At 44.6% G+C, this 144,179-nt stretch overlaps 25 non-coding genes across 25 annotated transcripts; all 25 read right to left on the bottom strand.

The window, feature by feature from the left end:
• Window positions 1–6,263: 6,263 nt before the first annotated feature.
• trnak-cuu (transfer RNA lysine (anticodon CUU)) lies at window positions 6,264–6,337 on the bottom strand. Its single transcript has one exon. It is a non-coding gene; the product is annotated as a tRNA-Lys (tRNA).
• A 1,294-nt stretch (window positions 6,338–7,631) lies between these two features.
• On the bottom strand, window positions 7,632–7,702 carry trnap-agg (transfer RNA proline (anticodon AGG)). The gene has a single exon. It is a non-coding gene; the product is annotated as a tRNA-Pro (tRNA).
• Window positions 7,703–23,011: 15,309 nt separating this feature from the next.
• Window positions 23,012–23,083, bottom strand: trnaq-uug (transfer RNA glutamine (anticodon UUG)). The gene has a single exon. It is a non-coding gene; the product is annotated as a tRNA-Gln (tRNA).
• A 254-nt stretch (window positions 23,084–23,337) lies between these two features.
• Window positions 23,338–23,411, bottom strand: trnai-aau (transfer RNA isoleucine (anticodon AAU)). The gene has a single exon. It is a non-coding gene; the product is annotated as a tRNA-Ile (tRNA).
• Window positions 23,412–23,499: 88 nt separating this feature from the next.
• On the bottom strand, window positions 23,500–23,571 carry trnap-agg (transfer RNA proline (anticodon AGG)). Its single transcript has one exon. It is a non-coding gene; the product is annotated as a tRNA-Pro (tRNA).
• A 9,327-nt stretch (window positions 23,572–32,898) lies between these two features.
• Window positions 32,899–32,970, bottom strand: trnaq-cug (transfer RNA glutamine (anticodon CUG)). The gene has a single exon. It is a non-coding gene; the product is annotated as a tRNA-Gln (tRNA).
• A 1,896-nt stretch (window positions 32,971–34,866) lies between these two features.
• Window positions 34,867–34,938, bottom strand: trnaq-uug (transfer RNA glutamine (anticodon UUG)). Its single transcript has one exon. It is a non-coding gene; the product is annotated as a tRNA-Gln (tRNA).
• Window positions 34,939–54,371: 19,433 nt separating this feature from the next.
• trnai-aau (transfer RNA isoleucine (anticodon AAU)) lies at window positions 54,372–54,444 on the bottom strand. The gene has a single exon. It is a non-coding gene; the product is annotated as a tRNA-Ile (tRNA).
• An 8,285-nt stretch (window positions 54,445–62,729) lies between these two features.
• On the bottom strand, window positions 62,730–62,802 carry trnaf-gaa (transfer RNA phenylalanine (anticodon GAA)). Its single transcript has one exon. It is a non-coding gene; the product is annotated as a tRNA-Phe (tRNA).
• Window positions 62,803–75,692: 12,890 nt separating this feature from the next.
• Window positions 75,693–75,765, bottom strand: trnak-cuu (transfer RNA lysine (anticodon CUU)). The gene has a single exon. It is a non-coding gene; the product is annotated as a tRNA-Lys (tRNA).
• A 989-nt stretch (window positions 75,766–76,754) lies between these two features.
• Window positions 76,755–76,827, bottom strand: trnak-cuu (transfer RNA lysine (anticodon CUU)). The gene has a single exon. It is a non-coding gene; the product is annotated as a tRNA-Lys (tRNA).
• A 988-nt stretch (window positions 76,828–77,815) lies between these two features.
• trnak-cuu (transfer RNA lysine (anticodon CUU)) lies at window positions 77,816–77,888 on the bottom strand. The gene has a single exon. It is a non-coding gene; the product is annotated as a tRNA-Lys (tRNA).
• A 728-nt stretch (window positions 77,889–78,616) lies between these two features.
• Window positions 78,617–78,688, bottom strand: trnap-agg (transfer RNA proline (anticodon AGG)). The gene has a single exon. It is a non-coding gene; the product is annotated as a tRNA-Pro (tRNA).
• Window positions 78,689–100,026: 21,338 nt separating this feature from the next.
• trnap-agg (transfer RNA proline (anticodon AGG)) lies at window positions 100,027–100,098 on the bottom strand. Its single transcript has one exon. It is a non-coding gene; the product is annotated as a tRNA-Pro (tRNA).
• Window positions 100,099–100,764: 666 nt separating this feature from the next.
• Window positions 100,765–100,837, bottom strand: trnaf-gaa (transfer RNA phenylalanine (anticodon GAA)). Its single transcript has one exon. It is a non-coding gene; the product is annotated as a tRNA-Phe (tRNA).
• Window positions 100,838–100,930: 93 nt separating this feature from the next.
• On the bottom strand, window positions 100,931–101,003 carry trnai-aau (transfer RNA isoleucine (anticodon AAU)). Its single transcript has one exon. It is a non-coding gene; the product is annotated as a tRNA-Ile (tRNA).
• Window positions 101,004–101,861: 858 nt separating this feature from the next.
• Window positions 101,862–101,933, bottom strand: trnaq-uug (transfer RNA glutamine (anticodon UUG)). The gene has a single exon. It is a non-coding gene; the product is annotated as a tRNA-Gln (tRNA).
• A 10,379-nt stretch (window positions 101,934–112,312) lies between these two features.
• On the bottom strand, window positions 112,313–112,384 carry trnap-agg (transfer RNA proline (anticodon AGG)). Its single transcript has one exon. It is a non-coding gene; the product is annotated as a tRNA-Pro (tRNA).
• Window positions 112,385–128,468: 16,084 nt separating this feature from the next.
• trnap-ggg (transfer RNA proline (anticodon GGG)) lies at window positions 128,469–128,540 on the bottom strand. Its single transcript has one exon. It is a non-coding gene; the product is annotated as a tRNA-Pro (tRNA).
• A 485-nt stretch (window positions 128,541–129,025) lies between these two features.
• trnaq-uug (transfer RNA glutamine (anticodon UUG)) lies at window positions 129,026–129,097 on the bottom strand. The gene has a single exon. It is a non-coding gene; the product is annotated as a tRNA-Gln (tRNA).
• Window positions 129,098–129,351: 254 nt separating this feature from the next.
• Window positions 129,352–129,425, bottom strand: trnai-aau (transfer RNA isoleucine (anticodon AAU)). Its single transcript has one exon. It is a non-coding gene; the product is annotated as a tRNA-Ile (tRNA).
• A 592-nt stretch (window positions 129,426–130,017) lies between these two features.
• On the bottom strand, window positions 130,018–130,089 carry trnaq-cug (transfer RNA glutamine (anticodon CUG)). The gene has a single exon. It is a non-coding gene; the product is annotated as a tRNA-Gln (tRNA).
• A 366-nt stretch (window positions 130,090–130,455) lies between these two features.
• On the bottom strand, window positions 130,456–130,528 carry trnaf-gaa (transfer RNA phenylalanine (anticodon GAA)). The gene has a single exon. It is a non-coding gene; the product is annotated as a tRNA-Phe (tRNA).
• A 93-nt stretch (window positions 130,529–130,621) lies between these two features.
• Window positions 130,622–130,694, bottom strand: trnai-aau (transfer RNA isoleucine (anticodon AAU)). The gene has a single exon. It is a non-coding gene; the product is annotated as a tRNA-Ile (tRNA).
• An 88-nt stretch (window positions 130,695–130,782) lies between these two features.
• trnap-agg (transfer RNA proline (anticodon AGG)) lies at window positions 130,783–130,853 on the bottom strand. The gene has a single exon. It is a non-coding gene; the product is annotated as a tRNA-Pro (tRNA).
• Window positions 130,854–144,179: the final 13,326 nt, after the last annotated feature.

Here is a 144,179-nt window from a genome sequence, read left to right as displayed (position 1 = left end):
GCACCAGGTCCCCGGAGTAGCTTAACAGGGACGGAGGTGTGCCTGCCAGAGATGCCATTTTACGGTCCTGATTCCACCTGTTCAAGCCTTCCAGGAGGTACAGCTGGAAATGTAAGCTGTTGGTGCTTGTTCCTTTAGATAAGATCAATAACGTTACATTACTTTTTTTGTGCTATGCTATTTGAAAGACATTCATTGTGTCACCCTTAATATTTCTGATGAATAATGATTTATACTGACCTGGAATGAACCTGTTCAGGTGTAGATGAAAGGACTCCAGCGATGTGGAGCCCCTTGCGCATCTGTATTTTGGCAGCACAGTACCATCTTTGGTGGTGCTGCCAGTCTGTGTGTAGAGCAGCACACCTGGTTCATCCTGAATGCACTTGACGTGCCTCATCTGGACTTGCCAGATGTGCTGCATCCTCTCCTGGTCCAAGAGAGGGACACCAAGAAGGTCTCGATCCTTTACCCCCATCAGCTCGCTGAGGAGGTGCTCGATCATCAGAATGGTCTGCTGCTCTCCTCTTGTCCGCCTTCGGCAGTGCAGGGCCAATTCATCCTTGGTGATCCGTTGGTCCACCATAGTGTCGGTGATACCAGGGACACCTTCATGTTTAAGCTGCTCCCTCTTGGCCTGCCTCAGCAGAGACACATCCCCACTGTCCCATTCAAAAATGCAGCAAGACATGCGTGCCATGAAAATGGGGTAAAGAAGAGGATGTGCATCTTTAGTGCACCCAGCTGCCAGTCACCGCATGAAATGGTAGATGTCCAGCTTCACCACCAAGTCTGGCCACCCACCAAATCGCTGCTTGAGCTTGGTCTTCCCAGTGCCCTCCCGACAGCAGTCGCAGTCCACATAGAGGAGCTGAGGCGGAGCCACACCCTTATCAGTGTACCTCCGGATGAGGTCAGCTGCCATTCGGTCCAGGGCTGGACCCTCCTGAGCTGTCAGAACACTAATGAGGATCTGGCCCACCTCATTGCTGACAGATGTTAGCCACTTAGCTGTCCCCTTTGCAAACCCCTATAGCTTCTTTGTGATCTGTAATCACACAGAAAAACAGTGAGTGATGCTAAATTATTTATATATGGAACATTACATACATACTACTGTACTACTACTAATGGTGTACTTTCAATTCTTTTGATTGAAATGTAAAAATAGTTACCTTTTTGGTTGAGTCCATCTTCAGAATGCAGCCATATGTGGACGTTATGCTGGCTTTAATGTGGTCAATCCTGCACAAGATATCTCGCCCATAAACAGCCAGCATCCACCTGTGGGAGGGGATAGTTTCGGGCTCAGGTGGCTCCTGAAACCTCACAGGGAGCAGGCTTGGCTGGGAGATGAAGTCTGAGCAGGCACCAAGGTATCGGCAAAGACGCTTCAGCCACTCCTCGCTGTGGTTCTCCCGTAGCTGCCTCACTAAGCGAGAGGGGCTGTTGCCCAGGGCCCTCTCCCTCAGGAACCTTATGACAGCATGTCACAGGCATACCTGAATAAAACAAAGGGAAAGAGAGACAGAAAGACACAAACATTAAAACCAGCTCATCTCAATTGTGTTTTAAATGACACACATTTGTTACACAAGCTAAGTAATCTCAGTATACTCACTTTCGAGTTAGGATCAGCCTAAATTCCAGTCTGTGGGCTAAGTCCAGCTGGTCCAAGATGGCCTTGCTGGTGGAAATTAAGGCCGTTTTTGCACCCACTGCACCAGAGAGTCTCCGTGATCATAAGGTAGTCCTGGTCCACATACAGAACCTGACGGGCTCTCTTGTGTGCCCCATAGCCTGTGAGCTGTCTCCCACACACAGGACAGGACAGCCTGACCTTCCAGAGGTGGTATGGCATCCACAGTAGAAGCCGGTGTGTAAAGAAGCGCTCTGGAGCGGGGCCTTGGTGATAGATCAGAGCTGGCTCTGGTGGATCATACCACAGCTTCATGTCAGTACGAAGCCGATGTTGCTTCCACAAAGCTGCTGAAATCCATTTCTGACCCTGTGGTGGTATGGTTTTCATCAACTTTGCGGGAAGCCATCCAGACTCTGAACCTGGAGCGATCAGCCTATCCTCGGCAGGTTGAACAGAGGATCCAGCCACAGATGGAGCAGCAGAGGGAACACAGGTGGAGCTGATCACAGGGGTGAGAGGAGCAGAGGACGTCCCAGAGGAGGCAGCGGCTGACACTTCCTAATGTATTAAAAAAGGCAAACACATACAGTAGATATGATTACAAGCCACTTATGAGGAATGTTTGTTCAAAATGTAGCATATTTATGTGATCCAACAATATTAGTGTGAAGAAAATGATTAAATGAAATAGTTTCTCACAACTCTAGAAGCAGCTCCTGGAGCACAGGAAGCAGAGGTGGCTTCAGACACAGAAGAAGGAGGAAGAGACAGGGGGGAGACGGTCTGAATATACAGCCTGGGACTGCGTGCAGGAGATGGTGTCCTAGACGCAGGGCTGGACAATGCAGAAGTGCTAATAGGCTGCAAGATTAAGAGAACACAGTTTACAATATTGAATGAAATAATATATCATTATCAGGTATTGCAGTAACAATGATTAGATAAACTCAGCATATCTTTATGGAATGAAATTTCATTTTTTTGACTATATACATTGGTTGCATGCGTCCTTGCCACACCTAGGTTTGGCTTTAAAGCTGCACCATGGGCCCCACCATACCGTGGCTTTGTAAACTGACAAAAAGAAATTAGTAACATTATGTGAAGCATTTTAAAATGCTATAACATATGATAACATAAATATCTGCAAAGACATGCATTTACCGATGCCAAAGTTAAAGTAGGCTTTAAAGGTGCTTTTCCAGATGTTGTTCCTGACTGCCCTGGTGTTACAGGTGGTGACGTGGATGGTGTGGATGACACAGGGGCCACAGGGGCCAAACTGGAAGGCTACAGTTTCACAGAAAAGGAAATTTAATTCAAAAATACACAATACACCATCAACACATTACAGTTTTATGAAACACTTATACCTTTTTTGTATGGAAACCACAGTCACATGTCTGTGTCCCCCCAAACAGAGACATTTGCCCCCTGTGTTGCAGTGGACACTTCTCAATCTGTAACATATGACAGTGAATCATAACTATCTGCTCCCTCTATATATTACATAGCTTCCCTGTGTTTATATACATGCCCAAGTTTACCTTCTGATACAGGTCATGCCATTTCTTCTGGCGTGGTGCCGGTCTGTTTCCATCCTCAGAAGGCCAGACCCCCTGTGTGGCAAATCTGCGCAGGCGGGTCATCCATTCACCCTCACTCATAGCCCTGTGCTTCTTGTGCTTGGAAGCCATCTTCCAATAAAAGATAGCGTGTGGCAAAATACAAAGTTTATGACTATTCAGTAGAGTAGTTAATCCATTTCATACATTTATTTCACATAGCACATATTTCATCTCAGTGTTTTTGGACAAGGTTATAGTTTGATATTTTGGGAGGAAGGGATATTGTGGTGTGTGGGTATATGCCATAACATAACTCGGTAACACTTTACTTGAAGGGGTGTACATAAGACTGACATGACACCTTCATAACCATGACATAACATATGTCATGAATATGAATCAGGGTTTATGCATGTTTATGACAACTGTCATTAAGTGTCTTTCGCTCAATAATGACATTTTGAATGCACATATGACATTGTTTAAGATGTCTTTGTTATGACACCTTGACATAAACCATAACATCATAACCTGTCAGTGTCTTTGTCATGACAACTTGACATTAAATTAAGTTAAACTGGCATGTGGTTGGTTTTGACATTGGCTGTCATGAGGCCATTATAACTGTGTCATGAATATTTTTCGTGACCTCAACTACAGTGGTACAAATTGAATTTGTCATTAAACAGTTATAATGGCCTCATGACAGCCAATGTCAAAACCAACCACCTGACAATTTAATGTAATGTTAACCAATAAAGCTAAGTGGTTTCTTAAGTTTGATAATTAATCTGCTATGTCATGTTTATGGCAGGATGTGTTGTCTTAGTAATGTCAAGTTGTCATGACAAAGACACTGACAGGTTATGATGTATTGGTTTATGTCAAGCTGTCATAACAAAGACATCTCAAAAAATGTCATATTTGCATTAAAAATGTCATAATTGAGCGAATGACACTTAATGACAGTTGTCATAAACATGCATGAAACCTCCTTCATATTCATAACATGTGTCATGTCATGATTATGAAGGTGTCATGTTAGTCTTATGCACACCCCTTCAAGTAAAGTGTTACCCATAACTCCATAAAAATCAGATTATTACATACCATTTCGATTACATAGACTTACAATTAGCCCACATTATGATTATTATCGATTATAGCCCACTTAAACAACACAAGGCCCATATTACGTCATACAACGTAATGTTAATGTTAATAAAGGCGCAGTTTTATGGTTAGCCTATGTATTGAATTACAGCTGAAATGTACAGACACAAATTATTTTACCTCTGGTAAAAACTGGCGCCCAAAACTGTAGGCTAATTAATGTTAACGTTATGCATAATTCAGCCATATAGCGGTACGAGGTAATCTATATGATAGGCTAGCTATTTTTAGCCAACTTAATATAAGCATAACAACGTAATAACATACATTATGCATGATAGTAATTATATTGATATAAACATGTAAAACTGTAAACATTCATTAAAAATAATGAAACGGGCCGCTACCCTTGACCTCTGCTACATAAATAAGACGTTCTTGTAACGTTAGTACACGTAATACGCTAGCTAACTAGTGCAAGTCACTTAACTAAATATAACAACATTGTCGGTTTCTTACCTCGATGTAGTGACGTGAAATCCAAAGTAAACCCAGTACTTTGACACCTGTAAAGTTTCAACTTTTTTTTCAAAACCGCTGGAAACCACTTAACCTCTGGCGATGCCCCGTCAGGTAGATGGAGGGTTTTTGGGAATGAAGGATAGCGATTGGTTGTCAACAAAAGCAAGGAGACGGAGATTTCGGAAATGGACTTTATTGATTGGCTGTAAACTGTGAGGTAAAGATACACATACTGATACGTGATTGATGCATACGTATAAAAAAAAAGTTTGAAATGGATCACAGTAATTGGAAGCTGGGAAACGGAGATGATGGGATCAGGCTTTATTGATTGGCTGTGAACAAAGATGGAAAGATGCCAATAGTGATACGTGATTGGATGGCAATTGACAGTCTCTCGTTCTCCCGGCACTGCTAGCCGGGCAACTGCGGTGAACTGCTTCGGGCTGGTCCGGTCTTTATCCGTGCCTAAATTGCACCCGTGAAAGGGAGCCTCACATTTCGCACAGGCTTGGCATAGCCTCTTGCGGGTAAAGTCAGGGTTAAGCCTAGAGGTAGGCTTAGATTGTACTTTGTTTGTTTGAGCCATATCTGTTGTTGGGGGATACAAATTGACCCAGTAGAGCAGGCCAATAATATGCACAACCCGGAGCTAAAGTTCCGTTTCGGTCTGTCGAGTGGGAGAGCGGTTACCGAAGACAAACTTCTCAAAATATCCAAAGGCAAAAGTGAGTCATACAACAAAGAGTTGGAGGGACACAACCTCCAAACAGAAGCAAAAACGCTAGTACATATAGGCCTATGCCGAATCGAATGACCTCATGCCTGAGAGCCTGATAGGTTACAAGTTACCGGTGCCCTCCTTATGAAAACAAAATCCAAGTTCGATCGCTGTCGTAAGTTATTACGGATGCTCGATGGTGTTTTAAAAACAGTTTTGAGCAGGACCTCTCTGGAACACAGGCCTCCAACCACCCGGAACAAAACATGAGCATTCCATCCACGCGCCACAGCAAACATAATCTGATGTAAACTTTCACAACACCCGCTGTCTTATTTGAACACAAAGCAACTGACCAAGCTGTTAACGCTAAAAGGGGCCAAGAAACGTCGTGTCATGTGTCCTAAATGACACGGATGTGTTAGTGGACACACGTGTGCTAAATTCTGCAGCTGTGTTGGTGGTTGCATGGCAGGACGTCAACGAAAAACACCTTTCGTCCATGGGTGGGCTCGAACCAAAAACCTTTCGGTTAACAGCCGAACGCGATGACCTATTGCGCCACAGAGACCTACAGCTAGCCTTTCCATGGGTTAGCTTATAAAAAAAAGCAGACCTGGACTTTTCCGTCAATGGCGAACTCGCTTTCCACGCTGGAAACCGAGACCCCGTTGGGAAGAGAGAGGGCTAATAGATGCGCCCAACGTGGGGCTCGAACCCACGCACCCTGAGATTAAGAGTCTCATGCTCTACCGACTGAGCTAGCCGGGCAACTGTGGTGGACTGCTTCGGGCTGGTCGTGTTCTTTTTCCTTGCCTAAATTGCGCCCGTGAAAGGGAGCCTCACATTTCGCACAGGCTTGGCATAGCCTCTTGCGGGTAAAGTCAGGGTGAAGCCTAGAGGTAGGCTTAGAGTGTACTTTGTTTGTTTGAGCCATATCTTTTGTTGGGGGATACAATTTGACCCAGTAGAGCAGGCCAATAATGTGCACAACCCGGAGCTAAAGTTCCGTTTCGGTCTGTCGAGTGAGAGAGCGGTTACCGAAGACAAAGTTCTCAAAATATCCAAAGGCAAAAGTTAGCCATACAACAAAGAGTTGGAGGGACACAACCTCCAAACGGAAGCAAAAACGCTAGTACATATAGGCCTATGCTGAATCGATTGACCTCATGCCTGAGAGCCTGATAGGTTACAAGTTACCGGTGCCCTCCTTATGAGAACAAAATCCACATTCGATCGATGTCGTAAGTTATTACGGATGCTCGATGGTGTTTTAAAAAGAGTTTTGAGCAGGACCTCTCTGGAACACAGGCCTCCACCACCCGGAACAAAACATGAGCATTCCATCCACGCGCCACAGCAAACATAAGCTGATGTAAACTTTCACAACACCCGCTGTCTTCTTTGAACACAAAGCAACTGACCAAGCTGTAAACGCTAAAAGGGGCCAAGAAACGTCGTTTCATGCGTCCGAAATGACACGGATGTGTTAGTGGACACACGTGTGCTAAATTCTGCAGCTGTGTTGGTGGTTGCATGGCAGGACGTCAACGAAAAACACCATTCGTCCCTGGGTGGGCTCGAACCACCAATCTTGCGGTTAACAGCCGAACAACCCGGAGTTAAAGTTCCGTTTCGGTCTGTCGAGTGAGAGAGCGGTTACCGAAGACAAAGTTCTCAAAATATCCAAAGGCAAAAGTTAGCCATACAACAAAGAGTTGGAGGGACACAACCTCCAAACGGAAGCAAAAACGCTAGTACATATAGGCCTATGCCGAATCGATTGACCTCATGCCTGAGAGACTGATAGGTTACAAGTTATCGGTGCCCTCCTTATGAGAACAAAATCCACGTTCGATCGATGTCGTAAGTTTGTTGCCACCCGGAACAAAACATGAGCATTCCATCCACGCGCCACAGCAAACATTGACCTTGGCATTATTAGAACCACGCTCTAACCAACTGAGCTAACCGGCCTCTCTCTGTCACATTGTATCCCCAATTTCTCAGAAATATCCTGGTTGCCCTAATCAGGCTGAAGAGATTAAAAGCAAAGCCTAATAATGGGCTCGTCCGGGATTTGAACCCGGACCTCTCGCACCCTAAGCGAGAATCATACCCCTAGACCAACGAACCGAAACATACAGCCTCCCTGCTGCTGTCGGGCGGCAAACATTTCCGCTTGCTACATTCCTGTACGTTATGGAAGAGTTTTAGTTACATGTGAAACAAGTCACACTCCGCAGGCTGGGCTCGAACCCCTGTTCTGCGCGACTAGTGTGTGATCAACTGCGCATTCGCCTTCACTTGGTTATCAATGTGACATATCATTATATTGATTGATATTAATTGTGTATATTACTTTAAAAAAAGCATATTACATGTTTATGGTTTAATAAAACTAATACAAATGTTTATTCAAATATGTGTTTTTTGTGTGTGGGATTGATTGATGTGATTTATCTGATTTATTTTAGGACACTTCAAATGTTTTATACACACAAATGCACACAAATATCGAAATGTAATTTTTTTTATTAAAATGAATACACACAAATATTGAAATAAGTACACACACACATAAATATATGGACATACACACAATATATGTGTTGTATACAATGTATACTCTATGAAAGAGTGGGTGGGCCCATGTACAGTTTGCACATTCCAGTCCCAAGGCAATTAAAAGCAGCACAATGAATAAGAGTGTGAACAGTATTTATTTACTAAAACTACAAGACATTAATGAACAACAATAAACAACTAACAATGTAGAAATAGGATAGAACATTCTGTAATATAAATTAAACAAACAAGACATTACAGAAAGATTGAGAGAAAAAAAAGAACATAACTGTATTTACACATAGATATTTATTTACAGGTATTTACAAACAATCTTTTTTCTGTGTTGGAAGATTTTTATCATGGAGGTGGCTGTCCAGGTTTTTTTCTGCTGGCGCTGTTCTACCAGCCACTCCTCTAAAGATTTGCCACCAGAGACACCCGGGCAAAACGTGGCACTGCCGAAGCGGCTGTGGCCGAACTCCTTGGTTTTGGGCTTGCCACACTTAGAGCATTTGTTATATGCCACTTCAGGGACATATTTCCTTTTGTGGGCTCCACTGGCCTCCTCTTCTGCCCTGCGTCGTCTGTTCCTCTGAGTGAAGCGGGACACAGACACCGGGGCAGTGGGAGCAGGAGCCTCTCGCACGTCAGGAAACACTGGAGTTGGAGCCAGGAGAGGAGCAGCTGAAGCGCCACCTGCACCAGCTGCCAGCAGCGTGGGCGCAGTGTTCAATAAAATGAACTGGGGCAGTGGCACAGGAACTGGGGGAGGAGTAGGAGCTGCTGGGGTAATTGTGGGGAAGAATTTCCCCACAACTTCCAAAATTTATGGAAGTCAAATTAAGTTTAAATGGTATGGAAAAGTGAGTTTCAAAATAAAAATAATAAGACATTGTATGATTGACAGGGATTCAATGTGATATAAGGATAAGGAATGAACAAAAGCTTTATTAAGCAGAATGGGGAACGATCCTATATTTTAGTGGTAAAATAATGACTGAAATGATGATGTGAATTTGTTTTATTTTATTTCTATTTTTTGAAAAGAGTAAAAAAAAAGTATAAGATGTTATATAATTAAGATGGTGACTGTAAACTGAAGGATGCATTCATGGAGAGACTTAAAGTGGATTATTATGGGTCTTATTATTATTTTTTATTTTTTTATGTTGTTTATTTTCAGTTTGACAACCTTTGTGTTTTCAACCAGTGTTTTGAACCTTTTGGGTCTATAAAGGGGAGTAGTGAAAAGAATGGATTAACTATTGTTCTTAGTTTATTATAAAATGAATTGGAAATTATAAAAACTAGTGCATATATCCTTGTATTTATGATTAAATATGTACTTGTATTGTATCAGTTAATTTGATGATGAAACCAAATTAGCCAAGATGAATAATAGCTGTGTAAGACATGTAAAGACAGCTATGTCCAAAGGTTCTGGAGATCAATATTGTAGTTGTCATGATTCTGCCATCAGGTCTGTGAGTTCTAGTATTTTGGCAGGATCATGACAGACCCATGTTCTGTGTGCAAGCACATGGCCTTGTGTTTTGGTCATGTGCTTGTGTTGTCTCGTTACCCCGCCCCCTTGTTATCCTGATTCTGTCATTAGTGTTTCACCCGTGTCACCTGTTATGTTTGATTAGTCTTCCTATTTAATCCCCTTGTGTTTGCCGTCTTGTGTCGGTTCATTGTTATACGTTGATCGTGAGTACCCTGTGTACATCTAGTCATGGTTAGCAGCTCTTGAAGTCTTGTTTGTTTTCTTGTTCATTTGTTTCCCAGTTTAGTCTAGTCAGTCTGGTATTCTGTGTTCCATCTGTTTTGCCCCCTCGTGGGTTTTGTTTTCCTGTTTTTGTCATTAAACCGTGTCTTATTTTATACTGTGTGCGTTTGGGTTTATCTCCACATCTCACCATGACAGAATGAACCGACCCATTCTGAACCCAGTGGACAGTATGTCATCCCCACTAAAACAACAATCAGCTGACCAGGAACTATGGTGGCAGTCAGCTATCAACGACAGCAAGTTGGGCAAGCTTCCTTTCCCTCCCCAGGGAGAGAGGTCCCTGAGAGGATATGCTCAGGCCGTGGAGGCAAAGAGAAATTTTTTACCGGAGAGCCTGGTTAACCGTTACCTCATCGCGGGTCTCAAAGTTCCTCCACCTCTGGCGGAACGGGAGAGGCTGGCCCACCGCCCGTTCCGGGACATGGTGGACTGCTTGGTTCATCGGGAGTCACAGGGTCCCATGGTGTCGTCACCTCCTGCCTGTCTGCCGGTGATCCCGGAGGATCTGAGGTTAGGCTTCGTGAGGCTTGGAGAACAGACTCGTCCCAGTTCGACTCCCGAGGCATCATCGGCTCCGCGAATCAGGAGGAAGAAGAGGAGGAGACCTGCGTCTGCCCAGCCAGAGCCAGTTCACGCCCCGTCTGTCCAGCTAGAGACTGTTCACGCCCCGTCTGTCCAGCTAGAGACTGTTCACGCCCCGTCTGTCCAGCTAGAGACTGTTCACGCCCCGTCTGCCTTCCTGAGCTGGGACTATCTGGAGCGTCTGGCTCGGATCTTAGAGAGGCCGGTGTTCGGTGTTTCGGAGCTGAACCCAGTGCCCGTTCCAGAGCCCGCTACGGCAAGCGCTGTTCCAGAGCCCGCTACGGCAAGCGCTGTTCCAGAGCCCGCTACGGCAAGCGCTGTTCCAGAGCCCGCTACGGCAAGCGCTGTTCCAGAGCCCGCTACGGCAAGCGCTGTTCCAGAGCCCGCTACGGCAAGCGCTGTTCCAGAGCCCGCTACGGCAAGCGCTGTTCCAGAGCCCGCTACGGCAAGCGCTGTTCCAGAGCCCGCTACGGCAAGCGCTGTTCCAGAGCCCGCTACGGCAAGCGCTGTTCCAGAGCCCGCTACGGCAAGCGCTGTTCCAGAGCCCGCTACGGCAAGCGCTGTTCCAGAGCCCGCTACGGCAAGCGCTGTTCCAGAGCCCGCTACGGCAAGCGCTGTTCCAGAGCCCGCTACGGCAAGCGCTGTTCCAGAGCCCGCTACGGCAAGCGCTGTTCCAGAGCCCGCTACGGCAAGCGCTGTTCCAGAGCCCGCTACGGCAAGCGCTGTTCCAGAGCCCGCTACGGCAAGCGCTGTTCCAGAGCCCGCTACGGCAAGCGCTGTTCCAGAGCCCGCTACGGCAAGCGCTGTTCCAGAGCCCGCTACGGCAAGCGCTGTTCCAGAGCCCGCTACGGCAAGCGCTGTTCCAGAGCCCGCTACGGCAAGCGCTGTTCCAGAGCCCGCTACGGCAAGCGCTGTTCCAGAGCCCGCTACGGCAAGCGCTGTTCCAGAGCCCGCTACGGCAAGCGCTGTTCCAGAGCCCGCTACGGCAAGCGCTGTTCCAGAGCCCGCTACGGCAAGCGCTGTTCCAGAGCCCGCTACGGCAAGCGCTGTTCCAGAGCCCGCTACGGCAAGCGCTGTTCCAGAGTCGGTCGCCGTGAGCGCGGCACCCAGTCCTGTCCCATCACCAACCATGTTCGCCGTCAGAAGTCCCCGGACTGTCTCCTCGTGTGTTCCTGTCTCTACTGCCCCCGGACTCCCGTTTGTTTCCCCCGTCATGGTTCAACCTAGGACTGTTTCTCCGTCTACTCACACCACTCCACCCAAGTCCGTTCGGGTCCCCCGTCCTAAGCCCACACCCTGTAGTTCCAAGATCACCGTCCCGCCCACCCACCCTGGATTCTCGCTCAAAGACTCTGTTGTCCCTCCGCCTCCCCTTCCTTGTTTATTTTTTCTGATGTTTCACCCCAACCCGGTCATTGTTCCTGCTTGTATGCCCCTGTTATTATTTGTCATGTTTTGTTGGGTCTGGTCTATGTCTCTGTCAGTCTTGTCCCGCGTTTAATGTCTCCTTGGGGAGCGTCTGGTAGCCGCTCTTTAAGGAGGGGGTACTGTCATGATTCTGCCATCAGGTCTGTGAGTTCTAGTATTTTGGCAGGATCATGACAGACCCATGTTCTGTGTGCAAGCACATGGCCTTGTGTTTTGGTCATGTGCTTGTGTTGTCTCGTTACCCCGCCCCCTTGTTATCCTGATTCTGTCATTAGTGTTTCACCCGTGTCACCTGTTATGTTTGATTAGTCTTCCTATTTAATCCCCTTGTGTTTGCCGTCTTGTGTCGGTTCATTGTTATACGTTGATTGTGAGTACCCTGTGTACATCTAGTCATTGTTAGCATCTCTTGAAGTCTTGTTTGTTTTCTTGTTCATTTGTTTCCCAGTTAGTAGTAGTAGTAGTAGTAGTAAAAACTTTATTGTCCCACGGAGGGAAATTTGTGTTGGGCCATCACCCATGCTGCCGTCAGTATACAGTTAACATACAACAAATTTACAAACCAGACAATATTAATAATAAAAATGGCATAAATTACAACTCCGTCTAGTCTAGTTTAGTCTAGTCAGTCTGGTATTCTGTGTTCCATCTGTTTTGCCCCCTCGTGGGTTTTGTTTTCCTATTTTTGTCATTAAACCGTGTCTTATTTTATACTGTGTGCGTTTGGGTTTATCTCCACATCTCACCGTGACAGTAGTATGTGGGATATGTTGTTGATATTAAGTCATTGAAGGAAAAAGATATTGTTTGTTTTATAAAAATTAACCTGACAGAGGAACATGGGTCAGAAACCTAACATTTTGAAGCAGCCTCTTTATGGATAGACCTGAATGTGGTGTTTAGGACTCAACATTGGTCTAAAACGGGGGACTGAAGGGGGTGGATTGGAATCCACTGCTGCTTCAATGTATATGTAATGATTGATTATAATTAAGGTATTAATCAATATTTTTCCTTCTAAATATCAAATGAGTTGAATGACTTCTCTGGAGATTTTACTTTATTTATATAAGTTACCATTGTGATTACTGAAATGTTCTTTTCATGTATTCTTTAATGTCTGTATTTGATATCTGAATGCAGTGCTTGCTTATTTAACCCAGCTTCCAGAAATGAAATAGGGACTTGTTTTGTGTTTGAAAAAGGTCTTCAATGTGTTTAAACATATAGGGGTCATTGAAGCCAATAGTTTAAGGGACCATTTCTTTCTTAAAGCCTTTCTTTCCAGTTAGACTAAAGTTTAGCTATCTTTGAGAGAAAGAACGCATTATATTGATGTTTTGAGAGGACTCTCGTGTTTATAGTGAGAGCCTGGCCAAATCCAACCTTGGAAAAGCTGTGTGTCGGTGTGTGTGTTAGTCTTCTTGGTTACAGGTTAAGGAACCACTGGCATTATTGGAGATTGACTGAGTTGTTGTTCTGGACATGCTGGCGCCCAGCAAGCCAAATCTGCGACCTGGAAGGTCATGACGTGCCTAACTTCAGCTGCATAATCGATGGAGATATGCTTCAGTCTATCTGTATATGTGTGGAAAATTACTGTGTTTATCTATTTCATAGCCAATGAGAATCATTCATCCTGTAAGCAATGACGTAGCTTAAACCTTGGAAATCGTATAACTGCTGTGATCTTTGTAACTGTAAGCGGGGCGGCCTACGAACTCCTCTGCGAGTATTGAAGCTGACTTCTGCTGATGAAACTGCAAACTATCTTCAGTAAATATTTTCTTTAATTTTTTATAATTCTGACTCTGGGTCTTCATTCTTCATATCTGGTTCTGGGTCTTTAACTGTACACCCCTTACAGAGGGAAGCCCTTTGGGTCCTGAATACAGGCGATGTGCCTCTGCTGGTCTATCCAGACCTGTTGGATTCGCTCGTGGTCCAGCAGTGGTACACCCAGAGTGTCCCTCCCCTTCTCACTGTCCATCTCATCAATGAACGCCTTGATCCTCCAGGTGGTCTCCTCCACTCCTCTGGTCCGCTTGCGACAGTGCAGTGCCAACTCCTTCCTGGTGATCAGCTTATCCAGAGCCTTCTCTGAGACTGGACCAACTCCTCTGGCCTGTAACTCCCCCTGTTTGGCCAACCGTAGAGCAGCGACATCATCTGGATCCAGCTCAAAGATGCACCTGGAAAGCCGAGCCATGAAGGTGCCGCAGAGCTGATGAGCCTCCGTGATGACACCTGCTGCAAAGCGCCGCATGAAGTGCCAAATGTCTAGGCGCACTTGGAGCTCATCCCACTCTATGAACATGGCTCTGACCTGCGACTGTCTGTGCGCGTGTGGGCTGCAGCAGTCTCTGTCCACATACATGACGGCGGGTGGTGCCACTCCCGCCTCCCTGTACCTCTTCATGAGACCAACCGCCATGGGCCACAATCCATGCCCCTCTGCCGCTGTGAGGACTGACACCAACACCTGGCCGTGCTCATTGCCTACATTAGTGCACCAACCAGCAGTGTTGGCAGCAGCGCAGGCCAGTTTTTTGGTGACCTATGTAAAAAAAAAAAATACAGTAGAAAAAAACAAATGTCAGAAAAATTTAAGATAGTAACAATTATTATTACTCAAACTTGACTTTTTATACCTTTTTGGTGGAGTCCATCTTGAGGACAGAGCCAAAGACTGAGGTTATTTTGGCCTTGACCTCAGGTAGCCGCGAGAGGACGTCCCTGGCATACACAGACAACAGCCACTTGGGTTTGGGGATGGGTGGGAGGGGCGGGGGCGCAGAAAAGAGTGGAGGCTCAACGATGGAGTAGTCTGTGAAGGGCTCACAGACAGTGAGGTACTCCAGAGTCCGCTGTGACCACGCTGAGGTGTGTTGCTCCTGCAGCTTTTTGTGAAGCTGTGTGACACTGTTGCCCCGGGTCCTCTCCCGCATCATTATGACTACACGGTAGTCACACGAGTACCTACAGACAGTCAAATAATTCTGTTCAGTGCCACATCTTATTATTTCAATGTTAATATCAGTAAATCAACGTATTTGATTTTATACAGTACAACAAATTACAGTACATTGCTCTAAATATGAATGTGTTCTACCTGTATGTCAAAATGGCGGGCAATTTTCTGCGGTGTCCCATGTCGAGCTGTCCCAGGATGTCTTCAGACCAGGCTGGATACTTCTTCTTGCACCCTTTGCACCCCAGATACTCTGTGGCCATGTCATACCACCCGTCTATGTTCAGGACCTTGCGCAGAGTGCGATAAAAGCCAGCAGCTGTCAGCTTGTGGTTATTGCAGGCTGGCTGGACACAGACAAGTGGAATGGACCACATCTTCAGCGGCATCCAGAGGAACAGAGGGTGGCAGAAGAAGATATCAGGAGAAGTAGGGGGCTGGGTGAAGACGGTCGGGGGCTGGGGAGGATACCACCAGAAGTTGGGATGTGGCGTCAGCTCAGGCTTCCCTGTTTTTATGTTGGCCCTCAACAGAGTCTTCCTGATCCAGTCCTGCTGGAAAGATGGGAGTTGCTCTTTCCAGTGGACAGGAAGCTCTGCAGGCGACTGGGACACCTGGCCAGGGGTCCACAATGCTGGAGGAGCAGGATAAGGGGCAGGAGCAGGGGCAGTAGCACGAGCCGGGGCAGGAGCAGGGCCTCTCGAGCCTGCAGTGGCTGGAGCGTAAAAAAACACAACAAAATTATCTTATTGTTTTAGACTTTCACTGCATGACTTTCTCGGCTCTGCTGGACAGCTACTGCGATTACAAGGTTTACTGCAAAGCATGTATGATTAGTAGAGAGACGACATGATGATGAAAAGATGGAAGGAAGCAGTGAAAATCATCCTGTTTTTCATCCAAGCACCATTAGAAGAAATACAAGAAGAAAAAAAGATGGGATCAGCCAAGTGTGAAGCGAAGCAGACCAAACACTACAACAGCCACTTATTCCAAGGGGAGTGGGGGAAGTGTGAGATGACAAGAATGATCTTTAGTCAGTGATTACGATAAAAATGAAATAAAACCTTTTACATACACCTTTAAATTATCTTTTTTCCTTTGAGGATGTTCACTCAAAGAGTGGATGTAGATTGACACCTGAGAAGTGCCATTCCTCTGTGTTGTGAAATAAAATAATATGTCATTTAAAAAATACTGTTTTGTTTTATTTGTAATTGTTTGTAAAATATTGTTTAAGATTTACATACCTTGAGGAAGTTGTTCCTCAGCTTGCGAGGCTACAGTTGACATCTCCAGGTCATCTTCCTCCTCAAAAAAATCCATAGCAGCAGAGTCTGTAAAATGACATAAAACACTAAGCACATGTCACCAACACACTTGTATGCGTTAAGTGATACTCACCACATGTAAAGAGCTGTCTCCGGGCTGCGGACTCAGACGCAGGAGGTACACGTGGTCCTGCAGCTGTTGAACACGTATTTTCGTTAGACATATTTACTGCATAATATATACTGTAATGATTTTAAAGCTTGCAATCACTTACAGGGTTTGGCTGGAGACAAAATCTTTTGTGCCAGCTGTGAAGCAGATAAATGCTTCCCCCGCGCCAACAGGGCCTTCACATTGGTCGCCAGCAGTGGCCTGTTCTTAGTGGCAGTAGGTGGAGGAGGAACAGACACAGTGGCAGTGGGCACAGCAGCAGTGAGGACAGATGCAGTGGGCACAGTGGTGTTGGGCACGTGGGCTGGAGCCTGCCTCTTCGGCACGTATGCTTTGAAAAGGGCCATATTGGTGTAAGGGCTGGCCTTTGCCTTCTTCAGGTAGGTGATGAGAGCCTGGGCCTCCTTGCTTGGGTCCTCATACACCTCCTTCATTGACCTACCCTTAAAATCCCCAAACTCCACCATCAGACATCCAGAGTCTCCTGTCCTCTGGGCCTTCTGCAGCATGGCCTGTTTTTTCTGATACACCTCCACAGCCTCGCCTACCTCCCTGATCTGCGAGGTGTATCTGAGGAACAGGTGTTTGTTGCCCGACAGCGGGTTGTCCCTCTCCTCCTCCCCCAAAATGCTGCTGACCAGATAGCAGGCATACCCCAGTGAGTTCTCCTGCAGCCACAGGAACCTCTGACCCTGGTGTTTCCCAAACTGGATCTTGCAGTGAGCCAGAACCAGGAACTGGTCTCCAGGATTCCCTCCATTCTGCCTCACAAAGGCAGTGGCCTCAGCCAGGACCTCCTCCTTACACCTGGCCCTCCCTGCCAACACGATCTCCCTCCTATTGGCCTCCTCAGTTGGCCCCATAAGGAGTCGACCCTCAGAAGTTCTTCGTAAAACCGGGTATGCATACATAATCTGAAAGGACACAGGCATAAACAGAACGTTACATAGCTGTCATATTCCAACTGAAAGTATTTTACTACAGCATTTGTTTTTTATGTAATTAATTATTATAATATTATAATAATTAATGATTATTATTATTATGAGCATAAGCATTATTGTTTTTTATACAACTGTGAATCACTTTGAATTGCCTTGTGTACAAATTGTAAATAGTGTGATGAACTTATTAGTAAGAAAATAAATAACACTTCTTGGTACAATCTTGCTGGTATCATGCCATGCTTAAATCATTTTGTTTTGTTTAGCTTTTGTGGCAGAGATTACTAAGAAACACCAAATATAACATAAAGGCGTTTATGACAATTCATAATAATATGATTATCAAACAGATCTAAAACTTAAAATGGTATATCAAATCATTTTGGTATATCTTTTATAACATAGTTGAGAATCATTTGTTGAAGCAAAAAACACTTGTTTTTGCCTATTCATGTCTTTTTAAATATGTATAACATAGTATTTAAAAAGATAACATAAATATGTATACCGGTGTATAACATAGTATAGTATAACATATATGAATTAAACTTTTTTTTTTTAAAGGTTTTAGTAAAAATCTTCTTGTGCTCAAAATAATGTAATGAATGACACAAAAAAATACTAAATTAACAACAGCAAAAAATGGTTTAAGGAGGATATAGCTTAATTAGCGGTCGGCTAATTATCTTGACAGTAGTGACATGTTTTTTACTGTATATCATGGTAAAGTTGCAGGTTCACATGTACAGAAGAAAACGTATGCTATTACACGCTAGCTAGCTTTATTGGCATGTTTAATTGTCTAAAAACAAACACTGTTTATGAATAAATAATGATCGATTATACAGTCGTGAAGAATAGACTTACCTGTTGGAAAGATTGCAAAGATGACGATAATAATAGCGGTCGCCGATTGGTCAAAAGTAAGCCACAGGAGCAGAGCCAGGAGAGAAACGCGATTGGTCAAAAGTAAGCCACAGGAGAGAAAGGCGATTGGTCAAAAGTAAGCCACAGGAGAGAAACACGATTGGTCAAAAGTAAGCCACAGGAGAGAACGCGATTGGTCAAAAGTAAGCCACAGCAGAGAAACACAATTGGCTCACGTGGGCTTACTTTGGCTCAATCGGTAGGAAGCAGTAGGCGCAAGCGAGAGGTAGCGGGATCGATGCCTAAATTCTCCAGTGCTGTCCATCCTTTTTACGCCCCCCTTCAAGGGGCACTCCCTAGATGAGCTCTTGCGGCTCAGTGCTGGCGAAAAAGTTTTTTTGAACGAGGTACTGCACACATTCCTGGCAAAAGCAGGTCCCACCGAGATTTGAACTCGGATCGCTGGATTCAGAGCCCAGAGTGCAAACCATTATACCATGGAAACTTGGCGTGTGTCAACTTTTCCCATGAGCATCAGAGATTTAAGTCATTGAGTCCAGAAGCACGATAGCAAGGAGCAAATGAAGTCTTTGCTTTTTAAGCCCTCTCCCAACTGAGCTATTTCGGTCAGATACTTGTGCGGTTTAGCCAGCAGGGATGTCTGGGAGACCGCCCGTCATTTTCGAGAAGAGCAGAGCGAAGGTCCCAGAGAGAAAGTGAGTGGCCCGTACAGGGACCGAACCCGCGACTTTGGCGTTATTAGCACCACGCTCTAACCAACTGAGGTAACCGGCCTCTCTCTGGCACATTTTATCCCCAATTTTTCAGAAATATCCTGGTTGCACTAATCAGGCTGAAGAGATTAAAAGCAAAGCCTAATATTCTTTTTTTTCAAATGTTCATCACTCTTATTCCCGGATTGATTACTTTATGCTGGATAACGATTTAATTTCTAGAGTTCAGTCTTGTGCATATCAAAGTAGTATTATATCGGACCATGTTCCTCTTACTCTTGATTTGACCTTTCTGAATTTGCCTTCCCCTAGGAGGAACTGGCGTTTCAATACTTCACTCTTGGCAGATGATAATTTTGTTTCCTTTGTTGCTGACCAAATTCCTTTTTTTCTAAGCGTTAATAAATCAGTAGACATTTCAGATTCAACAGTGTGGGAGGCCCTTAAGGCATATATTAGAGGCCACATTATTTCATATGTTGCTAATAAAAGGAAGCTCTCTAAAGAAAAACAAATCTTACTCGCTAATGATATTTCAAAGTTAGATGAACAATATGCTAGGTCTCCCACGCCAGATCTGTATAATAAACGTCTTAAACTTAAATCAGAGCTTGACTTGCTTTCAACCAATGAGATAGAGGGCCTTTTGAGAAGAACTAGGAGTGTTTTTTATGAAAGTGGGGAGAAATCCGGGAAAGTTTTAGCTAATAAGCTGCGAGGGCTACGTGCAAAACAAATTATAAATGGTCTTCGTCTAGATAACGGGGAGGTCACAACTGATCCAAATACTATTAATGACAAGTTTAGAGATTTTTATTCTACTTTGTATACATCTGACTCCTCTTCGCAGGGGGATATCGAAGATTTTCTCGACCGACTAAATGTCCCCACGTTATCCTTGGATGTTCGTAACCTTTTAGAAGTACCGATTACTCAGGAGGAAATGGCGGCTGCTATCTCATCTCTACAATCTGGCAAAACCCCGGGACCTGACGGCTTTCCGTCAGAATTCTATAAAAAATTCTCAGTTCAACATGTTCCTTTTTTGACATCTGTTTTTTCTGAGTCTCTTAAGACTGGGACTCTTTCCCCAACGTTAAATCAAGCCTGTATCTCTTTATTACTCAAAAAGGATAAAGACCCCTTAGACTGTGCGTCTTATAGGCCAATTTCTTTGCTCAACTGCGACGTTAAAATTTTAGCGAAGGTGCTTGCCTCTAGACTTGAAGATGTCCTCCCCACTATCGTCTTTCCTGATCAAACAGGGTTCATAAAGAATCGTCAATCATTTTTTAATATCCGCCGCTTACTCAATGTGGTATACTCTCTGAACCAGGCCATCCCAGAATGTGTTGTTTCTGTAGATGCAGAGAAGGCGTTTGACAGGGTTGAGTGGGAGTACCTTTTTTTAGTTTTGGAAAAATTTGGATTTGGCCCGATCCTTCTCTCTTGGATTAAATTACTCTATAGTACCCCTTCTGCAGTAGTCCTAAGCAATGGTCTGCACTCTAGGCCATTTAACTTGCACCGCGGCACTCGACAGGGCTGTCCGCTAAGCCCACTAATATTTGCCCTAGCTATTGAGCCTTTAGCAATCGCCCTACGCCAGAGTCCGCAGATCACTGGAATTACCCGTGGTGAGACCGTCCATAAGGTAACTCTATATGCAGACGATCTACTGCTTTTTATGTCAAATCCACAAACTTCTTTACCCGCAGCTCTATCCTTGATTGAGAATTTTGGTCGGTTTTCTGGTTATAGGCTTAATCTGCACAAGAGTGAATTTTTCCCAATTAACGAGGTAGTTACACAACTACAGTATTCAAACATACCACTGAAACTAGCAAAAAATAAGTTCACTTATCTTGGGGTCTGTATCACTCGCCATCATAAGCATCTTCTTAAACATAATTTTGGCATGCTTCTTGAACGGATTAAGAAAGATCTCTCTAAATGGTCCCCTATAAAGATTTCTCTCATTGGGCGCATTAATTCTATTAAAATGGTGGTGCTTCCTAAATTTCTTTATCTCTTTCAGTGTTTACCTTTATTTATTCCCCTGTCTTTTTTTAAGTCTTTGGACTCTGTTATCTCTTCTTTTATTTGGAATGGTAAGCACACTCGCTTACGCAAAGCACACCTTCAGAGGCCTAGATGCAATGGTGGTATGTCCTTACCCAATTTTAAGTTTTACTACTGGGCAGCTAACATACGAAATACACTTTATTGGTGGCATTATCACCTTTTGCCCAATAGACCGTCCTGGGTGGACATGGAAATAAATGCTTGCATCTAAACTACAGTCTACCTCTTATATTCCGGTCGATTGCCCAGTGGTGAAACACTCGTTGAGGATTTGGATCCAATTCAGGAAATCATTTGGTTTTAGGGACCCCTCTCTTCTTAGCCCTGTGTTCCGTAATCATTTTTTTTCGCCCTCAATGCAGGATGGTTCATTCAATAGTTTTTCTCAAAAGGGGATAAAATGTTTCAAAGACTTATTTTTGGATAATGTATTTGCTTCCTTTGAACAATTGGTATCACGTTTTGGTCTTACCAAGTCAGATTTCTTTAGAGTCTTGCAAGTAAGACATTACGTTAAGTCACTTATACCAGACTTCCCAGCGATGCCCTCCGAAAATCCTTTGGATAGGTTCCTTTAATGTAATACATTGGCAGAGGGCTCAATTGCTACTATTTACAATTTAATTATCAATCTGGCATCTTCATCCCTGGATAACATTAAGGGAGCTTGGGAAGAAGACCTTAACAGACCACTCTCCGAAGACACCTGGAACTGTGTCCTTAAACAGGTCCACTCAACGTCAATGTGTGCTCGGCATTCACTTATACAGTTTAAAGTTGTACACAGAGCTCATATATCCAAAGTTCAACTAGCTCGAATGTTTCCTGGTACTAGCCCTATGTTCAATAGATGTCAATGTACCGAGGGAACGTTAACTCACATTTTCTGGACATGCCCCAGATTAGAGCGTTACTGGCGTTCGATATTTCACACCCTTTCTGTGGTTCTTCAGCATAGATTAGAGCCAGAACCTCTGGTGGCATTATTTGGAGTTGCCCCAGAGGACGTATGGTTGTCAGCATCAATGTGTAAAGTCCTTGCTTTCTCTTCCCTACTTGCACGTAGAGCAATATTATTAAAGTGGAAAGATCCCTTGCCACCCACTCATACTCAATGGATTAGAGATATGATGTCCTGTCTCTGCCTCGAAAAAATTAGATATTCCCTGAGAGGATCAGAAAAACAATTTTTTAAGATGTGGCGATCTTTTCTTGACTATGTCGATACGTCTATTTGAATAATGCCACTACTATTGTTTTTATTTTTTTTCGTTTTTTAATTCTTTAATTTTTTTAATTTTTTTATGGATTTGGTTGGAGGTTTATATTTGTTAGCATGTTTGTAAATATTGTATGTATGCTCGGTTCTTACAATTCCATTTTGAAGTAATGGATAGTATGGGCATCATTCTTAAATTGGATGGTGAGGGGTGGGGGATTGTGAATGTGATTTATATTGTAAAAATCAATAAAAACAAACTTTGAACTAAAAGCAAAATCTAATAATGGGTTCGTCCAGGATTTGAACCCAGGACCTCTCGCACCCTAAGCGAGAATCATACCCCTAGACCAACGAGCCGAAACATACGTCCTCCCTGCTGCTGCCGGGCCGCAAACATTTCAGCTTGCATGGCTTAAAGCGCAATTTTTCAATTAAATCTACAATTAAAAGGTAGCCAGTGCAAAGTTGCCAGCACAGAGGAAATGCGGCCTCTTTTTTGTGGTCATTGGTAAGGATCGCGCCTCGTCTTTGTCTTTGAGAACGATGGACACCTTCTCTCCAAATGGTAGGGCGCTAGCTTAGCATGCGTGACGTAGCGGGATCGATGCCTGCATTCTCCAGTGCTGTCCATCCTTTTTACGCCCCCCTTCAAGGGGCCCTCCCTAGATGAGCTCTTGCGGCTCAGTGCGGCTCCTTGCAATAGCAAGGAGCAAATGAAGCTTGGTTTGAGAGTGCCAATTTCACTGCCACGTCAGCAGTTGCGCATCACCTCTGTTTTTTCCCTCCCATCCGCAAAGAACCTAAAAAGGTTCCACCGAGATTTGAACTCGGATCGCTGGATTCAAAGCCCAGAGTGCTAACCATTACACCATGGAACCAACAGACCCTGCTAGCTGGCTGTCTGAGAGGGTGAGCGATGAGGCTAGGTGGAATCAGGTACACTAAAAGAGGCGGACGTGCTTCCTCTGCCGAAACGCGGGATTGAACCAGGGACCTTTAGATCTTCAGTCTAACGCTCTCCCAACTGAGCTATTTCGCCAAGTTTTTTGTTCAGTTTAGCCAGCAGGCATGTCTGGGAGACCGCCCGTCATTTTCGAGAAGAGCAGAGCGAAGCTCCCAGAGAGAAAATGAGTGGCCCGTACGGGGATCGAACCCGTGACCTTAGCGTTATTAGCACCACGCTCTAACCAACTGAGCTAACCGGCCTCTCTCTGGCACATTTTATCCCCAATTTCTCAGAAATATCCTGGTTGCCCTAATCACGCTGAAGAGATTAAAAGCAAAGCCTAATAATGGGCTCGTCCGGGATTTGAACCCGGGACCTCTCGCACCCTAAGCGAGAATCATACCCCTAGACCAACGAGCCGAAACCTACTTCCTCCCTGCTGCTGCCGGGCCGCAAACATTTCAGCTTGCATGGCTTAAAGCGCAATTTTTTGATTAAATCTACAATTAAAAGGTAGCCAGTGCAAAGTAGCCAGCACAGAGGAAATGCGGCCTCTTTTTTTGTGGTCATTGGAAATCACGCTGCAGCACCTGCACACATGCTAGGGATCGCGCCTCGTCTTTGTCTTTGAGAGCGATGGACACCTTCTTGCCATCATCGAGGGGAATTAGCTCAAATGGTAGAGTGCTCGCTGCGCAAAAGAAGGGGTCCAATCTTTGCGCCCCGCACGCAAGCGAAAAGGACGCAGAAAATGTGAAAAAACGCACAAATTTGCCCTGCAACAATATTCGGGCTACATTCCTGTATGTTATGGAAGAGTTTTAGTTACATGTGAAACAAGTCACACTCCGCGGGCTGGGCTCGAACCCCTGTTCTGCGCGACTAGTGTGTGATCAACTGCGCATTCGCCTTCACTTGGTTATCAATGTGACATATCATTATATTGATTGATATTAATTGTGTATATTATTTAAAAAAAAGCATATTACATTTATGGTTTAATAAAACTAATACAAATGTTTATTCAAATATGTGTTTTTTGTGTGTGGGATTGATTGATGTGATTGATGTGATTTATTTTAGGACACTTCAAATGTTTTATACACACAAATGCACACAAATATCGAAATGTAATTTTTTTTATTAAAATGAATACACACAAATATTGAAATAAGTACACACACACATAAATATATGGACATACACACAATATATGTGTTATATACAATGTATACTCTATGAAAGAGTGGGTGGGCCCATGTACAGTTTGCACATTCCAGTCCCAAGGCAATTAAAAGCAGCACAATGAATAAGAGTTTGAACAGTATTTATTTTACTAAAACTACAAGACATTAATGAACAACAATAAACAACTAACAATGTAGAAATAGAATAGAACATTCTGTAATATAAATTAAACAAACAAGACATTACAGAAAGATTGAGAGAGAAAAAAGAACATAACTGTATTTACACATAGATATTTATTTACAGATATTTACAAACAATCTTTTTTCTGTGTTGGAAGATTTTTATCATGGAGGTGGCTGTCCAGGTTTTTTTCTGCTGGCGCTGTTCTACCAGCCACTCCTCTAAAGATTTGCCACCAGAGACACCCGGGCAAAACGTGGCACTGCTGAAGCGGCTGTGGCCGAACTCCTTGGTTTTGGGCTTGCCACACTTAGAGCATTTGTTATATGCCACTTCACGGACATATTTCCTTTTGTGGGCTCCACTGGCCTCCTCTTCTGCCCTGCGTCGTCTGTTCCTCTGAGTGAAGCGGGACACAGACACCGGGGCAGTGGGAGCAGGAGCCTCTCGCACGTCAGGAAACACTGGAGTTGGAGGCAGGAGAGGAGCAGCTGAAGCGCCACCTGCACCAGCTGCCAGCAGCGTGGGCGCAGTGTTCAATAAAATGAACAGGGGCAGTGGCACAGGAACTGGGGGAGGAGTAGGAGCTGCTGGGGTAATTGGCCTCACAATTGCAGCACTGGCAGGTCGTCTGCCCGGCCGTAGCTTAGGAGCCTGTCCCGCTCTGTTAGGAGGAAGGACAAACCCGTGCCGGGCCCCTGTTGTGGAGGGAGCCTCATCCAGCTCTTCCCGCGGAGCAGGAAGCTGTGAGCTGGCCACAGCGATGCGGTCTTCTGCAGCAAGGCCCTGGGTAAGGACAGTACCTTCCTGGGTGTTCTCCCTTCGATTAAACCTGCAATCAAAAAATGTATTCATAATAAATAACTGCTATCCCTTTCTTTCAAATGTCAATGTAAAACCATGCTTACCACTGAGTGAGAGTCCTCTGATTCAGCATAAACAGCTGAAGTGACGTGGCCTCCATCATAGTTTGGCAGTTCAGCACCAGGTCTCGGAGGTGGTGGTAATCCGTGAGCACCTTAGTCCAACGAGGAAGACGGACTCCATTCTTCTTAGTTGGGGACTTGTGAAGTGCACACAGTTTGATACACATGGCCTCAACTAAGCGACTGGTGCTGGGCCACTGAGCTGGCCCCCCAGGATGACCAATCAGGCACCTCTTCACACTGTCCACAAACGGTGTCACTCCTGTGTTTTTCGGAGCCTTGAAGCGTCCGTGGGTCAGTTTGGGCTGGTGTCTGGGCTGATAGTGGATCTTCCTCTTGTCCCCATCAGGAAGAGCAGTCCACAGACGGATGACCTCTGTGACCTGCTGCTCGTCCAGGTAGAGTGCCTGACGGAGGGACACCAGGTACTCAGCCAGATCCTGCACCTTATCCCAGCCTGCAACGCAATCGGGTCCAAGAACAGGAGCCTGCAGGAAAGTATTACAATAACAATACACAGCATGTTAAATGTCTGAGTGTAAAAGCAAATAGAAACTAATAATGAGAAGCTTACTTACAGGAGCCTGGTCTGCAACACTGGACCCAGTTGATGTTGCAGGAGCAGAGGCAGCACTTGGCTGGACAGAAGGCTGTGGAGGAGACTGCAGAGGAGGCTGAGCAGGGCGCAGAGGAGGAGACTGCAGAGGAGGCTGGGCAGGGCACAGAGGAGGAGACTGCAGAGGAGGCTGGGCAGGGCGCAGAGAAGGAGACTGCAGAGGAGGCTGGGCAGGGCGCAGAGTAGGAGACTGCAGAGGAGGCTGGGCAGGGCGCTGCAGTCCTGTGGGTGGCTGTAGTGAGGATGGTCCTGGTGCAGAGGGACAGGGGTTGAAGGCCTGGGGGCCGCTGCTGCTGTGGACTGGGACAGGCTCAATGGGGTCATAGAGGACTGGCACTGTGATGTCCTCAGTTTCCTCCTCAACAAAGCCTTCGTCCTGCACCACCTCATCAGTCATCTGCTCCACTAGCCGATCCTCCTCTTCTTGGTTATCCATAACAGTCAGGGATTTCCCAGACTGACTGTACAGATACTCCATACCCAGCAGCTCCCCTGCAAAAGAACACACATACAAAGCACATTCACATTATTATAGCTGTAGTGGCTATTTGTCCATAACAAACTGAAACAAAAAAAACAATCAAACTTTTCAAAGTTTGATCATTTGTAGGCTTTACGCAATTTAACAGATCAAAAAATTAAAATACTAAACAAGAAGATAATAAGCATAAATGCAAAATAAAGCAAATTCACTTTAGCAAAAGAAAGCAAAGAAATAAGGCTATAAAGGGTCAAATTAAGCCTAAATTAAACAAAGTAGAAATAACACCAACAATAGTTGAATTATATGAAATACAATATAAAAAATATACACTCAAACACCTGTATAATTTATAATCTTTTGTTTGAGATAACATGAATAATTCTCACCTGTGTAAGCCCCTGGAGGCTGGTAGCGATCATCCAGGGACATCTTCAGCACTTTGCGGCTGAGCCGGTACATTGCCTCCCTCTCAACGCTACTGTAGGTCCTCAGGTCAGTCTTTCCCCTCACTGCTTCATCCATCCGGTCCTGGTTCCAGCGCATCAGGTCTTCCAGGAGATAGGCCTGGAAATGCGCATCACTGGCACTGGTCCCTACAGGTCAAATAAAGTCAAATATTAGTTATCTATGTATTCAGTATGGCAGAATAGGTTATAAAAGTTTAAAGTTTTTGCAGGTTATAAAAGTTATAACCTAACTGGGATGAAGCGATTTAAATGGAGGTGGAAAGACTCCAAGGAGGTGGAGCCACGAGCACAGCGATAGCAGCTGAGCTCCACACCACCCTTCTTCAGTGTGTCTGTCTTCTGGTACAGAGGGAAGCCCTTTGGGTCCTGAATACAGGCGATGTGCCTCTGCAGGTCTATCCAGACCTGTTGGATTCGCTCGTGGTCCAGCAGTGGTACACCCAGAGTGTCCCTCCCCTGCTCACTGTCCATCTCATCAATGAGCGCCTTGATCCTCCAGGTGGTCTCCTCCACTCCTCTGGTCCGCTAGCGACAGTGCAGTGCCAACTCCTTCCTGGTGATCAGCTTATCCAGAGCCTTCTCTGAGACTGGACCAACTCCTCTGGACTGTAACTCCCCCTGTTTGGCCAACCGTAGAGCAGCGACATCATCTGGATCCAGCTCAAAGATGCTCCTGGAAAGCCGAGCCATGAAGGTGCCGTAGAGCTGATGAGCCTCCGTGATGACACCTGCTGCAAAGCGCCGCATGAAGTACCAAATGTCTAGGCGCACTTGGAGCTCATCCCACTCTATGAACATGGCTCTGACCTGCGACTGTCTGTGCGCGTGTGGGCTGCAGCAGTCTCTGTCCACATACATGACGGCGGGTGGTGCCACTCCTGCCTCCCTGTACCTCTTCATGAGACCCACCGCCATGGGCCACAATCCATGCCCCTCTGCCGCTGTGAGGACTGACACCAACACCTGGCCGTGCTCATTGCCTACATTAGTGCATGAACCAGCAGTGTTGGCAGCAGCGCCGGCCAGTTTTTTGGTGACCTATGTAAAAAAAAAAAATACAGTAGAATAAACAAATGTCAGAAAAATTTAAGATAATAACAATTATTATTACTCAAACTTGACTTGTTATACCTTTTTGGTGGAGTCCATCTTGAGGACAGAGCCAAAGACTGAGGTTATTTTGGCCTTGACCTCAGGTAGCCACGAGAGGACGTCCCTGGCATACACAGACAACAGCCACTTGGGTTTGGGGATGGGTGGGAGGGGCGGGGGCGCAGAAAAGAGTGGAGACTCAACGATGGAGGAGTCTGTGAAGGGCTCACAGACAGTGAGGTACTCCAGCGTCCGCTGTGACCACGCTGAGGTGTGTTGCTCCTGCAGCTTTTTGTGAAGCTGTGTGACACTGTTGCCCCGGGTCCTCTCCCACATCATTATGACTACACGGTAGTCACACGAGTACCTACAGACAGTCAAATAATTCTGTTCAGTGCCACATCTTATTATTTCAATGTTAATATCAGTAAATCAACGTATTTGATTTTATACAGTACAACAAATTACAGTGCATTGCTCTAAATATGAATGTGTTCTACCTGTATGTCAGAATGGCGGGGAATTTTCTGCGGTGTCCCATGTCGAGCTGTCCCAGGATGTCTTCAGACCAGGCTGGATAATTCTTCTTGCACCATTTCCACTCCACATACTCTGTGGCCATGTCATACCACCAGTCTATGTCCAGGACCTTGCGCAGAGTGCGATAAAGGCCAGCAGCTGTCAGCTTGTGGTTATTGCAGGCTGGCTGGACACAGACAAGTGGAATGGACCACATCTTCAGCGGCATCCAGAGGAACAGAGGGCGGCAGAAGAAGATATCAGGAGAAGTAGGGGGCTGGGTGAAGACGGTCGGGGGCTGGGGAGGATACCACCAGAAGTTGGGATGTGGCGTCAGCTCAGGCTTCCCTGTTTTTATGTTGGCCCTGAACAGAGTCTTCCTGATCCAGTCCTGCTGGAAAGATGGGAGTTGCTCTTTCCAGTGGACAGGAAGCTCTGCAGGCGACTGGGACACCTGGCCAGGGGTCCACAATGCTGGAGGAGCAGGATAAGGGGCAGGAGCAGGGGCAGTAGCACGAGCCGGGGCAGGAGCAGGGCCTCTCGAGCATGCAGTGGCTGGAGCATAAAAAAACACAACAAAATTATCTTATTGTTTTAGACTTTCACTGCATGACTTTCTCGGCTCTGCTGGACAGCTACTGCGATTACAAGGTTTACTGCAAAGCATGTATGATTAGTAGAGAGACGACATGATGATGAAAAGATGGAAGGAAGCAGTGAAAATCATCCTGTTTTTCATCCAAGCACCATTAGAAGAAATACAAGAAGAAAAAAAATGGGATCAGCCAAGTGTGAAGCGAAGCAGACCAAACACTACAACAGCCACTTATTCCAAGGGGAGTGGGGGAAGTGTCAGATGACAAGAATGAGCTTTAGTCAGTGATTACGATAAAAAATGAAATAAAACCTTTTACATACACCTTTAAATTCTCTTTTTTCCTTTGAGGATGTTCACTCAAAGAGTGGATGTAGATTGACACCTGAGAAGTGCCATTCCTCTGTGTTGTGAAATAAAATAATATGTCATTTAAAAAATACAGTTTTGTTTTATTTGTAATTGTTTGTAAAATATTGTTTAAGATTTACATACCTTGAGGAAGTTGTTCCTCAGCTTGCGAGGCTACAGTTGCCATCTCCAGGTCATCTTCCTCCTCAAAAAAATCCATAGCAGCAGAGTCTGTAAAATAACATAAAACACTAAGCACATGTCACCAACACACTTGTATGCGTTAAGTGATACTCACCACATGTAAAGAGCTGTCTCCGGGCTGCGGACTCAGACGCAGGAGGTACACGTGGTCCTGCAGCTGTTGAACACGTATTTTCGTTAGACATATATACTGCATAATATATACTGTAATGATTTTAAAGCTTGCAATCACTTACAGGGTTTGGCTGGAGACAAAATCTTTTGTGCCAGCTGCGAAGCAGATAAATGCTTCCCCCGCGCCAACAGGGCCTTCACATTGGTCGCCAGCAGTGGCCTGTTCTTAGTGGCAGTAGGTGGAGGAGGAACAGACACAGTGGCAGTGGGCACAGCAGCAGTGAGGACAGATGCAGGGGGCACAGTGGTGGTGGCGGGCACGTGGGCTGGAGCCTGCCTCTTCAGCACGTCTGCTTTGAAAAGGGCCATATTGGTGTTAGGCCTGGCCTTTGCCTTCTTCAGGTAGGTGATGAGAAACTGGGCCTCCTTGCTTGGGTCCTCATACACCTCCTTCATTGACCTACCCTTAAAATCCCAAAACTCCACCATCAGACATCCAGAGTCTCCTGTCCTCTGGGCCTCCTGCAGCATGGCCTGTTTTTTCTGATACACCTCCACAGCCTCGCCTACCTCCCTGATCTGCGAGGTGTATCTGAGGAACAGGTGTTTGTTGGCCGACAGCGGGTTGTCCCTCTCCTCCTCCCCCAAAATGCTGCTGACCAGATAGCAGGCATACCCCAGTGAGTTCTCCAGCAGCCACAGGAACCTCTGACCCTGGTGTTTCCCAAACTGGATCTTGCAGTGAGCCAGAACCAGGAACTGGTCTCCAGGATTCCCTCCATTCTGCCTCACAAAGGCAGTGGCCTCAGCCAGGACCTCCTCCTTACACCTGGCCCTCCCTGCCAACACGATCTCCCTCCTATTGGCCTCCTCAGTTGGCCCCATAAGGAGTCGACCCTCAGAGGTTCTTCGTAAAAACGGGTATGCATACATAATCTGAAAGGACACAGGCATAAACAGAACGTTACATAGCTGTCATATTCCAACTGAAAGTATTTTACTACAGCATTTGTTTTTTATGTAATTAATTATTATAATATTATAATAATTAATGATTATTATTATTATGAGCATAAGCATTATTGTTTTTTATACAACTGTGAATCACTTTGAATTGCCTTGTGTACAAATTGTAAATAGTGTGATGAACTTATTAATAAGAAAATAAATAACACTTCTTGGTACAATCTTGCTGGTATCATGCCATGCTTAAATCATTTTGTTTTGTTTAGCTTTTGTGGCAGAGATTACTAAGAAACACCAAATATAACATAAAGGCGTTTATGACAATTCATAATAATATGATCATCAAACAGATCTAAAACTTAAAATGGTATATCAAATCGTTTTGGTATATCTTTTATAACATAGTTGAGAATCATTTGTTGAAACAAAAAAACACTTGTTTTTGCCTATTCATGTCTTTTTAAATATGTATAACATAGTATTTAAAAAGATAACATAAATATGTATACTGGTGTATAACATATTATAGTATAACATATATGAATTAAACTTTTTTTTAAAGGTTTTAGTAAAAATCTTCTTGTGCTCAAAATAATGTAATGAATGACACAAAAAATACTAAATTAACAACAACAAAAAAATGGTTTAAGGAGGATATAGCTTAATTAGCGGTCGGCTAATTATCTTGACAGTAGTGACATGTTTTTTACTGTATATCATGGTAAAGTTGCAGGTTCACATGTACAGAAGAAAACGTGTGATATTACACGCTAGCTAGCTTTATTTGCATGTTTAATTGTCTAAAAACAAACACTGTTTATGAATAAATAATGATCGATTATACAGTCGTGAAGAATAGACTTACCTGTTGCAAAGATTGCAAAGATGACGATAATAATAGCGGTCGCCGATTGGTCAAAAGTAAGCCACAGGAGCAGAGCCAGGAGAGAAACGTGATTGGTCAAAAGTAAGCCACAGGAGAGAAAGGCGATTGGTCAAAAGTAAGCCACAGGAGAGAAACACGATTGGTCAAAAGTAAGCCACAGGAGAGAACGCGATTGGTCAAAAGTAAGCCACAGCAGAGAAACACGATTGGCTCACGTGGGCTTACTTTGGGCTTACTTTGGCTCAATCGGTAGGAAGCAGTAGGCGCAAGCGAGAGTTAGCGGGATCGATGCCTGCATTCTCCAGTGCTGTCCATCCTTTTTACGCCCCCCTTCAAGGGGCACTCCCTAGATGAGCTCTTGCGGCTCAGTGCTGCAGAAAATGTTTTTTCGAACGAGGTACTGCACACATTCCTGGCAAAAGCAGAATCCAGATCGCTCTGAAATCTGGCTGAAGAGATTAAAAGCAAAGGGGAAGTAGCTCAAATGGTAGAGCGCTCGCTTAGCATGTGAGAGGTAGACTGAAAATCTAAAGGTCCCTGGTTCAATCCCGGGTTTCGGCAGAGGAACCACGTCTGCCTCTTTTACTCTACATGATTCCACCTAGCCTCATCGCTATATGGCTCTCAGACAGCCAGCAAGCAGGGTGTGTTGGTTCTATGGTGTAATGGTTGTGATGATGATGCGCAAAAGAGGCGGACGTGGTTCCTCTGCCGAAACCCAGGATTGAACCAGGGACCTTTAGATCTTCAATCTAACACTCTCCCAACTGAGCTATTTAGGCCAGGTACCTGTGCGGTTTAGCCAGCAAGGATGTCTGGGAGACCGCCCGTCATTTTCGAGAAGAGCAGAGCGAAGGTCCCAAAGAGAAAATGAGAAAATCACGCTGCAGCACTTGCACACGTGCTAGGGATCGCGCCTCGTCTTTGTCTTTGAGAGCGATGGACACCTTCTCTCCATCATCGAGGGGAATTAGCTCAAATGGTAGAGCGCTTGCTTAGCATGCGAGAGGTAGTGGGATCGATGCCTGCATTCTCCAGTGCTGTCCATCCTTTTTACGCCCCCCTTCAAGGAGCACTACCTAGATGAGCTCTTGCGGCTCAGTGCTGCCGAAAAAGTTTTTTCAAACGAGGTACTGCACACATTCCTGGCAAAAGCAGGTCCCACCGAGATTTGAACTCGGATCGCTGGATTCAGAGCCCAGAGTGCTCACCATTACACCATGGAACCTTGGTGTGTGTCAACTTTTCCCATGAGCAGCAGAGATTTAACCTGTTAACCTTCAAGGCCACTTTTGAAAAATCCCCAGAAATGGCATACCCAAACTTAAACAGATACAGTTCATGAACCCTTTGCACTAAAAGCACAAGTATGATCTCATTTGAAAGCTGACACCTAGTAGTTTATTGTAAATGTAGAAATAATTATTGTCATAATGAAAAAAAAATGTTTAAATAGCTTCAAAGTTTTGTAAAGTTATTAGAAATTTACTTTTATGAAACATCTTCATAAAAATAAAATTGAAGTTGGCCCTGGAGGAATCTAGAAATGCACTGCAGCTAAAGCCATATGTGTGACCATTTTATATTTAAAATCTGAAAATGATAAGTCTAAAACTCTGTATTTAGTTAAATGTTTTTCAAGATCATGTCAAATTACTTTATTTTGATTAGACTCTAAAATGCAAACTGATGTTTAGTCATCTTCTGAGTCATCTAATCAGTCTATTGTCTCTATTATTTTGTGGTGCAAACGAGCCCCATTCAGAGTCAGTCTCTCCCTGCACACATTTACACCTCTCCAGACTGGTTATGGCTCTAAATATGCATTTCTTTTGTCTGCATTATAGCTACTAACGACTGGCTATTCACAGGCTATTCATAGGGTTTCAAACCCTAATTTCTTTTATCAAAGTTCTCACTAAATATTTGAAACTGGTATCAAATGCACTGAAACATTTCAGTAAGCATTCCTATTTAGAAAAAAATCATAAAACAATAACTGCTGGTGGCAGGTGCACCTGGGCTAGCTAGCATGTTAGCTTAGCGCACCATCAATACACGACCATTTATGAGATTAAAACCATGTTTGTGCTCCAAACTTACTTTATAACGCAAGTCGAGTGTTTTAAATAATCTTCTGTGATCTAATTTGGCTTCAGATAAAAAAAAAATCCGACAGAAAATGTATTATTTATAGTGTTCTGCACGATGATGAAATCTATATCGATTAGCATTACATTATAAATATAATCTATTATTATGAAATACCTGGCATGGCTTGAAGAACACAGGTAACTCAAATATCATTGCAATCATGTTTATTGTCTTCAAAACATCTTTATCTGCATGTTACAGCGATCTCTGTCAGCTACTTTCTGTATCAGTGACGTCCTGGAATGTCACATGACTATGGGTCTTCTTCGTGATCCATATATGGACTGTTATTGTGCATATAGCGCCCTCAGGCTATTGGTATGAATTGAAAACACAGCACATCTCAGTAAGAAGCGATCATAATGATTACATCGACGCATTTGGGTATAAATTCAACAAATATTATTCCTGTCTATAGAAGTATGATGTGAATCTATGAGAATATATCAATATTTCTCCAAGTCTGCACATTTTTGAGCTAAAGCCCTGAGGGACGATGTTTTGCGAATCGCTGTCATGACGACAGCTTGGAGTGTTTTTTATGAATGGACCAGCTGACGCTCATAATTCATATTAAAGGTATCGACTCATTTTTTCATTTCATAACTCCTGACACAAATTAAGACATAACTGTCACTATAAGTTTCTCAGAATACAATAGTGGTCAAATACTGAATCTTGAGTATTATATCTTTTTAATGATGTATAGTTTGTCAAGGTATAACATTAAATCTGATAGTAAATTTGAACTAAATAAAAAAAAAACGCTTCAGTGCGCCGACGCTCTGGAAACGGTTAACAGGTTAAGTCATTGAGTCCAGAAGCACGATAGCAAGGAGCAAATGAAGCCTTTGCTTTTAAGCCCATGTTTCCCGAATTCCGACTCGGTTTGAGAGTGCCAATTTCACTGCCACGTCAGCAGTTGCGCATCACCTCTGTTTTTTCCCTTCCTTCCGCAAAGAACCTAAAAAGATTCCACCGAGATTTGAACTCGGATCACTGGATTCAAAGCCCAGAGTGCTAACCATTACACCATGGAACCAACACACCCTGCTTGCTGGCTGTCTGAGAGCCATATAGCGATGAGGCTAGGTGGAATCATGTAGAGTTAAAAGAGGTGGATGTGGTTCCTCTGCCGAAACCCAGGATTGAACCAGGGACCTTTAGATCTTCAGTCTAACGCTCTCCCAAATGAGCTATTTCGGCCAGGTACTTCTGCGTTTTAGCCAGCCGGAATATCTGGGAGACCGCCCGTCATTTTCGAGAAGAGCAGAGCGAAGGTCCCAGAGAGAAAATGAGTGGCCCGTACGGGATCGAAACCGCAACCTTGGCGTTATTAGCACCACGCTCTAACCAACTGAGCTAACCCGCCTCTCTCCGGCACATTTTATCCCCAATTTCTCAGAAATATCCTGGTTGCCCTAATCAGGCTGAAGAGATTAAAAGCAAAGCCTAATAATTGTCTCGTCCGAGATTTGAATCCGGGACCTCTCGCACCCTAAGCGAGAAACATACCCCTAGACCAACGAGCCGAAACATACGTCCTCCTTGCTGCCGGGCCGCAAACATTTCAGCTTGCATGGCTTAAAGCGCAATTTTTTGATTAAATCTACAATTTAAAGGTAGCCAGTGCAAAGTTGCCAGAACAGAGGAAATCCGGCCTCTTTTTTTGTGGTCATTGGAAATCCCGCTGCAGCACCTGCACACGTGCTAGGGATCGCGCCTCGTCTTTGTCTTTGAGAGCGATGGACACCTTCTCTCCATCATCGAGGGGAAGAGAGAGAAGGAGGAATGAAGGGGAAGGAGAAGAGAAAAAAAGAGGGGAAAAAGGCGGAAATCGGCGGTTCGAATCCCGATTGAAACATGCATCAACTATTGCAAACTCTTACAAAGTGCTATGAATCTATCAAATATAGCTTAAAAACTGATACAAATAGAATTGGTAATTGTTGCAATAACAATAATAAAAATAAGAATATGATACTACTACTACTGCTTATGATAATAATAATAATAATAATAATAATAATAAACATTTGTATCATTCTGACAATCACTTCTCACATCCTGTGGACCTGTCCATACAATTCTGTCCCTTTCTTGTAAGTTTAATGCTTTGTTTCAATACAAATACTTAAAATAAGAATATGATACCACTACTGCTTATAATAAATAATAATAAACCTTTATATCAAAGAAGTGTTTCTGACATTCACTTCAGTTCTCACACACTGTGGATTTGTCTTCAATATCATTCTGTCCCTTTCTTGTAATTTTAATGCTTTGTTGCAATAAGAATAATAAAAATAAGAATGTGATACTACTACTACTACTGCTTATAATAATAATAAACCTTTATATCAAAGAAATGTTTCTGACAGTCACTTCTCAGATCCTGTGGACCTGTCTGTTATACAATTCTGTCCCTTTCTTGTAATTGTAATGCTTTGTTGCAATACAAATAATTAAAATAAGAATATGATACTACTACTGCTTATAATAAATAATAATAAACCTTTATATCAAAGAAATGTTTCTGACATTCACTTCTCACACCCTGTTTGATCTGTCTGGAATACCATTTTGTCCCTTTCTTGTAATTTTAATATCTGTGTGAGTTTGTAAAAAGTTTTCCAGATAGGTTTGATAGAAAAAAGGCAAAGGATACTGTTGTAGAAAAAAAGTTATTTTTATTTTTTATTTACAAACACCTTCTCCTTCTCTCTCACATAAACACACCCTCACGAGCATACACACACGCATGCACACATGCACGCACGCACGCACACACACTCACAGACACGCGCACGCACAGACACACGCGCAGACACAGACACACACACACACACACACACACACACACACACACACACACACACACACACACACACACACACACACACACACACACACACACACACACAGTATATAACAGGTTGTGGACTATTTACAAACAAAAAAGCTTTACGTAAGCTTACATAGTCTATGGGGTAAATTAACTAATTTAAAAAGCAAATGAACAAATTAGCTTCATGGAGGGTGAACAAATGACCCTAACGGATGCGCACACGCACACACACACATGTGGCATTTTGAAATAAACAAATTATTTTTTTTATATCTGCCCTCTTCTTCTTCATCTCCTCCATCCACTGGTCAAGTGGCATAACAGCAGTCTGGGGACAGTAAATGTGGCCATAATACTGGCTGTGGCCAGTATCTGTGTTGCGGGGCTGGTGGCACAGACTGCACTTGTTTTTGTCCACAGTGCGGACGTAGGGCCTCCGAGCAGGTGGTGGGGAGGGAATGGGGCCAGCAGGAGCAATCTGCCGGACGGCAGGAACTGGAGCTGGACACAAAAACACAAACGGGCCAAAGGCAGGACTGGGGTTGGGGATGACAGGTGAAGGAGCAGAAACAGGTGTTTGGACAATGGGGGCAAATGCAGGACTGGGGTTGGGGACAACAGGTTAAGGGGCAGAATCAGCAGGGAACAACTGCCTTTTTTCGGAAAACTTTTGGAGGAGTGGGGTGCGGAGCTGGAACTGCAGACTTTCGCTTGTCCACTGCCTTTCCCACTGTGCTTTCAGGCAAGTGGTAGCGGTGTTGGGGACCAGGCTGTAGGGGTGCTGCAGTGGGGCGAATCTGTCCAGGGGGGAGAGGCCTAGCAGCAATAGGAATGGGGGCTGGCAAGTTCACACCCTGAAGCAGGATGGCACATTCTTGCCTCTTCAGCCGCTTGTTGTGCCACTGAATTAAGGTTGTTTGATTCACCTCAAACAATTGCAGGGTGGTATTCTCCATCACAGTACCATTGCACAGGACCAGCTGCCGAATCTTGCTGTAGTCCCTCAGAATTAGAGTCCATCTTGTTACGGCATGATTTCCCAATTTTTTTGGGCTCCTGTGAATATCACACAGTTTAACAAAGATAGACTCTACCAGGCGGCAACAGTCTGGCCACTGTGCAGGGGATCCTGTTGACCCAAGGACGCAACGGGTCATGCTGTCCACACCAGGCGTGAATTCAGGCTTGGTTTTTGAGCACCTGAAGCGTCCTGTTGTAAGACGCACCTGGTGCCGGGCAGCGTACGCCACTCTCTGCTGGTCATACGGAAGCAGGCTTTGCCATAGGGCAATGATGGTACTGGCCTGCTGGTGGCTCAGAGTTTGCCCAGTTTCCACCCTAAGCCCCACCAAGTAGCCTGCCAGGTTGTCCACTCTCTCTATCCCTGGTACACTGCGCTCATCCACAGCCTGGTAAAATATAAGAGTAAATCAATGTTATAAAGTTACAATATCACAAGCAGAAGAACAACACAACCATCACAATGTACTTGTCACAAAAAGTCTTACCAGCGGTTGCTCAGGCACTGGTTGCACTGCTGGAGGAGCAGTGGCTGCAGCAACAGAGACAGTGAGAGTGGTCGGGAGAGGAAGGATGGAGGGGTAGGTGGTCATGGCAGATGGACCAGAGGCAGTGTGGGTGGTCATGGCAGATGGACCAGAGGCAGCGTGGGTGGTCATGTTGGATGGACCAGAGGCGGTGTGGGTGGTTGTGGCGGAGGACCAGAGGCGCTGTGGGTGGTCATGGTGGATGGACCAGAGGCGGCATGGGTGGTCATGGTGGATGGACCAGAGGCGGCGTGGGTGGTCATGGTGGATGGACCAGAGGCGGCGTGGGTGGTCATGGTGGATGGACCAGAGGCGGCGTGGGTGGTCGTGGAGGATGGACCAGTCATGGCAGATCGACCAGAGGCGGCGTAGGTGGTCGTGGAGGATGGACCAGAGGCGCTGTGAGTGGTCATGGTGGATGGACCAGAGGCGCTGTGGGTGGTCATTGTGGATGGACCAGAGGCGCTGTGAGTGGTCATGGTGGATGGACCAGAGGCGCTGTGGGTGGTCATGGTGGATGGACCAGAGGCGGCGTGGGTGGTCATGGTGGATGGACCAGAGGCGGCGTGGGTGGTCGTGGAGGATGGACCAGTCATGGCAGATGGACCAGAGGCGGCGTAGGTGGTTGTGGCAGAGGATGGACCAGAGGGCACCCTGGTCATCCAGTTGTAAGACTGAAAAAAGGGGGAATAAACATGTTTATGGAGTTTAATTTATCTTTTTTTCTTTTCTTTTTTATTAATCTATTTACTCTTTAGATGGTATTAATGGTATTTAGTTTGTTTCTATTTTTCTTTTCATTGTGCTATACAAATAAAGTTAATAGTGCTATACAAATAATACTACTTGTACTTTTATTATTAAGAATAGTTACCAGTTGTTGATTAGGTGCTGCTGTGGTGGTGTTAGCAGACCCAGTCTGGACAGAGGCAGGAGTGCTGGCTACGCTGATTGCGGTGGGTGATGTGCCAGGGGACAGGTCCAGCACCTCAATAGTGGGATCCAGGTTAAGGTCCAAACTGACATATCCGAATCCCTCATCCTCCAACTCCTCCTCCGTGCCCACATCCTCCAACATCTGTTCTGTCACCTCAGAGTCAGGATCCACGTCCTGCATGGCCTGCCCTGCTTGACGGTACAGGTAATCTATACCTATGAGTTCACCTGGGACAGACAGGAGAACACAGTAGAGGGAAATCAGTTTTCAGAAAAATAATATACAAATATTCTATTTTTATGCAATATAAAAAGCAATTTAAAGCTGAAACTCACCAGTATAGACAGATGGTGGCTGAAAAGACGGTACAAGCTGTCTTCCAAGTACCTTAACACTGTGGGTGTTGACACAGTGCACCAGGTCCCCGGAGTAGCTTAACAGGGACGGAGGTGTGCCTGCCAGAGATGCCATTTTACGGTCCTGATTCCACCTGTTCAAGCCTTCCAGGAGGTACAGCTGGAAATTTAAGCTGTTGGCGCTTGTTCCTTTAGATAAGATCAATAACGTTACATTACTTTTTTTGTGCTATGCTATTTGAAAGACATTCATTGTGTCACCCTTAATATTTCTGATGAATAATGATTTATACTGACCTGGAATGAACCTGTTCAGGTGTGGATGAAAGGACTCCAGCGATGTGGAGCCCCTTGCGCATCTGTATTTTGGCAGCACAATACCATCTTTGGTGGTGGTGCCAGTCTGTGTGTAGAGCAGCACACCTGGTTCATCCTGAATGCACTTTACGTGCCTCATCTGGACTTGTCAGATGTGCTGCATCCTCTCCTGGTCCAAGAGAGGGACACCAAAAAGGTCTCGACCCTTTACCCCCATCAGCTCGCTGAGGAGGTGCTCGATCATCAGAATGGTCTGCTGCTCTCCTCTTGTCCGCCTTCGGCAGTGCAGGGCCAATTCATCCTTGGTGATCCGTTGGTCCACCATAGTGTCGGTGATACCAGGGACACCTTCATGTTTCAGCTGCTCCCTCTTGGCCTGCCTCAGCAGAGACACATCCCCACTGTCCCATTCAAAAATGCAGCAAGACATGCGTGCCATGAAAATGGGGTAAAGAGGATGTGCATCTTTAGTGCACCCAGCTGCCAGTCACCGCATGAAATGGTAGATGTCCAGCTTCACCACCAAGTCTGGCCACCCACCAAATCGCTGCTTGAGCTTGGTCTGCCCAGTGCCCTCCCGACAGCAGTCGCAGTCCACATAGAGGAGCTGAGGCGGAGCCACACCCGCATCAGTGAACCTCCGGATGAGGTCAGCTGCCATTCGGTCCAGGGCTGGACCCTCCTGAGCTGTCAGAACACTAATGAGGATCTGGCCCACCTCATTGCTGACAGATGTTAGCCACATAGCTGTCCCCTTTGCAAACCCCGATAGCTTCTTTGTGATCTGTAATCACACAGAAAAGACAGTGAGTGATGCTAAATTATTTATATATGGAACATTACATACATACTACTGTACTACTACTAATGGTGTATTTTCAATTCTTTTGATTGAAATGTAAAAATAGTTACCTTTTTGGTTGAGTCCATCTTCAGAATGCAGCCATATGTGGACGTTATGCTGGCTTTAATGTGGTCAATCCTGCACAAGATATCTCGCCCATATACAGCCAGCATCCACCTGTGGGAGGGGATAGTTTCGGCTCAGGTGGCTCCTGAAACCTCACAGGGAGCAGGCTTGGCTGGGAGATGAAGTCTGAGCAGGCACCAAGGTATCGGCAAAGACGCTTCAGCCACTCCTCGCTGTGGTTCTCCCGCAGCTGCCTCACTAAGCGAGAGGGGCTGTTGCCCAGGGCCCTCTCCCTCAGGAACCTTATGACCCGCATGTCACAGGCATACCTGAATAAAACAAAGGGAAAGAGAGACAGAAAGACACAAACATTAAAACCAGCTCATCTCAATTGTGTTTTAAATGACAAACATTTGTTACACAAGCTAAGTAATCTCAGTATACTCACTTTCGAGTTAGGATCAGCCTAAATTCCAGTCTGTGGGCTAAGTCCAGCTGGTCCAAGATGGCCTTGCTGGTGGAAATTAAGGCCGTTTTGCACCCACTGCACCAGAGAGTCTCCGTGATCATAAGGTAGTACTGGTCCACATCCAGAACCTGACGGGCTCTCTTGTGTGCCCCATAGCCTGTGAGCTGTCTCCCACACACAGGACAGGACAGCCTGATCTTCCAGAGGTGGTATGGCATCCACAGTAGAAGCCGGTGTGTAAAGAAGCGCTCTGGAGCGGGGCCTTGGTGATAGATCAGAGCTGGCTCTGGTGGATCATACCACAGCTTCAGGTCAGTACGAAGCCGATGTTGCTTCCACAAAGCTGCTGAAATCCTTTTCTGACCCTGTGGTGGAATGGTTTTCATCAACTTTGCGGGAAGCCATCCAGACTCTGAACCTGGAGCGATCACCCTATCCTCGGCAGGTTGAACAGAGGATCCAGCCACAGATGGAGCAGCAGAGGGAACACAGGTGGAGCTGATCACAGGGGTGAGAGGAGCAGAGGACGTCCCAGAGGAGGCAGCGGCTGACACTTCCTAATGTATTAAAAAAGGCAAACACATACAGTAGATATGATTACAAGCCACTTATGAGGAATGTTTGTTCAAAATGTAGCATATTTATGTGATCCAACAATATTAGTGTGAAGAAAACGATTAAATGAAAGAGTTTCTCACAACTCTAGAAGCAGCTCCTGGAGCACAGGAAGCAGAGGTGGCTTGAGACACAGAAGAAGGAGGAAGAGACAGGGGGGAGACGGTCTGAATATACAGCCTGGGACTGCGTGCAGGAGATGGTGTCCTAGATGCAGGGCTGGACAATGCAGAAGTGCTAATAGGCTGCAAGATTAAGAGAACACAGTTTACAATATTGAATGAAATAATATATCATTATCAGGTATTGCAGTAACAATGATTAGATAAACTCAGCATATCTTTATGGAATGAAATTTCATTTTTTTGACTATATACCTTGGTTGCATGCGTCCTTGCCACACCTAGGTTTGGCTTTAAAGCTGCACCATGGGCCCCACCATACCGTGGCTTTGTAAACTGACAAAAAGAAATTAGTAACATTATGTGAAGCATTTTAAAATGCTATAACATATGATAACATAAATATCTGCAAAGACATGCATTTACCGATGCCAAAGTTAAAGTAGGCTTTAAAGGTGCTTTTCCAGATGTTGTTCCTGACTGCCCTGGTGTTACAGGTGGTGACGTGGATGGTGTGGATGACACAGGGGCCACAGGGGCCAAACTGGAAGGCTACAGTTTCACAGAAAAGGAAATTTAATTCAAAAATACACAATACACCATCAACACATTACAGTTTTATGAAACACTTATACCTTTTTTGTATGGAAACCACAGTCACATGTCTGTGTCCCCCCAAACAGAGACATTTGCCCCCTGTGTTGCAGTGGACACTTCTCAATCTGTAACATATGACAGTGAATCATAACTACCTGCTCCCTCTATATATGACATAGCTTCCCTGTGTTTATATACATGCCCAAGTTTACCTTCTGATACAGGTCATGCCATTTCTTCTGGCGTGGTTCCTCAGAAGGCCAGACCCCCTGTGTGGCAAATCTGCGCAGGCGGGTCATCCATTCACCCTCACTCATAGCCCTGTGCTTCTTGTGCTTGGAAGCCATCTTCCAATAAAAGATAGCGTGTGGCAAAATACAAAGTTTATGACTATTCAGTAGAGTAGTTAATCCACCCCCTGTGTGGCAAATCTGCGCAGGCGGGTCATCCATTCACCCTCACTCATAGCCCTGTGCTTCTTGTGCTTGGAAGCCATCTTCCAATAAAAGATAGCGTGTGGCAAAATACAAAGTTTATGACTATTCAGTAGAGTAGTTAATCCATTTCATACATTTATTTCCTTCCTCAGAAGGCCAGACCCCCTGTGTGGCAAATCTGCGCAGGCGGGTCATCCATTCACCCTCACTCATAGCCCTGTGCTTCTTGTGCTTGGAAGCCATCTTCCAATAAAAGATACCGTGTGGCAAAATACAAAGTTTATGACTATTCAGTAGAGTAGTTAATCCATTTCATACATTTATTTCACATAGCACATATTTCATCTCAGTGTTTTTGGACAAGGTTATAGTTTGATATTTTGGGAGGAAGGGATATTGTGGTGTGTGGGTATATGCCATAACATAACTCGGTAACACTTTACTTGAAGGGGTGTACATAAGACTGACATGACACCTTCATAACCATGACATAACATATGTCATGAATATGAAGTAGGGTTTATGCATGTTTATGACAACTGTCATTAAGTGTCTTTCGCTCAATAATGACATTTTGAATGCACATATGACATTGTTTAAGATGTCTTTGTTATGACACCTTGACATAAACCATAACATCATAACCTGTCAGTGTTTTGTCATGACAACTTGACATTAAATTAAGTTAAACTGGCATGTGGTTGGTTTTGACATTGGCTGTCATGAGGCCATTATAACTGTGTCATGAATATTTTTCGTGTCCTCAACTACAGTGGTACAAATTGAATTTGTCATTAAACAGTTATAATGGCCTCATGACAGCCAATATCAAAACCAACCACCTGACAGTTTAATGTAATGTTAACCAATAAAGCTATGTGGTTTCTTAAGTTTGATAATTAATCTGCTATGTCATGTTTATAGCAGGTTGTGTTGTCTTAGTAATGTCAAGTTGTCATGACAAAGACACTGACAGGTTATGATGTATTGGTTTATGTCAAGCTGTCATAACAAAGACATCTCAAACAATGTCATATTTGCATTAAAAATGTCATAATTGAGCGAATGACACTTAATGACAGTTGGCATAAACATGCATGAAACCTCCTTCATATTCATAACATGTGTCATGTCATGATTATGAAGGTGTCATGTTAGTCTTATGCACACCCCTTCAAGTAAAGTGTTACCCATAACTCCATAAAAATCAGATTATTACATACCATTTCGATTACATAGACTTACAATTAGCCCACATTATTAATATTATCGATTATAGCCCACTTAAACAACACAAGGCCCATATTACGTCATACAACGTAATGTTAATGTTAATAAAGGCGCAGTTTTATGGTTAGCCTATGTATTGAATTACAGCTGAAATGAACAGACACAAATTATTTTACCTCTGGTAAAAACTGGCGCTCATAACTGTAGGCTAATTAATGTTAACGTTATGCATAATTCAGCCATATAGCGGTACGAGGTAATCTATATGATAGGCTTGCTATTTTTAGGCAACTTAATGTAAGCATAACAACGTAATAACATACATTATGCACGATAGTAATTATATTGATATAAACATGTAAAACTGTAAACATTCATTAAAAATAATGAAACGGGCCACTACCCTTGACCTCTGCTACATAAATAAGACGTTCTTGTAACGTTAGTACACGTAATACGCTAGCTAACTAGTGCAAGTCACTTAACTAAATATAACAACATTTTCGGTTTCTTACCTCGATGTAGTAACGTGAAATCCAAAGTAAACCCAGTACTTTGACACCTGTAAAGTTTCAACTTTTTTTTCAAAACCGCTGGAAACCACTTAACCTCTGGCGATGCCCCGTCAGGTAGATGGAGGGTTTTTGGGAATGAAGGATAGCGATTGGTTGTCAACAAAAGCAAGGAGACGGAAATTTCGGAAATGGACTTTATTGATTGGCTGTAAACTGTGAGGTAAAGATACACATACTGATACGTGATTGATGCATACGTATAAAAAAAAAAGTTTGAAATGGATCATAGTAATTGGAAGCTGGGAAACGGAGATGATGGGATCAGGCTTTATTGATTGGCTGTGAACAAAGATGGAAAGATGCCAATAGTGATACGTGATTGGATGGCAATTGACAGTCTCTCGTTCTCCCGGCACTGCTAGCCGGGCAACTGCGGTGAACTGCTTCGGGCTGGTCGCGGTCTTTATCCGTGCCTAAATTGCACCCGTGAAAGGGAGCCTCACATTTCGCACAGGCTTGGCATAGCCTCTTGCGGGTAAAGTCAGGGTTAAGCCTAGAGGTAGGCTAAGATTGTACTTTGTTTGTTTGAGCCATATCTGTTGTTGGGGGATACAAATTGACCCAGTAGAGCAGGCCAATAATATGCACAACCCGGAGCTAAAGTTCCGTTTCGGTCTGTCGAGTGGGAGAGCGGTTACCGAAGACAAACTTCTCAAATATCCAAAGGCAAAAGTGAGTCATACAACAAAGAGTTGGAGGGACACAACCTCCAAACGGAAGCAAAAACGCTAGTACATATAGGCCTATGCCGAATCGAATGACCTCATGCCTGAGAGCCTGATAGGTTACAAGTTACCGGTGCCCTCCTTATGAAAACAAAATCCAAGTTCGATCGCTGTCGTAAGTTATTACGGATGCTCGATGGTGTTTTAAAAAGAGTTTTGAGCAGGACCTCTCTGGAACACAGGCCTCCAACCATCCGGAACAAAACATGAGCATTCCATCCACGCGCCACGGCAAACATAATCTGATGTAAACTTTCACAACACCCGCTGTCTTCTTTGAACACAAAGCAACTGACCAAGCTGTTAACGCTAAAAGGGGCCAAGAAACGTTGTGTCATGTGTCCGAAATGACACGGATGTGTTAGTGGACACACGTGTGCTAAATTCTGCAGCTGTGTTGGTGGTTGCATGGCAGGACGTCAACGAAAAACACCTTTCGTCCATGGGTGGGCTCGAACCAAAAACCTTTCGGTTAACAGCCGAACGCGCTGACCTATTGCGCCACAGAGACCTACAGCTAGCCTTTCCATGGGTTAGCTTATAAAAAAAAGCAGACCTGGACTTTTCCGGCAATGGCGGACTCGCTTTCCACGGTTGAAACCGAGAGCCCGTTGGGAAGAGAGAGGGCTAATAGATGCGCCCAACGTGGGGCTCAAACCCACGACCCTGAGATTAAGAGTCTCATGCTCTACCGACTGAGATATCAGGAGAAGTAGGGGGCTGGGTGAAGACGGTCGGGGGCTGGGGAGGATACCACCAGAAGTTGGGATGTGGCGTCAGCTCAGGCTTCCCTGTTTTTATGTTGGCCCTGAACAGAGTCTTCCTGATCCAGTCCTGCTGGAAAGATGGGAGTTGCTCTTTCCAGTGGACAGGAAGCTCTGCAGGCGACTGAGACAGCTGGCCAGGGGTCCACAATGCTGGAGGAGCAGGATAAGGGGCAGGAGCAGGGGCAGTAGCATGAGCCGGGGCAGGAGCAGGGCCTCTCAAGCCTGCTGTGGCTGGAGCGTAAAAAAACACAACAAAATTATCTTATTGTTTTAGACTTTCACTCTATGACTTTCTCAGCTCTGCTGGACAGCTACTGTGATTACAAGGTTTACTGCAAACCATGTATAATTAGTAGAGAGACGACATGATGATGAAAAGATGGATGGAAGCAGTGAAAATCATCCTGTTTTTCATCCAAGCATCCATTAGAAGGAATACAAGAAGAAAAAAAGATGGGATCAGCCAAGTGTGAAGCGAAGCAGACCAAACACTACAACAGCCACTTATTCCAAGGGGAGTGGGGGAAGTGTGAGATGACAAGAATGAGCTTTAGTCAGTGATTACGATAAAAAATGAAATAAAACCTTTTACTTAAACCTTTAAATTCTCTTTTTTCCTTTGAGGATGTTCACTCAAAGAGTGAATGTAGATTGACACCTGAGAAGTGCCATTCCTCTGTGTTGTGAAATAAAATAATATGTCATTTAAAAAATACTGTTTTGTTTTATTTGTAATTGTTTGTAAAATATTGTTTAAGATTTACATACCTTGAGGAAGTTGTTCCTCAGCTTGCGAGGCTACAGTTGCCATCTCCAGGTCATCTTCCTCCTCAAAAAAATCCGTAGCAGCAGAGTCTGTAAAATAACATAAAACACTAAGCACATGTCACCAACACACTTGTATGCGTTAAGTGATACTCACCACATGTAAAGAGCTGTCTCCGGGCTGCGGACTCAGACGCAGGAGGTACACGTGGTCCTGCAGCTGTTGAACACGTATTTTCGTTAGACATATATACGGCATAATATATACTGTAATGATTTTAAAGCTTGCAAATCACTTACAGGGTTTGGCTGGAGACAAAATCTTTTGTGCCAGCTGTGAAGCAGATAAATGCTTCCCCCGCGCCAACAGGGCCTTCACATTGGTCGCCAGCAGTGGCCTGTTCTTAGTGGCAGTAGGTGGAGGAGGAACAGACACAGTGGCAGTGGGCACAGCAGCAGTGAGGACAGATGCAGTGGGCACAGTGGTGTTGGGCACGTGGGCTGGAGCCTGCCTCTTCAGCACGTATGCTTTGAAAAGGGCCATATTGGTGTTAGGCCTGGCCTTTGCCTTCTTCAGGTAGGTGATGAGAGACTGGGCCTCCTTGCTTGGGTCCTCATACACCTCCTTCATTGACCTACCCTTAAAATCCCCAAACTCCACCATCAGACATCCAGAGTCTCCTGTCCTCTGGGCCTCCTGCAGCATGGCCTGTTTTTTCTGATACACCTCCACAGCCTGACCTACCTCCCTGATCTGCGAGGTGTATCTGAGGAACAGGTGTTTGTTGGCCGACAGCGGGTTGTCCCTCTCCTCCTCCCCCAAAATGCTGCTGACCAGATAGCAGGCATACCCCAGTGAGTTCTCCAGCAGCCACAGGAACCTCTGACCCTGGTGTTTCCCAAACTGGATCTTGCAGTGAGCCAGAACCAGGAACTGGTCTCCAGGATTCCCTCCATTCTGCCTCACAAAGGCAGTGGCCTCAGCCAGGACCTCCTCCTTACACCTGGCCCTCCCTGCCAACACGATCTCCCTCCTATTGGCCTCCTCAGTTGGCCCCATAAGGAGTCGACCCTCAGAGGTTCTTTGTAAAAACGGGTATGCATACATAATCTGAAAGGACACAGGCATAAACAGAACGTTACATAGCTGTCATATTCCAACTGAAAGTATTTTACTACAGCATTTGTTTTTTATGTAATTAATTATTATAATATTATAATAATTAATGATTATTATTATTATGAGCATAAGCATTATTGTTTTTTATACAACTGTGAATCACTTTGAATTGCCTTGTGTACAAATTGTAAATAGTGTGATGAACTTATTAATAAGGAAATAAATAACACTTCTTGGTACAATCTTGCTGGTATCATGCCATGCTTAAATCATTTTGTTTTGTTTAGCTTTTGTGGCAGAGATTACTAAGAAACACCAAATATAACATAAAGGCGTTTATGACAATTCATAATAATATGATCATCAAACAGATATAAAACTTAAAATGGTATATCAAATCGCTTTGGTATATCTTTTATAACATAGTTGAGAATCATTTGTTGAAGCAAAAAACACTTGTTTTTGCCTATTCATGTCTTTTTAAATATGTATAACATAGTATTTAAAAAGATAACATAAATATGTATACCGGTGTATAACATAGTATAGTATAACATATATGAATTTTTTTTTTTTTTTTTAAAGGTTTTAGTAAAAATCTTCTTGTGCTCAAAATAATGTATTGAATGACACAAAAAAATACTAAATTAACAACAGCAAAAAATGGTTTAAGGAGGATATAGCTTAATTAGCGGTCGGCTAATTATCTTGACAGTAGTGACGTTTTTTTTACTGTATATCATGGTAAAGTTGCAGGTTCACATGTACAGAAGAAAACGTGTGCTATTACACGCTAGCTAGCTTTATTGGCATGTTTAATTGTCTAAAAATAAACACTGTTTATGAATAAATAATGATCGATTATACAGTCGTGAAGAATAGACTTACCTGTTGCAAAGATTGCAAAGATGACGATAATAATAGCGGTCGCCGATTGGTCAAAAGTAAGCCACAGGAGCAGAGCCAGGAGAGAAACGCGATTGGTCAAAAGTAAGCCACAGGAGAGAAAGGCGATTGGTCAAAAGTAAGCCACAGGAGAGAAACACGATTGGTCAAAAGTAAGCCACAGGAGAGAACGCGATTGGTCAAAAGTAAGCCACAGCAGAGAAACACAATTGGCTCACGTGGGCTTACTTTGGGCTTACTTTGGCTCAATCGGTAGGAAGCAGTAGGCGCAAGCGAGAGGTAGCGGGATCGATGCCTAAATTCTCCAGTGCTGTCCATCCTTTTTACGCCCCCCTTCAAGGGGCACTACCTAGATGAGCTCTTGCGGCTCAGTGCTGCCGAAAAAGTTTTTTCGAACGAGGTACTGCACACATTCCTGGCAAAAGCAGGTCCCACCTAGCCTGGCAAGCCAGACCTACATCAAGATGTTAGGTCTGGGAACTCACAATTGGCATACCTCAATCCGAGGGGCGGGATAAACTGTTGTCTTTCAAATTCCCTCTGCACGCAATAGGACAGCGCTACAACCAACCAGAGCAACGAACGGCTGTGGCTGAGTGAGTCCCATGCTGCATTTTCCCACCATCGGAGCAAGTTGATGTATTAAACTTTTGCCGTATCCGGTCGTCAAAACTCCGAACACATCTTCATTTTTTAAGAATGACTTAAGTGACGTTCCCTTAACTCCAAGTCATCCAGAGTCGCCGCCAAAGCCAATTCGAAAGACCGCTGTTCGCCAGCAGCATCTTCTTTGTTTTTCAGGTAGCGGGGAAATCACCTATGGAAATCACACGCAACGCTGCCGTCATTATGTTAAGCCCCCCCACCAACTCTATACACGATGTGATTGGCCCGACCAGAGTTTGGTTTTTCCAGTTCGAATGCCAACGGAGAGTTGCTAGACCACACTTTGCTGCAAAATAATTGTTGCTGCCGCTAGGGAGCGTCTAGATTTCTAGGCTAGGTCCCACCGAGATTTGAACTCGGATCGCTGGATTCAGAGCCCAGAGTGCTAACCATTATACCATAGCACCTTGGCGTGTGTCAACTTTTAAATCAGAGATTTAAGTCATTGAGTCCAGAAGCACAATAGCAAGGAGCAAATGAAGCCTTTGCTTTTTAAGCCCTCTCCCAACTGAGCTATTTCGGCCAGATACTTGTGCGGTTTAGCCAGCAGGGATGTCTGGGAGACCGCCCGTGATTTTCGAGAAGAGCAGAGCGAAGGTCCCAGAGAGAAAATGAGTGGCCCGTACAGGGACCGAACCCGCGACTTTGGCGTTATTAGCACCACGTTCTAACCAACTGAGGTAACCAGCCTCTCTCTGGCACATTTTATCCCCAATTTTTCAGAAATATCCTGGTTGCACTAATCAGGCTGAAGAGATTAAAAGCAAAGCCTAATATTATTTTTTTTCAAATGTTCATCACTCTTATTCCCGGATTGATTACTTTATGCTGGATAACGATTTAATTTCTAGACTTCAGTCTTGTGCATATCAAAGTAGTATTATATCGGACCATGTTCCTCTTACTCTTGATTTGACCTTTCTGAATTTGCCTTCCCCTAGGAGGAACTGGCGTTTCAATACTTCACTCTTGGCAGATGATAAGTTTGTTTCCTTTGTTGCTGACCAAATTCCTTTTTTTCTAAGCGTTAATAAATCAGTAGACATTTCAGATTCAACAGTGTGGGAGGCCCTTAAGGCATATATTAGAGGCCAAATGATTTAATATGGTGCTAATAAAAGGAAGCTCTCTAAAGAAAAACAAATCTTACTCGCTAATGATATTTCAAAGTTAGATGAACAATATGCTATGTCTCCCACGCCAGATCTGTATAATAAACGTCTTAAACTTAAATCAGAGCTTGACTTGCTTTCAACCAATGAGATAGAGGGCCTTTTGAGAAGAACTAGGAGTGTTTTTTATGAAAGTGGGGAGAAATCCGGGAAAGTTTTAGCTAATAAGCTGCGAGGGCTACGTGCAAAACAAATTATAAATGGTCTTCGTCTAGATAACGGGGAGGTCACAACTGATCCAAATACTATTAATGACAAGTTTAGAGATTTTTATTCTACTTTGTATACATCTGACTCCTCTTCGCAGGGGGATATCGAAGATTTTCTCGACCGACTAAATGTCCCCACGTTATCCTTGGATGTTCGTAACCTTTTAGAAGTACCGATTACTCAGGAGGAAATGGCGGCTGCTATCTCATCTCTACAATCTGGCAAAACCCCGGGACCTGACGGCTTTCCGTCAGAATTCTATAAAAAATTCTCAGTTCAACATGTTCCTTTTTTGACATCTGTTTTTTCTGAGTCTCTTAAGACTGGGACTCTTTCCCCAACGTTAAATCAAGCCTGTATCTCTTTATTACTCAAAAAGGATAAAGACCCCTTAGACTGTGCGTCTTATAGGCCAATTTCTTTGCTCAACTGCGACGTTAAAATTTTAGCGAAGGTGCTTGCCTCTAGACTTGAAGATGTCCTCCCCACTATCGTCTTTCCTGATCAAACAGGGTTCATAAAGAATCGTCAATCATTTTTTAATATCCGCCGCTTACTCAATGTGGTATACTCTCTGAACCAGGCCATCCCAGAATGTGTTGTTTCTTTAGATGCAGAGAAGGCGTTTGACAGGGTTGAGTGGGAGTACCTTTTTTTAGTTTTGGAAAAATTTGGATTTGGCCCGATCCTTCTCTCTTGGATTAAATTACTCTATAGTACCCCTTCTGCAGTAGTCCTAAGCAATGGTCTGCACTCTAGGCCATTTAACTTGCACCGCGGCACTCGACAGGGCTGTCCGCTAAGCCCACTACTATTTGCCCTAGCTATTGAGCCTTTAGCAATCGCCCTACGCCAGAGTCAGCAGATCACTGGAATTACCCGTGGTGAGACCGTCCATAAGGTAACTCTATATGCAGACGATCTACTGCTTTTTATGTCAAATCCACAAACTTCTTTACCCGCAGCTCTATCCTTGATTGAGAATTTTGGTCGGTTTTCTGGTTATAGGCTTAATCTGCACAAGAGTGAATTTTTCCCAATCAACGAGGTAGTTACACAACTACAGTATTCAAACATACCACTGAAACTAGCAAAAAATAAGTTCACTTATCTTGGGGTCTGTATCACTCGCCATCATAAGCATCTTCTTAAACATAATTTTGGCATGCTTCTTGAACGGATTAAGAAAGATCTCTCTAAATGGTCCCCTATAAAGATTTCTCTCATTGGGCGCATTAATTCTATTAAAATGGTGGTGCTTCCTAAATTTCTTTATCTCTTTCAGTGTTTACCTTTATTTATTCCCCTGTCTTTTTTTAAGTCTTTGGACTCTGTTATCTCTTCTTTTATTTGGAATGGAAAGCACACTCGCTTACGCAAAGCATACCTTCAGAGGCCTAGATGCAATGGTGGTATGTCCTTACCCAATTTTAAGTTTTACTACTGGGCAGCTAACATACGAAATACACTTTATTGGTGGCATTATCACCTTTTGACCAATAGACCGTCCTGGGTGGACATGGAAATAAATGCTTGCATCTAAACTACAGTCTACCTCTTATATTCCGGTCGATTGCCCAGTGGTGAAACACTCGTTGAGGATTTGGATCCAATTCAGGAAGTCATTTGGTTTTAGGGACCCCTCTCTTCTTAGCCCTGTGTTCCGTAATCATTTTTTTTCGCCCTCAATGCAGGATGGTTCATTCAATAGTTTGTCTCAAAAGGGGATAAAATGTTTCAAAGACTTATTTTTGGATAATGTATTTGCTTCCTTTGAACAATTGGTATCACGTTTTGGTCTTACCAAGTCAGATTTCTTTAGAGTCTTGCAAGTAAGACATTACGTTAAGTCACTTATACCAGACTTCCCAGCGATGCCCTCCGAAAATCCTTTGGATAGGTTCCTTTAATGTAATACATTGGCCGAGGGCTCAATTGCTACTATTTACAATTTAATTATCAATCTGTCATCTTCATCCCTGGATAACATTAAGAGAGCTTGGGAGGAAGACCTTGACAGACCACTCTCCGAAGACACCTGGAACTGTGTCCTTAAACAGGTCCACTCATCGTCAATGTGTGCTCGGCATTCACTTATTCAGTTTAAAGTTGTACACAGAGCTCATATATCCAACGTTAAACTAGCTCGAATGTTTCCTGGTACTAGCCCTATGTGCAATAGATGTCAATGTACCGAGGGAACGTTAACTCACATGATCTGGACATGCCCCAAATTAGAGCGTTACTGGCGTTCGATATTTCACACCCTTTCTGTGGTTCTTCAGCATAGATTAGAGCCAGAACCTCTGGTGGCATTATTTGGAGTTGCCCCAGAGGACATATGGTTGTCAGCATCAATGTGTAAAGTCCTTGCTTTCTCTTCCCTACTTGCACGTAGAGCAATATTATTAAAGTGGAAAGATCCCTTGCCACCCACTCATACTCAATGGATTAGAGATATGATGTCCTGTCTCTGCCTCGAAAAAATTAGGTATTCACTGAGAGGATCAGAAAAACAATTTTTTAAGATGTGGCGATCTTTTCTTGACTATGTCGATACGTCTATTTGAATAATGCCACTACTATTGTTTTTATTTTTTTTTATATTTTTTTTTTGTTTATTTTTGTTTTTTTGTTTATGTATTTGGTTGGAGGTTTATGTTTGTTAGCATGTTTGTAAATATTGTATGTATGCTCGGTTCTTACAATTCCATTTTGAAGTAATGGATAGTATGGGCATCATTCTTAAATTGGATGGTGAGGGGTGGGGGATTGTGAATGTGATTTATATTGTAAAAATCAATAAAAACAAACTTTGAACTAAAAGCAAAATCTAATAATGGGCTCGTCCAGGATTGGAACCCAGGACCTCTCGCACCCTAAGCGAGAATCATACCCCTAGACCAACGAGCCGAAACATACACCCACCCTACTGCTGCCCGGCCGCAAACATTTCAGCTTGCATGGCTTAAAGCGCAATTTTTTAATCAAATCTACAATTAAAAGGTAGCCAGTGCAAAGTTGCCAGCACAGGGGAAATGTGGCCTCTTTTTTGTGGTCATTGCTAGGGATCGCGCCTCGTCTTTGTCTTTGAGAACGATGGACACCTTCTCTCCATCATCGAGGGGAATTAGCCCGTCATTTTCAAGAAGAGCAGAGCGAAGGTCCCAGAGAGAAATTGAGTGGCCCGTACGGGATCGAACCCGCAACCTTGGCGTTATTAGCACCACGCTCTAACCAACTGAGCTAACCGGCCTCTCTCTGGCACATTTTATCCCCAATTTCTCAGAAATATCCTGGTTGAAGAGATTAAAAGCAAAGCCTAATAATGGGCTTTTCCGGAAAGCGAGAATCATACCCCTAGACCAACAAGCCGAAACGTACTGCCTCCCTGCTGTTGCCGGGCCGCAAACATTTCAGCTTGCATGGCTTAAAGCGCAATTTTTTGATTAAATCTACAATTAAAAGGTAGCCAGTGCAAAATTGCCAGCACAGAGGAAATGCGGCCTCTTTTTTTGTGGTCATTGGAAATCACGCTGCAGCACCTGCACATGTGCTAGGGATCGCGCCTCGTCGTAATGGTTGTGATGATGATGCGCAAAAGAGGCGGACGTGGTTCCTCTGCCGAAACCCAGGATTGAACCAGGGACCTTTAGATCTTCAATCTAACACTCTCCCAACTGAGCTATTTAGGCCAGGCACCTGTGCGGTTTAGCCAGCAAGGATGTCTGGGAGACCGCCCGTCATTTTCGAGAAGAGCAGAGCGAAGGTCCCAAAGAGAAAATGAGAAAATCACGCTGCAGCACTTGCACACGTGCTAGGGATCGCGCCTCGTCTTTGTCTTTGAGAGCGATGGACACCTCCTCTCCATAATCGAGGGGAATTAGCTCAAATGGTAGAGCGCTCGCTTAGCATGCGAGAGGTAGCGGGATCGATGCCTGCATTCTCCAGTGCTGTCCATCCTTTTTACGCCCTCCTTCAAGGGGCACTCCCTAGATGAGCTCTTGCGGCTCAGTGCGGCTCCTTGCGATAGCAAGGAAATATGAAGCCTTTGCTTTTTAAGCCCATGTTTCCCCAATTCCGACTCGGTTTGAGAGTGCCAATTTCACTGCCACGTCAGCAGTTGCGCATCACCTCTGTTTTTTCCCTCCCTTCCGCAAAGAACCTAAAAAGTTTCCATCGAGATTTGAAATCGGATTGCTGGATTCAAAGTCCAGAGTGCTAACCATTACACCATGGAAGCAACACACCCAGCTAGCTGGCTGGCTGTGAAAGAGGCAGATAGCGATGAGGCTAGGTGGTATCAGGTAGATTAAAAGAGGCGGACGTGGTTCCTCTGCCGAAACCCAGGATTGAACCAGGGACCTTTAGATCTTCAATCTAACACTCTCCCAACTGAGCTATTTAGGCCAGGTACCTGTGCGGTTTAGCCAGCAAACATGTCTGGGAGACCGCCCGTCATTTTCGAGAAGAGCAGAGCGAAGGTCCCAAAGAGAAAATGAGAAAATCACGCTGCAGCACCTGCACACGTGCTAGGGATCGCGCCTCGTCTTTGTCTTTGAGAGCGATGGACACCTTCTCTCCATCATCGAGGGGAATTAGCTCAAATGGTAGAGCGCTTGCTGCGCAAAAGAAGGGGCCCAATCTTTGCGCCCCCGGACACAAGCCAAAAAGACGCGAAAAACGAGAATTTGCCCACAAATTTCCCCTGCAACATTATTAGGGCTATATTCCTGTGCGTTATGAAGGAGTTTTAGTCACATTTGAAACAAGTCACACTCCGCGGGCTGGATTCGAACCCGTGTTCTGCGTGTGATCAACTGCGCCTGCGTCTTCATTTATCCATGACATCATTATATTGATTTATATTTTTTTGTGTGTATTATTATTATTTTTAAATATTGAAAATTACATGTTGTTGATTATTTAATAAAATGAATAAAAATGGAGGGATATGATTTGATTGACATGATTTATCAGATTTGTTTTAAGACACTTCAAATGTTTTATTAAATGTTTTTTTTGTGTATATTATTTAAAAAAAATTGCATATTACATGTTGTTTATGATTGAATAAAATGAATAAAAATGTTTCTTCAAATATGTGTGTTTTTTGTGAGGGATATGATTTGATTGATATGATTTATTAGATTACTTTAAGACACTTTAAATGTTTTATTAAAATGAATACACACCAATATTTCAATGACACTTAAAATGTTTTATTAAAATGAATACACAAATATTTAAATGACGCTTTAAATGTAAAAAAACAAATATTAAAATGAATACACACAGATAATGAAATGAGTACACAGACACAAACACACACATATATATATATATATATATATATATATATATATATAGGACAATATGAAAGACTGGGTGGAACCATGTACAGTAATATATACAAAATATATACAGGAAAAAAGCAAATTGTTTATTGAGGAGGTGGAGTTTGGCTTGTATTTTGCTGGCGCTGTTCTGCCAACCAGTCATCTAAAGATTTTCCATTTGAGGCACGCAAGCAAAATGTGGCATTACCATATCGGCTATGGCCAAACTCTTTGGTTTTGGGCTGCCCACATTTGCTGCACATGTTAAAGGTTACCCCTCGCACATACTTCCTCTTATGGACTCCGCTTTCCGTCTCCTGGGCCCGCCGGCGCCTGTTCCTCTGGGTGTAACGGGAAACAGGAGCAGCAGACACAGGAGCAGGTGGAGCTGGGCCTGCACCGGATGTTGAAGCACCAGAAGGTGGAATCACCATTGACACGGTCATGTCTGGGTTAAGGACTAGTGACAATGACCCAGGTGCTGAAATGGGCTGCACAACTCCTGATGCTGTGGGGGCAGGTGCAATGGGGCACACCATGGTGGTGGCAGCAGCAGGCCGTCGACCTGGTCGCAGAAGAGGAGCCTGTCCTTCTCGATTTGGCGGAAGGCTAAATGTATGTTTTGGGCGTGAGGTCGATGCCGCTTCATCCAATTTTTCCCTCGGTGGAGGAAGCTGCGTATCAGCCACAGCAATTGGGTCAGGTGGAGTCAGTCCCTGAGCGAGGACACTCATTTCCTGTTTTTTCTGCTGCCGTTGAAACCTGAAAATAAATTACATGTATTATATATATGTTTAAAAAAGTATTCAGTTAATTTGAAGAAAATAATGTGCCTTGCTTACCACTGAATGAGTGTCTTCTGGTTTAGCTCAAACAGCTGGATCATTGTTTCATCCATCAGCCTGCGATTGTTAAGCACCAGCTCTCGGATGTGGTGGTAATCCGAGAGGATTTTAGACCACCTGGGGCGGCAAACTCCAGCCTTCTTGGTCGGCGACTTGTGTAAAGCACACAGCTTTGTACAAATGGCCTCAACCAAGCGGCTGGTGCTGGGCCACTGTGCTGGTCCCCCGGGATGTCCAATCAGACACCGTTTTACACTCTCCACACCCGGTGTGACTCCGGACCGCTTTGGTGCCTTAAAGCGTCCATGTGTCAGCTGAGGCTGATGTCGAGGCTGATAGTTGACCCGCTGTTTGTCTATGTCATGGAGAGCTGTCCACAGCTGAATGGCCTCTGTCACCTGCAGGTCAGTGAGGTAAGGAGCCTCACGAAGACCAACCAGGTAACCAGCCATATCCTGGACCTTGTCCCACCCAGCAATGCCATCGGGCCCAATGACTGCTCCCTAGTGAATTCAGATTAATGTTAATATATGTGGAATAAAACGAGATTGAAATTAAATAAAGCCCTTAAAGTGTTTTACCTGAGCCTCGTCGGAGAAACTGCTTCCAGTGTCAGATGGCTGTGACAACACTGAAGGGGCAGGGGCAAGTTGGTGTCCTTCTCTAGTTGATGTGGATGGGTCAGCCAGTGACACGTCAGCCATTGATACATCAGCCAGTGATGCTGGGGACTGAGGCTGAGGCAAAGATGAGGGGCTGTTTGCGAGATCATGGCAGGGGTCATTCTCGTACAGCACTGGAACTGTGATGTCCTCCGTGATCTCTTCCTCAAACCCCTCATCTTGCAGGTCTTGGTCATCAATTTCCTTCACCAGCCTGTCTTCATCCTCTGGGTTCTGGAGCACTGGAGTCAGTGTTTTGCCAGTCTGGCTGTAAAGGTACTCTATTCCTAGCAATTCACCTACGAGAATAAAAGGGGAAAAAAAATGTCTTAATATTTTGTCTAGTACATTTAAGTCTAAATTGATACTTAGTAGAGTATTACAAAATAACAAATTAATGAATGTCTTGCCTGTATATGCTCCAGGAGGGCGATAGCGCTCATCCCAGGGCTTCCCAAAGACTGTCTTGCTAAGCTGGTCCACAACCTCTCTCATGGCACTGCCATATGACCGGATGGAGGACGCTCCTTTTATGGCATCTTCCATCCGGTCATCATTCCAACGCATCAAGCCCTCAAGGAGATAGGCTTGAAAATGTGCATCACTGGCACTAGTTCCTAAAAGTAAAAAAAAAAAAAAAAAAAAGGGTTTTATATGTCACATATGTACAATATATTTACTACACATGAGGTGCTATGAAGTAGCTGGTTACATGTAATAGAGTTATGTAATTACATAAAATAATTATTGTCATTATAACCAGAGTTATTAGTGATTTGTGAGGCAAGACAGCTTTGTCAATGCTTTTATGACATCAGAAAAGAACTGTAAAAGTGTGACATTTATTAATGTGACATTAATTTAACGTAATGGAAGCAGTTACAGTGCTTATATTTTTTTACAGAAAAATTACTAATCCATATGTATGTAATACCTGGAATAAAACGGTTCAGGTGGAGGTGGAATGACTCCAAGGAGGTAGAGCCTCGAGCACACCTGTAGCAGCACAGCTCCACACCGCCTTTCTTCAGTGTCCCCTTCTTTATGTAGAGCGGAAAGTGCTATGGGTCTTGGATACACTGTACATGCTTCCGCTGTTCTTTCCATATCTGCTGGATCCGTTCATGGTTCAGAAGTGGAACTCCCAGAGTATCCTTCCCGTCCGCACTGTCAAACTGATCAATCAGTGACCCAATCAATATGGTGGTCTCCTCCTCCCCCCTGGTCCTCCTCCGGCAGTGCAGTGCCAACTCCCTCCGGTTAATGCGAGCACTGACCGCCTTTTCTGAGATGTAGCCAGTCTTCTTTGCTGCCAGCTCACCCTCCTTTGCACGGCGAAGAGCAGCCACATCCTCTGAATCCCACTGGAATATGGACATGGATAGACGTGCCATGAAGATCCCATAGAGCGGATGAGCCTCTGTCGTGACACCTGCAGCAAATCGCCGCATGAAATGCCAGATGTCCAGGCGCACTTCAAGCTCATCCCACTCCGAAAACATGGCCTTCACCTGAGACTGGCCGTGCTGACTGCAGCAATCTCTGTCCACGTACATCACCTTTGGGGATGCCTCTCCTGCCTCTCGGTAGCGTTTCATTAGGCCAGCTGCCATGGGGTACAGTGCATGTCCCTCGGCGGCTGTTAGGACAGAGACAAGGACTTGGCCGTGTTCGTTACCAACATTTGTGCACCAGGCAGCTGTTCCTGAAGCAGCACCGGCAAGTTTTTTTGTGACCTATTGAAGAAAAAAAAGATTTAAAAAAAATAAAAAAAATAAAAACTCATAACTGTTCATTATGTACACACACACATATCCATATCTGGACAATTTCTGGATATAAACAGGGCTGTGATACCTTTTTTGTGGAGTCCATCTTGAGAACACAGCCAAATACAGATGTTATTTTGGCCTTGACCTCGTCCAGTCGCCCCAGAACATCCCTGGCGTACACAGCTAACAGCCACTTAGGTTTAGGAAGGGCAGGTAAAAGGGGAGGCTCAGCAAACACCGGAGGCTGCACAAGGGAGGACCTTGTGAATGGTTCACAGGCAGTCAGGTACTGCAGGACACGCTGTGTCCATGCCTCACTGTGTTGTTCCATCAGCTTCTTGTAGAGCTGAGTCACACTGTTGCCCAGTGTCCTCTCCCTCATCATCCTCACCACCCGGTTGTCACATGAGTATCTAAAGAAACAACAGTATAATCATGCAAATGCTTTGGTTGGAAAAAATAACACAAATAAAAGCGCCTGATAATGAATGATTGTCATTATGAATTACCTGTATGTCAGCAAAGCTGGAAACTGACTGCGGTGGCCCATATCCAGCTGTCCTAAGATGTCCTCGTTCCAAGCTGGATACTTCTTTTTGCAGCGTTTGCACTCCAGATACTCAGTGGCAAGGTCATACCACCCATCAATGTCCAAGACCTTGCGCACGGTACGGTAAAGTCCTGCCGCTGTAAGTTTGTGCTTACCACAGTCTGGGCGAACGCAGAAAAGAGGAAACAACCACATCTTTAGCGGCATCCATAAGAAAATGGGCCGACAGAAGAAGAGGTCAGGTGAGGCGGGTGGCTGGGTGTTTATTAAAGGGGGCTGAGGAGGATACCACCAAAGCTTCAGCTGGGACACTATTTCTGGCTTTCCGGTTCGCATGTTGGCCTTAAACAGTGTGTTCCGGATCCACTCATGCTGGAAAGGTGGAAGATGATCTTTCCAGTGACTAGGAAGCTCAGCTGGTGGCTGATGATGAGGAAGAGCTGGTGTCTGTGCTGTTTCCGCTGATGGAGACGGACCGGCACAGGCCTCTGAGTGAACAGTAACATAAACAATATAAGGATGACTGTTATTTGATAGTAATATGCCATAAATGCAGTCCACAAACAGCCGGCGAAGCAGTAATTTTAAACAAGTATTAATAATAATTATGATTATATTTAGGAATAACAGTGAATAAAATGGTATTAGTGTCAAGAAGCAAAGAACACAGTGTACACTTTATTGATGTAAGGAATATGGGATCAATATAGCTCTTTGAGAATGAGGATTAGATGGAATGAAAGAAGGAAAATGAGTCGTGATGAATTCAGTAAAAAAAAGTATGATGCCCACAGACATGAAGCATGCACACAGACACAATAAGGAAAAACTGTTCCTCTAATTATTAGAACAATGAATCTCCACCATCCTGTCTGCTCAGGTTGAGTGAGTGAGAAGAGCAAGCGATGTGAAAAAGTTATCCAGTGATTGTTTAGCAACAGGTAAGTTCGGAAACGCAAATAAATACACTGACACCTTTTGACATCCTTAAGGTTTGGAAGAAGTGCACTCAAAGAATGCCTCCCGCTTGAGGCATGATGTCACATAATTCTGTATTGTAAACAAAAAATATTTAAAAATGTTTACTTATTTTCAAAAATAATGATTCTCAGTGGGTTTCCACAAAACATTCTTATAATATTTGCATTTGTGTCATATGCCACACCTGTATTTAGCTGTGCTTCACATTGTGATCATCATCTTCAGCAGTGGGAATGGAAGTGCCTGGAGCACAAATGTACAGAAGACATAGTATAACCTATATGAACATTATAAAAAAAAAAAAAAACGTTTTTGCAAAAAACTTTCTTATGCTCTAAACAATGTGATGACACACAAAATACTAAATTATTAACTAAACTTTTATTGGTCTCATGAGGATATAGCTTAATTAGCGGCCGGCTAATTAACTTAACAGTAGCTACATGTTTTCTTTTCTGTATTTTATCATGGGAAAAGTTACAGGTTCACAGGTACTGAAGTAAACCTGTAATATACACGCTAGCTAGCTATATTGGCATGTCTAATTTTCCAAAAATACACAATGTATATGAATAAATATTAAACGATAGCCTTACCTGTTGCAAAGATGACAATAATAGGAGCCGCTGATTGGTCAAAAGTACGTCACAGAAGAGAAACACGATTGGTCAAAAGTAAGCCATGGGAGAGAAACGCGATTGGTCAAAAGTAAGCCACAGGAGAGAAACGCGATTGGTCAAAAGTAAGCCACAGGAGAGAAACGCGATTGGTCAAAAGTAAGCCACAGGAGAGAAACGCGATTGGTCAAAAGTAAGCCACAGCAGAGAATCGCGATTGGCTCACGTGGGCTTACTTTGGGCTTACTTTAGCTCAATCGGTAGGAAGCAGCAAGCGCAAGCGAGAGGTAGCGGGATCGATGCCTGCATTCTCCAGTGCTGTCCATCCTTTTTACGCCCCCCTTCAAGGAGCACTACCTAGATGAGCTCTTGCGGCTCAGTGCTGCCGAAAAAGTTTTTTCAAACGAGGTACTGCACACATTCCTGGCAAAAGCAGGTCCCCGCGAGATTTGAACTCGGATCGCTGGATTCAGCGCCCAGAGTGCTCACCATTACACCATGGAACCTTGGTGTGTCAACTTTTCCCATGAGCAGCAGAGATTTAAGTCATTGAGTCCAGAAGCACGATAGCAAGGAGCAAATGAAGCCTTTGCTTTTAAGCCCATGTTTCCCGAATTCCGACTCGGTTTGAGAGTGCCAATTTCACTGCCACGTCAGCAGTTGCGCATCACCTCTGTTTTTTCCCTTCCTTCCGCAAAGAACCTAAAAAGATTCCACCGAGATTTGAACTCGTATCACTGGATTCAAAGCCCAGAGTGCTAGGATGTGGTTCCTCTGCCGAAACCCGGGATTGAACCAGGGACCTTTAGATCTTCAGTCTAACGCTCTCCCAACTGAGCTATTTCGGCCAGGTACTTCTGCGGTTTAGCCAGCCGGCATCTCTGGGAGACCGCCCGTCATTTTCGAGAAGAGCAGAGCGAAGGTCCCAGAGAGAAAATGAGTGGCCCGTACGGGATCGAAACCGCAACCTTGGCGTTATTAGCACCACGCTCTAACCAACTGAGCTAACCCGCCTCTCTCCGGCACATTTTATCCCCAATTTCTCAGAAATATCCTGGTTGCCCTAATCAGGCTGAAGAGATTAAAAGCAAAGCCTAATAATTGTCTCGTCCGAGATTTGAATCCGGGACCTCTCGCACCCTAAGCGAGAAACATACCCCTACACCAACGAGCCGAAACATACGTCCTCCTTGCTGCCGGGCCGCAAACATTTCAGCTTGCATGGCTTAAAGCGCAATTTTTTGATTAAATCTACAATTTAAAGGTAGCCAGTGCAAAGTTGCCAGAACAGAGGAAATCCGGCCTCTTTTTTTGTGGTCATTGGAAATCCCGCTGCAGCACCTGCACACGTGCTAGGGATCGCGCCTCGTCTTTGTCTTTGAGAGCGATGGACACCTTCTCTCCATCATCGAGGGGAAGAGAGAGAAGGAGGAATGAAGGGGAAGGAGAAGAGAAAAAAAGAGGGGAAAAAGGCGGAAATCGGCGGTTCGAATCCCGATTGGAACATGCATCAACTATTGCAAACTCTTACAAAGTGCTATGAATCTATCAAATATAGCTTAAAAACTGATACAAATAGAATTGGTAATTGTTGCAATAACAATAATAAAAATAAGAATATGATACTACTACTACTGCTTATGATAATAATAATAATAATAATAATAATAATAATAATAATAATAATAAACATTTGTATCATTCTGACAATCACTTCTCACATCCTGTGGACCTGTCCATACAATTCTGTCCCTTTCTTGTAAGTTTAATGCTTTGTTTCAATACAAATACTTAAAATAAGAATATGATACCACTACTGCTTATAATAAATAATAATAAACCTTTATATCAAAGAAGTGTTTCTGACATTCACTTCAGTTCTCACACACTGTGGATTTGTCTTCAATATCATTCTGTCCCTTTCTTGTAATTTTAATGCATTGTTGCAATAAGAATAATAATTAAAGCTGCGAGCAGCATTTAGCGGTGTTCAAGCAGTTAAGGCAGTTAAGGCAGTTAAGCTCAAAAGCATCAAAAGACATTAAGTTTTGTGTAGCAAGCATTTAACCACTGAGATCATAGACACACAAACACATACACACATGTTGTTATTGTTGTTTTCAATGCTATTGGGATGTGTCATCATGAAAATATACTTTAATGGTCTATAAGCATTTCACATATTTCTTTGTGAAGCAAGATGTGGACGGGACCTTTCAAACAAGCTATCCCACAATAATCTAGGTGGTCTAGGTAGGGAGTTACAGCTGTTCCAAGCCGGAGGTCTCACGGATTATATAAATATATATATATATATATGCAATATAGTTTTGAACATATATTATTGAAAATACTTTTCTTCTTTCATATGTGCAAAAAATTGAAATGAATGAAATGATACCACAGAGACATTCTTCAATATGCAAACGATTCAACTTGAATAAATTAATTGATTGTTAATGTTACTTATTTTCATATGCATTGTTTAAAAACAACAACATTGTATTATTCTGGCAGTAAAATGCAGTTTTGTTTTCTATGACTTGGTTTGATACCATGTATTTTTTTAATGGCATGTTTTTCATATTAACTCTAATAAAAATGCTTAAACACATTTTGTTATAGCTATAGATATTTGAAATAAATGGTAGGTAAAAAAATGCTTATTACAGATTTCCCATTTAAAACGCAATTTTTAGTTTTCATTTTAATCATATAATTTTATTGAAAAAAATGTCTAAAATTTTCATGTTTACTCAATAATGCATGCTTACAGACACACTTTTGGGATGTTATTGTGAAAATCTAATTTAGTTTAATATAGTTGATAAAATCTAATTTAGTTTAGTTGAATATTTAGGCAATATACTTTAATAATATTAAAGTATATTACCAGTCCATCATAATAATAAAATAGCTTTAAGAAGTAAAATGGCCAGCAGAGGGAAGTAGAAGACCACTTATTGGCTCACTTTCATTTTAAACAACTTGGTTTCAGTAATATCCTGCACTAAGGCAAACCATTTTTTTCATGTTAACTCCATAATGCATGCTTACACACACACACACACACACACAAACACACACACACACACACACACACACACACACACACACACACACACACACACACACACACACACACACACACACACACACACACACACACACACGTGTGGGATATGTTATTTTTGAAATCTCTTTTAATGGTCTATACGCATTTCACATATTTCTTTTTGATGTAATAATATACAACTAATTTAAAAAAAATAGCTTTAAGCATTTGTTTGTTAGCCAATGCTGAAAGCTGATAAAAAGATTAAACATGTCTAATACTGCTGCTCCCTCTAGTGGACAACTTTGGTATTACAGCCTATATAGAGTTGAAATGAATTAATGGAAATTTGGTTTTTCACTTATATTTCGGTAACGAGAAAGTGAAAAAATCTGAAACTCAGAACTTAGATAGTGTCCGAGGAGCCCTGTTGAACGAGACCATCCCGGTGTTGGTGGCCGATCGGGGCCGGGAGTTATGCCCGTTCAAAGGCATATCTTTTGGGGCTTATATCTCGGGAATGCCCAGGGCAAATCACACCAAACTCGAATCGAAGCTAGGTGAGGACGTGCCCTTTCCAACGAGCTATCCCACAAGAATCTAGGTGGTCTAGGTCGGGAGTTACAGCCGTTCAAATTCGGGGGTCTCTCGAATTAGCGATCCGCGGGGGGGCGCTCCCGAGGCCCGTGATGATAGATTTCGACCAAGGCCCAATAGAGGACTTTACCAACCAAATTTGAACGCGCAGGGACTTTCCGTTTTCGAGTTATGAGTGAATTTGTACTGGGAGGGCGTGGCCTAACGTTATACTTTCGTTTTCAGCCTTCCTGTGACACAATTGTGAATAATACATTAATTTTAACAAAATTTGATTGTAAATGTTAAAATAATGATTTTATAGAGTCTAAATATGAATTATATATAACAATATTAGGGAGTAGTATGATGAAATGACAGCAGGGGGCAGTAAAATACCATTTATTGGCTGTTATAGCCATCCAAACTGTTAGCTGTTATAACCATCCAACTTACACCCTATTATAGCCATGCAAATGAAGAAGTTATACCTTTTCTGACAATTATTGATCTATTCTAGAGAGTGCAGAGAATTGTACTGCACTGGTTTTAAACAGGCAATTTACCATAGGAAATACATGGTTTTGAAGCTTTTTAACAGTTATAGCGCCACCTATGGTCCGATCTCCATGAAACTTTGCATGCTTCTTCACCATGTTCTGACACATATGCTCATCAATTTTTGTGAAGTTCTGAGTTTTTATTTATGATTTATAGGCTTTTGAGTGTATTTTGCCCCGCCCTTTTTTCTAAATGACCCTGTTACAGCCACCCAATTGCAAAATTTCAACTTTTTTTCGCTAATTATTGATCTAGAGAGTCCAGAGAATAGGCCTAGACTGGTTTGGTTCCGATCGGGCGAAAAACCAGGGACTTCGTGCTTGAACACCTAAAAATAAGAATGTGATACTACTACTACTACTGCTTATAATAATAATAAACCTTTATATCAAAGAATAACAGACACACACACACACACACACACACACACACACACACACACACACACACACACGCACACACACTCACAGACACGCGCACGCACAGACACGCGCACGCACACACACACACACACACACACACACACACACACACACACACACACACACACACACACACACAGTATATAACAGGTTGTGGACTATTTACAAACAAAAAAGCTTTACGTAAGCTTACATAGTCTCATATGGGGTAAATTAACTAATTTAAAAAGCAAATGAACAAATTAGCTTCATGGAGGGTGAACAAATGACCCTAACGGATGCGCACACGCACACACACACATGTAGCATTTTGAAATAAACAAATTATTTTTTTTATATCTGCCCTCTTCTTCTTCATCTCCTCCATCCACTGGTCAAGTGGCATAACAGCAGTCTGGGGACAGTAAATGTGGCCATAATACTGGCTGTGGCCAGTATCTTTGTTGCGGGGCTGGTGGCACAGACTGCACTTGTTTTTGTCCACAGTGCGGACGTAGGGCCTCCGAGCAGGTGGTGGGGAGGGAATGGGGCCAGCAGGAGCAATCTGCCGGACGGCAGGAACTGGAGCTGGACACAAAAACACAAACGGGCCAAAGGCAGGACTGGGGTTGGCGATGACAGGTGAAGGAGCAGAAACAGGTGTTTGGACAATGGGGGCAAATGCAGGACTGGGGTTGGGGACAACAGGTAAAGGGGCAGAATCAGCAGGGAACAACTGCCTTGGCCGGAAAACTTTTGGAGGAGTGGGGTGCGGAGCTGGAACTGCAGACTTTCGCTTGTCCACTGCCTTTCCCACTGTGCTTTCAGGCAAGTGGTAGTGGTGTTGGGGACCAGGCTGTAGGGGTGCTGCAGTGGGGTGAATCTGTCCAGGGGGGAGAGGCCTAGCAGCAATAGGAATGGGGGCTGGCAAGTTCACACCCTGAAGCAGGATGGCACATTCTTGCCTCTTCAGCCGCTTGTTGTGCCACTGAATTAAGGTTGTTTGATTCACCTCAAACAATTGCAGGGTGGTATTCTCCATCACAGTACCATTGCACAGGACCAGCTGCCGAATCTTGCTGTAGTCCCTCAGAATTAGAGTCCATCTTGTTACGGCATGATTTCCCAATTTTTTTGGGCTCCTGTGAATATCACACAGTTTAACAAAGATAGACTCTACCAGGCGGCAACAGTCTGGCCACTGAGCAGGGGATCCTGTTGACCCAAGGACGCAACGGGTCATGCTGTCCACACCAGGCGTGAATTCAGGCTTGGTTTTTGAGCACCTGAAGCGTCCTGTTGTAAGACGCACCTGGTGCCGGGCAGCGTACGCCACTCTCTGCTGGTCATACGGAAGCAGGCTTTGCCATAGGGCAATGATGGTACTGGCCTGCTGGTGGCTCAGAGTTTGCCCAGTTTCCACCCTAAGCCCCACCAAGTAGCCTGCCAGGTTGTCCACTCTCTCTATCCCTGGTACACTGCGCTCATCCACAGCCTGGTAAAATATAAGAGTAAGTCAATGTTATAAAGATACAATATCACAAACAGAAGAACAACACAACCATCACAATGTACTTGTCACAAAAAGTCTTACCAGCGGTTGCTCAGGCACTGGTTGCACTGCTGGAGGAGCAGTGGCTGCAGCAACAGAGACAGTGAGAGTGGTCGGGAGAGGAAGGATGGAGGGGTAGGTGGTCATGGCAGATGGACCAGAGGCAGTGTGGGTGGTCATGGCAGATGGACCAGAGGCAGCGTGGGTGGTCATGTTGGATGGACCAGAGGCGGTGTGGGTGGTTGTGGCGGATGGACCAGAGGCGCTGTGGGTGGTCATGGTGGATGGACCAGAGGCGGCGTGGGTGGTCGTGGAGGATGGACCAGTCATGGCAGATGGACCAGAGGCGGCGTAGGTGGTCGTGGAGGATGGACCAGTCATGGCAGATGGACCAGAGGCGGCGTAGGTGGTCGTGGAGGATGGACCAGAGGCGCTGTGAGTGGTCATGGTAGATGGACCAGAGGCGCTGTGGGTGGTCATGGTGGATGGACCAGAGGCGCTGTGAGTGGTCATGGTGGATGGACCAGAGGCGCTGTGGGTGGTCATGGTGGATGGACCAGAGGCGGCGTGGGTGGTCATGGTGGATGGACCAGAGGCGGCGTAGATGGTTGTGGCAGAGAATGGACCAGAGGGCACCCTGGTCATCCAGTTGTAAGACTGAAAAAAGGGGGAATAAACATGTTTATGGAATTTAATTTATCTTTTTTACTTTGCTTTTTTATTAATCTATTTACTCTTTAGATTGTATTAATGGTATTTATTTTGTTTCTATTTTTCTTTTCATTGTGCTATACAAATAAAGTTAATAGTGCTATACAAATAATACTACTTGTACTTTTATTATTAAGAATAGTTACCAGTTGTTGATTAGGTGCTGCTGTGGTGGTGTTAGCAGACCCAGTCTGGACAGAGGCAGGAGTGCTGGCTACGCTGATTGCGGTGGGTGATGTGCCAGGGGACAGGTCCAGCACCTCAATAGTGGGATCCAGGTTAAGGTCCAAACTGACATATCCGAATCCCTCATCCTCCAACTCCTCCTCCGTGCCCACATCCTCCAACATCTGTTCTGTCACCTCAGAGTCAGGATCCACGTCCTGCATGGCCTGCCCTGTTTGACGGTACAGGTAATCTATACCTATGAGTTCACCTGGGACAGACAGGAGAACACAGTAGAGGGAAATCAGTTTTCAGAAAAATAATATACAAATATTCTATTTTTATGCAATATAAAAAGCAATTTAAAGCTGAAACTCACCAGTATAGACAGATGGTGGCTGAAAAGACGGTACAAGCTGTCTTCCAAGTACCTTAACACTGTGGGTGTTGACACAGTGCACCAGGTCCCCGGAGTAGCTTAACAGGGACGGAGGTGTGCCTGCCAGAGATGCCATTTTACGGTCCTGATTCCACCTGTTCAAGCCTTCCAGGAGGTACAGCTGGAAATTTAAGCTGTTGGTGCTTGTTCCTTTAGATAAGATCAATAACGTTACATTACTTTTTTTGTGCTATGCTATTTGAAAGACATTCATTGTGTCACCCTTAATATTTCTGATGAATAATGATTTATACTGACCTGGAATGAACCTGTTCAGGTGTAGATGAAAGTACTCCAGCGATGTGGAGCCCCTTGCGCATCTGTATTTTGGCAGCACAATACCATCTTTGGTGGTGGTGCCAGTCTGTGTGTAGAGCAGCACACCTGGTTCATCCTGAATGCAGTTTACGTGCCTCATCTGGACTTGCCAGATGTGCTGCATCCTCTCCTGGTCCAAGAGAGGGACACCAAGAAGGTCTCGACCCTTTACCCCCATCAGCTCGCTGAGGAGGTGCTCGATCATCAGAATGGTCTGCTGCTCTCCTCTTGTCCGCCTTCGGCAGTGCAGGGCCAATTCATCCTTGGTGATCCGTTGGTCCACCATAGTGTCGGTGATACCAGGGACACCTTCATGTTTCAGCTGCTCCCTCTTGGCCCGCCTCAGCAGAGACACATCCCCACTGTCCCATTCAAAAATGCAGCAAGACATGCGTGCCATGAAAATGGGGTAAAGAGGATGTGCATCTTTAGTGCACCCAGCTGCCAGTCACCGCATGAAATGGTAGATGTCCAGCTTCACCACCAAGTCTGGCCACCCACCAAATCGCTGCTTGAGCTTGGTCTGCCCAGTGCCCTCCCGACAGCAGTCGCAGTCCACATAGAGGAGCTGAGGCTGAGCCACAACCGCATCAGTGTACCTCCGGATGAGGTCAGCTGCCATTCGGTCCAGGGCTGGACCCTCCTGAGCTGTCAGAACACTAATGAGGATCTGGCCCACCTCATTGCTGACAGATGTTAGCCACATAGCTGTCCCCTTTGCAAACCCCGATAGCTTCTTTGTGATCTGTTATCACACAGAAAAGACAGTGAGTGATGCTAAATTATTTATATATGGAACATTACATACATACTACTGTACTACTACTAATGGTGTATTTTCAATTCTTTTGATTGAAATGTAATAATAGTTACCTTTTTGGTTGAGTCCATCTTCAGAATGCAGCCATATGTGGACGTTATGCTGGCTTTAATGTGGTCAATCTTGCACAAGATATCTCGCCCATAAACAGCCAGCATCCACCTGTGGGAGGGGATAGTTTCGGCTCAGGTGGCTCCTGAAACCTCACAGGGAGCAGGCTTGGCTGGGAGATGAAGTCTGAGCAGGCACCAAGGTATCGGCAAAGACGCTTCAGCCACTCCTCGCTGTGGTTCTCCCGCAGCTGCCTCACTAAGCGAGAGGGGCTGTTGCCCAGGGCCCTCTCCCTCAGGAACCTTATGACCCGCATGTCACAGGCATACCTGAATAAAACAAAGGGAAAGAGAGACAGAAAGACACAAACATTAAAACCAGCTCATCTCAATTGTGTTTTAAATGACAAACATTTGTTACACAAGCTAAGTAATCTCAGTATACTCACTTTCGAGTTAGGATCAGCCTAAATTCCAGTCTGTGGGCTAAGTCCAGCTGGTCCAAGATGGCCTTGCTGGTGGAAATTAAGGCCGTTTTGCACCCACTGCACCAGAGAGTCTCCGTGATCATAAGGTAGTACTGGTCCACATCCAGAACCTGACGGGCTCTCTTGTGTGCCCCATAGCCTGTGAGCTGTCTCCCACACACAGGACAGGACAGCCTGACCTTCCAGAGGTGGTATGGCATCCACAGCAGAAGCCGGTGTGTAAAGAAGCGCTCTGGAGCGGGCCCTTGGTGATAGATCAGAGCTGGCTCTGGTGGATCATACCACAGCTTCAGGTCAGTACGAAGCCGATGTTGCTTCCACAAAGCTGCTGAAATCCATTTCTGACCCTGTGGTGGTATGGTTTTCATCAACTTTGCGGGAAGCCATCCAGACTCTGAACCTGGAGCGATCAGCCTATCCTCGGCAGGTTGAACAGAGGATCCAGCCACAGATGGAGCAGCAGAGGGAACACAGGTGGAGCTGATCACAGGGGTGAGAGGAGCAGAGGACGTCCCAGAGGAGGCAGCGGCTGACACTTCCTAATGTATTAAAAAAGGCAAACACATACAGTAGATATGATTACAAGCCACTTATGAGGAATGTTTGTTCAAAATGTAGCATATTTATGTGATCCAACAATATTAGTGTGAAGAAAAACGATTAAATGAAAGAGTTTCTCACAACTCTAGAAGCAGCTCCTGGAGCACAGGAAGCAGAGGTGGCTTCAGACACAGAAGAAGGAGGAAGAGACAGGGGGGAGACGGTCTGAATATACAGCCTGGGACTGTGTGCAGGAGATGGTGTCCTAGATGCAGGGCTGGACAATGCAGAAGTGCTAATAGGCTGCAAGATTAAGAGAACACAGTTTACAATATTGAATGAAATAATATATCATTATCAGGTATTGCAGTAACAATGATTAGATAAACTCAGCATATCTTTATGGAATGAAATTTCATTTTTTTGACTATATACCTTGGTTGCATGCGTCCTTGCCACACCTAGGTTTGGCTTTAAAGCTGCACCATGGGCCCCACCATACCGTGGCTTTGTAAACTGACAAAAAGAAATTAGTAACATTATGTGAAGCATTTTAAAATGCTATAACATATGATAACATAAATATCTGCAAAGACATGCATTTACCGATGCCAAAGTTAAAGTAGGCTTTAAAGGTGCTTTTCCAGATGTTGTTCCTGACTGCCCTGGTGTTACAGGTGGTGACGTGGATGGTGTGGATGACACACGGCCACAGGGGCCAAACTGGAAGGCTACAATTTCACAGAAAAGGAAATTTAATTCAAAAATACACAATACACCATCAACACATTACAGTTTTATGAAACACTTATACCTTTTTTGCATGGAAACCACAGTCACATGTCTGTGTCCCCCCAAACAGAGACATTTGCCCCCTGTGTTGCAGTGGACACTTCTCAATCTGTAACATATGACAGTGAATCATAACTATCTGCTCCCTCTATATATGACATAGCTTCCCTGTGTTTATATACATGCCCAAGTTTACCTTCTGATACAGGTCATGCCATTTCTTCTGGCGTGGTGCCGGTCTGTTTCCTTCCTCAGAAGGCCAGACCCCCTGTGTGGCAAATCTGCGCAGGCGGGTCATCCATTCACCCTCACTCATAGCCCTGTGCTTCTTGTGCTTGGAAGCCATCTTCCAATAAAAGAAAGCGTGTGGCAAAATACAAAGTTTATGACTATTCAGTAGAGTAGTTAATCCATTTCATACATTTATTTCACATAGCACATATTTCATCTCAGTGTTTTTGGACAAGGTTATAGTTTGATATTTTGGGAGGAAGGGATATTGTGGTGTGTGGGTATATGCCATAACATAACTCGGTAACACTTTACTTGAAGGGGTGTACATAAGACTGACATGACACCTTCATAACCATGACATAACATATGTCATGAATATGAAGTAGGGTTTATGCATGTGTATGACAACTGTCATTAAGTGTTTTTCGCTCATTAATGACATTTTGAATGCACATATGACATTGTTTAAGATGTCTTTGTTATGACACCTTGACATAAACCATAACATCATAACCTGTCAGTGTCTTTGTCATGACAACTTGACATTAAATTAAGTTAAACTGGCATGTGGTTGGTTTTGACATTGGCTGTCATGAGGCCATTATAACTGTGTCATGAATATTTTTCGTGACCTCAACTACAGTGGTACAAATTGAATTTGTCATTAAACAGTTATAATGGCCTCATGACAGCCAATATCAAAACCAACCACCTGACAGTTTAATGTAATGTTAACCAATAAAGCTATGTGGTTTCTTAAGTTTGATAATTAATCTGCTATGTCATGTTTATGGCAGGTTGTGTTGTCTTAGTAATGTCAAGTTGTCATGACAAAGACACTGACAGGTTATGATGTATTGGTTTATGTCAAGCTGTCATAACAAAGACATCTCAAACAATGTCATATTTGCATAAAAAATGTCATAATTGAGCGAATGACACTTAATGACAGTTGTCATAAACATGCATGAAACCTCCTTCATATTCATAACATGTGTCATGTCATGATTATGAAGGTGTCATGTTAGTCTTATGCACACCCCTTCAAGTAAAGTGTTACCCATAACTCCATAAAAATCAGATTATTACATACCATTTCGATTACATAGACTTACAATTAGCCCACATTATGATTATTATCGATTATAGCCCACTTAAACAACACAAGGCCCATATTACGTCATACAACGTAATGTTAATGTTAATAAAGGCGCAGTTTTATGGTTAGCCTATGTATTGAATTACAGCTGAAATGAACAGACACAAATTATTTTACCTCTGGTAAAAACTGGCGCCCAAAACTGTAGGCTAATTAATGTTAACGTTATGCATAATTCAGCCATATAGCGGTACGAGGTAATCTATATGATAGGCTAGCTATTTTTAGCCAACTTAATGTAAGCATAACAACGTAATAACATACATTATGCACGATAGTAATTATATTGATATAAACATGTAAAACTGTAAACATTCATTAAAAATAATGAAACGGGCCACTACCCTTGACCTCTGCTACATAAATAAGACGTTCTTGTAACGTTAGTACACGTAATACGCTAGCTAACTAGTGCAAGTCACTTAATTAAATATAACAACATTGTCGGTTTCTTACCTCGATGTAGTAACGTGAAATCCAAAGTAAACCCAGTACTTTGACACCTGTAAAGTTTCAACTTTTTTTTCAAAACCGCTGGAAACCACTTAACCTCTGGCGATGCCCCGTCAGGTAGATGGAGGGTTTTTGGGAATGAAGGATAGCGATTGGTTGTCAACAAAAGCAAGGAGACGGAGATTTCGGAAATGGACTTTATTGATTGGCTGTAAACTGTGAGGTAAAGATACACATACTGATACGTGATTGATGCATACGTATAAAAAAAAAGTTTGAAATCGATCATAGTAATTGGAAGCTGGGAAACGGAGATGATGGGATCAGGCTTTATTGATTGGCTGTGAACAAAGATGGAAAGATGCCAATAGTGATACGTGATAGGATGGCAATTGACAGTCTCTCGTTCTCCCGGCACTGCTAGCCGGGCAACTGCGGTGAACTGCTTCGGGCTGGTCGCGGTCTTTATCCGTGCCTAAATTGCACCCGTGAAAGGGAGCCTCACATTTCGCACAGGCTTGGCATAGCCTCTTGCGGGTAAAGTCAGGGTTAAGCCTAGAGGTAGGCTTAGATTGTACTTTGTTTGTTTGAGCCATATCTGTTGTTGGGGGATACAAATTGACCCAGTAGAGCAGGCCAATAATATGCACAACCCGGAGCTAAAGTTCCATTTCGGTCTGTCGAGTGGGAGAGCGGTTACCGAATACAAACTTCTCAAAATATCCAAAGGCAAAAGTGAGTCATACAACAAAGAGTTGGAGGGACACAACCTCCAAACGGAAGCAAAAACGCTAGTACATATAGGCCTATGCCGAATCGATTGACCTCATGCCTGAGAGCCTGATAGGTTACAAGTTACCGGTGCCCTCCTTATGAGAACAAAATCCACGTTCGATCGATGTCGTAAGTTATTACTGATACTCGATGGTGTTTTAAAAAGAGTTTTGAGCAGGACCTCTCTGGAACACAGGCCTCCACCACCCGGAACAAAACATGAGCAGTCCATCCACGCCCCAGAGCAAACATAAGCTGATGTAAACTTTCACAACACCCGCTGTCTTCTTTGAACACAAAGCAACTGACCAAGCTGTAAACGCTAAAAGGGGCCAAGAAACGTTGTGTCATGCGTCCGAAATGACACGGATGTGTTAGTGGACACACGTGTGCTAAATTCTGCAGCTGTGTTGGTGGTTGCATGGCAGGACATCAAAGAAAAACACCATTTGTCCCTGGGTGGGCTCGAACCACCAACCTTTCGGTTAACAGCCGATCGCACTGACCGATTGCACCACAGATCCCTACGGCTAGCCTGTCCATGGGTTAGCTTATAAAAAAAAGCAGACCTGGACTTTTCCGTCAATGGCGAACTCGCTTTCCACGTTGGAAAACGAGACCCCGTTGGGTAGAGAGAGGACTAATAGATGTGCACAACGTGGGGCTCGAACGCACGACCCTGAGATTAAGAGTCTCATGCTCTACCGACTGAGCTAGCCGGGCAACTGCGGTGATCTGCTTCGGGCTGGTCGCGGCCTATATCCTTGCCTAAATTGCGCCCGTGAAAGGGAGCCTCACATTTCGCACAGGCTTGGCATAGCCTCTTGCGGGTAAAGTCAGGGTGAAGCCTAGAGGTAGGCTTAGAGTGTACTTTGTTTGTTTGAGCCATATCTTTTGTTGGGGGATACAATTTGACCCAGTAGAGCAGGCCAATAATATGCACAACCCGGAGCTAAAGTTCCGTTTCGGTCTGTCGAGTGAGAGAGCGGTTACCGAAGACAAACTTCTCAAAATATCCAAAGGCAAAAGTGAGTCATACAACAAAGAGTTGGAGGGACACCACCTCCAAACGGAAGCAAAAACGCTAGTACATGTAGGCCTATGCCGAATTGATTGACCTCATGCCTGAGAGCCTGATAGGTTACAAGTTACCGGTGCCCTCCTTATGAGAACAAAATCCACGTTCGATCGATGTCGTAAGTTATTACGGATGCTCGATGGTGTTTTAAAAACAGTTTTGAGCAGGACCTCTCTGGAACACAGGCCTCCACCACCCGGAACAAAAGATGAGCATTCCATCCACACGCCACAGCAAACATAAGCTGATGTAAACTTTCACAACACCCGCTGTCTTCTTTGAACACAAAGCAACTGACCAAGCTGTAAACGCTAAAAGGGGCCAAGAAACGTCGTTTCATGCGTCCGAAATGACACCGATGTGTTAGTGGACACACGTGTGCTAAATTCTGCAGCTGTGTTGGTGGTTGCATGGCGTCAACGAAAAACAACATTCGTCCCTGGGAGGGCTCGGACCACTAACCTTTCGGTTAACAGCTGAACGCGCTGACCGATTGCGCCACAGATACCTACGGCTAGCCTGTCCATGGGTTAGCTTATAAAAAATAGCAGACCTGGACTTTTCCGGCAATGGCGGACTCGCTTTCCACGCTGGAAACCGAGAGCCCGTTGGGAAGAGAGAGGGCTAATAGATGCGCCCAACGTGGGGCTCGAACTCACGACCCTGAGATTAAGAGTCTCATGCTCTACCGACTGAGCCAGCCGGGCAAATGTGGTGGACTGCTTCGGGCTGGTGGCGGTCTTTATCCGTGCCTAAATTGCACCCGTGAAAGGGAGCCTCACATTTCGCACAGGCTTGGCATAGCCTCTTGCGGGTAAAGTCAGGGTTAAGCCTAGAGGCTTAGATTGTACTTTGTTTGTTTGAGCCATATCTGTTGTTGGGGGATACAAATTGACCCAGTAGAGCAGGCCAATAATATGCACAACCCGGAGTTAAAGTTCCGTTTCGGTCTGTCGAGTGAGAGAGCGGTTACCGAAGACAAAGTTCTCAAAATATCCAACGGCAAAAGTTAGCCATACAACAAAGAGTTGGAGGGACACAACCTCCAAACGGAAGCAAAAACGCTAGTACATATAGGCCTATGCCGAATCGATTGACCTCATGCCTGAGAGCCTGATAGGTTACAAGTTACCGGTGCCCTCCTTATGAGAACAAAATCCATGTTCGATCGATGTCGTAAGTTATTACGGATGCTCGATGGTGTTTTAAAAAGAGTTTTGAGCAGGACCTCTCTGGAACACAGGCCTCCACCACCCGGAACAAAACATGAGCATTCCATCCACGCGCCACAGCAAACATAAGCTGATGTAAACTTTCACAACACCCGCTGTCTTCTTTGAACACAAAACAACTGACCAAGCTGTAAACGCTAAAAGGGGCCAAGAAACGTCGTTTAATGCTTCCGAAATGACACGGATGTGTTAGTGGACACACGTGTGCTAAATTCTGCAGCTGTGTTGGTGGTTGCATGGCAGGACGTCAACGAAAAACACTATTCGTCCCTGGGTGGGCTCGAACCACCAACCTTTCTGTAACAGCCGAACGCGCTGACCGATTGCGCCACAGAGACCTACGGCTAGCCTGTCCATGGGTTAGCTTATAAAAAATAGCAGACCTGGACTTTTCCGGCAATGGCGGACTCGCTTTCCACGCTGGAAACCGAGACCCGTTGGAAACAGAGAGGGCTAATAGATGCACCCAACGTGGGGCTCGAACCCACGACCCTGAGATTAAGAGTTTCATGCTCTACCGACTGAGCTAGCCGGGCAACTGCGGTGGACTGCTTCGGGCTGGTTGCGGTCTTTATCCGTGCCTAAATTGCACCCGTGAAAGGGAGCCTCACATTTCGCACAGGCTTGGCATAGCCTCTTGCGGGTAAAGTCAGGGTTAAGTCTAGAGGTAGGCGTAGATTGTACTTTGTTTGTTTGAGCCATATCTGTTGTTGGGGGATACAAATTGACCCAGTAGAGCAGGCCAATAATATGCACAACCCGGAGTTAAAGTTCCGTTTCGGTCTGTCGAGTGAGAGAGCGGTTACCGAAGACAAAGTTCTCAAAATATCCAAAGGCAAAAGTTAGCCATACAACAAAGAGTTGGAGGGACACAACCTCCAAACGGAAGCAAAAACGCTAGTACATATAGGCCTATGCCGAATCGATTGACCTCATGCCTGAGAGCCTGATAGGTTACAAGTTACCGGTGCCCTCCTTATGAGAACAAAATCCACGTTCGATCGATGTCGTAAGTTATTACGGATGCTCGATGGTGTTTTAAAAAGAGTTTTGAGCAGGACCTCTCTGGAACACAGGCCTCCACCACCCGGAACAAAACATGAGCATTCCATCCACGCGCCAAAGCAAACATTGACATTATTAGCACCACGCTCTAACCAACTGAGCTAACCGGCCTCTCTCTGTCACATTTTATCCCCAATTTCTCAGAAATATCCTGGTTGCCCTAATCAGGCTGAAGAGATTAAAAGCAAAGCCTAATAATGGGCTCGTCCGGGATTTGAACCCGGGACCTCTCGCACCCTAAGCGAGAATCATACCCCTAGACCAACGAACCGAAACATGCATCCTCTTTGCTGCTGTCGGGCGGCAAACATTTCCGCTTGCATGGCTTAAAGCGCAATATTTTAATTAAATCTACAGTTAAAAAGTAGCCAGTGCTAAGTTGCCAGCACAGAGGAAATGCAGCCTCTTTTTTTGTGGTCATTGGAAATCACACTGCAGCACCTGCAGACGTGCTAGAGATGGCGCCTCGTCTTTGTCTTTGAGAGCGATGGACACCTTCACTCCATCATCGAGGGGAATTAGCTCAAATGGTAGAGCGCTCGCTGCGCAAAAGAAGGGGTCCAATCTTTGCGCCCCGCACGCAAGCGAAAGGACGCAGAAAACGTGAAAAAAAGCACAAATTTGCCCTGCAACAATATTCGGGCTACATTCCTGTACGTTATGGAAGAGTTTTAGTTACATGTGAAACAAGTCACACTCCGCGGGCTGGGCTCGAACCCCTGTTCTGCGCGACTACTGTGTGATCAACTGCGCATTCGCCTTCACTTGGTTATCAATGTGACATGTCATTATATTGATTGATATTAATTGTGTATATTATTTTTAAAAAAGCATATTACATGTTTATGGTTTAATAAAACTAATACAAATGTTTATTCAAATATGTGTTTTTTGTGTGTGGGATTGATTGATGTGATTGATGTGATTTATTTTAGGACACTTCAAATGTTTTATACACACAAATGCACACAAATATCGAAATGTAATTTTTTTAATTAAAATGAGTACACACAAATATTGAAATAAGTACACACACACATAAATATATGGACATACACACAATATATGTGTTATATACAATGTATACTCTATGAAAGAGTGGGTGGGCCCATGTACAGTTTGCACATTCCAGTCCCAAGGCAATTAAAAGCAGCACAATGAATAAGAGTGTGAACAGTATTTATTTACTAAAACTACAAGACATTAATGAACAACAATAAACAACTAACAATGTAGAAATAGAATAGAACATTCTGTAATATAAATTAAACAAACAAGACATTACAGAAAGATTGAGAGAAAAAAAAGAAAAAAAAGCCTCTCGCACGTCAGGAAACACTGGAGTTGGAGCCAGGAGAGGAGCAGCTGAAGCGCCACCTGCACCAGCTGCCAGCAGCGTGGGCGCAGTGTTCAATAAAATGAACTGGGGCAGTGGCACAGGAACTGGGGGAGGAGTAGGAGCTGCTGGGGTAATTGGCCTCACAATTGCAGCACTGGCAGGTCATCTGCCTGGCCGTAGCTTAGGAGCCTGTCCCGCTCTGGTAGGAGGAAGGACAAACCCGTGCCGGGCCCCTGTTGTGGAGGGAGCCTCATCCAGCTCTTCCCGCGGAGCAGGAAGCTGTGAGCTGGCCACAGTGATGCGGTCTTCTGCAGCAAGGCCCTGGGTAAGGACAGTCACTTCCTGGGTGATTAAACCTGCAATCAAAAAATGTATTCATAATAAATAACTGCTATCCCTTTCTTTCAAATGTCAATGTAAAACCATGCTTACCACTGAGTGAGAGTCCTCTGATTCAGCATAAACAGCTGAAGTGACGTGGCCTCCATCAGAATTTGGCAGTTCAGCACCAGGTCTCGGATGTGGTGGTAATCCGTGAGCACCTTAGTCCAACGAGGAAGACGGACTCCATCCTTCTTAGTTGGGGACTTGTGAAGTGCACACAGTTTGATACACATGGCCTCAACTAAGCGACTGGTGCTGGGCCACTGAGCTGGCCCCCCAGGATGACCAATCAGGCACCTCTTCACACTGTCCACACCCGGTGTCACTCCTGTGTTTTTCGGAGCCTTGAAGCGTCCGTGGGTCAGTTTGGGCTGGTGTCTGGGCTGATAGTGGATCTTCCTCTTGTCCCCATCAGGAAGAGCAGTCCACAGGCGGATGACCTCTGTGACCTGCTGCTCGTCCAGGTAGAGTGCCTGACGGAGGGACACCAGGTACTCAGCCAGATCCTGCACCTTATCCCAGCCTGCAACGTAATCGGGTCCAAGAACAGGAGCCTGCAGGAAAGTATTACAATAACAATACACAGCATGTTAAATGTCAGAGTGTAAAAGCAAATAGAAACTAATAATGAGAAGCTTACTTACAGGAGCCTGGTCTAGAACACTGGACCCAGTTGATGTTGCAGGAGCAGAGGCAGCACTTGGCTGGACAGAAGGCTGTGGAGGAGACTGTAGAGGAGGCTGAGCAGGGCGCAGAGGAGGAGACTGCAGAGGAGGCTGGGCAGGGCGCAGAGGAGGAGACTGCAGAGGAGGCTGGGCAGGGCACAGAGGAGGAGACTGCAGATGAGGCTGGGCAGGGCGCAGAGTAGGAGACTGCAGAGGAGGCTGGGCAGGGCGCTGCAGTCCTGTGGGTGGCTGTAGTGAGGATGGTCCTGGTGCAGAGGGACAGGGGTTGAAGGCCTGGGGGCCGCTGCTGCTGTGGACTGGGACAGGCTCAATGGGGTCATAGAGGACTGGCACTGTGAGGTCCTCAGGTTCCTCCTCAACAAAGCCTTCGTCCTGCACCACCTCATCAGTCATCTGCTCCACCAGCCGATCCTCCTCTTCTGGGTTATCCATAACAGTCAGGGATTTCCCAGACTGACTGTACAGATACTCCATACCCAGCAGCTCCCCTGCAAAAGAACACACATACAAAGAACATTCACATTATTATAGCTGTAGTGGCTATTTGTCTATAACAAACTGAAACAAAAAAAAACAATCAAACTTTTCAAAGTTTGATTGTTTGTAGGCTTGACGCAGTTTAACAGATCAAAAAATTAAAATACTAAACAAGAAGATAATAAGCATAAATGCAAAATAAAGCAAATTCACTTTAGCAAAAGAAAGCAAAGAAATAAGGCAATAAAGGGTCAAATTAAGCCTAAATTAAACAAAGTACAAATAACTCCAACAACAGTTGAATTATATGAAATACAATATAAAAAATGTACACTCAAACACCTGTATAATTTATAATCTTTTGTTTGAGATAAAATGAATAATTCTCACCTGTGTAAGCCCCTGGAGGCTGGTAGCGATCATCCAGGGACATCTTCAGCACTTTGCGGCTGAGCCGGTACATTGCCTCCCTCTCAACGCTACTGTAGGTCCTCAGGTCAGTCTTTCCCCTCACTGCTTCATCCATCCGGTCCTGGTTCCAGCGCATCAGGCCTTCCAGGAGATAGGCCTGGAAATGCGCATCACTGGCACTGGTCCCTACAGGTCAAATAAAGTCAAATATTAGTTATCTATGTATTCAGTATGGCAGAATAGGTTATAAAAGTTTAAAGTTTTTGCAGGTTATAAAAGTTATAACCTAACTGGGATGAAGCGATTTAAATGGAGGTGGAAAGACTCTAAGGAGGTGGAGCCACGAGCACAGCGATAGCAGCTGAGCTCCACACCACCCTTCTTCAGTGTGTCTGTCTTCTGGTACAGAGGGAAGCCCTTTGGGTCCTGAATACAGGCGATGTGCCTCTGCTGGTCTATCCAGACCTGTTGGATTCGCTCGTGGTCCAGCAGTGGTACACCCAGAGTGTCCCTCCCCTTCTCACTGTCCATCTCATCAATGAGCGCCTTGATCCTCCAGGTGGTCTCCTCCACTCCTCTGGTCCGCTTGCGACAGTCCAGTGCCAACTCCTTCCTGGTCATCAGCTTATCCAGAAACTTCTCTGAGACAGGACCAACTCCTCTGGCCTGTAACTCCCCCTGTTTGGCCAACCGTAGAGCAGCGACATCATCTGGATCCAGCTCAAAGATGCACCTGGAAAGCCGAGCCATGAAGGTGCCGTAGAGCTGATGAGCCTCCGTGATGACACCTGCTGCAAAGCGCCGCATGAAGTGCCAAATGTCTAGGCGCACTTGGAGCTCATCCCACTCTATGAACATGGCTCTGACCTGCGACTGTCTGTGCGTGTGTGGGCTGCACCAGTCTCTGTCCAAGAGGACGTCCCTTGCATACACAGACAACAGCTACTTGGGTTTGGGGATGGGTGGGAGGGGAGGGGCGGGGGCGCAGAAAAGAGTGGAGGCTCAACGATGGAGGAGTCTGTGAAGGGCTCACAGACAGTGAGGTACTCCAGCGTCCGCTGTGACCACGCTGAGGTGTGTTGCTCCTGCAGCTTTTTGTGAAGCTATGTGACACTGTTGCCCCGGGTCCTCTCCCGCATCATTATGACTACACGGTAGTCACACGAGTACCTACAGACAGTCAAATAATTCTGTTCAGTGCCACATCTTATTATTTCAATGTTAATATCAGTAAATCAACGTATTTGATTTTATACAGTACAACAAATTACAGTGCATTGCTCTAAATATGAATGTGTTCTACCTGTATGTCAGAATGGCGGGGAATTTTCTGCGGTGTCCCATGTCGAGCTGTCCCAGGATGTCTTCAGACCAGGCTGGATACTTCTTCTTGCACCCTTTGCACTCCAGATACTCTGTGGCCATGTCATACCACCCGTCTATGTCCAGGACCTTGCGCAGAGTGCGATAAAGGCCAGCAGCTGTCAGCTTGTGGTTATTGCTTACAGCTTGTGGCTACTTCCTGCTCAGCTACTGTTCGGACGCTCTCGCTTACTGCTCCGCGCTTTGCTCTATCGCTTTTATATTTCTATATTTTATCTCCTTTTATCACCTAATTTTAACTTCAGCAAATCAGCACAGTGCTCAAACGTTTGGATTACTACAAAAAAAAGCAGAATTATTTTATTCAACCAGCCTCCCACTGAAAGCTTACATTCCGGGGAAGAGAAAACAAAACTGCCTACATTCATAAGGATAAGAAAATGCCTCCTCTGGAATCTACTTGCTGCTCCAACTGCCACAGACTTTTACAAAGGATTGCAATTCTTGAAACAAAGTTAATTGCGCGACCACCAAACCAGACGGAACACACAACAGAGCTTCGTCATGGACGTCCTCAGCATACAGCCGGTGAGTCCCATGAATCTAGTGCTTCTCGACAGGCCATACTGAGTGTAGAGAAACAAGCCGATCGTTTTACTAATCGATGGCACAAACAGGGTGCGAGACCCAAAGGCACTCGAGACATCAGATTGTCACGAGCATCACATATTACTGCAGTAGCATCCTCTACCCCAGATACGGCTCTGACAAGGACTGCAAACACTGGTCTCCTACCACCGCCTATACATCTTGAGAACAGATTTGAAGTATTAATGAATGAGGAATCCCCAAATTTGATGAATGTGATTGAACACAGACTGAATCAACCAGTAGCTAACACTGATGCTAACTGGGGCTCAAGGTCGAGCAGACAGCGGCACTCAGCTCACAGTGCAGCCGAGCCCAGGACTCTGATAGTGGGCGACTCCGTAATCAGAAACATTAATAGCAGGGATACAACAACGTGCTGCCTTCCACAAGCAACAACATCTGATGTAAACAGGGAACTTCAGAACATTCTGATGAAACATAAGACTGCAAATCGACTGATCATTCATGTGGGGAAGAATGATATTCATAAAGAGCAGTCGGAACTTCTTAAAAAGGATTTCAATGAACTTTTTGAAACACTTAAAAGACTGAAAGTTCAAACATTCATCAGTGGACCACTCCCAGCAAGAGGAACAAACAGGTTTTCACGGTTGCTTGGGCTTAATACATGGCTGCAAAAAACCTGCAATATAAAAGGAGTGAACTTTATTGACAACTTCAATCTTTTCTGGAGTCAGAGGCAACTGTTTCAACAGGATGGCCACCACCCAAACAAACTTGGTTCAAGAGTGCTAAAGGACAATATCTACTTCTCCCTCCGTCATCCTTCTGCAATGTGTGCCAATCCACTCAACCTGAATGGCACACACACACCTGGATACAGTATGAATGACCACAGGATTTCACTTCAGCCCCTGAATGGACATGCGGTTGACACATCACACAAGGACAGTGATAACACCACTCAGCCACAACAACCTCTGCTCACGGACACAATCTCAGCTGAGCCCTGCCCACAGAGCTCACCACAGACAGACTGTGACATACCAGCACTGCTCCAATATACAGCACCCAAGGACGACTTTCTGGAAAACAGCCAGGGAAACCAGGACAGCATATTACAGCCTCCAATAACACCAGAGCAAAAATCACTCTCACTGGAAACATTATCACTCTCTCCAGCATCTCCACTTCTGTGCTTCTCAGAGAAAATGGAACAACTGGTGCACGCTGGAACTAGACTATCCCACTCTTTTGCTGCGAGCCCCCAGATACCAACCAAAAAACGCCAGGCCCCACAACCACCAAAGCCTACGGGCCCAGCTCGCCCTCCCCCTCCCCCTGTGAGAGCTCTTCGGCCTCTGCCACAGCGCCAGGGCCCACACCCTCCTCCGGCGGCTCGAGGTGAACCAAAAACAACTGATACCAGCTCTCAGTGATATGTGTCGGGTCCCCGCTATGATAACAATAACTTTCTCAAATGTTTACAGAACAAGCGGGAACCCAGTGTGCCTGTATGTTTTTCTATTGCTGTTCAATTACATGATAGAAAGTCTAAGGCCTTCAAAAGCCGTACAGCAAACCCATCTAATCTGGTGCCTATTACACGACATACCAAGATTGCTGTGGGGACAAAAAGTAAGACTGTTAAGTTAGCACTTTTAAACATCCGCTCACTTAAAAATAAATCACTTTTAGTCAATGACTTAATAACCACATACAACCTGGATTTTATGTTGCTAAATGAAACTTGGCTAGAAGAAAGTTGCAGTGCAACAGTCCTCAATGAAACAGCCCCTCCTAACTTTACTTTTATGAGTGTCTGCAGAGCTGTCAGAAGAGGCGGAGGTTTAGCTGCTCTTTATAAAGATGTCTATCAATGTAAGCAAATATCATTTGGGAATTACCCGTCTTTCGAATATCTGGGTATTGTGTTAAAAGGTGCTCCACGCATTTTACTTATCATTGTTTACAGGCCTCCAAAATACTCTCCAGCTTTTGCTGAGAACTTAACAGAACTGTTAAGTTCTATTTCCTCAGAGTTTGACTGCTTTGCCATTGCTGGAGATTTTAACATTCACATAGATAATGCAGAAAACAATATGGCAAAAGAAATCAAAACTGTTTTAAAAACTTTTGATCTGACTCAGCATGTACATGGAGCCACACATAATCGTGGACACACTCTAGATTTACTTATCAGTAAGGGTCTAAACATTTCATCAATTGTTATTAAGGATGTAGCACTGTCTGATCATTTTTGTATTTTCTTTGATATATTGATCTCTCCTGCCATTGAAGCTAGATCTGTGTCTGTCAAGAAGAGATGCTTAAATGAGAATACTAGTGTACTATTTATGAAGGCTATATCTTTAACACCAAGCATATCTGCTGACTCTGTTGATTTTCTCCTTGATTCTTTTAACTCAAAAGTTAAGAGTGTAATTGATGATATTGCTCCTGTGAAAGTCAGGAAGAAGAGTGGCAGACAAAAAGCACCTTGGAGAAACTCAACAGCAGTGCAAAATATGAAAAGACAATGCAGAAAAGCAGAGCGCATGTGGCGGAAGACAAAACTTGTAGTCCATTATAACATCTACAAAGACAGCATCCATGCTTTCAATAAGGAACTAAGCAAAGCTAGACAGACTTTTTTCTCGAATATTATAAACAGCAATATAAACAACACGCGCACTCTTTTTGCTACTGTAGAGAGACTGACAAACCCCCCAAGCCAGATTCCCAGTGAAATGCTCTCAGTGAGAAAGTGCAGTGAGTTTGCTTCTTTCTTCTCTGAGAAAATCAATAATATTAGAAAGGTGATCAGCTCATCCTTGAGTTGCGCTGGGGTCAGGCAGATCAAACAACAGCACGAGAAAGTAGCAACTATGTCTGATTTCGAAGAAATTGATGGCAAAATTTTGGAAGAAACCGTACAGCAACTAAAAACATCAACCTGCGCCCTTGATGCACTTCCCACATCTTTTTTCAAAAATGTGTTACACAGCTTAGAAGCAGATCTCCTAGAAGTGGTAAATGCCTCACTTCTCTCTGGGAGTTTTCCGACCTCCCTGAAAACTGCTGTTGTCAAGCCCCTCCTGAAAAAGAGCAATCTGGATAAGACCATATTAAACAACTATAGACCGATCTCAAATCTTCCTTTCATAGGCAAGATCATTGAAAAAGTTGTCTTCAATCAGCTGAACAAATTCTTAAGCTCGAATGGATACTTTGACCATTTTCAATCTGGTTTCCGACCGCACCACAGTACAGAGACCGCGCTCATAAAGATAATAAATGATATTCGCTTAAATACTGATACAGGCAAATTATCAGTGCTGGTACTACTCGACCTCAGTGCTGCATTTGACACTGTCGATCACAAAATACTTCTTGACAGGCTGGAAAACTGGGTCGGGCTTTCTGGGATAGTCCTAAAATGGTTCAGGTCATACTTAGGAGGCAGAGGTTATTATGTGAGTATAGGAGACCATAAGTCTGAGTGGACATCCATGACATGCGGAGTCCCTCAAGGCTCAATTCTTGCGCCACTCCTATTCAACCTGTACATGCTCCCAATGAGCCAAATAATGAGAAAGAACCAAATCGCTTACCATAGCTATGCAGACGACACACAGCTCTACTTAGCCCTATCGCCTAACGATTACAGCCCCATTGACTCCCTTTGCCAATGCATTGATGAAGTAAACAATTGGATGTGCCAAAACTTTCTTCAGTTAAACAAAGACAAAACTGAAGTCATTGCGTTTGGAAACAAAGATGAAGTTCTCAAGGTGAACGCATACCTTCAGTCTAGGGGTCAAACAACTAAAAATCAAGTCAGGAATCTGGGTGTGTCTCTAGAGTCAGACCTTAGTTTCAGTAGTCATGTCAAAGCAATAACTAAATCAGCATATTATCACCTGAAAAATATTGCAAGAATTAGATGCTTTGTTTCCAGTCAAGACTTAGAAAAACTTGTGCATGCTTTCATCACCAGTAGGGTGGATTATTGTAATGGACTTCTCACTGGCCTTCCCAAAAAGACCATAAGACAGTTGCAGCTCATACAGAACGCTGCTGCTAGGATTCTGAGCAGAACCAGAAAATATGAACACATCACACCAGTCCTCAGGTCTTTACACTGGCTGCCAGTTACATTTAGGATTGATTTTAAAGTATTATTACTGGTATATAAATCATTCAATGGCCTAGGACCTCAATACATTGCAGATATGCTCACTGAATATAAACCCAACAGATCACTCAGATCATTAGGATCACATCGGCTAGAAATACCAAGGGTTCACTCTAAGCATGGCGAGTCTGCTTTTAGCTACTATGCCAGCCGCAGCTGGAACCAGCTTCCAGAAGAGATCAGATGTGCTCCTACAGTAGTCACATTCAAATCCAGACTCAAAACACATCTGTTTAGCTGTGCATTTACTGAATGAGCACTGTGCCACTGTTCGTCCGACTGTTTGCACTGTATTTTATTTTATGTTTTAATTATTCTGATTTCTGTATTTTATCTTTTATTCTAAACTGTTTTAATTATTCTGATTTCTTTTGATTATTTTAATTTCTTCTATGTAAAGCACTTTGAATTACCATTGTGTATGAAATGTGCTATATAAATAAACTTGCCTTGCCTTGCCTTGCCTTGCCTTGCCTATTGCAGGCTGGCTGGACACAGACAAGTGGAATGGACCACATCTTCAGTGGCATCCAGAGGAACAGAGGGCGGCAGAAAAAGATATCAGGAGAAGTAGGGGGCTGGGTGAAGACGGTCGGGGGCTGGGGAGGATACCACCAGAAGTTGGGATGTGGCGTCAGCTCAGGCTTCCCTGTTTTTATGTTGGCCCTGAACAGAGTCTTCCTGATCCAGTCCTGCTGGAAAGATGGGAGTTGCTCTTTCCATTGGACAGGAAGCTCTGCAGGCGACTGGGACACCTGGCCAGGGGTCCACAATGCTGGAGGAGCAGGATAAGGGGCAGGAGCAGGGGCAGTAGCACGAGCCGGGGCAGCAGCAGGGGCCTCTCGAGCCTGCAGTGGCTGGAGCGTAAAAAAACACAACAAAATTATCTTATTGTTTTAGACTTTCACTACATGACTTTCTCGGCTCTGCTGGACAGCTACTGCGATTACAAGGTTTCCTGCAAAGCATGTATGATTAGTAGAGAGACGACATGATGATGAAAAGATGGAAGGAAGCAGTGAAAATCATCCTGTTTTTCATCCAAGCACCATTAGAAGAAATACAAGAAGAAAAAAAGATGGGATCAGCCAAGTGTGAAGCGAAGCAGACCAAACACTACAATTCCAAGCAACTTATTCCAAGGGGAGTGGGGGAAGTGTGAGATGACAAGAATGAGCTTTAGTCAGTGATTACGATAAAAAATGAAATAAAATTTTTACATACAACTTTAAATTCTCTTTTTTCCTTTGAGGATGTTCACTGAAAGAGTGGATGTAGATTGACACCTGAGAAGTGCCATTCCTCTGTGTTGTGAAATAAAATAATATGTCATTTAAAAAATACTGTTTTGTTTTATTTGTAATTGTTTGTAAAATATTGTTTAAGATTTACATACCTTGAGGAAGTTGTTCCTCAGCTTGCGAGGCTACAGTTACCATCTCCAGGTCATCTTCCTCCTCAAAAAAATTCATAGCAGCAGAGTCTGTAAAATAACATAAAACACTAAGCACATGTCACCAACACACTTGTATGCGTTAAGTGATACTCACCACACGTAAAGAGCTGTCTCCGGGCTGCGGACTCAGACGCAGGAGGTACACGTGGTCCTGCAGCTGTTGAACACGTATTTTCGTTAGACATATATACTGCATACTGTAACAACACTGAAGAAGATGTGCTCTCCTAATTTAGAGGCACATTTCATAAACTGTAAACCCTTCTACTCGCCTCTGGAATTTTCCTCTTTCATTCTCGTGAATGTTTACATCCCTCCAGACGCGTGCGCGAGCGCGGCGCTACAACAGCTGGCTGAACAAATATCTGAAACGGAACAAAGGTACCCAGACTCTCTTTTAATCATTCTTGGGGATTTTAACAAAGCAAATCTTTCCCGTGAACTACCAAAATACAGACAGCACGTTACATGTCCCACCAGAGACAGTAATATACTGGACCATTGTTACACCACAATAAGAAATGCATATCACTCCGTCCCACGGGCAGCTTTGGGGCTCTCTGATCACTGTTTGGTTCATCTCATACCGACCTACAGGCAGAAACTGAAATCAGCTAAACCTGGAATAAGGACTGTGAAAAGATGGACTAATGAAGCAGAGCAGAATCTACAGGCCTGCTTTGATTGCACTGATTGGACTGTTTTTGAAGCTGCTACCAATGATCTGGATGAGCTCACAGATACTGTAACATCATATATAAGTTTCTGTGAGGATACATGCATTCCTACCAGGACATTCTTATCATTCACTAATGATAAACCATGGTTTACTGGGAAACTCAAACACCTTCGTCATGCCAAAGAGGATGCTTACAGAAGTGGGGATAAAATCTTGTATAACCAGGCCAGAAACAGATTGACAAAGGAGATCAGAGTTGCTAAAAGGAACTACTCTGATAAACTGAAAAAACAGTTTTCATCCAACGACCCATCATCAGTCTGGAATGGCCTGAGGAACATTACCAACTACAAGTCACCATCCCCTCGATCTGTGGACAATCAACACCTGGCTGACGATTTAAATTCATTTTACTGCCGGTTTGAAAAGCCCTCATTCACACCACACACCCGGTCTGATCTGCACTTCACACATTCAGCATCACCTCCTGTTCTCCAATTATCACTCCCCCCTCCTGCCATCCAACCTGAGCTTAAGGTCTGTGTGGAGGACGTGAGCCGAGTCTTCAAAAAACAGAAGACTAGGAAAGCCTCAGGCCCAGACGGCATCTCATCTGCTTGTTTAAAAGCCTGCGCTGACCAACTGGCCCCGGTCTTCACGCAGATCTTCAACAGATCATTGGAGCAGTGTGAAGTTCCCTGCTGCTTCAAACGCTCCACTATCATTCCTGTCCCCAAAAAACCCAAAATCACTGGACTTAATGACTACAGACCTGTCGCTCTCACGTCTGTGGTCATGAAGTCGTTTGAAAGACTGGTGCTGGCCCACCTGAAGGACATCACTGGACCCCTGCTGGATCCCTTTCAGTTTGCTTACAGAGCAAACAGGTCTGTGGATGATGCAGTCAACATGGGACTGCATTATATCCTGCAACATCTCGACAGACCAGGGACTTATGCAAGGATCCTCTTTGTGGACTTCAGTTCGGCCTTCAATACCATCATGCCTGGTCTTCTCACAGCCAAACTGACCCAGCTCTCCATACCATCCTCGATCTGTCAGTGGATCACCAGCTTCCTGACGGACCGGCAGCAGCGAGTGAGACTGGGGAAACACACATCCAAGACACTCACAATCAGCACTGGTGCTCCCCAAGGGTGCGTTCTCTCCCCACTGCTCTTCTCCCTGTACACTAATGACTGCACTTCTAAAGACCCCACTGTCAAGCTCCTGAAATTTGCAGACGACACCACTGTCATCGGTCTCATCCGAAACGGTGACGAGTCTGCTTACAGACTGGAGGTTGAACAGCTGGCTGCCTGGTGCAGTTATAACAACCTTGAGCTGAACACGCTCAAAACAGTGGAGATGATCGTGGACTTCAGGAGGAACAGCTCAGCACTCCTCCCACTCACCATCATGAACAGCACTGTGGAAGCAGTGGAGTCATTTAGGTTCCTGGGCACTATCATCTCTCAGGACCTGAAGTGGGACAATCACATTGACTCCACTGTGAAAAAGGCCCAGCAGAGACTGTACTTCCTTCGCCAGCTGAGGAAGTTCAACCTGCCACAGGATCTGCTGATTCAGTTCTACTCAGCCGTCATTGAGTCTGTCTTGTGCGCTTCCATCACTGTCTGGTTTGGTTCAGCTACCAAATCAGACATCAGGAGACTACAACGGACAGTCCGGACTGCGGAGAGGATTATTGGTGCCCCCCTGCCAAACCTCCAGGACCTGTACTCTTCCAGAGTGAGGAAGAGAGCAGGTAAAATCATCACAGACTCCACTCACCCTGGACACCACCTGTTTGAACTGTTACCGTCAAGACGGAGACTCAGATCACTGGCCACAAGAACATCTCGGCACAGGAACAGTTTCTTCCCACAGGCCATTTCCCTCCTGAACAGGTAACACTCCTCCCAAGGCATATGCCTGTAAGTGCAATACTCCCACTGTTTAGTGCAATATCCCACAACTCAGGTGATACTTATATGTAGATTTATTTATTTATAATATTCAAAACACTGTAAATAGGTTCATAATCTGTAAATCTGAAAATGTCTATTCTGACTAAACCCAACTGTGATAGTTTTATTCTCATATATGTATATTTTTATTTTTTATTCTTATAATTTGTAGTATTATGTTTCATGTTGTATTTGTATATGTCCACTGGAAGCCTCAGTACCAAAACAAATTCCTTGTGTGTGCAAGCACACTTGGCAATAAAGCTCTTTCTGATTCTGATTCTGATTCTGATAATATATACTGTAATGATTTTAAAGCTTGCAAATCACTTACAGGGTTTGGCTGGAAACAAAATCTTTTGTGCCAGCTGTGAAGCAGATAAATGCTTCCCCCGCGCCAACAGGACCTTCACATTGGTCGCCTGCAGGGGCCTGTTCTTAGTGGCAGTAGGTGGAGGAGGAACAGACACAGTGGCAGTGGGCACAGCAGCAGTGAGGACAGATGCAGTGGGCACAGTGGTGTTGGGCACGTGGGCTGGAGCCTGCCTCTTCAGCATGTATGCTTTGAAAAGGGCCATATTGGTGTTAGGCCTGGCCTTTGCCTTCTTCAGGTAGGCGATGAGAGCCTGGGCCTCCTTGCTTGGGTCCTCATACACCTCCTTCATTGACCTACCCTTAAAATCCCCAAACTCCACCATCAGACATCCAGAGTCTCCTGTCCTCTGGGCCTCCTGCAGCATGGCCTGTTTTTTCTGATACACCTCCACAGCCTCGCCTACCTCCCTGATCTGCGAGGTGTATCTGAGGAACAGGTGTTTGTTGGCCGACAGCGGGTTGTCCCTCTCCTCCTCCCCCAAAATGCTGCTGACCAGATAGCAGGCATACCCCAGTGAGTTCTCCAGCAGCCACAGGAACCTCTGACCCTGGTGTTTCCCAAACTGGATCTTGCAGTGAGCCAGAACCAGGAACTGGTCTCCAGGATTCCCTCCATTCTGCCTCACAAAGGCAGTGGCCTCAGCCAGGACCTCCTCCTTACACCTGGCCCTCCCTGCCAACACGATCTCCCTCCTATTGGCCTCCTCAGTTGGCCCCATAAGGAGTCGACCCTCAGAGGTTCTTCGTAAAACCGGGTATGCATACATAATCTGAAAGGACACAGGCATAAACAGAACATTACATAGCTGTCATATTCCAACTGAAAGTATTTTACTACAGCATTTGTTTTTTATGTAAATAATTATTATAATATTATAATAATTAATGATTATTATTATTATTATGAGCATAAGCATTATTGTTTTTTATACAACTGTGAATCACTTTGAATTGCCTTGTGTACAAATTGTAAATAGTGTGATGAACTTATTAATAAGAAAATAAATAACACTTCTTGGTACAATCTTGCTGGTATCATGCCATGCTTAAATCATTTTGTTTTGTTTAGCTTTTGTGGCAGAGATTACTAAGAAACACCATATATAACATAAAGGCGTTTATGACAATTCATAATAATATGATCATCAAACAGATCTAAAACTTAAAATGGTATATCAAATCGTTTTGGTATATCTTTTATAACATAGTTGAGAATCATTTGTTGAAGCAAAAAACACTTGTTTTTGCCTATTCATGTCTTTTTAAATATGTATAACATAGTATTTAAAAAGATAACATAAATATGTATACCGGTGTATAACATAGTATAGTATAACATATATGAATTAAACTTTTTTTTTTAAAGGTTTTAGTAAAAATCTTCTTGTGCTCAAAATAATGTAATGAATGACACAAAAAAATACTAAATTAACAACAGCAAAAAATGGTTTAAGGAGGATATAGCTTAACCTGTTAACCTTCAAGGCCACTTTTGAAAAATCCCCAGAAATGGCATACCCAAACTTAAACAGATACAGTTCATGAACCCTTTGCACTAAAAGCACAAGTATGATCTCATTTGAAAGCTGACACCTAGTAGTTTATTGTAAATGTAGAAATAATTATTGTCATAATGAAAAAAAAATGTTTAAATAGCTTCAAAGTTTTGTAAAGTTATTAGAAATTTACTTTCATGAAACATCTTCATAAAAATAAAATTGAAGTTGGCCCTGGAGGAATCTAGAAATGCACTGCAGCTAAAGCCATATGTGTGACCATTTTATATTTAAAATCTGAAAATGATAAGTCTAAAACTCTGTATTTAGTTAAATGTTTTTCAAGATCATGTCAAATTACTTTATTTTGATTAGACTCTAAAATGCAAACTGATGTTTAGTCATCTTCTGAGTCATCTAATCAGTCTATTGTCTCTATTATTTTGTGGTGCAAACGAGCCCCATTCAGAGTCAGTCTCTCCTTGCACACATTTACACCTCTCCAGACTGGTTATGGCTCTAAATATGCATTTCTTTTGTCTGCATTATAGCTACTAACGACTGGCTATTCACAGGCTATTCATAGGGTTTCAAACCCTAATTTCTTTTATCAAAGTTCTCACTAAATATTTGAAACTGGTATCAAATGCACTGAAACATTTCAGTAAGCATTCCTATTTAGAAAAAAATCATAAAACAATAACTGCTGGTGGCAGGTGCACCTGGGCTAGCTAGCATGTTAGCTTAGCACACCATCAATACACGACCATTTATGAGATTGAAACCATGTTTGTGCTCCAAACTTACTTTATAACGCAAGTCGAGTGTTTTAAATAATCTTCTGTGATCTAATTTGGCTTCAGATAAAAAAAAATCCGACAGAAAATTTATTATTTATAGTGTTCTGCACGATGATGAAATCTATATCGATTAGCATTGCATTATAAATATAATCTATTATTATGAAATACCTGGCATGGCTTGAAGAACACAGGTAACTCAAATATCATTGCAATCATGTTTATTGTCTTCAAAACATCTTTATCTGCATGTTACAGCGATCTCTGTCAGCTACTTTCTGTATCAGTGACGTCCTGGAATGTCACATGACTATGGGTCTTCTTCGTGATCCATATATGGACTGTTATTGTGCATATAGCGCCCTCAGGCTATTGGTATGAATTGAAAACACAGCACATCTCAGTAAGAAGCGATCATAATGATTACATCGACGCATTTGGGTATAAATTCAACAAATATTATTCCTGTCTATAGAAATATGATGTGAATCTATGAGAATATATCAATATTTCTCCAAGTCTGCACATTTTTGAGCTAAAGCCCTGAGGGACGATGTTTTGTGAATCGCTGTCATGACGACAGCACGGAGTGTTTTTTATGAATGGACCAGCTGACGCTCATAATTCATATTAAAGGTATCGACTCATTTTTTCATTTCATAACTCCTGACACAAATTAAGACATAACTGTCACTATAAGTTTCTCAGAATACAATAGTGGTCAAATACTGAATCTTGAGTATTATATCTTTTTAATGATGTATAGTTTGTCAAGGTATAACATTAAATCTGATAGTAAATTTGAACTAAATAAAAAAAAACCGCTTCAGTGCGCCGACGCTCTGGAAACGGTTAACAGGTTAATTAGCGGTCGGCTAATTATCTTGACAGTAGTGACATGTTTTTTACTGTATATCATGGTAAAGTTGCAGGTTCACATGTACAGAAGAAAACGTATGCTATTACACGCTAGCTAGCTTTATTGGCATGTTTAATTGTCTAAAAACAAACACTGTTTATGAATAAATAATGATCGATTATACAGTCGTGAAGAATAGACTTACCTGTTGGAAAGATTGCAAAGATGACGATAATAATAGCGGTCGCCGATTGGTCAAAAGTAAGCCACAGGAGCAGAGCCAGGAGAGAAACGCGATTGGTCAAAATTAAGCCACAGGAGAAAAAGGCGATTGGTCAAAAGTAAGCCACAGGAGAGAAACACGATTGGTCAAAAGTAAGCCACAGGAGAGAACGCGTTTGGTCAAAAGTAAGCCACAGCAGAGAAACACAATTGGCTCACGTGGGCTTACTTTGGGCTTACTTTGGCTCAATCGGTAGGAAGCAGTAGGCGCAAGTGAGAGGTAGCGGGATCGATGCCTAAATTCTCCAGTGCTGTCCATCCTTTTTACGCCCTCCTTCAAGGGGCACTCCCTAGATGAGCTCTTGCGGCTCAGTGCTGGCGAAAAAGTTTTTTCGAACGAGGTACTGCACACATTCCTGGCAAAAGGAGGTCCCACCGAGATTTGAACTTGGATCGCTGGATTCAGAGCCCAGAATGCTAACCATTATACCATGGAACCTTGGCGTGTGTCAACTTTTCCCATGAGCATCAGAGATTTAAGTCATTGAGTCCAGAAGCACGATAGCAAGGAGCAAATGAAGCCTTTGCTTTTTAAGCCCTCTCCCAACTGAGCTATTTCGGCCAGATACTTGTGCGGTTTAGCCGGCAGGGATGTCTGGGAGACCGCCCGTCATTTTCGAGAAGAGCAGAGCGAAGGTCCCAGAGAGAAAGTGATTGGCCCGTACAGGGACCGAACCCGCGACTTTGGCGTTATTAGCACCACGCTCTAACCAACTGAGGTAACCGGCCTCTCTCTGGCACATTTTATCCCCAATTTTTCAGAAAAATCCTGGTTGCACTAATCAGGCTGAAGAGATTAAAAGCAAAGCCTAATATTCTTTTTTTTCAAATGTTCATCACTCTTATTCCCGGATTGATTACTTTATGCTGGATAACGATTTAATTTCTAGAGTTCAGTCTTGTGCATATCATAGTAGTATTATATCGGACCATGTTCCTCTTACTCTTGATTTGACCTTTCTGAATTTGCCTTCCCCTAGGAGGAACTGGCGTTTCAATACTTCACTCTTGGCAGATGATAATTTTGTTTCCTTTGTTGCTGACCAAATTCCTTTTTTTCTAAGCGTTAATAAATCAGTAGACATTTCAGATTCAACAGTGTGGGAGGCCCTTAAGGCATATATTAGAGGCCAAATTATTTCATATGTTGCTAATAAAAGGAAGCTCTCTAAAGAAAAACAAATCTTACTCGCTAATGATATTTCAAAGTTAGATGAACAATATGCTAGGTCTCCCACGCCAGATCTGTATAATAAACATCTTAAACTTAAATCAGAGCTTGACTTGCTTTCAACCAATGAGATAGAGGGCCTTTTGAGAAGAACTAGGAGTGTTTTTTATGAAAGTGGGGAGAAATCCGGGAAAGTTTTAGCTAATAAGCTGCGAGGGCTACGTGCAAAACAAATTATAAATGGTCTTCGTCTAGATAACGGGGAGGTCACACCTGATCCAAATACTATTAATGACAAGTTTAGAGATTTTTATTCTACTTTGTATACATCTGACTCCTCTTCGCAGGGGGATATCGAAGATTTTCTCGACCGACTAAATGTCCCCACGTTATCCTTGGATGTTCGTAACCTTTTAGAAGTACCGATTACTCGGGAGGAAATGGCGGCTGCTATCTCATCTCTACAATCTGGCAAAACCACGGGACCTGACGGCTTTCCGTCAGAATTCTATAAAAAATTCTCAGTTCAACTTGTTCCTTTTTTGACATCTGTTTTTTCTGAGTCTCTTAAGACTGGGACTCTTCCCCCAACGTTAAATCAAGCCTGTATCTCTTTATTACTCAAAAAGGATAAAGACCCCTTAGACTCTGCGTCTTATAGGCCAATTTCTTTGCTCAACTGCGACGTTAAAATTTAAGCGAAGGTGCTTGCCTCTAGACTTGAAGATGTCCTCCCCACTATCGTCTTTCCTGATCAAACAGGGTTCATAAAGAATCGTCAATCATTTTTTAATATCCGCCGCTTACTCAATGTGGTATACTCTCTGAACCAGGCCATCCCAGAATGTGTTGTTTCTTTAGATGCAGAGAAGGCGTTTGACAGGGTTGAGTGGGAGTACCTTTTTTTAGTTTTGGAAAAATTTGGATTTGGCCCGATCCTTCTCTCTTGGATTAAATTACTCTACAGTACCCCTTCTGCAGTAGTCCTAAGCAATGGTCTGCACTCTAGGCCATTTAACTTGCACCGCGGCACTCGACAGAGCTGTCCGCTAAGCCCACTACTATTTGCCCTAGCTATTGAGCCTTTAGCAATCGCCCTACGCCAGAGTCAGCAGATCACTGGAATTACCCGTGGTGAGACCGTCCATAAGGTAACTCTATATGCAGACGATCTACTGTTTTTTATGTCAAATCCACAAACTTCTTTACCCGCAGCTCTATCCTTGATTGAGAATTTTGGTCGGTTTTCTGGTTATAGGCTTAATCTGCACAAGAGTGAATTTTTCCCAATTAACGAGGTAGTTACACAACTACAGTATTCAAACATACCACTGAAACTAGCAAAAAATAAGTTCACTTATCTTGGGGTCTGTATCACTCGCCATCATAAGCATCTTCTTAAACATAATTTTGGCATGCTTCTTGAACGGATTAAGAAAGATCTCTCTAAATGGTCCCCTATAAAGATTTCTCTCATTGGGCGCATTAATTCTATTAAAATGGTGGTGCTTCCTAAATTTCTTTATCTCTTTCAGTGTTTACCTTTATTTATTCCCCTGTCTTTTTTTAAGTCTTTGGACTCTGTTATCTCTTCTTTTATTTGGAATGGTAAGCACCCTCGCTTACGCAAAGCATACCTTCAGAGGCCTAGATGCAATGGTGGTATGTCCTTACCCAATTTTAAGTTTTACTACTGGGCAGCTAACATACGAAATACACTTTATTGGTGGCATTATCACCTTTTGCCCAATAGACCGTCCTGGGTGGACATGGAAATAAATGCTTGCATCTAAACTACAGTCTACCTCTTATATTCCGGTCGATTGCCCAGTGGTGAAACACTCGTTGAGGATTTGGATCCAATTCAGGAAGTCATTTGGTTTTAGGGACCCCTCTCTTCTTAGCCCTGTGTTCCGTAATCATTTTTTTTTCGCCCTCAATGCAGGATGGTTCATTCAATAGTTTTTCTCAAAAGGGGATAAAATGTTTCAAAGACTTATTTTTGGATAATGTATTTGCTTCCTTTGAACAATTGGTATCACGTTTTGGTCTTACCAAGTCAGATTTCTTTAGAGTCTTGCAAGTAAGACATTACGTTAAGTCACTTATACCAGACTTCCCAGCGATGCCCTCCGAAAATCCTTTGGATAGGTTCCTTTAATGTAATACATTGGCCGAGGGCTCAATTGCTACTATTTACAATTTAATTATCAATCTGGCATCTTCATCCCTGGATAACATTAAGAGAGCTTGGGAGGAAGACCTTGACAGACCACTCTCCGAAGACACCTGGAACTGTGTCCTTAAACAGGTCCACTCATCGTCAATGTGTGCTTGGCATTCACTTATACAGTTTAAAGTTGTACACAGAGCTCATATATCCAAAGTTAAACTAGCTCGAATGTTTCCTGGTACTAGCCCTATGTGCAATAGATGTCAATGTACCGAGGGAACGCTAACTCACATGTTCTGGACATGCCCCAAATTAGAGCGTTACTGGCGTTCGATATTTCACACCCTTTCTGTGGTTCTTCAGCATAGATTAGAGCCAGAACCTCTGGTGGCATTATTTGGAGTTGCCCCAGAGGACGTATGGTTGTCAGCATCAATGTGTAAAGTCCTTGCTTTCTCTTCCCTACTTGCACGTAGAGCAATATTATTAAAGTGGAAAGATCCCTTGCCACCCACTCATACTCAATGGATTAGAGATATGATGTCCTGTCTCTGCCTCGAAAAAATTAGGTATTCACTCAGAGGATCAGAAAAACAATTTTTTAAGATGTGGCGATCTTTTCTTGACTATGTCGATACGTCTATTTGAATAATGCCACTACTATTGTTTTTATTTTTTTTCGTTTTTTATTTTTTTAATTTTTTTTAATTTGTTTATGTATTTGGTTGGAGGTTTATGTTTGTTAGCATGTTTGTAAATATTGTATGTATGCTCGGTTCTTACAATTCCATTTTGAAGTAATGGATAGTATGGGCATCATTCTTAAAGTGGATGGTGAGGGGTGGGGGATTGTGAATGTGATTTATATTGTAAAAATCAATAAAAACAAACTTTGAACTAAAAGCAAAATCTAATAATGGGCTCGTCCGGGATTTGAACCCAGGACCTCTCGCACCCTAAGTGAGAATCATACCCCTAGACCAACGAGCCGAAACATACATCCTCCCTGCTGCTGCCGGACTGCAAACATTTCAGCTTGCATGGCTTAAAGCGCAATTTTTTAATTAAATCTACAATTAAAAGGTAGCCAGTGCAAAGTTGCCAGCACAGAGGAAATGCGGCCTCTTTTTTGTGGTCATTGCTAGGGATCGCGCCTCGTCTTTGTCTTTGAGAGCGATGGACACCTTCTCTCCATCATCGAGGGGAATTAGCTCAAATGGTAGAGCGCTAGCTTAGCATGCGAGAGGTAGCGGGATCGATGCCTGCATTCTCCAGTGCTGTCCATCCTTTTTACGCCCCCCTTCAAGGGGCACTCCCTAGATGAGCTCTTGCGGCTCAGTGCGGCTCCTTGCGATAGCAAGGAAATATGAAGCCTTTGCTTTTTAAGCCCATGTTTCCCCAATTCCGACTCGGATTGAGAGTGCCAATTTCACTGCCACGTCAGCAGTTGCGCATCACCTCTGTTTTTTCCCTCCCTTCCGCAAAGAACCTAAAAAGTTTCCACCGAGATTTGAAATCGGATTGCTGGGTCAAAGTCCAGAGTGCTAACCATTACACCATGGAACCAACGCACCCTGTTAGCTGGCTGTCTGAGAGCCATATAGCGATGAGGCTAGGTGGAATCATGTAGAGTAAAAGAGGCTGACGTGGTTCCTCTGCCGAAACCCGGGATTGAACCAGGGACCTTTAGATCTTCAGTCTAACGCTCTCCCAACTGAGCTAATTCGGCTAGGTACTTGTGTGGTTTAGCCAGCCGCGATGTCTGGGAGACCGCCCGTCATTTTCGAGAAGAGCAGAGCGAAGGTCCCAGAGAGAAAATGAGTGGCCCGTACGGGATCGAACCCGCAACCTTGGCGTTATTAGCACCACGCTCTAACCAACTGAGCTAACCCGCCTCTCTCCGGCACATTTTATCCCCAATTTCTCAGAAATATCCTGGTTGCCCTAATCAGGCTGAAGAGATTAAAAGCAAAGCCTAATAATTGTCTCGTCCGAGATTTGAATCCGGGACCTCTCGCACCCTAAGCGAGAAACATAGCCCTAGACCAACGAGCCGAAACATACATCCTCCTTGCTGCCGGGCCGCAAACATTTCAGCTTGCATGGCTTAAAGCGCAATTTTTTGATTAAATCTACAATTTAAAGGTAGCCAGTGCAAAGTTGCCAGAACAAAGGAAATCCTGCCTCTTTTTTTGTGGTCATTGGAAATCCCGCTGCAGCACCTGCACACGTGCTAGGGATTGCGCCTCGTCTTTGTCTTTGAGAGCGATGGACACCTGCTCTCCATCATCGAGGGGAATTAGCTCACATGGTAGAGCGTTCGCTTAGCATGCGAGAGGTAGCGGGATCGATGCTTGCATTCTCCAGTGCTGTCCATCCTTTTTACGCTTTTTACTACCTAGATGAGCTCTTGCGGCTCAGTGCTGCCGAAAAAGTTTTTTTGAACGAGGTACTGCACACATTCCTGGCAAAAGCAGGTCCCACCGAGATTTGAACTAGGATCGCTGGATTCAGAACCCAGAGTGCTAACCATTACACCATGGAACCTTGGCGTGTGTCAACTTTTCCCATGAGCAGCAGAGATTTAAGTCATCGAGTCCAGAAGCACGATAGCAAGGAGCAAATGAAGCCTTTGCTTTTTAAGCCCATGTTTCCCCAATTCCGACTCGGTTTGAGAGTGCCAATTTCACTGCCACGTCAGCAGTTGCGCATCACCTCTGTTTTTTCCCTCCCTTCCGCAAAAAAACCTAAAAAGGTTCCACCGAGATTTGAACTCAGATCACTGGATTCAAAGCCCAGAGTGCTAACCATTACACCATGGAACCAACACACCCTGCTAGCTGGTTGTCTGAGAGGCAGATAGCGATGAGGCTAGGTGGAATCAGGTAGACTAAAAGAGGCGGACGTGGTTCCTCTGGCGAAACCCGGGATTGAACCAGGGACCTTTAGATCTTCAGTGTAACGTTCTCCCAACTCCGTTAAAGGTGGGGAACAATACATACACAGACGCATGCACACATGCACGCACGCACGCACACACACTCACAGACACGCGCACGCACAGACACACCAAGCGGCAACCTCCCTGTCTCCCTCTTGAAACCAACACGGAAGTGAATTAAACTGCAATTCATCGACTGGCCGCTTGAGGCTGACTGCAAAAGTGAGCCAAATCTGTATCTCCCCCATGTTAAACTGCCCAACTTTACAGCCGAAAAAATTATGTTTACAGCCTGGTGCCTTAAGTTGTTTTGGTCTATACAGCTAATTTTGCCCTTCATGACAACTGTGAGGGGGGTGAATTTTTTTATAACTCATCCGTTTAAATTATATTAAGCATTAAATTCCTGCATAATCAAGGGCGTGGCCACTTGAGTGACAGGTGGATTGCCGCTGCTGTTATTACTAGCCGTTTGTCTGCTCTCTGTTAGCCATCATGTCACCTCAGCTGATTCCAGCTGCTGAACTTGTCATCTCTGCCGTGTTTGTACTCTTTTCGGGATTATTTCATACAGTTTATTACACGCCGCCCTTATACCTTCGCCCACGCCGTTGGATTCCGTCGTTGTCGAGTATCGAGAGAACAACCAGCGCTGTTCTTCAGTTGTTTTCCTCTGTGAACATGCACTCATGGATGTCTGACAATATCGTTGCTTTTTGGAGTTCAGATTTAAAAACGTCTAAGGTATAGAGGCCACACTCGTTCTGCTGTAACTTACCGTTGATCTTACGGAGCAGATAGACTATGTTATAATATGCTTTTAGTGTTCAATAAAAAGTAAAGTTACCGTCAGATTAAATCCTGCAGGTGTCAGTGCTTTCTTTTCGTCCCTTAAATGAGCGCGGATTTCTAGTGCATTACTTGAACTTCTTAGGTAATATCTATCAGAATTTAAAATGGACTGAATAAAGCTCTCTACGAACTTGACGTGCATTGCCGCGCTGACTGACATGTATGCGCATTTATCACTGTCACACACACACACACACACACACTCAGAGCAAATATTGTAAGTTACTGCATGAGAATAATAATGCATCACAATACACGTTAGTCTCATGGTTAGTTATGTCTTTTAACTATTATAGTATTTCCAAGGGCAAAAACATAAACTTTAACTATTGGCTTTAGGTCTACTTCAAGTCAGCTGTCACTTTAGCGCGAGGCCAGTAGCACATTAGCTTAGCCTGAGCAAACTCGATCACGTCGAGCTAGGCGGGCGTAGTTTCAGCATCCAGGCACCTCAACACCACCCACGTCCCGCCTTTTTGCCCATTTTCGCTTATCCGGGAGTGACGCACTGTGACGCGCTTCCAAGATGGCGACGAGTGACTCCGCCCACTTTAGGCTTCAAAAACGCTCTTCAGAAACCTACGGGTGACGTCATGGATACTACGTCCATATTTTTTTAAACACACACACACACACAGTATATAACAGGTTGTGGACTATTTACAAACAAAAAAGCTTTACGTAAGCTTACATAGTCTCATATGGGGTAAATGAACTTATTTAAAAAGCAAATGAACAAATTAGCTTCATGGAGGGTGAACAAATGACCCTAACGGATGCGCACACACAAACATGTAGCATTTTGAAATAAACAAAAATTTTTTTTTTATATCTGCCCTCTTCTTCTTCATCTCCTCCATCCACTGGTCAAGTGGCATAACAGCAGTCTGGGGACAGTAAATGTGGCCATAATACTGGCTGTGGCCAGTATCTTTGTTGCGGGGCTGGTGGCACAGACTGCACTTGTTTTTGTCCACAGTGCGGACGTAGGGCCTCCGAGCAGGTGGTGGGGAGGGAATGGGGCCAGCAGGAGCAATCTGCCGGACGGCAGGAACTGGAGCTGGACACAAAAACACAAACGGGCCAAAGGCAGGACTGGGGTTGGGGATGACAGGTGAAGGAGCAGAAACAGGTGTTTGGACAATGGGGGCAAATGCAGGACTGGGGTTGGGGACAACAGGTAAAGGGGCAGAATCAGCAGGGAACAACTGCCTTGGCCGGAAAACTTTTGGAGGAGTGGGGTGCGGAGCTGGAACTGCAGACTTTCGCTTGTCCACTGCCTTTCCCACTGTGCTTTCAGGCAAGTGGTAGCGGTGTTGGGGACCAGGCTGTAGGGGTGCTGCAGTGGGGCGAATCTGTCCAGGGGGGAGAGGCCTAGCAGCAATAGGAATGGGGAGTGGCAAGTTCACACCCTGAAGCAGGATGGCACATTCTTGCCTCTTCAGCCGCTTGTTGTGCCACTGAATTAAGGTTGTTTGATTCACCTCAAACAATTGCAGGGTGGTATTCTCCATCACAGTACCATTGCACAGGACCAGCTGCCGAATCTTGCTGTAGTCCCTCAGAATTAGAGTCCATCTTGTTACGGCATGATTTCCCAATTTTTTTGGGCTCCTGTGAATATCACACAGTTTAACAAAGATAGACTCTACCAGGCGGCAACAGTCTGGCCACTGAGCAGGGGATCCTGTTGACCCAAGGACGCAACGGGTCATGCTGTCCACACCAGGCGTGAATTCAGGCTTGGTTTTTGAGCACCTGAAGCGTCCTGTTGTAAGACGCACCTGGTGCCGGGCAGCGTACGCCACTCTCTGCTGGTCATACGGAAGCAGGCTTTGCCATAGGGCAATGATGGTACTGGCCTGCTGGTGGCTCAGAGTTTGCCCAGTTTCCACCCTAAGCCCCACCAAGTAGCCTGCCAGGTTGTCCACTCTGGTACACTGCACTCATCCACAGCCTGGTAAAATATAAGAGTAAATCAATGTTATAAAGATACAATATCACAAGCAGAAGAACAACACAACCATCACAATGTACTTGTCACAAAAAGTCTTACCAGTGGTTGCTCAGGCACTGGTTGCACTGCTGGAGGAGCAGTGGCTGCAGCAACAGAGACAGTGAGAGTGGTCGGGAGAGGAAGGATGGAGGGGTAGGTGGTCATGGCAGATGGACCAGAGGCAGTGTGGGTGGTCATGGCAGATGGACCAGAGGCAGCGTGGGTGGTCATGTTGGATGGACCAGAGGCGGTGTGGGTGGTTGTGGCGGATGGACCAGAGGCGCTGTGGGTGGTCATGGTGGATGGACCAGAGGCGGCATGGGTGGTCATGGTGGATGGACCAGGGGCGGCGTGGGTGGTCATGGTGGATGGACCAGAGGCGGCGTGGGTGGTCGTGGAGGATGGACCAGACATGGCAGATGGACCAGAGGCGGCGTAGGTGGTCGTGGAGGATGGACCAGAGGCGCTGTGAGTGGTCATGGTGGATGGAGCAGAGGCGCTGTGGGTGGTCATGGTGGATGGACCAGAGGCGCTGTGAGTGGTCATGGTGGATGGACCAGAGGCGCTGTGGGTGGTCATGGTGGATGGACCAGAGGCGACGTGGGTGGTCATGGTGGATGGACCAGAGGCGGCGTGGGTGGTCGTGGAGGATGGACCAGTCATGGCAGATGGACCAGAGGCGGCGTAGGTGGTTGTGGCAGAGGATGGACCAGAGGGCACCCTGGTCATCCAGTTGTAAGACTGAAAAAAGGGGGAAAAACATGTTTATGGAATTTAATTTATCTTTTTTACTTTGCTTTTTTATTAATCTATTTACTCTTTAGATTGTATTAATGGTATTTAGTTTGTTTCTATTTTTCTTTTCATTGTGCTAAACAAATAAAGTTAATAGTGCTATACAAATAATACTACTTGTACTTTTATTATTAAGAATAGTTACCAGTTGTTGATTAGGTGCTGCTGTGGTGGTGTTAGCAGACCCAGTCTGGACAGAGGCAGGAGTGCTAGTTACGCTGATTGCGGTGGGTGATGTGCCAGGGGACAGGTCCAGCACCTCAATAGTGGGATCCAGGTTAAGGTCCAAACTGACATATCCGAATCCCTCATCCTCCAACTCCTCCTCCGTGCCCACATCCTACAACATCTGTTCTGTCACCTCAGAGTCAGGATCCACATCCTGCATGGCCTGCCCTGTTTGACGGTACAGGTAATCTATACCTATGAGGTCACCTGGGACAGACAGGAGAACACAGTAGAGGGAAATCAGTTTTCAGAAAAATAATATAAAAATATTCTATTTTTATGCAATATAAAAAGCAATTTACAGCTGAAACTCACCAGTATAGACAGATGGTGGCTGAAAAGACGGTACAAGCTGTCTTCCAAGTACCTTAACACTGTGGGTGTTGACACAGTGCACCAGGTCCCCGGAGTAGCTTAACAGGGACGGAGGTGTGCCTGCCAGAGATGCCATTTTACGGTCCTGATTCCACCTGTTCAAGCCTTCCAGGAGGTACAGCTGGAAATTTAAGCTGTTGGCGCTTGTTCCTTTAGATAAGATCAATAACGTTACATTACTTTTTTTGTGCTATGCTATTTGAAAGACATTCATTGTGTCACCCTTAATATTTCTGATGAATAATGATTTATACTGACCTGGAATGAACCTGTTGAGGTGTAGATGAAAGGACTCCAGCGATGTGGAGCCCCTTGCGCATCTGTATTTTGGCAGCACAATACCATCTTTGGTGGTTTTGCCAGTCTGTGTGTAGAGCAGCACACCTGGTTCATCCTGAATGCACTTTACGTGCCTCATCCGGACTTGCCAGATGTGCTGCATCCTCTCCTGGTCCAAGAGAGGGACACCAAGAAGGTCTCGACACTTTACCCCCATCAGCTCGCTGAGGAGGTGCTCGATCATCAGAATGGTCTGCTGCTCTCCTCTTGTCCGCCTTCGGCAGTGCAGGGCCAATTCATCCTTGGTGATCCGTTGGTCCACCATAGTGTCGGTGATACCAGCGACACCTTCATGTTTCAGCTGCTCCCTCTTGGCCTGCCTCAGCAGAGACACATCCCCACTGTCCCATTCAAAAATGCAGCAAGACATGCGTGCCATGTAAATGGGGTAAAGAGGATGTGCATCTTTAGTGCACCCAGCTGCCAGTCACCGCATGAAATGGTAGATGTCCAGCTTCACCACCAAGTCTGGCCACCCACCAAATCGCTGCTTGAGCTTGGTCTGCCCAGTGCCCTCCCGACAGCAGTCGCAGTCCACATAGAGGAGCTGAGGCGGAGCCACAACCGCATCAGTGTACCTCCGGATGAGGTCAACTGCCATTCGGTCCAGGGCTGGACCCTCCTGAGCTGTCAGAACACTAATGAGGATCTGGCCCACCTCATTGCTGACAGATGTTATCCACATAGCTGTCCCCTTTGCAAACCCCGATAGCTTCTTTGTGATCTGTAATCACACAGAAAAGACAGTGAGTGATGCTAAATTACTTATATATGGAACATTACTTACATACTACTGTACTACTACTAATGGTGTATTTTCAATTCTTTTGATTGAAATGTAAAAACAGTTACCTTTTTGGTTGAGTCCATCTTCAGAATGCAGCCATATGTGGACGTTATGCTGGCTTAATATGGTCAATCCTGCACAAGATATCTCGCCCATAAACAGCCAGCATCCACCTGTGGGAGGGGATAGTTTCGGGCTCAGGTGGCTCCTGAAACCTCACAGGGAGCAGGCTTGGCTGGGAGATGAAGTCTGAGCAGGCACCAAGGTATCGGCAAAGACGCTTCAGCCACTCCTCGCTGTGGTTCTCCCGCAGCTGCCTCACTAAGCGAGAGGGGCTGTTGCCCAGGGCCCTCTCCCTCAGGAACCTTATGACCCGCATGTCACAGGCATACCTGAATAAAACAAAGGGAAAGAGAGACAGAAAGACACAAACATTAAAACCAGCTCATCTCAATTGTGTTTTAAATGACAAACATTTGTTACACAAGCTAAGTAATCTCAGTATACTCACTTTCGAGTTAGGATCAGCCTAAATTCCAGTCTGTGGGCTAAGTCCAGCTGGTCCAAGATGGCCTTGCTGGTGGAAATTAAGGCCGTTTTGCACCCACTGCACCAGAGAGTCTCCGTGATCATAAGGTAGTACTGGTCCACATCCAGAACCTGACGGGCTCTCTTGTGTGCCCCATAGCCTGTGAGCTGTCTCCCACACACAGGACAGGACAGCCTGACCTTCCAGAGGTGGTATGGCATCCACAGTAGAAGCCGGTGTGTAAAGAAGCGCTCTGGAGCGGGGCCTTGGTGATAGATCAGAGCTGGCTCTGGTGGATCATACCACAGCTTCAGGTCAGTACGAAGCCGATATTTGCTTCCACAAAGCTGCTGAAATCCATTTCTGACCCTGTGGTGGTATGGTTTTCATCAACTTTGCGGGAAGCCATCCAGACTCTGAACCTGGAGCGATCACCCTATCCTCGGCAGGTTGAACAGAGGATCCAGCCACAAATGGAGCAGCAGAGGGAACACAGGTGGAGCTGATCACAGGGGTGAGAGGAGCCGAGGACGTCCCAGAGGAGGCAGCGGCTGACACTTCCTAATGTATTAAAAAAGGCAAACACATACAGTAGATATGATTACAAGCCACTTATGAGGAATGTTTGTTCAAAATGTGGCATAATTATGTGATCCAACAATATTAGTGTGAAGAAAACGATTAAATGAAAGAGTCTCTCACAACTCTAGAAGCAGCTCCTGGAGTACAGGAAGCAGAGGTGGCTTCAGACACAGAAGAAGGAGGAAGAGACAGGGGGGAGACGGTCTGAATATACAGCCTGGGACTGCGTGCAGGAGATGGTGTCCTAGATGCAGGGCTGGACAATGCAGAAGTGCTAATAGGCTGCAAGATTAAGAGAACACAGTTTACAATATTGAATGAAATAATATATCATTATCAGGTATTGCAGTAACAATGATTAGATAAACTCAGCATATCTTTATGGAATGAAATATTCATTTTTTTGACTATATACCTTGGTTGCATGCGTCCTTGCCACACCTAGGTTTGGCTTTAAAGCTGCACCATGGGCCCCACCATACCGTGGCTTTGTAAACTGACAAAAAGAAATTAGTAACATTATGTGAAGCATTTAAAATGCTATAACATATGATAACATAAATATCTGCAAAGACATGCATTTACCGATGCCAAAGTTAAAGTAGGCTTTAAAGGTGCTTTTCCAGATGTTGTTCCTGACTGCCCTGGTGTTACAGGTGGTGACGTGGATGGTGTGGTTGACACAGGGGCCACAGGGGCCAAACTGGAAGGCTACAGTTTCACAGAAAAGGAAATTTAATTCAAAAATACACAATACACCATCAACACATTACAGTTTTGTGAAACACTTATACCTTTTTTGTATGGAAACCACAGTCACATGTCTGTGTCCCCCCAAACAGAGACATTTGCCCCCTGTGTTGCAGTGGACACTTCTCAATCTGTAACATATGACAGTGAATCATAACTATCTGCTCCCTCTATATATGACATAGCTTCCCTGTGTTTATATACATGCCCAAGTTTACCTTCTGATACAGGTCATGCCATTTCTTCTGGCGTGGTGCCGGTCTGTTTCCTTCCTCAGAAGGCCAGACCCCCTGTGTGGCAAATCTGCGCAGGCGGGTCATCCATTCACCCTCACTCATAGCCTCACTCATAGCCCTGTGCTTCTTGTGCTTGGAAGCCATCTTCCAATAAAAGAAAGCGTGTGGCAAAATACAAAGTTTATGACTATTCAGTAGGGTAGTTAATCCATTTCATACATTTATTTCACATAGCACATATTTCATCTCAGTGTTTTTGGACAAGGTTATAGTTTGATATTTTGGGAGGAAGGGATATTGTGGTGTGTGGGTATATGCCATAACATAACTCGGTAACACTTTACTTGAAGGGGTGTACATAAGACTGACATGACACCTTCATAACCATGACATAACATATGTCATGAATATGAAGTAGGGTTTATGCATGTTTATGACAACTGTCATTAAGTGTCTTTCGCTCAATAATGACATTTTGAATGCACATATGACATTGTTTAAGATGTCTTTGTTATGACACCTTGACATAAACCATAACATCATAACCTGTCAGTGTCTTTGTCATGACAACTTGACATTAAATTAAGTTAAACTGGCATGTGGTTGGTTTTGACATTGGCTGTCATGAGGCCATTATAACTGTGTCATGAATATTTTTCGTGACCTCAACTACAGTGGTACAAATTGAATTTGTCATTAAACAGTTATAATGGCCTCATGACAGCCAATATCAAAACCAACCACCTGACAGTTTAATGTAATGTTAACCAATAAAGCTATGTGGTTTCTTAAGTTTGATAATTAATCTGCTATGTCATGTTTATGGCAGGTTGTGTTGTCTTAGTAATGTCAAGTTGTCATGACAAAGACACTGACAGGTTATGATGTATTGGTTTATGTCAAGCTGTCATAACAAAGACATCTCAAACAATGTCATATTTGCATTAAAAATGTCATAATTGAGCGAATGACCCTTAATGACAGTTGTCATAAACATGCATGAAACCTCCTTCATATTCATAACATGTGTCATGTCATGATTATGAAGGTGTCATGTTAGTCTTATGCACACCCCTTCAAGTAAAGTGTTACCCATAACTCCATAAAAATCAGATTATTACATACCATTTCGATTACATAGACTTACAATTAGCCCACATTATGATTATTATCGATTATAGCCCACTTAAACAACACAAGGCCCATATTACGTCATACAACGTAATGTTAATGTTAATAAAGGCGCAGTTTTATGGTTAGCCTATGTATTGAATTACAGCTGAAATGAACAGACACAAATTATTTTACCTCTGGTAAAAACCGGCGCCCAAAACTGTAGGCTAATTAATGTTAACGTCATGCATAATTCACCAATATAGCGGTACGAGGTAATCTATATGATAGGCTAGCTATTTTAAGCATAACAACGTAATAACATACATTATGCACGATAGTAATTATATTGATATAAACATGTAAAACTGTAAACATTCATTAAAAATAATGAAACGGGCTGCTACCCTTGACCTCTGCTACATAAATAAGACGTTCTTGTAACGTTAGTACACGTAATACGCTAGCTAACTAGTGCAAGTCACTTAACTAAATATAACAACATTGTCGGTTTCTTACCTCGATGTAGTGACGTGAAATCCAAAGTAAACCCAGTACTTTGACACCTGTAAAGTTTCAACTTTTTTTTCAAAACCGCTGGAAACCACTTAACCTCTGGCGATGCCCCGTCAGGTAGATGGAGGGTTTTTGGGAATGAAGGATAGCGATTGGTTGTCAACAAAAGCAAGGAGACGGAGATTTCGGAAATGGACTTTATTGATTGGCTGTAAACTGTGAGGTAAAGATACACATACTGATACGTGATTGATGCATACGTATAAAAAAAAAAGTTTGAAATGGATCATAGTAATTGGAAGCTGGGAAACGGAGATGATGGGATCAGGCTTTATTGATTGGCTGTGAACAAAGATGGAAAGATGCCAATAGTGATACGTGATTGGATGGCAATTGACAGTCTCTCGTTCTCCCGGCACCGCTAGCCGGGCAACTGCGGTGAACTGCTTCGGGCTGGTCGCGGTCTTTATCCGTGCCTAAATTGCACCCGTGAAAGGGAGCCTCACATTTCGCACAGGCTTGGCATAGCCTCTTGCGGGTAAAGTCAGGGTTAAGCCTAGAGGTAGGCTTAGATTGTACTTTGTTTGTTTGAGCCATATCTGTTGTTGGGGGATACAAATTGACCCAGTAGAGCAGGCCAATAATATGCACAACCCGGAGCTAAAGTTCCGTTTCGGTCTGTCGAGTGGGAGAGCGGTTACCGAAGACAAACTTCTCAAAATATCCAAAGGCAAAAGTGAGTCATACAACAAAGAGTTGGAGGGACACAACCTCCAAACGGAAGCAAAAACGCTAGTACATATAGGCCTATGCCGAATCGATTGACCGCATGCCTGAGAGCCTGATAGGTTACAAGTTACCGGTGCCCTCCTTATGAGAACAAAATCCACGTTCGATCGATGTCGTAAGTTATTACTGATGCTCGATGGTGTTTTAAAAAGAGTTTTGAGCAGGACCTCTCTGGAACACAGGCCTCCACCACCCGGAACAAAACATGAGCATTCCATCCACGCGCCACAGCAAACATTGACCTTGGCATTATTAGCACCACGCTCTAACCAACTGAGCTAACCGGCCTCTCTCTGTCACATTTTATCCCCAATTTCTCAGAAATATCCTGGTTGCCCTAATCAGGCTGAAGAGATTAAAAGCAAAGCCTAATAATGGGCTTGTCCGGGATTTGAACCCGGGACCTCTCGCACCCTAAGCGAGAATCATACCCCTAGACCAACGAACCGAAACATACATCCTCCCTGCTGCTCTCGGGCGGCAAACATTTCCCCTTGCATGGCTTAAAGCGCAATATTTAATTAAATCTACAATTAAAAAGTAGCCAGTGCTAAGTTGCCAGCACAGAGGAAATGCGGCCTCTTTTTTTGTGGTCATTGGAAATCACACTGCAGCACCTGCAGACGTGCTAGAGATGGCGCCTCGTCTTTGTCTATGAGAGCGATGGACACCTTCACTCCATCATCGAGGGGAATTAGCTCAAATGGTAGAGCGCTCGCTGCGCAAAAGAAGGGGTCCAATCTTTGCGCCCCGCATGCAAGCGAAAAGGATGCAGAAAACGTGAAAAAAAGCACAAATTTGCCCTGCAACAATTTTCGGGCTACATTCCTGTACGTTATGGAAGAGTTTTATTTACATGTGAAACAAGTCACACTCCGCGGGCTGGGCTCGAACCCCTGTTCTGCGCGACTAGTGTGTGATCAACTGCGCATTCGCCTTCACTTGGTTATCAATGTGACATATCATTATATTGATTGATATTAATTGTGTATATTATTTTTAAAAAAGCATATTACATGTTTATGGTTTAATAAAACTAATACAAATGTTTATTCAAATATGTGTTTTTTGTGTGTGGGATTGATTGATGTAATTGATCTGATTTATTTTAGGACACTTCAAATGTTTTATACACACAAATGCACACAAATATCGAAATGTAATTTTTTTAATTAAAATGAATACACACAAATATTGAAATAAGTACACACACACATAAATATATGGACATACACACAATATATGTGTTATATACAATGTATACTCTATGAAAGAGTGGGTGGGCCCATTTGTTGGGCCCAGTTTGCACATTCCAGTCCCAAGGCAATTAAAAGCAGCACAATGAATAAGAGTGTGAACAGTATTTATTTTACTAAAACTACAAGACATTAATGAACAACAATAAACAACTAACAATGTAGAAATAGAATAGAACATTCTGTAATATAAATTAAACAAACAAGACATTACAGAAAGATTGAGAGAAAAAGAAGAACATAACTGTATTTACACATAGATATTTATTTACAGGTATTTACAATCTTTTTTCTATGTTGGAAGATTTTTATCATGGAGGTGGCTGTCCAGGTTTTTTTCTGCTGGCGCTGTTCTACCAGCCACTCCTCTAAAGATTTGCCACCAGAGACACCCGGGCAAAACGTGGCACTGCCGAAGCGGCTGTGGCCGAACTCCTTGGTTTTGGGCTTGCCACACTTAGAGCATTTGTTATATGCCACTTCACGGACATATTTCCTTTTGTGGGCTCCACTGGCCTCCTCTTCTGCCCTGCGTCATCTGTTCCTCTGAGTGAAGCGGGACACAGACACCGGGGCAGTGGGAGCAGGAGCCTCTCGCACGTCAGGAAACACTGGAGTTGGAGCCAGGAGAGGAGCAGCTGAAGTGCCACCTGCACCAGCTGCCAGCAGCGTGGGCGCAGTGTTCAATAAAATGAACTGGGGCAGTGGCACAGGAACTGGGGGAGGAGTAGGAGCTGCTGGGGTAATTGGCCTCACAATTGCAGCACTGGCAGGTCGTCTGCCCGGCCGTAGCTTAGGAGCCTGTCCCTCTCTGTTAGGAGGAAGGACAAACCCGTGCCGGGCCCCTGTTGTGGAGGGAACCTCATCCAGCTCTTCCCGCGGAGCAGGAAGCTGTGAGCTGGCCACAGGGATGCGGTCTTCTGCAGCAAGGCCCTGGGTAAGGACAGTCACTTCCTGGGTGTTCTCCCTTCGATTAAACCTGCAATCAAAAAATTTATTCATAATAAATAACTGCTATCCCTTTCTTTCAAATGTCAATGTAAAACCATGCTTACCACTGAGTGAGAGTCCTCTGATTCAGCATAAACAGCTGAAGTGACGTGGCCTCCATCAGAGTTTGGCAGTTCAGCACCAGGTCTCGGATGTGGTGGTAATCCGTGAGCACCTTAGTCCAACGAGGAAGACGGACTCCATCCTTCTTAGCTGGGGACTTGTGAAGTGCACACAGTTTGATACACATGGCCTCAACTAAGCGACTGGTGCTGGGACACTGAGATGGCCCCCCAGGATGACCAATCAGGCACCTCTTCACACTGTCCACACCCGGTGTCACTCCTGTGTTTTTCGGAGCCTTGAAGCGTCCGTGGGTCAGTTTGGGCTGGTGTCTGGGCTGATAGTGGATCTTCCTCTTGTCCCCATCAGGAAGAGCAGTCCACAGACGGATGACCTCTGTGACCTGCTGCTCGTCCAGGTAGAGTGCCTGACGGAGGGACACCAGGAACTTAGCCAGATCCTGCACCTTATCCCAGCCTGCAACGCAATCGGGTCCAAAAACAGGAGCCTGCTGGAAAGTATTACAATAACAATACACAGCATGTTAAATGTCTGAGTGTAAAAGCAAATAGAAACTAATAATGAGAAGCTTACTTACAGGAGCCTGGTCTGCAACACTGGACCCAGTTGATGTTGCAGGAGCAGAGGCAGCACTTGGCTGGACAGAAGGCTGTGGAGGAGACTGCAGAGGAGGCTGAGCAGGGCGCAGAGGAGGAGACTGTAGAGGAGGCTGGGCAGGGCGCAGAGGAGGAGACTGCAGAGGAGGCTGGGCAGGGCGCAGAGGAGGAGACTGCAGAGGAGGCTGGGCAGGGCGCAGAGTAGGAGACTGCAGAGGAGGCTGGGCAGGGCGCTGCAGTCCTATGGGTGGCTGTAGTGAGGATGGTCCTGGTGCAGAGGGACAGGGGTTGAAGGCCTGAGGGCCGCTGCTGTGGACTGGGACAGGCTCAATGGGGTCATAGAGGACTGGCACTGTGAGGTCCTCAGGTTCCTCCTCAACAAAGCCTTCGTCCTGCACCACCTCATCAGTCAGCTGCTCCACCAGCCGATCCTCCTCTTCTGGGTTATCCATAACAGTCAGGGATTTCTCAGACTGACTGTACAGATACTCCATACCCAGCAGCTCCCCTGCAAAAGAACACACATACAAAGCACATTCAAATTATTATAGCTGTAGTGGCTATTTGTCCATAACAAACTGAAACCAAAAAAAACAATCAAACTTTTCAAAGTTTGATCGTTTGTAGGCTTGACGCAGTTTAACAGATAAAAAAATTAAAATACTAAACAAGAAGATAAGAAGCATAAATGCAAAATAAAGCAAATTCACTTTAGCAAAAGAAAGCAAAGAAATAAGGCTATAAAGGGTCAAATTAAGCCTAAATTAAACAAAGTACAAATAACTCCAACAATAGTTGAATTATATGAAATACAATATAAAAAATGTACACTCAAACACTCATACACCTGTATAATTTATAATCTTTTGTTTGAGATAACATGAATAATTCTCACCTGTGTAAGCCCCTGGAGGCTGGTAGCGATCATCCAGGGACATCTTCAGCACTTTGCGGCTGAGTCGGTCCATTGCCTCCCTCTCAACGCTACTGTAGGTCCTCAGATCAGTCTTTCCCCTCACTGCTTCATCCATCCGGTCCTGGTTCCAGCGCATCAGGCCTTCCAGGATATAGGCCTGGAAATGCGCATCACTGGCACTGGTCCCTACAGGTCAAATAAAGTCAAATATTAGTTATCTTTGTATTCAGTATGGCAGAATAGGTAATTAAAGTTATAACCTACCTGGGATGAAGCGATTTAAATGGAGGTGGAGCCACGAGCACAGCGATAGCAGCTGAGCTCCACACCACCCTTCTTCAGTGTGTCTGTCTTCTGGTACAGAGGGAAGCCCACTGGGTCCTGAATACAGGCGATGTGCCTCTGCTGGCGTGTGGGCTGCTGGCCTCTGCGCGTGTGGGCTGCAGCAGTCTCTATCCACATACATGACGGCGGGTGGTGCCACTCCCGCCTCCCTGTACCTCTTCATGAGACCCACCGCCATGGGCCACAATCCATGCCCCTCTGCCGCTGTGAGGACTGACACCAACACCTGGCCGTGCTCATTGCCTACATTAGTGCACCAACCAGCAGTGTTGGCAGCAGCGCCGGACAGTTTTATGGTGACCTATGTAAAAAAAAAAAAATACACTAGAATAAACAAATGTCAGAAAAATTTAAGATAATAACAATTATTATTACTCAAACTTGACTTTTTATACCTTTTTGGTTGAGTCCATCTTGAGGACAGAGCCAAAGACTGAGGTTATTTTGGCCTTGACCTCAGGTAGCCGCGAGAGGACGTCTCTGGCATACACAGACAACAGCCACTTGGGTTTGGGGATGGGTGGGAGGGGCGGGGGCGCAGAAAAGAGTGGAGGCTCAACGATGGAGGAGTCTGTGAAGGGCTCACAGACAGTGAGGTACTCCAGCGTCCGCTGGGACCACACTGAGGTGTGTTGCTCCTGCAGCTTTTTGTGAAGCTGTGTGACACTGTTGCCTCGGGTCCTCTCTCGCATCATTATGACTACACGGTAGTCACACGAGTACCTACAGACAGTCAAATAATTCTGTTCAGTGCCACATCTTATTATTTCAATGTTAATATCAGTAAATCAACGTATTTGATTTTATACAGTACAACAAATTACAGTGCATTGCTCTAAATATGAATGTGTTCTACCTGTATGTCAGAATGGCGGGGAATTTTCTGTGGTGTCCCATGTCGAGCTGTCCCAGGATGTCTTCAGACCAGGCTGGATACTTCTTCTTGCACCCTTTCCACCCCAGATACTCTGTGGCCATGTCATACCACCCGTCTATGTCCAGGACCTTGCGCACAGTGCGATAAAGGCCAGCAGCTGTCAGCTTGTGGTTATTGCAGGCTGGCTGGACACAGACAAGTGGAATGGACCACATCTTCAGCGGCATCAAGAGGAACAGAGGGCGGCAGAAGAAGATATCAGGAAAAGTAGGGGATTGGTGAAGACGGTCGGGGGCTGGGAAGGATACCACCAGAAGTTGGGATGTGGCGTCAGCTCAGGCTTCCCTGTTTTTATGTTGGCCCTGAACAGAGTCTTCCTGATCCAGTCCTGCTGGAAAGATGGGAGTTGCTCTTTCCAATGGACAGGAAGCTCTGCAGGCGACTGGGACATCTGGCCAGGGGTCCACAATGCTGGAGGAGCAGGATAAGGGGCAGGGGCAGTAGCACGAGCCGGGGCAGGAGCAGGGCCTCTCGAGCCTGCAGTGGCTGGAGCGTAAAAAAACAACAAAATTATCTTATTGTTTTAGACTTTCACTGCATGACTTTCTCGGCTCTGCTGGACAGCTACTGCGATTACAAGGTTTACTGCAAAGCATGTATGATTAGTAGAGAGACGACATGATGATGAAAAGATGGAAGGAAGCAGTGAAAATCATCCTGTTTTTCATCCAAGCACCATTAGAAGAAATACAAGAAGAAAAAAAGATGGGATCAGCCAAGTGTGAAGCGAAGCAGACCAAACACTACAACAGCCACTTATTCCAAGGGGAGTGGGGGAAGTGTGAGATGACAAGAATGAGCTTTAGTCAGTGATTACGATAAAAAATGAAATAAAACCTTTTACATACACCTTTAAATTCTCTTTTTTCCTTTGAGGATGTTCACTCAAAGAGTGGATGTAGATTGACACCTGAGAAGTGCCATTCCTCTGTGTTGTGAAATAAAATAATATGTCATTTAAAAAATACTGTTTTGTTTTATTTGTAATTGTTTGTAAAATATTGTTTAAGATTTACATACCTTGAGGAAGTTGTTCCTCAGCTTGCGAGGCTACAGTTGCCATCTCCAGGTCATCTTCCTCCTCAAAAAAATACATAGCAGCAGAGTCTGTAAAATAACATAAAACACTAAGCACATGTCACCAACACACTTGTATGCGTTAAGTGATACTCACCACATGTAAAGAGCTGTCTCCGGGCTGCGGACTCAGACGCAGGAGGTACACGTGGTCCTGCAGCTGTTGAACACCTATTTTTGTTAGACATATATACTGCATAATATATACTGTAATGATTTTAAAGCTTGCAATCACTTACAGGGTTTGGCTGGAGACAAAATCTTTTGTGCCAGCTGTGAAGCAGATAAATGCTTCCCCCGCGCCAACAGGGCCTTCACATTGGTCGCCAGCAGTGGCCTGTTCTTAGTGGCAGTAGGTGGAGGAGGAACAGACACAGTGGCAGTGGGCACAGCAGCAGTGAGGACAGATGCAGTGGGCACAGTGGTGGTGGTGGGCACGTGGGCTGGAGCCTGCCTCTTCAGCACGTCTGCTTTGAAAAGGGCCATATTGGTGTTAGGCCTGGCCTTTGCCTTCTTCAGGTAGGTGATGAGAGACTCGGCCTCCTTGCTTGGGTCCTCATACACCTCCTTCATTGACCTACCCTTAAAATCCCCAAACTCCACCATCAGACATCCAGAGTCTCCTGTCCTCTGGGCCTCCTGCAGCATGGCCTGTTTTTTCTGATACACCTCCACAGCCTCGCCTACCTCCCTGATCTGCGAGGTGTATCTGAGGAACAGGTGTTTGTTGGCCGACAGCGGGTTGTCCCTCTCCTCCTCCCCCAAAATGCTGCTGACCAGATAGCAGGCATACCCCAGTGAGTTCTCCTGCAGCCACAGGAACCTCTGACCCTGGTGTTTCCCAAACTGGATCTTGCAGTGAGCCAGAACCAGGAACTGGTCTCCAGGATTCCCTCCATTCTGCCTCACAAAGGCAGTGGCCTCAGCCAGGACCTCCTCCTTACACCTGGCCCTCCCTGCCAACACGATCTCCCTCCTATTGGCCTCCTCAGTTGGCCCCATAAGGAGTCGACCCTCAGAGGTTCTTCGTAAAACCGGGTATGCATACATAATCTGAAAGGACACAGGCATAAACAGAACATTACCCAGCTGTCATATTCCAACTGAAAGTATTTTACTACAGCATTTGTTTTTTATGTAATTAATTATTATAATATTATTGTTACGTGTGGGTTTTGCCGTGTCTTGTATATCACGTGATTCCTTGTTTGTCATGTGACCCTGCCATATGTCTTGTCTTTCGTTGTTGTTGCTCAGTGTCCACAGGTGTTCCTCGTCCATGTTTATTAGTCTCCCTAGGTGTTTCTTAGTAACCACGCCCCCTTGTTATCTTGTTTAGCTTGTTTGTCTGTGTATTTAAACCCCCGTGTTTCAGTTGTTGGCTGTCGGTTGTTGTTTTATGTTACTCCTGTCCTGTTCTGAGTTCCCTGGATTTCCTGTTTTTGTATTTGTTTAATTAAATGTGCTTGCAATTGGATTCACTCTCCGTTTCATTCCTGACTGGATGTAACAGAACAACCGGCCCAAGATGAATCCAGCAGCCAGTCTCTTTCGCCTCAGCCAAGGTGACCGCCCCTATTGGGAAATATGTGGAGGAGTTTTGTGGACTTTGTGATGGGGTGGACGTTGATGATAATGTCTTGAAAGACATGTTCCGTTATGGCCTTACGGACCTCCTAGAGTACCTTATGCCGGACAACACCCCTCAATGGACTTTAGAGCAGTACATTGATATTGCCCTTCGGATAAGCTCTGCGCTTCACGCCAGCCACGTCCAGCCAGAGACCGTCCAGCCAGAGACCGTCCAGCCAGAGACCGTCCAGCCAGAGCTTCACGTCAGCCACATCCAGCCAGAGCTTCACGTCAGCCGCGTCCAGCCAGAGCTTCACGTCAGCCACGTCCACACAGAGCTTCACGTCAGCCACGTCCAGCCAGAGCTTCACGTCAGCCACGTCCAGCCAGAGCTTCACGTCAGCCACGTCCAGCCAGAGCTTCACGTCAGCCACGTCCAGCAAGAGCTTCACGTCAGCCACGTCCAGCCAGAGCTTCACGTCAGCCACGTCCAGCCAGAGCTTCACGTCAGCCACGTCCAGCCAGAGCTTCACGTCAGCCACGTCCAGCCAGAGCTTCACGTCAACCACGTCAAGCCAGAGCCGAGGCCCTCTTCGCCGCTGGTCCTGCCCAGCACAAGGCCCTCTTCGCCGCTGGTCCTGCCCAGCGCTCAGTCCTCTTCGCCGCTGGTGCTGCCCAGCTCAAGGCCCTCTTCGCCGCTGGTCCTGCCCAGCTCAAGCCCCTCTTCGCCGCTGGTCCTGCCCAGCGCTCAGTCCTCTTCGCCGCTGGTCCTGCCCAGCTCAAGGCCCTCTTCACCGCTGGTCCTGCCCAGCTCAAGACCCTCTTCGCCGCTGGCCCTGCCCAGCGCTCAGTCTTCTTCGCCGCTGGTACTGCCCAGCACTCAGTCCTCTTCGCCGCTGGTCCTGCCCAGCTCAAGGCCCTCTTCGCCGCTGGTCCTGCCCAGCTCAAGACCCTCTTCGCCACTGGCCCTGCCCAGCGCTCAGTCTTCTTCGCCGTTGGTCCTGCCCAGGGCTCAGTCCTCCTCGCCGCTGGTCCCGCCCAGCTCAAAGCCCTCGCCGCTGGTCCCGTCCAGCCCTGAGCTTTCTTCTACTGATCCAGAGACTGTTCAAGTCACGTCTGCCGATCCAGAGACTGTTCAAGTCACGTCTGCCGATCCAGAGACTGTTCAAGTCACGTCTGCCGATCCAGAGACTGTTCAAGTCACGTGCGGCGATCCAGAGACTGTTCAAGTCACGTCTGCCGATCCAGAGACTGTTCAAGTCACGTCTGCCGATCCAGAGACTGTTCAAGTCACGTCTGCCGATCCAGAGACTGTTCAAGTCACGTCTGCCGATCCAGAGACTGTTCAAGTCACGTCTGCCGATCCAGAGACTGTTCAAGTCACGTCTGCCGATCCAGAGACTGTTCAAGTCACGTCTGCCGATCCAGAGACTGTTCAAGTCACGTCTGCCGATCCAGAGACTGTTCAAGTCACGTCTGCCGATCCAGAGACTGTTCAAGTCACGTCTGCCGATCCAGAGGCTGTTCAAGTCACGTCTGCCGATCCAGAGGCTGTTCAAGTCACGTCTGCCGATCCAGAGACTGTTCAAGTCACGTCTGCCGATCCAGAGACTGTTCAAGTCACGTCTGCCGATCCAGAGACTGTTCAAGTCACGTCTGCCGATCCAGAGACTGTTCAAGTCACGTCTGCCGATCCAGAGACTGTTCAAGTCACGTCTGCCGATCCAGAGACTGTTCAAGTCACGTCTGCCGATCCAGAGACTGTTCAAGTCACGTCTGCCGATCCAGAGACTGTTCAAGTCACGTCTGCCGATCCAGAGACTGTTCAAGTCACGTCTGCCGATCCAGAGACTGTTCAAATCACGTCTGCCGATCCAGAGACTGTTCAAGTCACGTCTGCCGATCCAGAGACTGTTCAAGTCACGCCTGAACCTAATCGCTCTATGTTTGTTTCTGTGTTTACGTCTCTCCTTGTGGCTGTTTCTGTTCTGGTGTCTGTTCCAGAACCGGAGCCAGTGTCTGTTCCCGAGCCATTCTGTGTGTTGTCTGTTCCCGAGCCCGTGTGTGTGTTGTCTGTTCCCGAGCCAGAGCCAGTGTGTGTGTTGTCTGTTCCCGAGCCAGAGCCAGTGTGTGTGTTGTCTGTTCCCGAGCCAGAGCCAGTGTTTGTGTTGTCTGTTCCCGAGCCATTCTGTGTGTTGTCAGTTCCCGAGCCATTCTGTGTGTTGTCCGTTCCCGAGCCAGTGTGTGTGTTGTCCGTTCCCGAGCCAGTGTGTGTGTTGTCTATTCCTGAGCACGAGCCAGTGTGTGTGTTGTCCGTTCCGGAGCCAGTGTGTGTGTTGTCTATTCCTGAGCACGAGCCAGTGTGTGTGTTGTCTGTTCCCGAGCCCGAGTGTGTGTTGTCTGTTCCCGAGCCCGTGTGTGTGTTGTCTGTTCCCGAGCCAGAGCCAGTGTGTGTGTTGTCTGTTCCCGAGCCAGAGCCAGTGTGTGTGTTGTCTGTTCCCGAGCCAGAGCCAGTGTGTGTGTTGTCTGTTCCCGAGCCATTCTGTGTGTTGTCCGTTCCCGAGCCAGTGTGTGTGTTGTCTGTTCCCGAGCCAGTGTGTGTGTTGTCTATTCCTGAGCACGAGCCAGTGTGTGTGTTGTCCGTTCCGGAGCCAGTGTGTGTGTTGTCTATTCCTGAGCACGAGCCACTGTGTGTGTTGTCTGTTCCCGAGCAAGTGTGTGTTTTGTCTGTTCCCGAGCCAGTGTGTGTGTTGTCCGTTCCCGAGCCAGTGTGTGTGTTGTCCGTTTCCGAGCCAGTGTGTGTGTTGTCCGTTCCCGAGCCAGTGTGTGTGTTGTCTGTTCCCGAGCCAGAGTCTGTGTTGTCTGTTCCTGAGCCAGAGTCAGTGTTTGTGTTGTCTGCTGTTCCTGAACCGGTGTCTGCGCCGCCCTGGCCGCCCAAAGGGTCTTCGCCGCCCTGGCCGCCCGATGGACTGTCTTCTCCGCCCTGGCCGCCCGATGGACTGTCTTCTCCGCCCTGGCCGCCCGATGGACTGTCTTCTCCGCCCTGGCCGCCCGATGGACTGTCTTCTCCGCCCTGTTCGCCCGATGGACTGTCTTCTTCGCCCTGGCCGCCCGATGGACTGTCTTCTCCGCCGTGGCCGTCCGAGGGCTCATCTCTGCCCTGGTCCCCTGCGCAACCTTCTCTGCCCTGGTCCCGTTCCCCTGTTAGGACTTGGCCCTCCTACCCTCCCCCAAGACCACCTCCGCTTCACCACCCTCCTGAACTTTAGTGTTTTTGTTTCAAGGGGCGTCGGGAACCGCCCATAGGGGGGGGGCTATGTTACGTGTGGGTTTTGCTGTGTCTTGTATATCACGTGATTCCTTGTTTGTCATGTGACCCTGCCATATGTCTTGTCTTTTGTTGTTGTTGCTCAGTGTCCACAGGTGTTCCTCGTCCATGTTTATTAGTCTCCCTAGGTGTTTCTTATTAACCACGCCCCCTTGTTATCTTGATTAGCTTGTTTGTCTGTGTATTTAAACCCCTGTGTTTCAGTTGTTGGCTGTCGGTTGTTGTTTTATGTTACTCCTGTCCTGTTCTGAGTTCCCTGTATTTCCTGTTTTTGTATTTGTTTAATTAAATGTGCTTGCAATTGGATTCACTCTCCGTTTCATTCCTGACTGGATGTAACAATTATAATAATTAATGATTATTATTATTATGAGCATAAGCATTATTGTTTTTTTATACAACTGTGAATCACTTTGAATTGCCTTGTGTACAAATTGTAAATAGTGTGATGAACTTATTAATAAGAAAATAAATAACACTTCTTGGTACAATCTTGCTGGTATCATGCCATGCTTAAATCATTTTGTTTTGTTTAGCTTTTGTGGCAGAGATTACTAAGAAACACCAAATATAACATAAAGGCGTTTATGACAATTCATAATAATATGATCATCAAACAGATCTAAAACTTAAAATGGTATATCAAATCGTTTTGGTATATCTTTTATAACATAGTTGAGAATCATTTGTTGAAGCAAAAAACACTTGTTTTTGCCTATTCATGTCTTTTTAAATATGTATAACATAGTATTTAAAAAGATAACATAAATATGTATACCGGTGTATAACATAGTATAGTATAACATATATGAATTAAACTTTTTTTTTTTAAAGGTTTTAGTAAAAATCTTCTTGTGCTCCAATATAATGTAATGAATGACACAAAGAAATACTAAATTAACAACAGCAAAAAATGGTTTAAGGAGGATATAGCTTAATTAGCGGTCGGCTAATTATCTTGACAGTAGTGACATGTTTTTTACTGTATATCATGGTAAAGTTGCAGGTTCACATGTACAGAAGAAAACGTGTGCTATTACACGCTAGCTAGCTTTATTGGCATGTTTAATTGTCTAAAAACAAACACTGTTTATGAATAAATAATGATCGATTATACAGTAGTGAAGAATAGACTTACCTGTTGCAAAGATTGCAAAGATGACGATAATAATAGCGGTCGCCGATTGGTCAAAAGTAAGCCACAGGAGCAGAGCCAGGAGAGAAACGAGATTGGTCAAAAGTAAGCCACAGGAGAGAAAGGCGATTGGTCAAAAGTAAGCCACAGGAGAGAAACACGATTGGTCAAAAGTAAGCCACAGGAGAGAACGCGATTGGTCAAAAGTAAGCCACAGCAGAGAAACACAATTGGCTCACGTGGGCTTACTTTGGGCTTACTTTGGCTCAATCGGTAGGAAGCAGTAGGCGCAAGCGAGAGGTAGCGGGATCGATGCCTAAATTCTCCAGTGCTGTCCATCCCAGCTCACTGCTGGCGAAAAAGTTTTTTCGAACAAGGTACTGCACACATTCCTGGCAAAAGCAGGTCCCACCGAGATTTGAACTTGGATCGCTGGATTCAGAGCCCAGAGTGCTAACCATTATACCATGGAACCTTGGCGTGTGTCAACTTTTCCCATGAGCATCAGAGATTTAAGTCATTGAGTCCAGAAGCACAATAGCAAGGAGCAAATGAAGCCTTTGCTTTTCAAGCGCTCTCCCAACTGAGCTATTTCGGCCAGATACGTGTGCGGTTTAGCCACCAGGGATTTCTGGGAGACCGCCCGTCATTTTCGAGAAGAGCAGAGCGAAGGTCCCCGAGAGAAAGTGAGTGGCCCGTACAGGGACCGAACCCGCGACTTTGGCGTTATTAGCACCACGCTCTAACCAACTGAGGTAACCGGCCTCTCTCTGGCACATTTTATCCCCAATTTTTCAGAAATATCCTGGTTGCACTAATCAGGCTGAAGAGATTAAAAGCAAAGCCTAATATTCTTTTTTTTCAAATGTTCATCACTCTTATTCCCGGATTGATTACTTTATGCTGGATAACGATTTAATTTCTAGAGTTCAGTCTTGTGCATATCAAAGTAGTATTATATCGGACCATGTTCCTCTTACTCTTGATTTGACCTTTCTGAATTTGCCTTCCCCTAGGAGGAACTGGCGTTTCAATACTTCACTCTTGGCAGATGATAATTTTGTTTCCTTTGTTGCTGACCAAATTCCTTTTTTTCTAAGCGTTAATAAATCAGTAGACATTTCAGATTCAACAGTGTGGGAGGCCCTTAAGGCATATATTAGAGGCCAAATTATTTCATATGTTGCTAATAAAAGGAAGCTCTCTAAAGAAAAACAAATCTTACTCGCTAATGATATTTCAAAGTTAGATGAACAATATGCTAGGTCTCCCACGCCAGATCTGTATAATAAACGTCTTAAACTTAAATCAGAGCTTGACTTGCTTTCAACCAATGAGATAGAGGGCCTTTTGAGAAGAACTAGGAGTGTTTTTTATGAAAGTGGGGAGAAATCCGGGAAAGTTTTAGTTAATAAGCTGCGAGGGCTACGTGCAAAACAAATTATAAATGGTCTTCGTCTAGATAATGGGGAGGTCACAACTGATCCAAATACTATTAATGACAAGTTTAGATATTTTTATTCTACTTTGTATACATCTGACTCCTCTTCGCAGGGGGATATCGAAGATTTTCTCGACCGACTAAATGTCCCCACGTTATCCTTGGATGTTCGTAACCTTTTAGAAGTACCGATTACTCAGGAGGAAATGGCGGCTGCTATCTCATCTCTACAATCTGGCAAAACCCCGGGACCTGACGGCTTTCCGTCAGAATTCTATAAAAAATTCTCAGTTCAACTTGTTCCTTTTTTGACATCTGTTTTTTCTGAGTCTCTTAAGACTGGGACTCTTCCCCCAACGTTAAATCAAGCCTGTATCTCTTTATTACTCAAAAAGGATAAAGACCCCTTAGACTGTGCGTCTTATAGGCCAATTTCTTTGCTCAACTGCGACGTTAAAATTTAAGCGAACGTGCTTGCCTCTAGACTTGAAGATGTCCTCCCCACTATCGTCTTTCCTGATCAAACAGGGTTCATAAAGAATCGTCAATCATTTTTTAATATCCGCCGCTTACTCAATGTGGTATACTCTCTGAACCAGGCCATCCCAGAATGTGTTGTTTCTTTAGATGCAGAGAAGGCGTTTGACAGGGTTGAGTGGGAGTACCTTTTTTTAGTTTTGGAAAAATTTGGATTTGGCCCGATCCTTCTCTCTTGGATTAAATTACTCTATAGTACCCCTTCTGCAGTAGTCCTAAGCAATGGTCTGCACTCTAGGCCATTTAACTTGCACCGCGGCACTCGACAGGGCTGTCCGCTAAGCCCACTACTATTTGCCCTAGCTATTGAGCCTTTAGCAATCGCCCTACGCCAGAGTCAGCAGATCACTGGAATTACCCGTGGTGAGACCGTCCATAAGGTAACTCTATATGCAGACGATCTACTGCTTTTTATGTCAAATCCACAAACTTCTTTACCCGCAGCTCTATCCTTGATTGAGAATTTTGGTCGGTTTTCTGGTTATAGGCTTAATCTGCACAAGAGTGAATTTTTCCCAATTAACGAGGTAGTTACACAACTACAGTATTCAAACATACCACTGAAACTAGCAAAAAATAAGTTCACTTATCTTGGGGTCTGTATCACTCGCCATCATAAGCATCTTCTTAAACATAATTTTGGCATGCTTCTTGAACGGATTAAGAAAGATCTCTCTAAATGGTCCCCTATAAAGATTTCTCTCATTGGGCGCATTAATTCTATTAAAATGGTGGTGCTTCCTAAATTTCTTTATCTCTTTCAGTGTTTACCTTTATTTATTCCCCTGTCTTTTTTTAAGTCTTTGGACTCTGTTATCTCTACTTTTATTTGGAATGGTAAGCACACTCGCTTACGCAAAGCATACCTTCAGAGGCCTAGATGCAATGGTGGTATGTCCTTACCCAATTTTAAGTTTTACTACTGGGCAGCTAACATACGAAATACACTTTATTGGTGGCATTATCACCTTTTGCCCAATAGACCGTCCTGGGTGGACATGGAAATAAATGCTTGCATCTAAACTACAGTCTACCTCTTATATTCCGGTCGATTGCCCAGTGGTGAAACACTCGTTGAGGATTTGGATCCAATTCAGGAAGTCATTTGGTTTTAGGGACCCCTCTCTTCTTAGCCCTGTGTTCCGTAATCATTTTTTTTCGCCCTCAATGCAGGATGGTTCATTCAATAGTTTTTCTCAAAAGGGGATAAAATGTTTCAAAGACTTATTTTTGGATAATGTATTTGCTTCCTTTGAACAATTGGTATCACGTTTTGGTCTTACCAAGTCAGATTTCTTTAGAGTCTTGCAAGTAAGACATTACGTTAAGTCACTTATACCAGACTTCCCAGCGATGCCCTCCGAAAATCCTTTGGATAGGTTCCTTTAATGTAATACATTGGCCGAGGGCTCAATTGCTACTATTTACAATTTAATTATCAATCTGGCATCTTCATCCCTGGATAACATTAAGAGAGCTTGGGAGGAAGACCTTGACAGACCACTCTCCGAAGACACCTGGAACTGTGTCCTTAAACAGGTCCACTCATCGTCAATGTGTGCTCGGCATTCACTTATACAGTTTAAAGTTGTACACAGAGCTCATATATCCAAAGTTAAACTAGCTCGAATGTTTCCTGGTACTAGCCCTATGTGCAATAGATGTCAATGTACCGAGGGAACGTTAACTCACATGTTCTGGACATGCCCCAAATTAGAGCGTTACTGGCGTTCGATATTTCACACCCTTTCTGTGGTTCTTCAGCATAGATTAGAGCCAGAACCTCTGGTGGCATTATTTGGAGTTGCCCCAGAGGACGTATGGTTGTCAGCATCAATGTGTAAAGTCCTTGCTTTCTCTTCCCTACTTGCACGTAGAGCAATATTATTAAAGTGGAAAGATCCCTTGCCACCCACTCATACTCAATGGATTAGAGATATGATGTCCTGTCTCTGCCTCGAAAAAATTAGATATTCCCTGAGAGGATCAGAAAAACAATTTTTTAGATGTGGCGATCTTTTCTTGACTATGTCGATACGTCTATTTGAATAATGCCACTACTATTGTTTTTTTGTTTTTTCGTTTTTTATTTTTTTTTATTTTTTTAATTTTTTTATGTATTTGGTTGGAGGTTTATATTTGTTAGCATGTTTGTAAATATTGTATGTATGCTCGGTTCTTACAATTCCATTTTGAAGTAATGGATAGTATGGGCATCATTCTTAAATTGGATGGTGAGGGGTGGGGGATTGTGAATGTGATTTATATTGTAAAAATCAATAAAAACAAACTTTGAACTAAAAGCAAAATCTAATAATGGGCTCGTCCAGGATTTGAACCCAGGACCTCTCGCACCCCAAGCGAGAATCATACCCCTAGACCAACGAGCCGAAACATACGTCCTCCATGCTGCTGCCGGGCCGCAAACATTTCAGTTTGCATGGCTTAAAGCGCAATTTTTTAATTAAATCTACAATTAAAAGGTAGCCAGTGCAAAGTTGCCAGCACAGAGGAAATGCGGCCTCTTTTTTGTGGTCATTGCTAAGGATCGCGCCTCATCTTTGTCTTTGAGAACGATGGACACCTTCTCTCCAAATGGTACGGCGCTAGCTTAGCATGCGAGAGGTAGTGGGATCGATGCCTGCATTCTCCAGTGCTGTCCATCCTTTTTACGCCCCCCTTCAAGGGGCACTCCCTAGATGAGCTCTTGCGGCTCAGTGCGGCTCCTTGCAATAGCAAGGAGCAAATGAAGCCTTTGCTTTTTAAGCCCATGTTTTCCCAATTCTGACTCGGTTTGAGAGTGCCAATTTCACTGCCACGTCAGCAGTTGCGCATCACCTCTGTTTTTTCCCTCCCATCCGCAAAGAACCTAAAAAGGTTCCACCGAGATTTGAACTCGGATCGCTGGATTCAAAGCCCAGAGTGCTAACCATTACACCATGGAACCAACAGACCCTGCTAGCTGGCTGTCTGAGAGGGTGAGCGATGAGGCTAGGTGGACTCAGGTAGACTAAAAGAGGCAGACGTGCTTCCTCTGCCGAAACGTGGGATTGAACCAGGGACCTTTAGATCTTCAGTCTAACGCTCTCCCAACTGAGCTATTTCGCCAAGTTATTTGTTCGGTTTAGCCAGCAGCCATGTCTGGGAGACCGCCCGTCATTTTCGAGAAGAGCAGAGCGAAGCTCCCAGAGAGAAAATGAGTGGCCCGTACGGGGATCGAACCCGTGACCTTGGCGTTATTAGCACCACGCTCTAACCAACTGAGCTAACCGGCCTCTCTCTGGCACATTTTATCCCCAATTTCTCAGAAATATCCTGGTTGCCCTAATCAGGCTGAAGAGATTAAAAGCAAAGCCTAATAATGGGCTCGTCCGGGATTTGAACCCGGGACCTCTCTCACCCTAAGCGAGAATCATACCCCTAGACCAACGAGACTAAACGTACTTCCTGCCTGCTGCTGCCGGGCCGCAAACATTTCAGCTTGCATGGCTTAAAGCGCAATTTTTTGATTAAATCTACAATTAAAAGGTAGCCAGTGCAAAGTTGCCAGCACAGAGGAAATGCGGCCTCTTTTTTTGTGGTCATTGGAAATCACGCTGTAGCACCTGCACACGTGCTAGGGATCGCGCCTCGTCTTTGTCTTTGAGAGCGATGGACACCTACTTGCCTTCATGGAGGGGAATTAGCTCAAATGGTAGAGCGCTCGCTTAGCATGCGAGAGGTAGCGTAATCGATGCCTGCATTCTCCAGTGCTGTCCATCCTTTTTACGCCCCCTTCAAGGGGCACTACCTAGATGAGCTCTTGTGGCTCAGTTCTGCCGAAAAAGTTTTTTCGAACGAGGTACTGCACACATTCCTGGCAAAAGCAGGTCCCACCGAGATTTGAACTCGGATCGCTGGATTCAGAGCCCAGAGTGCTCACCATTACACCATGGAACCTTGGCGTGTGTCAACTTTTCCCATGAGCACCAGAGATTTAAGTCATTGAGTCCAGAAGCACGATAGCAAGGAGCAAATGAAGCCTTTGCTTTTAAGCCCATGTTTCCCGAATTCCGACTCGGTTTGAGAGTGGCAATTTCACTGCCACGTCAGCAGTTGCGCATCACCTCTGTTTTTTCCCTTCCTTCCGCAAAGAACCTAAAAAGGTTCCACCGAGATTTGAACTCAGATCACTGTATTCAAAGCCCAGAGTGATAACCATTACACCATGGAACCAACACACCCTGCTTGCTGGCTGTCTGAGAGGCATATAGCGATGAGGCTAGGTGGAATCATTTAGAGTAAAAGAGGCACACGTGGTTCCTCTGCCGAAACCCGGGATTGAACCAGGGACCTTTAGATCTTCAGTCTAACGCTCTCCCAACTGAGCTATTTCGGCCAGGTACTTGTGTGGTTTAGCCAGCCGAGATGTCTGGGAGACCGCCCGTCATTTTCGAGAAGAGCAGAGCGAAGGTCCCAGAGAGAAAATGAGTGGCCCGTACGGGATCAAACCCGCAACCTTGGCGTTATTAGCACCACGCTCTAACCAACTGAGCTAACCAGCCTCTCTCTGTCACATTGTATCCCCAATTTCTCAGAAATATCCTGGTTGCCCTAATCAGGCTGAAGAGATTAAAAGCAAAGCCTAATAATGGGCTCGTCCGGGATTTGAACCCGGACCTCTCGCACCCTAAGCGAGAATCATACCCCTAGACCAACGAACCGAAACATACAGCCTCCCTGCTGCTGTCGGGCGGCAAACATTTCCGCTTGCTACATTCCTGTACGTTATGGAAGAGTTTTAGTTACATGTGAAACAAGTCACACTCCGCAGGCTGGGCTCGAACCCCTGTTCTGCGCGACTAGTGTGTGATCAACTGCGCATTCGCCTTCACATGGTTATCAATGTGACATATCATTATATTGATTGATATTAATTGTGTATATTACTTTAAAAAAAGCATATTACATGTTTATGGTTTAATAAAACTAATACAAATGTTTATTCAAATATGTGTTTTTTGTTTGTGGGATTGATTGATGTGATTTATCTGATTTATTTTAGGACACTTCAAATGTTTTATACACACAAATGCACACAAATATCGAAATGTAATTTTTTTAATTAAAATGAATACACACAAATATTGAAATAAGTACACACACACATAAATATATGGACATACACACAATATATGTGTTGTATACAATATATACTCTATGAAAGAGTGGGTGGGCCCATGTACAGTTTGCACATTCCAGTCCCAAGGCAATTAAAAGCAGCACAATGAATAAGAGTGTGAACAGTATTTATTTACTAAAACTACAAGACATTAATGAACAACAATAAACAACTAACAATGTAGAAATAGGATAGAACATTATGTAATATAAATTAAACAAACAAGACATTACAGAAAGATTGAGAGAAAAAAAAGAACATAACTGTATTTACACATAGATATTTATTTACAGGTATTTACAAACAATCTTTTTTCTGCGTTGGAAGATTTTTATCATGGAGGTGGCTGTCCAGGTTTTTTTCTGCTGGCGCTGTTCTACCAGCCACTCCTCTAAAGATTTGCCACCAGAGACACCCGGGCAAAACGTGGCACTGCCGAAGCGGCTGTGGCCGAACTCCTTGGTTTTGGGCTTGCCACACTTAGAGCATTTGTTATATGCCACTTCAGGGACATATTTCCTTTTGTGGGCTCCACTGGCCTCCTCTTCTGCCCTGCGTCGTCTGTTCCTCTGAGTGAAGCGGGACACAGACACCGGGGCAGTGGGAGCAGGAGCCTCTCGCACGTCAGGAAACACTGGAGTTGGAGCCAGGAGAGGAGCAGCTGAAGCGCCACCTGCACCAGCTGCCAGCAGCGTGGGCGCAGTGTTCAATAAAATGAACCGGGGCAGTGGCACAGGAACTGGGGGAGGAGTAGGAGCTGCTGGGGTAATTGGCCTCACAATTGCAGCACTGGCAGGTCGTCTGCCCGGCCGTAGCTTAGGAGCCTGTCCCGCTCTGTTAGGAGGAAGGACAAACCCGTGCCGGGCCCCTGTTGTGGAGGGAGCCTCATCCAGCTCTTCCCGCGGAGCAGGAAGCTGTGAGCTGGCCACAGCGATGCGGTCTTCTGCAGCAAGGCCCTGGGTAAGGACAGTACCTTCCTGGGTGTTCTCCCTTCGATTAAACCTGCAATCAAAAAATGTATTCATAATAAATAACTGCTATCCCTTTCTTTCAAATGTCAATGTAAAACCATGCTTACCACTGAGTGAGGGTCCTCTGATTCAGCATAAACAGCTGAAGTGACGTGGCCTCCATCAGAATTTGGCAGTTCAGCACCAGATCTCGGATGTGGTGGTAATCCGTGAGCACCTTAGTCCAACGAGGAAGACGGACTCCATCCTTCTTAGTTGGGGACTTGTGAAGTGCACACAGTTTGATACACATGGCCTCAACTAAGCGACTGGTGCTGGGCCACTGAGCTGGCCCCCCAGGATGACCAATCAGGCACCTCTTCACACTGTCCACACCCGGTGTCACTCCTGTGTTTTTCGGAGCCTTGAAGCGTCCGTGGGTCAGTTTGGGCTGGTGTCTGGGCTGATAGTGGATCTTCCTCTTGTCCCCATTAGGAAGAGCAGTCCACAGACGGATGACCTCTGTGACCTGCTGCTCGTCCAGGTAGAGTGCCTGACGGAGGGACACCAGGAACTTAGCCAGATCCTGCACCTTATCCCAGCCTGCAACGCAATCGGGTCCAAGAACAGGAGCCTGCAGGAAAGTATTACAATAACAATACACAGCATGTTAAATGTCTGAGTGTAAAAGCAAATAGAAACTAATAATGAGAAGCTTACTTACAGGAGCCTGGTCTGCAACACTGGACCCAGTTGATGTTGCAGGAGCAGAGGCAGCACTTGGCTGGACAGAAGGCTGTGGAGGAGACTGCAGACGAGGCTGAGCAGGGCGCAGAGGAGGAGACTGCAGAGGAGGCTGGGCAGGGCGCAGAGGAGGAGACTGCAGAGGAGGCTGGGCAGGGCGCTGCAGTCCTGTGGGTGGCTGTAGTGAGGATGGTCCTGGTGCAGAGGGACAGGGGTTGAAGACCTGGGGGCCGCTGCTGCTGTGGACTGGGACAGGCTCAATGGGGTCATAGGGGACTGGCACTGTGATGTCCTCAGGTTCCTCCTCAACAAAGCCTTCGTCCTGCACCACCTCATCAGTCATCTGCTCCACCAGCCGATCCTCCTCTTCTGGGTTATCCATAACAGTCAGGGATTTCCCAGACTGACTCTACAGATACTCCATACCCAGCATCTCCCCTGCAAAAGAACACACATACAAAGCACATTCACATTATTATAGCTGTAGTGGCTATTTGTCCATAACAAACTGAAACAAAAAAAACAATCAAACTTTTCAAAGTTTGATCGTTTGTAGGCTTGACGCAGTTTAACAGATGAAAAAATTAAAATACTAAACAAGAAGATAATAAGCATAAATGCAAAATAAAGCAAATTCACTTTAGCAAAAGAAAGCAAAGAAATAAGGCTATAAAGGGTCAAATTAAGCCTAAATTAAACAAAGTACAAATAACTCCAACAATAGTTGAATTATATGAAATACAATATAAAAAATGTACACTCAAACACCTGTATAATTTATAATCGTTTGTTTGAGATAACATGAATAATTCTCACCTCTTTAAGCCCCTGGAGGCTGGTAGCGATCATCCAGGGACATCTTCAGCACTTTGCGGCTGAGCCGGTACATTGCCTCCCTCTCAACGCTACTGTAGGTCCTCAGGTCAGTCTTTCCCCTCACTGCTTCATCCATCCGGTCCTGGTTCCAGCGCATCAGGCCTTCCAGGAGATAGGCCTGGAAATGCGCATCACTGGCACTGGTCCCTACAGGTCAAATAAAGTCAAATATTAGTTATCTATGTATTCAGTATGGCAGAATAGGTTATAAAAGTTTAAAGTTTTTGCAGGTTATAAAAGTTATAACCTAACTGGGATGAAGCGATTTAAATGGAGGTGGAAAGACTCCAAGGAGGTGGAGCCACGAGCACAGCGATAGCAGCTGAGCTCCACACCACCCTTCTTCAATGTGTCTGTCTTCTGGTACAGAGGGAAGCCCCTTTGGGTCCTGAATACAGGCGATGTGCCTCTGCTGGTCTATCCAGACCTGTTGGATTCGCTCGTGGTCCAGCAGTGGTACACCCAGAGTGTCCCTCCCCTTCTCATTGTCCATCTCATCAATGAGCGCCTTGATCCTCAAGGTGGTCTCCTCCACTCCTCTGGTCCGCTTGCGACAGTGCAGTGCCAACTCCTTCCTGGTGATCAGCTTATCCAGAGCCTTCTCTGAGACTGGACCAACTCCTCTGGACTGTAACTCCCCCTGTTTGGCCAACCGTAGAGCAGCGACATCATCTGGATCCAGCTCAAAGATGCTCCTGGAAAGCAGAGCCATGAAGGTGCCGTAGAGCTGATGAGCCTCCGTGATGACACCTGCTGCAAAGCGCCGCATGAAGTGCCAAATGTCTAGGCGCACTTGGAGCTCATCCCACTCTATGAACATGGCTCTGACCTGCGACTGTCTGTGCGCGTGTGGGCTGCAGCAGTCTCTGTCCACATACATGACGGCGGGTGGTGCCACTCCCGCCTCCCTGTACCTCTTCATGAGACCCACCGCCATGGGCCACAATCCATGCCCCTCTGCCGCTGTGAGGACTGACACCAACACCTGGCTGTGCTCATTGCCTACATTAGTGCACCAACCAGCAGTGTTGGCAGCAGCGACTTTGGAAAATGAGGTGAGCTTGGAAGCCCTGGTAGACACCGGCTCAGACCTCACTTTAATGTCAGCTCAGCCCTTTGAAAGACTCGGCACTAAAGCTAAGAGCAAAGATCGAACTCTTATACCCCAAACGTGACAGCTGAACGTGCAGTCGTACAGCCAGAACAACATCCGGCTCGAACAGGTAGTTCCCAGGAACTCCAGCAGCCATCCATGGGTACACAGCCTCAGCACCAAGTCAAGATTCAAGTTCACTACCCTGCACCTTCCAGCTCGCCAGAGACCAAGAAATGCTGCTCAACGATGCGTGAACTGATACAGAAGGCCTCTAACACATAAGGCCTCCTCAGAAAGGGTCCCCTAAGATCCCATTGTTTCCGAACTGCAAAACCAGAAGGCACACAGAATGAACATAATGCAAGACTCTGTAAAAGGGTCCCTGGTCAGCATAAAACATAAAACTTTTAAAGTAGATGAAAATGTGTGCTCGAAGAGAAGCAAGACTCTGCATTAGACAATTTAGAATTTAACTGATTTAAAGAAAATCTTGAATGGACGTGTATGCCTCACCTGCCAACACACTATGCACAACTTTTTCGAAACAAACATTTGCTACATGCTGGTTGAAATGACACTGCTAAACATTAGTTTCCATGACAATAAAGGGTTACAGGAAACCCTAGCTCCAAATAAGGCATACGTCACCTTGACGCCATAGTGTAGGAAAACCACCTGAGTTGAAACTACTGTTAACCTACAGGTTTAATTTGATCATTGCAATCCAAACGGAACACAACATGCGATAAGCATTTTGATCACTGGTTGCTGGCTTGTCTAAATGCAGATAAAACAATAGCTGGAATTGACATTTCTACTGTAAGTGAAAGAGTCTTAGATTTCCAACTAATATAAGTAAGTTCAGCAGTAAAGCGTAAGTCTGTTTGACAAAAAAAAAAATCTCATCTCAGCAGCTTGTAAACTGTACCGATATCTATCCTGCTTTGGTTAAAGAAATCCAAATTGCAGTATTGCTAAACCTGTTTCTGACAAAGGAAGCTCAGGACAGTGTTATATATACGTAGACCTGGGTGATGCTCCCCTTTCTACAATGTAAAGGCCTTACAAATTATTGTTAGATTGATGTAATTCACCTAAAAATTTTAGCTGCATCTACAAGCAGAGAGCTACCTAGCGATCAAAACTGTTCACTCGCTGAAGAGCCAGCATTTGTGCATGAGAGGGACGTAACTATAGATGCTTAGACAACCTTTGACTTACAGCAAATCTATTTCCTTACTCTGTAAACAAATAGAATAAGTTGTGTTAAGTAAAGAGAAGAGTTACATGAGTAAAACTAGCAAATGCCAAAACACAGTCGCATTTTACTTAATGTAACGTCAAGTTCTCAAAAGACTTTAAAGTATAGGCGCCCCCTTATAACCCTTTTAACCCGTTAAAAGGTGCAGACATTCTTCAGGTACTGTCGAATTGTTCTGACATGCTCTAGTTCCCATGACAATGACTTGTCACAGGAAGTGCTAACTCGTGATGTCACGTTGTAAACAAACCAGCCTAGGTGGCTAAGCTAACCTAACCTAGCGTCCATCCAGCTTAGGCTAAGCTAACCTAACCTAGCATCCATCCATCCAGCTTAGGCTAAGCTAACCTAACCTAGCATCCATCTAGCTTAGGCTAGGCTAACCTAACCTAACATCCATCCCGCTTAGGCTAAGCTAAATAATAACTTCTACAGTTAGCAGTTAGCATCATTTACTTTAAGCCTTAATTACAGCTGCTGTTTATACAGCCCAAAGTATTCTAGAATACTTTCTTTAACCCCAGTTAGGGTTTGTAATTCTTCACTTTCCGTACTTTCAATTCTGCTCAGCTAAAGTTCACCTTCACTAGTTTAGGCATAGGCCTTGCTGAGCACTGTAGGCTAAATCGCCAATTAAACTTAAGCTTAAGTACATGTAAAATGTGTAGCTAGAGAAGAATCTGTATAGTAATGAGAATTTTCATCAGCATGTTGACTAAACATTTGAAGGGACACACAAAGTGGTCGTGAACACGCAACCGCTGTAACCCACCATCGAGTGTTGGTCCAAGCGAATTCAAAGTTTAGTCACTAGTGCTACTGACTATTCTCACATTCAGATCATTCCCGCTGTTTTGACCACTCACCCACGTTTTATTTTTATTTTTACTTTAATAATAATAGCATTCACCTATTACCTTGTCTTTTCGGTCATCTATATGATTCAATTCCATTTCCTCTCTTGTTGGAATGTGGTTCCATTTCCCATAGGGCCCAGAAAGGAAACAGAGACACCTTTATTTGTGATTTTGTTTATTTTCAACAAGTGCACTAATTTTTATGACCCTGCAACACAAGTAATTTCAACGATTACTAGGGCATAACTATAGTCCTGAGGATTGATAATAAGCCTAATTTGAATAGGAAAGCTGTCCTTTTTCCCCCTATCATTCACTTCGTCAAGCCGTAGTGAACCACTAGTTAAGTCCTGAGAAATAATTTAGTCATAAGAACCATCTTAAGTCAGTTATTTCATCTCGGCTATGCCCTTTCCGGGAAATACTCTCGGAACCACATAAGTCTTAGCCTCCTAACATCCACAGCTAAGATGATAAGGATACAAGACACACTTCACTAGCTAGATACACGTGAAACGCATAGCTTTATGCTACATTCCTAGCGAACCCATTAAACCTTGGTTCTGAACTTTTAGGGTCATGCATTAGTCTCACCCCAAGTGCGACAAAATGTCACAGAGCCTCTGCTTAACCTGACCTTAACGTTCCAGCTTACCAAAGACTATGACAAACAATGGACACTATGAGAAACCACCTCTCATACCCCTCCAACCACCCACGAACGCCGTCTGCACCCACCGACAACCAATGCCCCAGACAACCGACGTCTACCGGCACATGCTGCGTGCACAAGACAACATTCAGCGTTCTGCACCTGATGCCATCACTGCGCCACGGCTTGTGGTGCCACAGTGCAAAAGGGGGGTCATGCCAATGTACGCCCATGACGCACCATGTGCTGCACACCGCAGCACCAGAGACACTTGCAAGACACCGAACCAAGTGGCATACCGGCGTCCTCAAAAGCGGAAAGACTGTCCTAGCCAACCAAGGACGACACTCGCTGAAATTTTTCCTCTCTTTCTCTCTCCCATTCACTTTTACCAGGATGCTGCTGTGCCTCCAGCCAACCAGAGAGCAGCCGCAATCGGACATCTCACCAGGTCCGGCATCAGGCATCGTCCTAAGGGAACAACCAGGACTCCTTTTCTGCCGGACCCGCACTCAGAAAGTGTATGTGCCACCTGATCCTCGCAACGCCTACAGAACACAATACAGCTGGGTAGGGGCCGATGGACAGATTACGCCCTCACTCACGCTGAGGCCGATGTCGAGCACATGCTCAACGAACTTGAGAAAATGACTGTCACGCCAGTGGAGCCAGGTGGCCACAACCGCCGCCGCACTGCCGTCTGAACTCTGTTTAACACTTGTATGTCCAGCATGAATGCAGTAAACCTAGCCAATGTGAGTCGGCATGCAGCCGAAATTCAGACTGAGATTCCACAGATAACAGAGCAACTCCCAACACAGAGTGCATCCCTGCAGACCATCGACAAGACATTAAAGGGAACTGTGGTAATTCTCAACACTCACAGCGTCCTGCTGAACCAGACCGTGAACTCTATGAAACAGCTGTTTACGATTTTCCAGAATGACTTTGCTCAAACTCAGCTGGTCACAGCCCTGATGGCAGACATGCTGCGGGAGGTGAGCTCTTCCATTGACAGCCTAGCCATGGGAAGGATTCCACCGTACCTGATACCCTTAAGCCTTGTCCAAACGGTGCTGGCTTCCGCCGTCACCACGCCAACTGACCCTCTACAAATACACCTCACCTGTTGTCCAAGCCTGGACCGCAGCCGACACCGCGCTGTGTATCTCTATGGTAGTCAGCCACATCCTGTCACTAGGCCTGGCCTTCATCCTGTATAGGAGGCTCAACGAGATGCGAACATCGACAGCCAAGCTCACGAAAGCCGTGTCTGGAGGTTTCCGACGGAACCCCCTGGAAAGAGGGGATCACACCAGACACCGCTTTGAATCTCATCGAGCTGAGCCCTCAGCCTCAATAACCACCTGCTACAAAACCCTCATGATTCACCTGCCATCCGCCATTGTGAAGATTGTCGTCCGATGATGTCTCCACAGAGACGTCATCCGACGAAAAGGGGGACTGTAGGGTATGAGCGCAGAATCATGGAGTCAGCATTCCTTAACACAATAAACACACGTTAACAGGGGTTTCTAAAGCCCCAACCTATGACTCTTCCAATTCTAAATCTTCCGTTAGCGCCAGCCAGTCTGGAGGGTAGATTAGTTTGTGACACCTTTACAGCGTAATGAGTCCCCACAGAGATCCTCGCGCGATCCTGATTTGTTCGCGAGCCAACATCCAAGAAGACCGTTATCTCCAAACCCCCCCCCCCCCCCAGCGAGGAAGGAATGCCAGATGCGCAAATGGACAACACACACTCACACACACACACACACACACACACATATATGCATCTATAACATTAAAACCCAGAAATGAGTGATTATGAAATGTAAACATGATGTATTCCTGTATGTTTGAAGTTTATACTGTATCCTGTCTATCTAGGACTGTTAGTTATGTAGTTGAACCTTGCGGACTTCTATAAAGGTCTAAGAGTTTATATATATCCTTGTATGCGTAACAAACACGGAGTGATTGGTATTAAACGAAATCGCTCAACTTGCTCGAGCCAAATATATGTAAGAAGTTAATGAAAAATATAGTTTACTATGTTTTCCATCTTTGGAGTGAAAAGAGACCAAAACTAACATCACTGGTGTTCTTAGATAACGGCGTTTACGACCCAAAGGAATGTTCACAGAACTGCCACCCTCTCTGAATTCTAACCAAGGAGGAGAAATGAATCCTGTATTCATATATATACAGTATATGCTATTATATATCCACTTGAGAATTGTATGAACAATGTATCTAAGTCCCCTATTTCATGAGTTGCCTTTTTGTGGTTTGGTCTATGTTTCTCGACAACTCTAATGCGATAATGTTTTAAACTCGGCCAACTAATGTTTAACCAAATCCATTTGTGGCAAGTTGGGTCTTGATAAACTCCAATCTTCATTCCCCATTTGTTAATTGACATTACATTTTGCTAAACTTGTGACGCATTAGTATTATAAGAATTGTGAAGATTCTGCTCTTAAACACCCTAATTTCGTCGGTTTCAAATGTCTCTCTCTTAGACAAAGAGCAATAAAAACCAAAGTCCCGCCTGTGAAATTCCAACCCTCTAATTGGCCAAGTCAACAGGAAGAGGCCGGATTTCTCCAAGGTGATAAATGACGCTTCACCCCTCCGCTCGTCTCTCTGTTACTTTTGACTGTAAAAATGTAAGGTCTCGCCTCCGGGCGAGCTCTTCGCCTTTCTTTTATTTGTTTCTAGTTTAGTTTGTGTTTTTCAGTCTTAGATAAGTCTCCGTGTTTAATTCCAATCGACGAGTGAAAAGAACACCGCGTGACATATCTCTTCAGCAAATCCATCTACAAGGGACCTTTAAACGAGCGCGTGCTCGTTTTGAAGGAGAAACACGCGCACGTGACCACGTGGCGAGAGACGCACACACGCTACTTCACCAGCCATGCGAAGATGTGACGTTAACTCCGCGTGATTTCCCCGTAGAGATCTTTATTTCTTTCCTTTGTTAGTCAAAGTTTTGTTTTCCGTAGTCGACTCTGTTCACTTCCACAAAGTGAAACAAACTTAGCCGAACTATTTTCCTTTGGTAATGTTACCCCAAAGACTTGGAAACTCCGTTCAACGCGCGCCAAGCAGCACCCAGTGACGCTTCCTAAAGGACTCCGCTCACGCACGCGCTGGAATGCCGCGACACAGAGAGACCCAGAAACTTAAGTATATCTCTTTATAGAGCTTCTAAGAAGTATTAAGATGATGTTTTCGTGTTGTCACAGGCAGGGGACTGTCAGGGGAATGTTGCCAATGCTCTCTCTCTCGCTCTCTCTCTCTCTCTCTCTCTCTCTCTCTCTCTGTCCCTTCCCCTCTCACACGTGTTTCCATTGTCCACACTCTATGCATTTCTCGTCCATCGATGCCTTATCGTGTTTTGTTGTTTATTATGTTTGTAAATAAATATATCCCATGTAACCGTAGTAAATACATAAGTAGTTCTGCCTTATTAAATTCATTATATTCATCTGATTGATGTACTGCCTTTTTGCTCATTTAAGTCCCTTAAGTGCCAAAAGATCTTATAGCAACAAGCTTACAAATTAAAGATACTTTAAAGAGTATGTGTTTATAGGGCAGGAAACCCAATTCTTGTGGCCACAGAATTGCTTTTCCTGAAATCCTATAAAGTAAGATGATATTGTGGATTCCCACAGATATTAGTCTGACAATTGAGCCAATTAATTTAGCCTGTTTTGTAAGACGTGGTCCGTGCAGGTAATTGCAATCAACTTGTGGTTAAGTGCAAGGATACACAAGCATGCATGCAGGTAAAATTACATATCATCCCTTATCGGGAGTTTTATTAACATGTAAGACTGATCTAATCCAAACATGTATGAATAATTATTAATTACCAATTATTAATTATGATATGCAAATTCCCCACGGATTAGATCCGCCCCAGAGTCTTTACAGTTATGACACCTTGACATAAACCATAACATCATAACCTGTCAGTGTCTTTGTCATGACAACTTGACATTAAATTAAGTTAAACTGGCATGTGGTTGGTTTTGACATTGGCTGTCATGAGGCCATTATAACTGTGTCATGAATATTTTTCGTGACCTCAACTACAGTGGTACAAATTGAATTTGTCATTAAACAGTTATAATGGCCTCATGACAGCCAATGTCAAAACCAACCACCTGACAGTTTAATGTAATGTTAACCAATAAAGCTAAGTGGTTTCTTAAGTTTGATAATTAATCTGCTATGTCATGTTTATGGCAGGTTGTGTTGTCTTAGTAATGTCAAGTTGTCATGACAAAGACTCTGTTGTGAACTTTTTCTTCTCAAGTGTAGAAAAGATAGAGTTGCAGACCAGGAGATTGTTGAGGTATAAGTTCTTTATTTCGTCGCTGTAGTCATCTCAATCAAGTCTAACTAAGGCAGTATACATTTAGTTCATATACCCTTTCAGGGGGAGGAGTTACATAAAGGTGGAAACAAAAGCATGTAAATGAGGCATCTGGGTTAAGGAATGTGCCCTAGACTGAGAGTGTTACCAATCCTAATCCAATCAGCATAACAGTGTGATGTAAATATCCCAATCCAATCAGCCAGACTCTTCACCGATACCTTCACATTATCTTAATGGCCAGGCAGTGCATAAAGACAAAAGGTGATAGTCTCAGTGCTCTGCTTACAATAGAGAGCTGGACAGACAGGAACAGGCAGGTTTGTGACATCATTTACCTTAGATACAAAATTCACACTAATAAACTTTCTCAGTTTCTATGCTATTGTATTGGAAGCTCAATTATACATTTAAATAAAATTTGTAATCCTACATTTCCCCCTTTGAGAGTTCTAAATAACTCTCATAAAATACAAATTTAAAGACTTAAAAGTTCATTCTTGTAACTTGTGATCGTTACAGGCACATAATGCGTGTTCTATGTTTGTTTTTACTGCAATTGCATGCTGACACAGAAACAAACATGCAAATTTAGGGTCCGTGAAGTTTTTTCTGGTTGGAACTGTGATTTTCTCGTGATCAATCAAGTTTCTGAACCATGAAGAATTATCTTCAGTCATCTTGGTGTAATTTGCTGAAAGATCAAGAATGTCTTGTTGGACCAACATGTTTGTGCACAAGTGAGTCCTGGAATGCAGTCATCTTCGGATGTGACATGCACACTTTCTTTCCAGCAAACAAGGCATTTGTGACATGTTCATCAGCTCTAAGAATATGTTGTTTCTGGAGTCCGGACTTTGTGCGATCTTCACTGTGTAGTAGTAGGACAATCTTGATCATGTCGATGGATGACTGAAGGTTTCGTAGTCTCTGCGTTGTGTATTTTTTTTTTTCTTTATCCTTTTGTGATAGTTGTCTCGGAAGTGGGTCAAGTTGTTTCTTGAGGTTTTCTTGTGGCTTCATACGCAGATGACGAGGTCAGTGCGTATGGGTCTCGGGAAGTCATCAGTGGTATCTGCACAGAGTAAGAAAGAAAACAAAAGACAGGAGAGCAGTATTTGTTCAAACACTAGGATTGTGAACTTTTTCTGAGTCTGCTATTGTTGATTTCCTCTTTCCCTATTTCTTAAACCTTTGACACCTAAAGAACAGTGAGGTAAGGATGGACTAGGATAGGGCCTATGAGGGAAGTCTTCACCCCAGGGTTAACCCCCGAAGCCTACTGCATTCGGTTCTTCCCGGGGCTCCTCACTGGTTCTGTGTCCTAACCTATCCCTGTTGGTGCAGGAACAACCTTACAGTGTGACACATGAGTCTAGGTTTTCCTTCCCTGACACAATACTGCAGCTGCTGTAATCAACATCACTTGATGTGGCCCATGTCACTTTGGTTCTAATGGAGGAAACGTCTTTGTACAGATCAATTATTGATTCAGGAGGCATCATTTTCTTCTGTGCTGCACTACCTGAACACACTTGTACAGTTGCATAGAAACAAGCCTGTTTAGCTGCCATATCAGCAAGAGCATTACCTTTAGCTTCTGTAGTATTAGTTGTGAGATGTGCTTTCACTTTGATCACTGCTAATTTCTTTGGAAGTTTCATGGAAAACATTAGATCTTTCACTAATTCAGCATGCTTAATGGGGGATCCAGCAGAAGTTAGAAACTGTCTGGTTTGCCAAATGACACCAAAATCATGAATTACCCCAAAAGCATATCTGGAATCTGTGTAGATATTAGCAACTGATCCCGAAGCTAGCGTGCATGCTCTTGTTAGGGCTACTAGTTCTGCAGCTTGAGCTGAAAAATGATCTGGAAGACGTCCTGAAGCTAACACTTCCGTGGTGGACGTTACTGCATAACCTGCTCGTCTGTTACCTTTTTCTTTTACTTCACTCATAGGTGTATATGTAAGCGTAACACAATCGTGAGTAATTTCTCCTTCATCCTCTAACAAAACTTCAGTCATAGCAGACAT

The sequence above is a fragment of the Siphateles boraxobius genome, unplaced genomic scaffold (genome assembly GCF_051911475.1).
Source record: "Siphateles boraxobius isolate OS27281-9 unplaced genomic scaffold, OSU_SipBor_1 19, whole genome shotgun sequence".
NCBI classification, from domain to species: Eukaryota; Metazoa; Chordata; class Actinopteri; order Cypriniformes; family Leuciscidae; genus Siphateles; species Siphateles boraxobius.
The sequence above is the reverse complement of the archived record's forward strand: the minus strand, read 5'-3'. Positions and strand labels throughout refer to the sequence as shown.